We start from the raw sequence: 144,179 nt of genomic DNA on the forward strand, positions 1-144,179 counted from the left end.
GCTTGAGACTGACTGCTGCTTAGTGTGAAGGATCATGCCTCGCTCTTCACTTTATTTATGTGTGTGAGATGCTGCTGGAGTGCAACAGCTTTGAGCTCCCTGCTGCGCATTACAGCAGAAGGACTTGCAGAATCAGTGCCAAAGTGAGTAGGCTGAGTACGACTGAACTAGAGGTTTCCTGGTTGGCAGGGCCAGCCATTTTCCAAAGTGGTTCCTACAGATAAAGCATTTACCTGTTCAAATAATAGCATGTCATGGTGAAATGCTGAAATGGCTCAAAACATTGTTAATCACATAATTGACATAGTTTTATAATGTTCTGCCTTGTAACAAGGAAATAAGAGATTTCTAAGGAGACTCAATTTTACCTTTTTAGATTATTTCATGAGCACATTCTTTTTGCATATTGATACCTACTAAGAGTACTGGGGAAGGCATTTTCAAGTTAGTTATAGCACAGGCAAAAATATTTTTATTGAACAATTTTCCATTGGAAAAGGCAGCTTTGTCAAAATTGAAACATTTTGTGGAAATGTGTCAGTTTAGATGAAATTTTTGACAGTCAAAACAAATTGTTTCACTTTCCTATCTAACTTAATTGAAATAATGTTGAAACATTTCATTTTAATAATAATACTACCTATCTTTTACATAGCACTTTTCATGTTGAAATGATTCATTTCAGTAAGATAAATAGTTTTTTTTTTGACTTGATCATTTTGATTCATTTCATGTTGGCTTTAATATTAAATAATAAGCATATAATTTAATATAATATAAAAGTCAATGTGAAATGAATTGAAGCAATACATTCAAAATAAAATGTTTCCATGTGTCTGAATCAAAATTTTTTGGAATTTCAGTCCTGTAGGTATGTTACCTTTTTGTTTCAAGTCAAAACAAAACAGATTTTGAAGTGTAGGAATTTCCTGGGGAATAGAACTTCTTTTTTCTGACCAACTCTAATTGTATTAAGATAGCACCTGAATTCCCCAGTCAAAGACAGTCCCTGTCCCAAAGAGTATACAGTCTGAGACAAGTCTCAATAAGTGAGTGAAACAAACAGGGAGGTTGGGGATGGGAAGGTAAAATAATATGAATGTGATTTTACAAGACTAATAGAATTTTGCTTGAAAAATGTTTGTTATAGAAGTAGTTCATACACGTTTGTAGTGAAGATGCACCTCCAATGATTGGAAAAGTAGCCGGAATCACAGCATGATAAGAAGGGCATCTGAAATGAGATTTGGTTTATAACACACATTAAATTAAACTGTAAAGATGGTTACACTTATCATACTCAGCCCTCTCACTTAACATTTCATTCATGTCCTGCAAGAAGTAGCGGAATCTGTCTTGAGCTTAAGCAGCTTCTGCACAATGAAGTTTGATAGTTTTCACACGAAAATGTGTATGAAAACTCACTGAGCTGCACAAAGAAGTTTAGAGTTCACTTCTTGAACAATATACAACACAAATATCATCCTGACGATAAAGACAGGATGTGCAAGCTGTCATAATATGCTGACATTTCAGAAAGGTAAATGAATTAAATGTGTGTTTTCAAGGTTATTATGCTAACCTATTAACCAGAAGTGACAAAAAGTGTTGCTATTCATCAAAAAGCTTGATTTATACATTGCAAAAAATAGTGGAAGGGAACTTGGCATTTTTCCCGCTGTTGAATGACTTTCTAAAGGAAAACCAGTTTCAGTCAGAGGATAGCTGGAATGCTGGGGAATAACCTCATGGGAAGCTGCAATGAGAACTTCCATTTTACTTCCTGGAATTAAGTGTCCTAAGCACTATGTGTTAATGTACAAGAAATCTATTTTATGACAAAACCATTTTTGATGCTGAGTTTCTAGAATATTTGCAGTAAAAATTAATGGAATTCTCTTTTGGATTAATCACTATATATTTATTTCAAAGGAAGAATTGAGACAAAATTTAGAATTGGAATATAGAAGTGACCAGACTGAATCAGACCCAAGGACTAACTAGTATCATATCTTCTGTCAGACCAGATGCTTCAGAGGAAACCTGCAATAGTTAAATGTGGGATAATTTACTCCCCACATTAGGTCTTGTTCTAATCTTAAAGGGTATATCTATACTGCAAATAAACAAAAACAGCCTACAGTAGTGAGTCTCAGAGTCTGAGTCTACAGGCTGGGCTTGCCCTTTGGAACTAATAATAGCCATATAGACATACCCACGTGGACTGAAGATAGGGGTGGATTTTAGAGCATGAGCTCCAGCCCAGGCAGGAACATCTACATGGCTATTTTTAGTGCCAAAGTGTAAGTTCAGACCCAGGCTCTCAGATTTACTGTTGCGGGTATTTTTTTGAAGTGTAGACATATCCTTAGAGCGGGGGTAATCAATAAGCAGACCTCTGGCCAAATCTGGACCACCAGATGCTTTTGAACGAACCCTTAAATCTTATTTACTTATCATTATTATATTTTTTTTTAGTGATTTTCTCTGGAGTCTGGACATGGATTATACCTTGACCAAGAAATTAGGACCTTTACAAAAAATAATTGACTACCCCTACCTAGAGTTTGTCTACAGGGAGAGGGGTTTTTTTCTTATTAACCTATGGGTGCCTTTTGAATTAAAATGCCTTGTGTCCACACAAAAGTGTTCTTTTTTTTCTAAATTACCTGGCCTGAAAGTGGATTAAGTCCATTTTGTGATGAGTTATTTCAGAAAAAGGTGCCTGTGAATGCATCTGTATTTCAGAAGAACTTTTCTGCCTCTGGGCTGTCCTCCCACTGCTATCCCACCCTATACTATGTCACATCTGGATCAACCTTCCTGTTTACCTGTCCATCCTCTACTCCCCTGCTTAAATGTTGGTGCCCAACCAGGTTCACCCCATTTCCAATCACATATTCCCAGAGTTGCATACTGTTCTCAGCATCATTGATACTGTCTTGCATGACTTTCTCATAAACAAACTAGGGAAATACAACCTAGATCGGGACGGGCAAACTTTTTGGCCTAAGGGCCACATTGGGGTTGCAAAACTGTATGGAGGGCCAGGTAGGGAAGTCTGTGCCTCCCCAAACAGCCTGGCCCCTGCCCTCTATCCTACCCTTCCCACTTCCCACCCCCTGACTGCCCCCTTCAGAACCCCTCATCCCTATCCAACCCCCCTGCTCCCTGACCCCTATCCACACCCCTGCTCCCTGACAGGCCCCCTGGGACTCCTATGCCTATCCAACTGCCCCGTTCCCCATCCCCTAACTGCCCCCAGAACCTCCACCCCATCCAGCCACCCCCGGACAGGCCCCCCCGAGACTCCCATACCTATCCAACCACCCCGTCCCCTGACTGCCCCTCGGGACCCCCCAACCCCCTTACCATGCCTCTCAGAGAGGCATGTCTGGCAGCTGCATTGCCCTGCAGGAGAGTGCAGCCCCACCGCCCAGAGCACTGCCCATGCAGCGGCATGGCTGCAGGGGAGAGGGAGCAGCGGGGGAGGGACCAGGGGCTAGCCTCCCTAGCAGCGAGCTCAAGGGCCAGGCAGGACAGTCCCATGGGCCAGATGTGGCCCACGAGCTGTAGTTTGCCCACCTCTGACCTAGATGGAGCTACTATAAGGTGGGCGCATAACAGGTTGGAAAACCATTTGAAGAGAGTAGTTATCAGTGGTTATCAGTGGTATCAAGCTGGAAGGGCATAACATGTGGGATCCCACAGGAATCCGTTCTCGGTCCATTTTTGTTCAATATCTTCATCAGTGACTTAGATAATGACATAGAGAGTACACTTAAAGTTTGTGGATGAGACCAAACAGGAAGGGGTTGCAAGTGTTTTGGAGGATAGGATTAAAATTCAAAATGATCTGGACAAATTGGAGAAATGTTCTGAAGTAAATAGGATGAAATTCAATAAGGACAAATGCAAAGTATTCCATGTAGGAAGGAACAATCAATTGTACACATACAACATGGGAAATGACTGTGTAGGAAGGAGTACTGCGGAAAGGGATATGGGGATCATAGTGGATCACAAACTAAATATAAGTCAACAGTGTAACACTGTTGCAAAAAAATCAAACATCATTCTGCTGTGTATTAGCAGGAGTGTGTTAAGCCAGTGGTAATTCTTCCACTGTTCTCTGCACAGATAAGACCTCAGTTGGAATATTTTGTCCAATTCTGGGAACAACATTTCAGGAAAGATGTGGACAAATTGGAGAAAGTCCAGAGGAGAGCAACAAAATAATAAAAGGTCTAGAAAATATGACCCATGACGAAAGATTGAAAAAAATGGGTTTGTTTAGTCTGGAGAAGAAAAGACTTAAGGGGGACATAACTGTTTTCAAGTACATAAAAGGTTGTTACAAGGAGGAGGGAGAAAAATTTCTTTGCTTAACCTCTGAGGATAGGACAAGAAGCAATGGGCTTAAATTGCAGCAAGGGAGATTTAGGTTGGACATTTAAAAAAAATTTCTGTCATGGTAGTTAAACAATGGAATAAACTGCCTAGGGAGGTTGTAGAATTTTCCTCATTGGTGGTGTTTAAGAGCAGGTTAGACAAACACCTGTCAGGGATGGTCTAGGTAATATTTAATCCTGCCTTGAGTGCAAGGGACTGGATTAGAAGACCTATTGAGGTCCCTTCCAGTCCTATGATTCTATGATTATAGCAGCCATCCCTCATCCATGTGCAGAGATCATGGATTTCCTTGTGATCTGGGGAGAGGAGACTGTCCAGTCCTGCTTCAGCAGCAGCCACTGTAATGACAAAATATACGAGTGTATGTCAAAGAAAATGACAGAGTAGTGTCACTCCTGGGACAAATTCCAACACCGCAACAAATGAAGGGAACTCTGGCAGAATTGCTAAAAAAAAACAAGGACAGCAACAAGACAGGGCCCAGTACCTGCCTCTGCTATCATGAGCTTGACCAGATTTTTACCAAACCCTTGTGTTTTGTGGACAGCACCAAAGGCACCTATAAAAGTGTGGGTTCTGACCAGGATTTTGATGAGGAAATTTCACTGGAAATCCCCAGAAGGCAGGATCTCTTTGCCAAACAGGAGCCCAAGGAGACATCAAGGAAGACAGCTCTTGAAGTTCAGGCAGACACCCAGCATAACAGTACTGGGGGGTGGGGGGGCCTTCTTCCAGTTAGTACTATGTGCTATATTGTAATACAAATATATAGGATGTTTCAAACAACTTTAGTTGCAGGTGCTTGATGGATGCTGCCATTTTGGGCAGACATGAGCCTTTCTGAGCCTGCTCAGTTTTTACTGTGCTCCACAATTCCCATGCTTAAAATGGCATCCATCCTGAATAATTTAAACTCCACAAACATAAAATTTTCCCTTTCTCTCCTACTTTTCCACTCCTCCCCCTCTCCAAGCTGGTTGCGCCACAGAGGTTAAAAAACAAACTCATCGTGATGGATCTGCTAAGCAGGGAACTACAACTGATACCAGGTCCTTTCCCACTGCACTTCCCTTCCTCTTGGCCAAGTAAGGAAAGGTCCTGAACCAGGAAGTGGCCAGGCTCCTTGAGAGGCAGCAGCTGTATGGTGAGCTAGGAGCTTCAGAGAAGCTAGAGGCAGGGAGAAAACCTCAGAAACTGTAGGCTGAGTCATCTGTGGAAGAGGCTGTGACTGGTGGGTATTATATCTGGATGCAGGTCTGCATGGGCAGAGCAGCTGCAGTTGGGGAGGGAGCCAGGGCTGAGGGGCCCCAGTGAGAGACACTAGTTGAGCCTGGCCTGGAAACCTGCAAGCTCCTATTTGCTTGAATAGAGACTGTACTGAAGAGGACACCCCAAGCCCAGGGCCTAACAAGCCCTCACTGTCAATTGGACTGTCCCAGGAGCCCACACAAAAAGCACCATTGCTCACTTTGAACTGAAACCTGAAGAGGAACTGCTGTGACCAAGTAGCTTCACTTACTGGCCACACTAAGGCAGGATTCAAATGTAAGTTGAAGACAGGAATTGCCCTTGTTGATCTGTCCTCAGCATACAACACTGTCTGGAGACAGGGCCTCCTCCTCAAGGTCTCCCATATCATTCACTGCCGGTGAATGACCCGCCTCTTGGTGGCAATGACTGGGGACTGCTGCTTTAAGGTACACCTTAATGGCGAGATCAGTAGACCAAGAACTCTTAACTTGGGTATCCCTTAGGGCTCTGTCCTCGCCCCAATACTTTTCAATCTATACACCGCGAATATACCAGTGACGGAGTCAACGAAATTCATGTGTGCGGATGACATTGCCCTAGATGTTCAACATACAACTCTTCATACCATCAGCTGCACCCTAACCTGAGATCTTAGCACAATGGCTGATTATTTTCAATGCTGGAAATTTAGGTCTAACCCATGGTGACTGCTTTCCATCTGAACAATAAAATGGCTCATACCAAACTTGATGTGCAGTTCTGTGGTAAGAGTTTTAGCCACAAGGCTAATCCAAAGAATCTTGGCGTTACACTGGACCAGAGTTTGACCTTTCGACAACACATCGAGAACACCTGTGATAAGTTCAGGTCTTGTGTCGCACTTATCAGAAAATTGGCTGGAACATCATGGGGCTCCAATCCACAGACTTTACGAACCACAACAATTGCCTTATTCTGCAGCTGAATATTGTACACCAGTGTGGTCTCACAGCAGTCACACCAAAGTCCTTGACACTCAACTCAATAACGCTATGCACATAGTGTCAGGAACGCTCAAATCAACTCCTGTTGACTGGCTCCCGGTCCTATTGCACATCCAGCCTCCACGGATTAGAAGAGCTGCTCACACATCTTGCTTTCTTAACTATGTCATGCAAACATGAGGATCCCGCTGCACGATGACCTGCAGAACCTGCCAAAGGCGAGATTAAAATCCCACAACCCTTTATGGAACCACATGAAGACCCTTACACTCAATTTCAACACTGAGGCTCAATGGGGAGCTGCATGGAGCACTTCGACCACTCAAAACAAACAGCTCGTCACTGACCTTGCCGATGTACCACTGGGTTTTGATGTATGTCGGAAAGACTGGTGCAGATTGAGTCACATCAGGACATCTCATGGGAGATGTGGACAAACCCTCTTTAAATGGAAAATGAGGGAAACACCTGTATGCAACTGTGGTCACCAGGCACAAACGATGGAGCACATCATATCTGAATGTCCCCTTTGTTCTTTTGCTGGGGCCTGAAGGACATTTACCAGCTCACTGCTGCGGCAATGTGCTGGCTATCAAATTTAGATATAAATTTGTAGTCATTGCTACCTACCCAAGACATATGAAAGAAGAAGATTGGTACCCACCAAGGCTAGCTCCTCCAAAATCTAACTGCTGAATCACCTATACGGCTTGCCTCCAAGTCACAGTACATCTGGCATGCTACTGGCATCGTAGGGGTTTGGTGTATTCCAGCCATGAGCAATCTCAATAGTTACAATGTTGTAATGCAGGCACATTTATTGAAAGGGCAGATACAGGAAAAGAAAACACAATATAAAAGGACTTTTCTTCATAGTTTGAGTAATGCCTGAAATTTAGCTATAATAGCATTTTATGACGTACATTTCCCAAAGTGAGACGTTTAAAAATGCATAGAGATTAAAAGGCACTCAACAACTCAGCATTGTTAACCTCTTGGGTTCAGAATAATAACTGTAGAAGTCTGTTTATTTTGCCATGCACTTTGTGCTGATCTGCAAGTGTTATAAAAGGGATTGAACGCAAAGATAGTGCTATAGTTTGGCATGAACATTGAAAGGCAATGCAGGCTTGTTGAGGCCAGCTGTATAGTCCTGCAGCCGTAGTAGGGGGAACATAGCCAGGGCTGGATTAACTCTCCTGTGAGCCTGGGGCTATTAGATTTTGTGCAGTCTTTTCCTACAAGTCTTTTTCCTAATTTAAAACAAAATTATCACAATTAACACTATACTGCACTTGCCTTTTAATTAACATAAAGCCATTGTATTTCCATTTTAAAACACGTAGAATATAAGTTAATTCAAAATAGCCTACTTCTTACCTTAGAACAGCTGTTATATTAGTTTCTTTCTGGGAAGGAGTTTGGTTGCAGGAGGAGGCTCCAGGCTGGGGCAGAGTTTTGGGGTGCAGGAGGGTGTGCGGGGTCTGGGAGGGAGTTTGGGTGCAACATGGGGATTCAGACCTGGGGCAGGGGGTTGCAGTACAGGAGGGGGTGCAAGGTGTAGACTCCGGCTGGGAGGTGCTTACCACAGGCAGCTCCTGGCCGGTGGCGCAGCAGGGCTCAGGCAGGCTGCCTGCCTCCCTGCTATAGCCCCATGGCGCTCCCGGAAGCAGCTGGCTGCTGGCATATCTCTGTGCGCCCCTGCAGGGAGTGGGAGAGCATGTCTCCACGTGCTGCCCATGCACGCAAGCACTGCCGGCCAATGGGAGCTGCGGGGACAGTCCTGGGGGCTGGGGCAGCGTGCGGAGCTGCCTCCCTCCTCCAGGGGCTTCAGAGACATGCCAGCAGCCGGCCACTTCTGGGAGCAGTGTGGGGCCATGGCATGCAGGCAGCCTGCCTGAGCTCTGCTGCGCCACCGGCCAGGAGCCGCAGGTCCCCCTTAGCCTGAGGCCCTGGGCTGCAGCTCCTAAAGCCCCAGCGTTAAATCTTGCCCTGACCATTGCAGCATATCTTGTTGGTCTGACCATTGCCTTTTTGAAGAAGACATTTCTTTGCCATTTGGTGACATGCCTCGAGATAACATCCTCCAAAGAAAGGACAACTTCAGAGGCACATGTGCAATTACTAACCTATCCCCTGCTGCCCTCAAAGGCATCCAACCCACACCCTTCCCAGGATTGATCCCATAGAAAGTGTAAATAAGGTGGAAAACATCTTAACTTTTCTAAGCTCCCTTCCGACTGGGAAGACACTATGGGAATAATATTCCAAAACTGAGGAAAAAGCAACATTTTGTCATTGTTGATATGGAGACTGGAATTAGTACAATAACTACCAATAACTACTGTTCCTCATCCTGCCCAGCTCTTGCACCTGAGAGGGAGCCAATGCAGCCCTCACAGAGAGGAGTGTTATCAACCTCACTATGCCTGACAAACCTTTAAGTCAAAAAAAGGATGGCAAGAAATTAAATGTTTGGAGATGTTATATCTTCACTGCAGTGATAAGAATAGTGAAGGGAAGTCTCCTTGCAGAGAGAGGAGCATAGACAATTGACAACTGACAACACTGATAAAGAGAGGGACATGTAAAAGCAGCTGTTGTAGTTGGAGCAGAAGCAGATGGTCCTGCTGGACATCATTTTGGCGCAATGTTCCCATCACAACCCCAGCCCAGCTTTTCCTGCAGCCCAGGGAAAACAATGCACATTGGGAGCAGCACATCCCCATGTTCCAGTGACAGGCACTTCTGTCCCCATTCCTCACCCCAAGTAAATAAGAACAGTGAACATTGGGACCCCACCTTCATTCCTGCAACTACAAGGGAAGAAACTTTCACTTGCCGTTCTACATCCCGACACAAGGACACTAGGCAGAAATCTTGCACCTACATATTTGTGAACAGAACAGCACAAATACAGGTGCACTTAGGCATTTGTGCCACATCTGCACTGTTTTGTTCCATAACGTTTGCACTGTTTTGTATCACAGTTTATGTTTCACTGGTTTATAGTTTGCTCTATGAGGTTTTTTAATATTTCTTGAACTCTGATGTTCAGTTACTGACAAAGGTTCAGAAGAATTTTATGAAATTACACATAAGCCATAAACATCATAAAATGCCCTTCAGTAACATTGCTGCACACGTCATAAATTTCCATTTCATAACATACCTTCACAATGCATAATAAAATTTCATTTCAACATTCTAACCCTGAGCCACAAAGTATGAGTCATCTTGTGGTCCTGATGATTTGCTGTGGTCTGGCTGTTCCTAGCATTCCATAGTCTCTGCACTTCTGCCTCCTAACCATCACCAAGGCACTCTTCCTTGTTCTCATAGATATTGTGCAAAACACCATTAATTCCATAGTGCTTCTGGTATAGGGACAGGATTTTATAATTGTACTATAAGAATTGATGTAAACCTTGATTTCATTCTGCCAGCCACCCTTTTTGAATAACAGAAAGGAATGACTGTCTGAGACTGGGATCCTGTTTCCCATATGCATTACAATTAGGACCTGTTATAAAGTTTACTTAGAAAAAGACAGAATTAGATTAGATTAAAGAAATGTTGAGAGTTTAAAGCCAATATAAATCATTTTAGTTATAAGATTTAGCAAGGCTTCATTTACAATGGGGATACAATGTATTCTGCTACCTTTGAAGGTTTCTGTGAAAGACTGTGTGAATGAGGAATGCATGCATCAGGAAAAGATAAGGTGTGAAGGCCATTGTTAACCAGATGGTCAAGAAAGGAGGGGCGAAGATGCCTAAGGACACTTACCATTGCCAAAGAACCATCAATGCGCATCCATGACTGAGGAAGGGCAAATTGACGACCCTGAGGTGAAGATTAGCACCCCTAAAGACAAGTGATTAAATCAATCCAGAACAGAGTAACCCTCTTGGAGGTGTTTTAAAATGTTAACATCAGAAGACAACACCAATTAAGAAGTAACCTGTCAAAACTGACTCAGCTAAATCCATAGACATCAATAGAGAAAAGGAACTATAAGAACAGGATGCTTTGCCATGGGATTTTGGGTTCGTCTTGCCGCTACTCCAGGCGCATCGGATCGTGACCAACTGAGCCCAGCTCCCCTCTGCGACGAATCTGGCTGGCCACTAGATTGATCCAGACTCTGGACTGGTAACTATAAAACATCAACTGGCAGGACTGTGTGCACAATGTGTGTGTGTGTGTGTGTGGGTGTGTGAGACTGAAAAGCATATGCTAACTGTTGTGTTTTCAATAAATACGGCATATTTGCCTTCTCTCTTATAAAAGATCCCATGTGCTTTGTATAGGATAACACTGGGAGCAAAATCACCTTTCTCATTGAACAAAATAAGCCTGAGTTTCTGAAGATCATGGCATTGTGGGCCTTTCCAAACTGCTCCATAAATATTATTATTATTGGTGAGTCTTCCATGGTGATCAACGCACCAGGGAGAAATACCACTTTCTGCTGATAAACTCTGAGGCCTGAAGAATAGTTATGTGGGTCCCAGCAACGGCCTCAATACAATTCAGGAACCCAACTGTGTAAATCCATCAATAATCATGTCCAAGCTTTATGATTTGGGGCATCAGTGCCCTTTTGATACAGCACACCTCTCCATGACATGAATTGATCTACCAACACTGAACGGGTTAGCTGCTGACTGGTACCAATAGGGGTGGGAAGCTTCCAGATAGCGATGGCCATGAGTCTCTTAACGCTGAGGGGAACTGTAGTGTTGGTGTTCTGCTGCTGCAGTTCCCTGGTGGGGCCTGCACAGATCTCTAAGAAAGTGGACTTTATCAATTTGAAATTCTGCCACCTCTTCTGGTCCTCTAAGATCTGCATCGCAGACCTATCCCACGAGTTAGCAATAGTTTCCTGAGCTGAGAAATGGCATCCCACTGAGTGAAGCTGCTCCTGGAAAAGTTCATCCACAAGTGGCTGCTCAATTTCCTTCCTCTTCTTCTCTACCTAAGTTTGTTTGGCAAATACCATTGAAGCAGCCTCTGCACATTAACAACTGTCACAATAGTGGCATATAGCATTGTTCCTCCCATGCTGGCTGAGAGCAGTTTGAAAATGGCACTTGCTCACAAAAGACAGATGAATCATGGGATGCCAAGAGCGGCATCATGGGAATTTTCTAGTTTGACTCCAAGTCACAGAATTTCAGAGTCTTCTGGTAGGTATCGCACAGTATACCATGAGACAAATCCCCAAATGCATAGAGCCCAGCAGTGGGATAATGCGCCATGGAATCCCAGAATACTGTGCACTTTTAAAAAAAAACCTCACTGTCATGGATGCACTGATTAGAGGAAAGTTAGTTAAAGTTGGTGGTATGTAAGCAATTATTTTGAATTTGTTATTCTGCAAAATTTATACCAAAAACCAAATTCTGAATTTTTTTTCCTGTATAGACAAGCCATAATAGAGATTGTCTTAAATTGTGAATCATGAGATTTAATGTCTCTTCTGAAATTTTTGTTAGCATGAAATGTAATAACTCTAGATAGTCTGTTATCTCTGTTCTATAACTCGTGGTGTCTTGTTAGCCTCAACAACTTCCTGTGGCAATGAATTCCACAATCGAATTGTGTGTTGTGTTAAAAAGAATTGCCTTTTATCAGTTTTGAATTTGCCACCCTCCATTTTCTCTGAATGTCCCCTTGTTCTTGCTTTGAGACAGGGAGAAAAGAAATCCCTGCTCTATCTCCTCTACAGCATTCATTGTTTTATATACTTTTATCATGTCACCTTATTCACCTCGTTTTGAAGGTAAACAATCCCAATTTTTACAATCAGAATTTTCTGTGCCCATAATTATTCTTGTATTCTTTTTCTGAACGATCTCTAATTCTGCAATGTCCTTTTAGAGCAGGGGGTGGCCCTGGCCATTACTGCACACAGCATTTCAGATGAGGTTGCTGCCTTGATTTCTATAATGGCAGAATAATGTCCATATTATTCTCCATCCATCTTAGTCCTTAAGCATCTAACATCTTATTAGCTTTTTTGATGGCGGATGCACATTAAGCAGACATATTAATTGAACTGACCACACTGACACTCAAGTCCCTTCCTAAGTTGATAGAGCTAGCCTTTTATGGAATGTGAGTAGTTCAATTTTTCCCCTCCCATGTGCATTACTTGGTTTTTATCAACACTGAACTTCATTTGCCATGGTGTTTCCATGGATATTCACTTAGCTTCTTTAGGTCTCTGTGAAGGTACTCACAGTCCTCATTGGCCTTGACTAACCTAGAGAACTTTGTGTCATCTGCAGAACTTGCAACTTCACCGCTCACCCACCTTGCAGATCATTTATGAATATTTTAAACAACACTGAACCTAGTATGGAACCTCACTGAGCATCATACAGACTTAACTTTTAAATCTTCCACTCTGCAAATCTGTACTTAATGAAATCACCTGGTTTTTTTAAGCTATTTTAAAACTTTTTTTGGTGGGAATGGAGAGTGCGCGTGTTATTTGCATATTTGATAATACTGCAAATCAAATACAATACTCAGAGGTGAAGCTAAAAAATTTGTTAGGTTTATTTTAAAAAATTATCTATAGCTGTCATGCGATTGGTACAGGCTGATATAGTCTTAAAAGTTAAACTACAATCAAAGACATTGCCTGTGATATACCTAAATACTTAAACCTTGAGCAGTTCTCGGAAAAAACTTCTAAATGCCAATAAACAGTAGCTATATGACTGTTTTATTGCATGATGTGATGCTCATGGTCATCAATGATTATCTTGAACTTTAGCTCTCTTAGGTTTTAGATAAGAGTTGATGAATTCACTTTATATATATTATAGGGTCCATTGCTGTGATGTGCTCATGCAATAATTACCTTTGCACCACATCCTTGACATGAACAGTGAAAATTCACTCGGATATTAATGCCATATTCTGTTCAGAGGAAGGGAAAATAATATAATTTTTGTAAAATCATGTTTAAAAATGAGATTTATATTTTCCTATATAAACTTATTAAGTTGACTTGGCATTATGATGACTTTTTCCCTAAGTCAGTGTTAATTTTCTCCGTGCCATTTTAAAAGGCTAACATTTAGTCTTAGAGTCCTGTGGCACCTTATAGACTAACAGACGTATTGGAGCATACAATACGTCTGTTAGTCTATAAGGTGCCACAGGACTGTTTGCCGCTTTTACAGATCCAGACTAACAGACTACCTGTCTGATATTTAGTGTCTTGGCACTATATTTAGATCCATTTCCCCTCTGCCTTGTATTTGTGATCTATTTACAAATGTGCAAAGTGGGAGTAAAAAGCTACTGAATCAAAACTACTCACTTTTCATAGATATAAAAGACTATACAAGAGCTCAACATTTGTTAAGCTGAATGTTTTAGAGGCTATTGGTCTGGTGTGGTCAATAGAGCTGTGCTGATTGATAGGCTGAGGAGTTGTCCTGATTTTGTTCTTACAACAGTATAACTCTCTTTTTATGTTAGAACTTGAAATGATATTCTTTCTGGGGAAGGAACAATCAAAATAAAATTATTCTTTGCTAACATTTTTTCCTGAAAGTAGTAGATCTAGTTATTTAAACTACTGTTATTTAAATGGCCCTGCTGGCACTGTTATCACCTAGTTAGGAACTACAGACACATTTTTTGGGAATCTATGAAGGAAATAGATTTCTGGAGAAATGAGCTTAATATACTTAGTCATAAGCACACACCTTCTGTTTACACCTGGTTTGATGTTTTCAAACTTCCAGGAGTGTAAAAGAACGTATTACTGAATCCTTGCCACCACTTAATTGCAAAATCTAGAGAGAATGCAAAGTCTGCATGGGATCAGCAATGCAGGAACAGGCAACCAAACTAATTGTTATTAGGCCAAATAATGTGCTGACTTACATCGTGTGCAATCTCACTGACAGCAATGAGTTTTGCATGAGCAATATGTCAGTGCAGAATATACCCATTTGCTCTTTTAAAAGGAAGCTGTATAGATGGCCAATATATAGTGGAAAAGTTAATCTTTTCAGAGTTATGCTGATCATTGTGCAAGAGAGAATTATCCCTTAAGTGTTTTCCACCTACATTCTTTCTTTTTTTTACTTCCATCTCTTTCTTTCCTTTTAAGAACAGTAGGGTAGACCTTTATGATAGATTTATATTTTTGGGCCTAATTCTGTTTTATTAGTTATAGAAGCATTTTTATACATTTAGGGCCACACATTTTCTAAGGGTGGTATGCAAGTTGCACTGAGGACATTTACATGTGCAGCCATTTACATGCTAAATTTGAATTTACATGTATAAAAGTCTATTTGTAAGCAATCAGATATTTTGAGAGTCCCTTTGAAAAATGGCTTGTAGTATTCCTCTATCTCTGTGTGGACTTTGTATGTTCTCTGTAACAGTAGCCAAGTGGCAAATACTTCCAAAGTACTGACTGAAGCACAACAGAACTAGAGAATCATAGAAATGTAGGGCTGGAATGGGCCTTAAGAAGTCACCAAGTCCAGGCCCTTGCACGGAGGCAGGTCCAAATATATCTAGATCATCCCTGGCAGGATGATGATCGACCTGTTCTTAAAACCCTCCGGTGCTGGAGATTCCACAACCTCCCTAGGAAGCCTATTCCAGAACTTATCTACCCTTATAGTCAGAAAGTTTTCCTAAATCTAAACTAAATCTTTCTTGCTGCATTTTAAGCCCACTGCTTCTTGTCCTACCTTTAGTGGACATGGAGAACAATTGATCACTGTCTTCTTTATAACAGCCTTAACATATTTGAAGATAGTTATCAGGTCCCCCCTCAGTCTTCTTTTCTAAAGACTAAGTGTACCCATCTTTTATCATAGGTCAGTTTTTCTAAACCTTTTATCATTGTTTCCTGCTCTCCTATGGATTCTCTCCAATTTGTCCACATCTTTCCTAAAGTGTGGTGCCCAGATTTAGACACAGTACTCCAGCTAAGACCTTACCAGTGCCTGGTAGAATGAAACAATTACCTCCCATATCTTACATACAACTCCCCTGTTAATACATCCCAGTATGGTATTAGCCTTTTTCACAACTGCATCATATTTTTGATTCAGATTCAATTTGTGATCCACTGTACTACTGCTGAGCCAGTTGTTCCCCATTTTGTAGTTGTACATTTGATTTTTCCTCTCTTTGTGTATAACTTGCACTTGTCTTTATTGAATTTGTTGATTTCAGACCAATTCTCCAACTTGTCAAGGTCATTTTGAATTTTAATCCTGTCCTCAAAGTGGTTGCGACTCCTCCCAGCTTGGAGTCATCCACAGATTTTATAAGCATACTCTCCACTCTATTATCTAAGTCATTAGAGAACATAGTGACTAGTACCAGTCCCAGGACAGACCCCTGTGTGACCTCACTAGATATGTCGTCCTGACAGTGAACCATTGATAATGACTCTTTGAGTATGGTCTTTCAACCCGTTTTGCACTCACTGTACAGTAATTTCATCTAGACCACATTTCCTTATGAGAATGTCATGTAGACATGCATCAAAAGCCTTACTAAAATCAAGATATCTCATGTCTACAGCTTCTTACCATCCACTAAGCTAGTAACCCTGTGTGACAGGGCATGCTTGCCCCCCACTGGTACTGCAAGAGTTAACTCCAGTCTATGGGCCGAGGAGGCCAAATCCCCTTGGTCCTGCTGGGCATGCTCCTGCTGGAGACCAGGTATAAAAGGGAGCAGCTCAGCTCATTCAGGGTTGACTGCTGAGGAAGGAGGATGCATGCTCTGGGCTCCCACCTGGGAATTGCTGAGGCCCCACGTGGTGGAAGCTGGACATGCCAAGACCCAGGTGAATGCCCAAACTCCTGTGGATGGCCAAGGGGTGACGGAGCTGCTGAGAGCTGGACGGAGCTGCTTAGGGCTGTGGAGAGCTGGCCGAGGAGCCCAAGGACCTCGGAGATGGTAGGACCACTGCACCAGGGAAAGGGTAGGAAGTAGCTCAGGGAGTTTAGTCATTGTGCCGGTTAGCGTCGGCATGTTTTGGATGGACCCAATGGCGAGCACACTTGCCACTGCCAGGGCCCTGAGCTAGAACTTGGTGGAGCAGGTAGGGCCTGGGTCCCCCTACCTGGCCACAATCCACTCATAGGTGGCGGCCCACTCCTCTAACCAGTCACTAAGCCACAAAGCCCTGCTGAAGGAGGCAGCCCTATTGACTCTGGCCATTGGGCCACATAGCTTTGAAGGAGATATGAAGGAGAGGGCAGTCATTTGACTTTTTCCCCTAGGCCATGCTATCCTGATATAAGGTGATCATACAGATTCAGCTGTGGGGACATAATAACCCTCACCCTGCCCCAGAAAAGGATGGGGTGCACTTGCCCCACAACACCCTGTAGTGAAGGAAATTAGCTTGGTTTGGCATGATTTGTTCTTGACAAATCCACGTTGGCTATTACTTATCGCCCTATTCTGCAGGTCCTTACAAACTGATTGTTAAATAATTTGTTAAATAAAGTATCTTTCCAAGTATCAAAGTTAAGCTGACTGTTCTATAACTATGCTCAGGTTGAAAAACACTCTGTTTTTGATAGTAAAAATTGATGAGAGTGGAAATAAACCATAAACTGTGGGAAGCCATATTGCAGAATCCATTGCAAAAATCCTTCTAGACTTCAGAAAATGATCAGTTCATTAAATGTGAAATGCAGGCCAGGTGAGATACTTCTTGTAGAGAAAAAAGAAAAGGAGTACTTGTGGCACCTTAGAGACTAAAAAATTTATTAGAGCATAAGCTTTCATGAGCTACAGCTCACTTCATTGATGAAGTGAGCTGTAGCTCACGAAAGCTTATGCTCTAATAAATTTGTTAGTCTCTAAGGTGCCACAAGTACTCCTTTTCTTTTTGCAAATACAGACTAACACGGCTGCTACTATGAAACCTGTTCTTGTAGAGAAGATACTATTTCTGAAGTACCTATAAATAGTGAAAGTCAGGAGCTGCAAGAACAGAAGTTTGAAGTAAATATGACTCAAGTAATATTTATTTCTAGAAAGAAAAAAAAGAAAGATTCAAATGAGAAATACAAAATGAGCCAGTTTTCCAAAAGCTTGAAAGAATAATTCCAAATAAATGGCCAACAAAAAAAGCACAGGTACCTCCAAGCATATAAACATATTGGGGCTACCAAGATAAAATTACCAGATATTATGGGATTCTGTATAAAAGATATTAAGTTATGAAAGCACAGAGCATAAAATTAGAAATGTTAAGCATAATCCACAGTGCCCATCTGAGTATTGAAAGGTGTAAGAAGAGTCTAAGATGTTCTAGTCTGGCCAAGTATGAATACTGCCATCAAAGACAAGGTATGCAAATGTGAAATCTTTGGTAAATATATGAAATGGAATGCAGAGGAAGCAGTGGAACCACATGAGAAGTCTGATTGTTCTTGGTCCAAGATTGCAGCAGATCTCTTTGAATTATGGCTTGTCTACATGAGGGATTTAATTCATGCTGTGGTTTTGTGCTCTATGTGGTATGTATTAGATAGTCCACAATAATTGTGTACACATGGTCAACTATTTCCTGCTTCAGTATAAATCATTGTGTCTACATGGCGGGACTTTGCATATACTAAGTATATAGAATTCTGGACAGGTGTTGCATGGTTACACATGTCACACCTAACATCATGTAAGTAGTGTGAGGTAGAAATTGGCTAGTGCAAGCTAGTGCAAATGAGGAGTATAGGCACTTGTTTGCACTAACTCAATATGGAATGAACGTAGTATCTTTTCAAAGTGGATTTCATGTTAACTGGCCAGTTAGAATGCTTTAAGAATCGTGTCATTTGGAAGCAGGTCATTAATGCACACAAACTGAAGTTAGTGTGTAATAATCCCCCCTACCTAGACAAGCCCTCATTAGGAGAACACTACTCCAATTTCTTTTAAAATGAGCTGGTACACAACACATTAAGCACCAATGTAATAGTACATTGTAAATTGTAGTTTGCTATCCATTGGATTCCTGGTGAGTTAATGAATAAGGGCTCACAGTTCTCAAGTGACTCGTGGGAATTTCTTTCAAATGTATCATTTCAAGCACATTGTGTCAAGGCTATAATATGAACAGCTGAATGGGTGAGCAGAAAAGTCAGTACAAAGAGCAAGGAACTTGGTTAAAAAAGAAAAAGTTCTGGCAGTTTATTTATAAGGACCTATATTTAGCATTGTTAGAATGTCATTACACAGCTCACAATGATTCATTAGGATGACTAGCTCAGAGACTTATCAGAGAAAGAGAAAAATCTCAATGCTGATGTCTTAAAAGCTTCTTGGGCCAAAGACAATTAACCCGGAAGATGTTACAAAAGAATGATCAGGCAGGAAACTAGAACAGAATAAATACTCTGACAAGAAAACTGAATGAGGTGGGGGAGGTAATGTCTTTTATTGGGCCAACTTCTGTTGCTGAAAGAGACAAGCTTCTCAGAGCCTCTCAGAGTTCTTCTTCAGGTCTTGTCTCTCTAATATCATGGAACCAGGATGTTGGACCTCAAGTCTCTATTGCTGTATTTTATTAATTGGTGCAATGGCTGTATTAATTTCAAGCTGTTGTTTTCACTTGATATTAAGTTTAATTTGCATTTGATTTTCCAAGAATAAATAAATAAAAGGGAAGTTATAACAGTTGCTGTTGGAGCCAAAGGATAGTGATCCCTGCCACATGACAGGGGATAATGTTCTTCTAACACTGTCACATCATGGGACTGGGGCTAGGGAAAAATAAGTTAGCCTAGTTTGCTAATAGCAACCCTTATGTACGGAGTGATAGTATGTGTTGATAGGAGGAATGAGGCACAGTCTCAAATGATTTCAAGTCTACTTACAGTGAGGATTGCTAACATAACTTGGAGATGGAGCTGTAAGGACAATGTTGGCAAAGTAAAATGAGATTGTTTTGCATCTATTAATTATAGTTCTATTATTTAAGGCCTGCATTGTCAAACCTGGGGGTCTAATGTTAGGTGCCTAAATCCATATTTAAGTTTCAAAATACAAGTGGCCTGATTTTCAGAAATGTTGGATGTCTGCACCTAGACCTGCCTTCATTGCCAAGCACCTCCCTGTTCCACAGTGTGAGCTGTATGTGCTTAATGTCAATGAAAACCAGGTAATTTCTTTGGATGCTTAAATATGATTTTAGCTCCTTAACTTCAGGCATCCAAGTTTGAAAATGTTGGCTTAAATATAGCTTTATAAAGAAACAGAAGAACCTATTGCTGTGTTTCTCAGTGTTTTTGTTTTAGTTGTTGCTCAGTAAAGGAATGCCAGCTGTCTTTTAAAGGCAGATAAGGTTATGATGAGTGGCAGTCTTTGGTAAACTCTTTCTCATTCATTTTATAACATAAGTTAATGTGTCTCCAGCGATGTTAACTGCTTTACACTAAGAATAAGTACATGCTGGTATGATTTGCTTGAGCAGTTTTGTTTGATTGCTTCAGGCCAAGGATCAATTCTAGCTGAAAACTGATTGAAGGTAAATTTTGCTGTCAGTTGCACCTGTGCAACCTTATTAGGCTCAGCTAGGTTGCAGGGTTGCAACTGAGAGCAGAATATGTTCTTTTAACTGCTTTTCATGTGCTTTAAAGGGAGCATAAAACCAATAGACACTCCCCTCTTGCATGCATGATTTATGCATGCAAATTTTAATGAACCCCGAGTAATTGTGTTTATATTGGGAGGCCTTTGGTCATGAACACTTTATGCCACTTTCACAACTAATTTTCACAAGTTACACAAAAATATTGGCCATGGTTCTTCTGTGCAAATAATGAAGAACTGCTAGAATCAAGGACCTGTTTTTTTAAAGTGAGTGAAGCATTCTAAAGCTTTTGAATCACTTGAAAATGTAGGCCCGTGGGTTCTATTTCAAAGGCTTTCTACCATGCTGCCGCAGCTCCTGATGCAATAACAGCTGTAAATGGGTTTTACACAGAATGAGCATTTTCAAGGGCGAGTACAACTGCAATTTTTAATGGCTAAATGCAAGTGAGAAATTCTGGACCAGAAAATGCTCTTGTAAGCGTCTATTCTGGGTAACAAAGGCACACCAATTGCTCTGCATTGGCTTACCAGACCAATCATGTTATAGAGATTAACCAGGAATGAAAAGGTATTCATCTGGCAACAGTTTATATCAACATCTCCTACGTCAGGAACTGGCTTAACCATAGGTTCAGAGAGATCAGTGAAATAGGGGACCTCAGATCCATTAGATGGAGCAGATCAACATCACAGGAAATACAGGGCACAAGTTAGCTGCTAGATGAACAAGCCACCAATCTTGTAAAATGGAAACCATCACTGACAGAATTATGGGGTACTTATGGAATAAGAGTTGTGGGTATGAATGCTACCACCCAGAAAAAGGAGACGATTAAGAGTTTATAGTACAATCCTTGCTGATCAAAAATAATAAATAATAATGGTGCCCTTTTTCTGACACTAGTGTCTTGTTTTGATGGCAGTGTCACCATCTCCTTAGTGGTAGCCCGATGTCTGGGGCTTGCATGTCAGCTTCAATGTGGAGGAGAAATCAGTGACATGGAGTCCAAGTATATTCTAAGTGTTTCATTTGCTTGTTTTATTTAAACATATACACCAGTCCAGGATCAAAAGTGGTCATAAATAGCATGCGGGGCAATCTTTTCTATTGAGAATCTCAGCCCAGTGCCAATATATGGTTCCCAGGGGACAGCTCTGCCTCAAGAATTGACTCTACTCAGAGAGGAAAGCAGAGTGTAAACTCTCTTGCTGCTCACACAGCTTTCTAGAAGCTGTCTTTATGTTGAACTTTGCATAATCCAACACTAACTGAAGTGCAGCATGTTTCCCCAAGACTGAACATTTGCTTGCAAGCTAAGAAAAAGAACCTGAAATACTATATGTAACAGTACCACCCGGTGCGGCCTGTGGAAATAATAATAAGGAATGGGAGAAGTTCAGACTTAAACAAAATGAATACAGAATAATACATAAAGTATAATATTTGTTAGTATAGTTAAAACTAAAATCCTATGAACTGTTTAATGGCTGTTACATATGGTTTTTGTGGCAGGTTCTTTGGCATCATATTTTCTGTCCTCAGCTGTCAGACAGCTTGTTCTTTGCACTGCACCATTCTACAAGTCAGGTTTAGCAAGGGCATGGGACTTCCTACAATTATCCATGACCTGCCTCCAGTTCATATTTATGTAAAGCTTCTCTGTTGTGGGATATTTTAAGCTTCATCACCATATCCTGTACCTGGTTGTGTTTTGGGGCAAATAACTATACATGGTGCAAGACAGTGGAAGATCAGGCCTAAAATTTGTAGAAAAAGGTGTGGAAAGGTACTACTTTATTGATAAGGACATTTTTCTTTTTGAAATCAAAGTTTGCATTGATACGTAGTGGTTTCAGAATCGTTGCACTTTCTATATGAATGTTCTGAGCTCTCAATATCTCATTTAATTTTTTAGATTTTATGTATTCTTTTTTACAGCATCTACTATGGTACATGGTTTTCAAATAGCTTCAAGCATTTAATATTTAACATGCTGTCTGATGTCCTTCACCTTCTAGTAATATGAAATCCTTTTGTTTATCAGATAAGATTTTTATACCTGACAAAGAAATTGTAAAGAAGGGTACATATGTCTCTTGCTAATTGAAAAATAAGTCTATCACTGTAGTGTATAGAAGCTCTTGCATTTTACCAATTATCTATTACTATACTGTGAATGTTCAGTATAAATAATCTAGGCCAGCATGCCCTTTTCACACAAAGCGAACAGTGACTGAGGCAGTGCTTTACTGCCTCATTCACTGAACATCTGTGTAGCAACACGCGCACACACACACACACACACACACACACACACACACGAGTTCATCCTTCCCTCATTAAAGAACTTTGGCAAAGGCAGCTAAAAATTGAAATGTATAAATAACCATAGCCATTCCCCACACTCTACCCCCCCCCAAGAATGAAGTTGAAGTGTTGCATGGAAGGAATAGCTCCTGAAGGTAAATATTCTAATACCCTTTTATTTTTAACTATTCCTCAATAAAATGGCTGTGTGTCAACTGAAGGTCTTTCTGTTAAGGAATCAAATAGCATCTAGCAACCATTTATTCAGCAGAAGTCTGCAAGCACTTCCCATGAGGACCTTATCATGAGATAACTTAAGTTACAATAACTTTATTTTTAATATTTTTAGAAGGCTGAAACCATCCAGCCACATTATCTCTATGTAGGAATTTCCAGAGATGAGGGCCTTTGATTTCCTGCCATGCTCCTCTATGGAAGATATCGTTTTCCATATGTTCTTAGAGCCTGCTGGGCCATGTTTTCCCTCCCAAGCGGACAATACTTATCCACCAGTGCTATGCTTTGTATGTATAATAGCTTAGTTGTTGCAGTTTACTCGCAGGGTTATCTCTGAGTCTGAAGAGAGAGGGGTGTTATTTCTAGCACTCCTTCTAGGCCAGCATCAACACTTCTGTCACTATCACCATTACACAGAAACCCAAGTAATAGCTCAGTGCAAAAAAAGAACAAAGGGTATGCTCCCTGTTGCACATTTCCCACACCCACACAGCTGAGAACATTTAAAAACTAGGACCGCTGGATAATGTCTCGATCACCTAAGGGGCAGCAATGTAAAAATGTGGCACTCCAGAATTTTAGGCACACTCACAGCCACTGCTTTGCCCATAGTCTGATTGTAATAGACAGTAAATATCAAAAAGAAAAGGAGTACTTGTGGCACCTTAGAGACTAACAAATTTATTAGAGCATAAGCTTTCATGAGCTACAGCTCACTTCATCGGATGCATTTGGTGGAAAAAACAGAGGAGAGTAAATATCAAGTGATGATCATGTTAGGGATGGTACTCAGAGTTTGTACATGCTTTAATTACTCTCCAAGCACTCATGAGAATCATGGCTCAGAGTCAATTAAGGAGAAAAAAATCCCTCCATTTCAACACCTCATTCAAGAGATATAAACTATATGGATCTCTACATGCTACTTGATTGTCACTGTTTGACATAAAATATTTTCAGTGTTTGAATTCAATAAGTACCATGGTATTGCTTTCCATTCTCCCAATAGCATGTGCTGGAATATCTCTTTCACATTGGGAAATGATTTAGGAATGCTACAAAAAAAGTTACTTCTGAACCGCTCTTTAAGCTAAATTAGCACAATTATGCATCAGTTAAAGAAAAAAAATCTGACTAATATTATGGAAAATCCAGACTTCATCTAAGATCTGCTATACATCAATAATTATATTGTCTGCTTGTCCACTCATGATAAAAATGAAAAAAGAAAAAAAGAAAAATCCCTATATTTTTTTTAACACTATAATTCAGTATTTATTTATGTCACCCAGAGGCTCCATTCAGGTTCATGACCTTGTTGTACTAGGTATTCAAAAACACATACAAAGTTAGGGTCCCTGCCTTCCCTGAAGAGCTACCTATCTAGCTAATATTTCTATTTATCTTTAATGCAGTATGTCAGTGCAGAGAATGGCTCTAAACAAAACTTTTAGATGAGCTGGAGAAACCAAGTTTTGCACTAGCTACTCTAAGCAACCATGCTTTCTTATTACTGTGCTCCCTGGACTTCCCTCCTATTGTTTATTACACTCACTTGATCTATCCTGTCTTAAATTAGATTGTAAGCGTTTCTTGGGGCAGGGACCGTCACCTCTGTGGTTGTACAGTGTCTAGGATCCCATGGGGTGCTGACTGTGAATGGAACCCTTTCACCCTACTGAGATGATAATGTGGTAACTATCCATTGTCCTTAGCAGTCTGACCTTGCCATCACTAATACTGTACTTACTGTAGACTAATTGTTCTCAGTGGTAAAGTGCACAGATATACATTTTCATATTAATATTTAATAAACTGTAAAAATGTAATTATGTAATGAAAAATACTTGGTAAGGCTGCTTTAATGTCAGATTAACATAATTCAATATTATACAAGGTTTTCTTATTTCATGGAACATATATATTTCAAACCTACCTAATTGAAGTCAGTGTGAGTTTTGCCCTAACTTCAGGAGCAACTGGACCAGGTCTAGAATGATTGTGCTAATTCAGATACAATGCTTAGGGACTTTCAAAGGTAGGCCACTCTGTTATATATGAAATTACAGCCTGTAAACAGGAACTGAATACTATGGAACAGCATTACCATTGTGACTCAGCTTTGTGACTTTGAGATCAAGAAATGAAAAGTGCTATATAGGTGTTTGTTTGTTTTTTTTCTTATTTTCTTTTTATGGTGGCATTTCCTGGTCCTTCATTGTATTTGTGAAAGATTGATGTTTGAGTAGAGCAAATTATGTGAACTTACACTCTCACCAAACATGGTGTCAGGTAGATGCTGGTAAATGCATTGGTAAGTTGATGACTGAATAAGTTAGCCATATTCTCCTCTGTGTTTTTGGGAGAGGTGCATAATTCACTTGACCTAAATGAAAAGGCTTAAAAACTGCAAGTTGATGTTGCAAATGAGCTGTATGCATATTGTGTAGTGCTCTTCTATCCATCTCAGGTACTAATCTGGCTCCTATTATCATAATATCTGAACACCTCAGGGTCTTTAATGGATTTATCCCGCAGCACCCCGTGAAGTAGGGAAGTACTATTACCCTCATTTTACAGAAAGGGAACTGGAAAACAGAGTGGCTAAAAGACCTGTGCAAGATCACACAGGAAATCTGAGGCAGTTCAGGGAATCAAACCCAGGTTTTTAATATCCTAGGCTACCACCTTTAACCTTGGATCATCCTTCCTCTTCTATAAAGCTTCTTGCTATTACACAAACGATACATCAATGTATTTGTGCGGAATAACTGTTCTGTAGTTGTCGACACTGCTTGCATCTCCCTCGATAACACTTATGCTCACCTTAAAAAGTACATTGATATAAACTGTTGTGCATAGGGACTGAGAGCTGTATATGGCTCTACACTGGCACCTAAATAAATAACAAGTATCGGGGAAAATCTTCTAATTGGTCATCATTATGTAGTTCCACTGATAATAGGGATTATATATAAAGATATGGGGGAAGAGATAAAGCAGAATGAAAAGCAATGTAATGCATTTAACTATGTGATTTGTGCACTCACTTTCTTGTTAAGAAATGATTCGGGGGCGGGGGGGAAGGGAAGGCTACAATTATTTCATTATCCATTGTATGATAATTTAGACTGTGATAGCATCCAAAATGTAGAATCTTTCCAAAATGGAGAAGGACATAGGACAGAGAGCACATGATCCTTATCTGATTCCTGTTACTTTTCAGATTTCATGCTGTACATCAGAAAACAATCACGATACTCCTGAGAATTAACAAGTAATGGAAGAAGTGAAGCACTGACCAGGACTCATTTTGAAAACTGGAGAAAATCACTTGTATCGATGACACTTTCCAAGTATGTATATTTTAAAGAATGGGTTGGTCAGCTGTTATTGTTTAAAAGAGCAAGCAGTCACTAGCTCTTGGATTTCTAAGTTGCTTATCTTGCTGAGATGAATATCCAGGGGAGCCTGTAGCAGCTTAGTCTATCTACCCTCTGCAGTCACTTTTGAACCTTGAAATTTGTATTGGGAAGTGATGGGGAAGTGAAATGTACTTTTCTGGGCTGTCATTCAATAAAAGAATATAGTCCAATAATGGATGAAATCCATGCCAGAAATGAGATGGAGACACAGTTCTTTGTTTCCTACAGAAAATGCCCCTCTATTCAGCCCGTCAGTCTTACAATTTCTGTTTCTAGTGGTCCATTTTTCTTTTTACTTTGTCCAAATTCAAACATTTCCTTTGTTTTTAGTTTTCATTTAAAAAGAAAACTGTTTGGGGGGAAAAAGTGTATTTCTGGAATGAGACTGTATAAAAGCATTAACCTGGGCCCCTCTGAGCAAGGAAATTGGTTCAGAACTTGAGGGTAAATTATAACAGCTTTGCAGAGAAAGGGGACAATCAAAAGAGCAGAGCAAATAATTAATGTTTTTGGCTGAGTGCGTGAACTGAAAAATCTGAAAAAACAAATCAGTTAAGTTCAAACCCAAACTACATTTTTTTGGTTTTGCTTGATGAAATGAAAAAAAAAACACCCTCAAAAATTATTTTGGGTCAAACAAAATATTTTGTTCACTCCAAAATAACATTTTTCAGTTTTGCATTTTGTTTTATGTCATTTTTGGATGCGTTTCCCCCTTTTGTAAATAAAAGCTACATTTCTAAAGAAATAGTTTCAAAATGAAAAGTTGACACATTTATTTCAAAATGACAGAAATGAAACAGTTTGTATTTTTAATTTTTTTCTATTTTGGGGGGTCAAAATTATTCACTAAATTCTCCCAAATTTGTGAGTAGTTTTGGTGCCCCCAAACATGCAATTTTTTGGTGAGTTTACTATTTGATGAAATTTTTTTGCCTAACCCTAGAGACAATGAATACAGATCACTTCAGGTCAGACCATTTTCTGACTTTCACCAGAGAGAGAATAAAGCCTAGGTTATCAAAGTACAAAAGAATATAAGGACCCACTGGACACCACAACAAATGAAAGATGTTGGAATGATGGTGATGAGAATGGGCCAAAGTCTGCCCTCAGTTACAATACCACATACTTGGGTGAGTGTAATCTAGGGCTACAGCTACATGGTGTTGTAACTCATTATACATTATGGCTTTCTGTCATCCTTTAGTGGCTAGTCTGTGGGCTTTGGAATCTGCTACAACCTTTTAGCTAAGAAATATGTATTTTTAAGTCAGATAGTACAGACTTATGCTTTTAGATCCAGGTATCCTGGAATTTGATCCCAAAGACACCAACCCATCCAGGAACATCTTGTTAAAATTGAAAAAATATATTAATGAAAATCTGCACTATATCTGACTTGTGATGTGAGGTAGCCAGCTTTGTGATCCTTTTTGTTTATCTGCAAACACGGGATAAATGGTTTGTGTTTGGGCGAATGTTCCATTCAAATGTTTCTGTTTAAAGAGATATCAGCTTTTGTATAAATACCTCTATTCATACTTGACTTTGTTGTTCACTGTTTGTTATTCATCTTTTCAAAATACTTCAGCCATCCAATTGGGTAATCAACCCCATGTGACTTGGGTAATCAACCTCAAATAGATTTATATATCTCAATTCACAGGTAATCAGTAATTTGTTTGAACAAACGACTCAGTGAATAATTATAAATAATGAACAAAAAAGGAGGAAAATCATTGGTCACAAACAGAAAAAACTTCTTAAACAATAGTTGGCCCAACTCTACTGTGAGAAGAATTTGGAATTTTAAATGGACTTACTGCTTCTGGGAAGAGGGTAATCAAATGAGTAAATATGGTCCTCAAATTTATTTAATCTAAAGATCCAAAATATATATTCTGGGAGATCTTACCTTGCTAATGGATATGCACAAATCATAAAACATGGATAAAGTATGAGCACTCAGATACCTCTGCAGTGAGCACTAAAGAAAAAATAAGACTGATGCTGATAGATAATGAGAGCAACTTAGAAGTTAAGAATTAAATTTTACAGAATTGGAAATGAATGAAAGATGTTGGTGCTATGAGGGATGTTGCTAACATGGACAAGGTTGAATACATTTAATAAGATAGAGGCTGACCTTTGGGAAATACAGTATCTGACTAATTTTGGAGTTAATAAGGAATGTTTACAGTTTTATGTGTTGGAATGCAATAGACTACTGTGTTGATGAGAGCACAAGAACTGAATTACCCAGCACCCCCAAACCTCCCCCTCCATTTCTTGCAAATAGATACGTATAGAATAATAAACCATTTAGAATGGCAGAGACAATAGGTCTCCTGGACTGACCCGGAGGCTTCCAATTTTTGACCCTTTAGCCCTATGCTCCTGATTTTATCTCCTATTTTGGGGGTTAGTGGTCAGGGGAGTAGTGTGGCTGTGGTTCTCTAGGCTATACCTCTGTGGCTAGAGTCCTGGAGGCATGTTCTAGGTCCCATACAGGTTCTACCTAGAGCATAGCCCCCAACCTTCCCATAGCCATTAGAGATATAGCTAGAGTATTAAGTGGTGAAGTGAATAGAGCGGTACTGTGTAATCTGCCATTCTAGCTATATCTCTATGACCAAAGGTGTGTTGGGGACAACATATAGGTAGGGTCTCTACGGTTAGGAAGCACATTGTAGATGGATAAGGAGAAACTGGAGGGAGCCAGAGTCAGAGGGGGCAGGTACGGGAAGATACTTTCAGAGAGAAGAGGGAGTCAGCCAGAGACTGCAGAAGATCTTGAGAGAGAGAAATGGAGAGTTTATGCAAGTGAGATGGTATATGTTTATCTGATATGCAAATCAGGGCATTAAGTCATTTGCATAAAGTCTCCAAACTTCTGAACCTGCAGACTTAGCAGGCCTGGAAGTTATCAGTTTTAGAAGTCAGTTGGGACTGTGCCATTTGACATCAGGGGCAGCAGTTGGGCCACGTGACTCACAGAAAATCTCGTTGCTGGCAGCTCGCAAATGGAGCTGGCAACCAGAGACAGAGAGTGCCAACAGGGCCCATGTCAGTGAGGCCCATTGTGATTAGAATGAGGTGTGGCAGAGATGTCTCCCAGCACCCTAGTTATTACCTGGCCTGCTCTGTCTCCCCTGCCATAGGAATAGTACGGGGATTACTGCAGTTCTAGGGTAACCGCTGCAGGCTCATCATTGAGAGAATTGTCATATGTGAAGAGTTGGTGGAGGGGAGAAGTAGGGTTCTCATTGGTGCAGGCCCCCCTTTTCCCCTCCAGAGTAGCTCTGTACCACCTGCCAATGTGGTTGGTGCAGATTCCCTGTACATCCTGGTCGCAGTGGACCTGAGTCTCCCAAGGATCTAGTGGTATTATGCACAGTTAACATATACAGAGGTATTGGGAGGATATTTTGCCATTGAAAACCAGGTATCTCAGTCAGGATTTGGTCCTCAGTTTGTCTGATGTCCTTAAGAAACAGTAAAAAAGAACAATCTAAGAGACCCTAGAACCAGGTTCCTAAATTTCCCGTGCCATCTCATATATATGGATGTGTGTGTAATATATGTGCACACATATACATGAGTATGTGTTTATTATGTTCACACACATATGGCAATACAAATCAAGACTTTTTAACATGTACAAAAAAGCCAGGTTAGCATTAGTGGTAAGCCATATAAATGTGTGATATATACAACAAGAGCCAAGTTAAAAAAGAGTCAGCAATTTAAATGGCCAAGTTAAATAAAAAACAATTGGAGCTAATTTGTCCCTCTAGGCATTTATAAGACTACACTTGGGAGCTCTTGGAAGCTAACTTAATACTAATTCTGTTTTATTAAACTTGGCCATTTGAAGGGCTAGCCCTTCAGCAATTTGGCTCTTATTGCAGATATCACACCTTTATATGACTGTTCTTCCCAGCTTAATTTCGCTGTTTTAGTGGACATTGAATGGATTTTATCAGATATGATTTACATTATTCAGGCCAATTATTGTAAAAGACAAAAACAAAAGCTCCAAAGGACAAAGTGTGCTGGCATAAAGTATTATTGGACTGACTTGGACTTGTTTACATTCTTTTTGGCTTAGCTCAGCCTTCACATGTTAAATTGTAATAATCTATGTTTTCTCCTGCCAGCTTGGCTAAAGCCTCCAAAGAACTCCCCTAGAGCTAGCTTGGTGGAACCATCTTTCATCTTGCTCCAGATACATACACACTGCTAACAGGAGAGGTTTCCTTCCGGTCTGGGGAGACAGACACTTGCTCTCCTGGCTCCCCAAGGAGAAACACGAATGCTGGCTGGAACATGCTGGAGGCAGGAAGATTGCAGAAAGAAAGCAGAGTTGTTTTAAATAACCCCAAATTTCTGCTCAAATTGTTGCTACTAGGGGCTTTGGGACCAAAATTCTCCTCCCCCTCTCAACCATGCAGATTTAAATACACACACAAAGTGGGGTCCTATGACATAAGTCAACAAAATAAAGACCAATGGATTAACCAGGATTTTACTCTGTAGGCGATCACACACACTAACTAAGTGCTCAGAAGCATGGTGATGAATGTAGTATACATGCTTAGACCGATTAGATGGAAAGAACTAAAAACAACTTTCCTATGGTGCATAGTCACATGCCATCTAGTGACCTAGCAAGGAATTCCAACATATGCAATAATATCTACATTAGGGACTGAATTTGGAGGTGATATGAGTTACAAACCAGAAAGTGGGTTTCACGATTGTCTAACAGAGTTTAGAAGAATTAGGGTGGGGTAACTTACATGTGGATGAGTGGGAAAGAGGTGTGGAGCAAGAGAGGCAGCTAGGAGGTGGGTGTGAGATAATGTAAATTAAAGTAACCTCTCATGCTCATTCCTTCTTCCAGCTTCTTTCAGTAATTTAGGGATTGTTTACCTGTAATATAGATAGCTCACACAACCTTACCCAGGCCACATGAGTTTCTATTAACCTGCTGCTTAACTATTTTTGTGGAATTTCCGGTATGATTTCATTTCTCAGATCACATAATTATGCAACGAGTGTATAATAATATGGAAAATGGTGTCTGCACAAATATTGCAGTTCAATGTGCTAATTATCATTGAAGTTACCAAGTAATGTAAAGAGAAATCACAGCTTATAGTTTTATTAATTCAAATCCGCCTTTTCTTATTCTCTCTCTTTCCCCCCTCTCCTCCGAAGCAAAGTAAAATTTACTGTTTCCATAATGAGGATTTTGTGGATAACAGGCCTACTTCTTGCAAACAGGCACCCCTTCCTTTTGCTGACAGTATCAGGTGGTTGAATATAAAGGTCTGTATTTCAAAGTCTCTAAGTTCCCTGTGCCATTCTGCTAAGATGCACAAGGACATATTCATAGGCAGAAAAAATGACATAAATACCCTGTTATTACAATGTCAGCCAAATGTAATTAAAAGTAAAAGGCTATTTATATTCTTTAGGGAAATAAAGAGATGCAGGCAATTACAGATCTGTTAGTCTGACATCAGTAGTATACAAGGCTTTAGAACAAATTGTGAAGGAAAGAATAACTAAATTCATGGAGGTAAACGGGATGTAATGCAACATGGGTTTACAAAAGGTAGATCAGACTAACCTGATTTCCTTCTTTGAGATATAACTGACATTTTAGATAAGAGAAGTGCAGTAGATCTAATACATTTGGACTTCAATAAAGCATTTTATATGGTATCACATGGGAAATTATTAGCTATATTAGAGAAGATGGGAATCGGCACAAGAACTGCAAAGTGGATAAAGAACTGGCTAAAGGGGAGAAGGCAACAGGTGGTGTTGAAAGGTGAATTATAGGACTGGAAGGAAGCTACTGGTAAACTTCATCAAGGATCAGGCTTGGGACTGATCTTATTCAATATTTTTATTAATGACCTTGGCACAGAAGCAGGAATGTGCTAATGACATTTGCTGATGATACTAAGTTGGGAGGCATTGTCAATAAACAGGAGACGTGGAATACTGGAAGATGGGAGTGACAAAAATGGGATGAAATTCAATAGTACAAAGTGCAAGCTCATGCATTTAGGGTCTACTAATAAATATTTTTGCTACAAGTTGCTCATCAGTTGGAAGTCACAGAGAATAATAGAAATATTTAATGGTATGTCTTTAATCTGAAAGATATGAAGGTGTTTTTGAAAGCACTGAACTTTTTAAACATGGTCTGTACAAGATCCTCATCCCTGCGTCTATTGAAGCCCATGGAAGTGTTATCCACTGGAGTCCCCTTTGTAGATAAAATGCTAGCCCCTCCACAGATGCCAGGAACACAAAAGCTTTAAAACGCTGTGTGGGGTGGGAGGAGACTGTGTTATGGTGAAGCAAACCGACTTTTTTCCCTGTGTTTCCATAAAGCAATGCTCTGTGGCATCTCTGCCCATTGCAGCAAAGAAGGCCAAGACAAGGCCAGGTGGGCTTAGAGTGGGCTTGTCCAGTAGGTCAGTATTGAATGTATGAATCACATGCTCATTTTGGCTCTAAGACTTTCAATGAGGTGGGGTTTTATCACAATAGTAAATATAGAACTTACAGTAGAATCTTATACAGTTTGGCAAAGAGCACTAAAAGGGGTAATAGGTGCAGTTTGTATTGATGTTGTTTAAAGCTAAATATTAAACTAAGGAAGGTCTATTTTTAAACTGCACCATGGTAACATGCATCTTTCTGATACAATTTTCCTGGTCTCCAAAGAACAAACTGTACTGAGAAGCAATAACCTTCACATGTTGGGCTCTGACATGTAATGTTTCTTTTGCCCTCCTCTCAGATTGTATATGTGTTGGAGTCCAATGGGGTCCTCTGGACTTAGGAGCTGACTGTGCAAAGATCTATCCCGGATCTTAGTCGCTCTGCTCCAATGATACCTCAGTGCAAATGTTGGGGTTTTCACATTTCACTGGAAATATTTCACACAATCCTACTAATTTCAGAATCTTGGCTTGGTACACATTGTTAATTATATATATATATATATATATATATATATATATATATATATATATATATATATATATATAGGACAAACTACTATAGTTTACTATGACAGAGTAGATGCAGTATAATTGTAACTGTATTACTTAAAATACTAGACAGATCAGAGGTAATGTGTAAGGCACACATTATTAAGTGGGTTTAAATGCATAGATTCCTAAATATTCAAGGTCAGAAGGAACCATTATGATCATCTAGTCTAACGTCCTGTGTAGCTAGGGCCCTACCAAATTCACGGTCCATTCTAATCAATTTCAAGGCCAGAGGGTTTTAAAATTGGTTAATTTCACATTTTCAGATGTTTGCATCTGAAATTTCATGGTGTTGTAACCATGGGGGTCTGGACCCAAAAGGGAATCATGTGGGAAGGGTCACAAAGCTGACATGGGGGGGCGGGCCATGGGATTGCCAACCTCACGTCTGTGCTGCCTTCAGAGCTGGGCTGCATGGCCATGGAGTTTCCTGCAACCAGAAGAAGCACTTGGAGGTGGGTCTGATCTCCCCCAGAGAGTGGATGTGCAGAGGAAGAGGAAGTCCCATTTCTTCCCAGCTCAGCAGATAGCAGCTGGAGCCTGGTGAATGATAGGTGCCCCAGGCTGGGGCACCCTCCGCCCTGCCCCTTCAATAGCTAGATTTCATGTTGGAGGTCTGATTTCATGGTCCATGACAAGTTTTTCAGGGCTGTGAGTTTGGTAGGGCCCTATGCATAACACAGCCCATGGAACCTCATCCAGTAATTGTTGCACCAAGAACATAACTTCTGGTTGAGCTAGAGCATCTTTTAGAAACATAACCACTATTAATTTAAATATTTCAAGTGCTGGAGAACCCACCATGTTCCTAAGTAAGTTGTTCCAGTGGTTAATTAAAATTTATAGCTATTGACATACAGGAGTCTGGGTCTGATTGTTCTAAGAGAGTTCAATGTCTCAATTCGACAGATAAATCTAATCAGTCAGAGGCTTATTCCCCTGGGCAGTGCCCAGCAATGAACATGAACCTCCATGCAGAGGAAAGGATCCACCTGCAAAGATGCAACTGCAACATCAGGATGTAATTAAGTGAAAGGGAGTTTGATTTAGTGTAAGTAACATGCTGAGGGGGTCAGAAGAAGGTGTAAGTTACACTTGTTTAGCCTCTGTTGTGAATGTGGCCCTATAAGTGCAAGCTATATTTGCAGTGGTTATACTACACCCATGTCTGATGACACAATAAAAATAGAAAAATATATTATTAAATAATTTTGCTAAGCCCATCATTGTGGTGACTTGGAGTGTGACATAAATTCAGTTTGATAGTACATTAGAAGAAGCAATTTAAAGTAGAGAATAAAAGCCATCTCCCTCCCTGTATCATACCAATCCATCAGGGTCAGGCTAATGATAGACTGAAGACGTAGAATATCGGGGTTAGAAGGGACCTCAGGAGGTCATCTAGTCCAACTCCCTACTCAAAGCAGGAAATCCCCAATTTTTGCCCCAGATCCTTAAATGGCCCCCTCTGGGATTGAACTCACAACCTTGGGTTTAGCAGGCCAATGCTCAAACCACTGAGCTATTCCTCTACCCTAAAGGACCTGGGCCCTGGGCCCTGTGTCCTTCTCTTCAGCTCAATAAATATCAGTTTTGCTTCAAAACAGAAAACTTGACTGAAATAATTATTCAGAGAAATGAAAGTTAGAAAATCTTTCCATGTACAGCAGGGTATTGCTTAGGGGGTGGGGGGGGGGAAGAGATAAATAATTTCCTTGAGCTTCTTTACAGTTCACTAAAGGCTGACTGCCCCTTTGATCATTCGAAGTGCATATCTTTTATCTGAACTCAGTCCTCGTATCAGCATAGTTTATCTGATAAGAAAAAAACTGTTTTCAACTGTTGAGTTGTAATGATGGGGTTCTTTAATAAAATTGTATGGCACACCCTATCTGATTTCTATCTGGATTTGTTATCTTTCAGTATAGTCAGAGCAGGTAACATTAATTTTGAATAGCTGATGAGAAGCCTTGGAGTTATAGTCTCTAAGGTGCCACAAGTATTCCTTTTCTTTTTATAATCAACCTAATCAACCTCTTTTGGGCTTTACATTTCTAAGGAAAAAAGAATTGAACCTGCAAAGGAAAAGAGAGTTGAACCTGGTTTCCCAAGTTCCAGGCCAGTGTGCTAACCCCTGAACCATCTTTCCTCTTCCCTAAAATTCAGGTACCCATCTGAAGGGATTCAAAAGTGAGTTTTTTCCTGCCTGTATCTTTAAGAGTAAATATAATTGATGATGCATTTAATACAATCATAGAAATGTAAGACTGAAAGGGACCTCAATTAGACATCTAGTCCAGTCCCCTGTTCTGAGACAGGACTAAGTATTATCTAGATCATCCCTGACAGATGTTTGTCTCACTTGTTTTTAAAATCCTTCTGTGACAGAGATTCCTCAGCCTGCCTGGACAATATGAACCACCCTTACAGTTAGGAACTTTTTCCTAACGTCTAACCTAAATCTCCCTGGCTGCAATTTAAGCCAATTGCTTCTTGTCCTGTCCTCAGGGGTTGAGGAAAACCCTCCTCTTTATTACATCCTTTTACGTTCTTGAAGACAGTTATCATGTGCCCCTCAGTCTTCTCTTCTCTAGACTAAACAAACCCATTTTTTTCCAATATTTCCTTGCAGGTCATGTTTTCTAGACCTTTAATCATTTTTGCTGCTCTCCTCTGGACTCTCTCCAATTTGTACACATCTTTCCCGAAGTGTGGTGCCCAGAACTGGACACAATACTCCAGCTGAGGCCCTATCAGTGCTGACTAAAATGGAAGAATTACTTCTCGTGTCTTGCTTAGAACACTCCTGCTAATACATTCCAGCATGATGTTTGCTTTTTTTGCAATAGTAATACATTGGTGACACATATTTAGTTTGTGATTCACTATAATCCCAAGATAAGTGTTCTGCAGTACTCCTTCCTAGGCAGTTATTTCCCATTTTATATTTGTGCAATTCATTATTCCTTCTTAACTGTAGTACTTTGCATTTTGTCCTTATGAATTCCATTCTATTTACTTCAGACCATTTCTCCAGTTTGTCAAGAACATTTTAAATTCTAATTCTGTCCTCCAAAGCACTTGCCACCCCTCCTAGCTTGGTATCATCCGCAAACTTTATAAGTGTACTTTTTATGCCATTATCCAAATCATTTATGAAGATATCAAATAGAACCGTACCCAGGACAGATCCCTATGGGACCCCACTCAATATGCCCTTTTAGCTCAATTATGACTCCTTGATAACTACTCTCTGAGTACGTTTTCCAGCCAGTTGCACACGCACCTTATGATAAATTTCTCTAGGCAATATTTCTCTAGTTTGTTTATGAGAAAGTCATGTGAAACAGTATCAAAAGCCTCTCTAAAGTTGATATATAGTGCATTTACCGCTTCCCCCCCGCCCACAAGGCTTGTTACCCTGTCAAAGAAAGATATTAGGTTGGTTTGACGTGATTGGTTCTTGACAAATCCATGTTAATTGTTACTTATTACCTTATTTTCTTCTATGTGCTTACAAATCAATTCATTATTTGCTCCATTATCTTTCTGGATGCTGAAGTTAAGTTGACTGGTCTATAATTCCCTGGGTTGCCCTTATTATAGGTTGATACTGTATTTGCCCTTTCCCAGTCCTCTGGTTTCTCTCCTGTCCTCTATGAGTTCTCAAAATTAATCGCTAATGGCTCAGAGATCTCTTCAGGCGGTTCCTTAAGTATTCTAGGATATATCAGGCCCTACAGACTTAAAGACAGCTGACTTGTCTAAGTAATTGGTAATTTATTCTTTTCCTATTTTAGCCTCAGATCCTACCCCATTTATAAGCATGTTCACTATGCTAGTTGTCCAATCACTGCTAACTTTTTAGGTGAAAATGATACAAGAAAGTTATTTAACACTTCGACCATTGCTGCATTTTATGTTATTGTCTTTCCTGCCTCACTGAGTAAAAGACCTACTCTATCCTTGTTCCTCCTCTTACTTCTCATGCATTTGTAAAATACTTTCTTTTTATCCTTTACATCCCTAGCTCATTTAATCTCATTTTGTGCCTTGGCCTTTCTAATTTGGTCCCTAAATCCTTGTGGGTTTTTTTTGTGTGTGTTCATCCTTTGTAATTTGACCTAGTTTTCATTTTTATATGACTCTTTTTTTGAGTTTCAGATCATTGAAGATCTCCTGGTTAAGCCAGGGTGGCCTCTCACCATACGTCGTATCTTTCCTATGCTTTTGGGATAGTCTGTTCTTGTGCCCTTAATATGTAGCTTTAAAATACGTCCAACTCTCCTGAGCTCTTTTTTTCCCTTAGACTTGCTTCCCATGGGATCTTACGTACCAGTTCTCTGAGTTTGCTAAAGTCTGTCTTTTTGAAGTCCATTGTCTTTATTCTGCTGTTTTCCCTTCTACCATTCCTTAGAATCATGAACTCTATCATTTCATGATCACTTTCACCCAAGCTGCGTTCCATCCTCAGATTCGCTACTAGTTCCTCCCTGTTTATCAGAACCAAATCCAGAATGGCCTCACCCCTAGTCACTTTCTCCACTTCCTGTAATAAAAAGTTGTCTTGAATCATAGGCACTGACTCTATGGGTGCTTTGGGGCTGAAGAACCCATGGGGAAAAAATGGTGGGTGCTGAGCACTCACTGGCAGTCCCCCTATCAGCTCCCCCCCTCCCAGCGCTGCAGATCAGCGCTTCCCCCTCCCTCCCTGTGCATACCACCCACTGCAATCAGTTGTTTTGTGGCATTCAGGAGGCTTGGGAGGAGAGGACGGAGGTGCGAAGATGCGGTGCATTCGGGGGAGGGGGTGAGACTGGGTGGGAAGAAGCGGGGCGGGGGTGGAGCAGGGGCAGGAAGAGGTGAGACGGTGGTGGAGTCTTGGGGGAAGGGGCAGAGCTGGGGGGGTTGAACAACCCCAGCACTTTGGAAAGTCGGTGCCTGTGTCTTGAATACATTCCAAGAAAATATTGGATAATCTTTGCTATGCTGTATTATTTTCCCAATAGATGTCTGGATAGTTGAAGGCTCCCATCACCACCAAGTCCTGTGTTTTGGATTATTTTATTAGTTATTTAAAACCTCATCCACCTCTTCTTCCTGGTTAAGTGGTCTATGGTAGCCACCTACCATGATATCACCTTGCTTTTTAGCTCTTTATCCTTACCCAGAGACTTTCAAAAGGTCTGCCTCCCACTTCTGTCTCAACCTCAGTGCAAGTGTATACATCTTTGATATACAAGGCAACAACTTCTTCCTTTTTCCCTGTCTGTCCTTTCTGAACAAGCTGTGCCCTTCTAAAGCAATAGTCCAATCATGAGAATTATCCCGCCAAGTTTCTATGATAATTATGTCATAATTGTGATTATTCACTAGTATTTATAGTACTTCCTGTTTATTCCTCATAATTCTTACATTGTATGCAGATATCTAAGATATTCATTTGATTTCACTTCTGTATTCCCTCTTGTCTCTCCTTTGTCCCTGTTGTGATTTCTCATGTTCTCCCCAGATTCTGACTCTTCATCCAGGTCTCCATGTTTTGCACTTACATGTGGGTTTTTATCTCCTGCCCCTGTCAAACCTAGTTTAAAGCCTGCCTCACTAGGTTAGCCAGTCTGTATCCAAAGATACTCTTCTCTTTTCTTGACAGCTGGACCCTATCTCTGCTCAGCAGACCTGCTCTGAACAGGATACCTCAGTCGAGGATGCTGAAGCCCTACTGGTGACACCAGTCTCACAGCAATGTATTTGCATGTCTCTGCTTGGGCCCCTACCCTTGACCAGAAGGATCAATCAGTACAACACCTGCCCCCCATCTCCAACTCCTTCACCCTTACTCCCAGAGCCCTGTAGTCACTTCTGATCTGCTCAGGATCATACCTCACTGTATCATTAGTGCCCACATGGATAGTAGTCAGAGGGCCAGATGAATCTCAGCAATCCTTCTTTAATGTCTCAGACATGGACCCCTGGCAGGCAGCACACCTTCTGAGATGCCGTGTCAGGCTTGAAGATAGATGTCTCCATCTCCCTAAGAAGGGAGTCACCGACCACTACCACTTTTCATTTCATCTTGGGAGTGGTGAGGATTGCAGCCACAGCCATGGGGATACATGAGTTCTCCTCCTCCATCTTTGGGAGAGATTCCTCATCCCTCGTTACCAGGGCAGCATACCCTTTCATTCCCTGATACATTCATTAACTTGATTATCAATAAAAATCTAACAAAATCCTCTAACTAGCATATAAATGGTACTAAATTAACCCCACCCCCCAGCCTTTTAAAGTTAACAATATGTCAAAGGTACCAACACTTGGGAAGGCTAAATTTTATCCACTGAGAGAGAAAACATTTGAATTAAAGTGGAGAAGTTTCATTTATCATGGTTATGCAACTTCATTTATGATTAACAGAGTGAATCAGGGCTGTCTTAGGTCTCTGAGGCAACATTAAGGAAAAATGAAAGGGCCTGGTCTTGCATTCTTTGCCACACACTAAAGCCAGTGGGAATTTGAAATGTGTCAGGAATACAGGATTGGGCACTGTAGCAGGGTGATCCATCCCCTTTTAAAGGCAGTGAGGATTGGCACCAGCCAAACCCCATTCCAGGACTTTTGGAGCAGATGCTGGGAAAGAGGAAGTAGTTCCTGGGTAATTAGACTCTGAGGAAAATATAAGGGTCTGCAGGGAGGAGCCTTGGGGTTCCAGCCAGGACAATGTCTGGGAAAGAGGAGAGTTTAAATTAACTGCCTCTTCCTCCCTACCTTGTCAGCGTTCTTCCTCCATTAGTTGTAAAATACTGAGTTAGATGATTTTATAGTTTAAGATTCTTAAAATGCTTTTTGCATATGTATGTTGACACAACACTGTATATTATAGATGGTAAATATAAATTTATAGCATTTATTTATCTTTTTGTATAGTCATATTTGTACTGAAAAGCAAAAATACTTCAATAAAAATGTTTGATAAAGGTGATATCGATAACCCATCGTAGGGGAAGAGGAAATGATGTGTGGGAGCTCATTTTAAAAATGTATGTCAGGTTTTCTACAATTTAATGATTCAGCATATCTGATACAATTAAATTACAGCTATAAACTGTGAGATAACACTAAGCTTGTGTGGGATGGTATAAACACTAGGTATAAAATGAATTATGCTCCACATGGTCAAGTATATCGAGACATATAAATCTATATAAGATAGTGAGTCCTTGGAGAAATAAGGGAGTGTATCCATGAACTGCATGTTCTCAGAAAAAGCCTTTGGGCTCTACTTTTGCCTAGAGTTGAACCAGCATTTCTAAGAACAGGATTTGGTTCATAATGCTCAATAGCAAGATGATAATTTATACTAAAATGACTAATAAACAGAGGACACGCTACACAATCTTCCTTGAAGTAAATGGGAGTTTTCCGGTCAATGTTGTCCACTTTTATCTCAAGCCTTGCAATATTTGGTGCTTTTTCTTAAAGCCACAACTCCTGGAATCCTGTGATTATATGAGGATCTCAGATTTCTTTTTTTAAAGCAAATTTCTATTCCTCATGATTGCTGAGAAAAGTGTGAAAATATGAACCCTAAATCCTCAAAGCTCAGAAGGCAAATAAAACCCATTCTCAAATTTATTATTCACAACGTGTTATGATTTTAAAGCAATCCCATTACTTTTTTGGGGCCTGACTCATGATTTTCAAGTGCTGAGGGTTGACAATATTGTATTTTATTAATGGGTGTTGGATCAAGGCCATAGAGAGCAAAATTAGCTATGCATAGTCTCTGTGTTGTCTATCTATGTATTCATAGCCTTCAATGTCCTCAGTGAATTTTACTTATGGTCCTTCTGAAGATCCTCTGTAGATGCTTCTGTGCAAAGAGATTGGGTTGGGTAAAGCATGTTAAAGCTTGTCGCATGATTCATTTTAAAACAACATTCTAACAATATATTTACTAGACTCTGGAATATTTCAGGAATTGATTGCCCAAACTCTCATGAGATTTTGTTTAGAAGTGCCCTGTGGAAGGAAAATTCACAATCTTATGGAATTGTAATTGTTGCATGGACAGTTCTTTCTCTCCCTCTGGTCCAGCCCCTGAACGAGCAGGGAGTTAAGCTTCCAGGTGCTGGGGATCATGGGGGATCTTCAAAAAACATGTGGCATTTGTGAAGAGGACCATATGTGCACAAAACATCTGGAACCCTTCCCCCAAACCTGTTCCCATGGAGAATGTCTCTACTGGAACACACTGCCAGGGTTTCCTTAAATGGCAGCTGCTCCTGGAACAAAGGAAGAAATTCACAGCATAGAGGGGAGAATTTAAGCTGAATTAACTTTTTCTTGGATTTTCCTGAAGGCTTAAACTGGGAGATATTCATACCCCCCATTCCTATTTGTCCTGCCCTGTCCTCAGGCATGGATCCCTAACTCAGAATCCTGGGGGATCAGGGTGGTATTGTGAAGGTAGCCCCTATTTCTGAAGGGGAAGATTAGCTTGCAGAGAGAATCCTCTTTTTGTGGTTCTGGGCCAGGTGTGATCTGGCTGTATGTTATTAATGACCATTACTATGATCATGGTTATATACCAAGATAAATGAAAGATGGTGTCATTGAGTACAGTTGAAGGTATTTTACCTTATAGGAGCTCTTCTGTGAAATGTGCAGGCTCATAATAGCATACCATATAACTGAAAATAGATTCCAGTAATAAAATAGACTCAATAGATACTAAGCCAGTGGCAGTATATTTTTTTCCTTACTAAAAGATAATATTGTTCATTATAGCATCACTATTCATTATGTTACATGTCTTTCAGGGGTTATGACTTAGCCATATACATATACATTTACTCTGGTATGAAATCTGGAAACCAACCTGGCCACTAACTGTTTTTGCTTCAATGATGTTATATTTTTAAGTAAATTTAATGCTTAGCTGAAAGCTTTGGAAGTTGAAGTCCTGTGCACAGAACAAGTAAGTCTAAGAAGCAGCAGTGCTGGTTTCCAGACCTGGCCTGGCAAGCCTGCTGCTTAATGAGAAGTTAGTTTAATCTTCATTCTGATGCAGTCCTAATGTAATGTACTTGTATCTATGAGTGTTTGAGTGATGTGGCTGGTTTGCAAAGAAGATCAAGGACGATTTACCAGTAATAGAAGCCTGTGATTTTGGAGCTGCAGCTCCCCATGTGTGTGTGATTTATACAGTAATAAAGCCTGTTATCTGCAGCACATCAATTCATTACACTAGGCCTCTCTGCTGAGGCTGCCAAAAATAATATCAATTAGTATCAGTTATAGCACTGGGTTTTCTGACTTTATAACCTAATTGGACTCAAAAACTCATTTCATACAGGCCACCAGATAGGGCTTAGTTGTTAATAACATTCAGTTTTTGCTAGTGGAGGGCTACATACAACATTACCAGTACTCTGAGCCCGCCAGTCCCCTATAGTTTTAGTCATTTAAAAATAAGTTTGTTTATAAGATAAAGATGTCTGAAAAAAGATTTGTTTTGGGGTCAGTTTTGGATGTTTAAAATGTAAGACATTGTGGTTAAAGGAAATTTATCAGTGCTTAGTCCATAATTTACTTTATCCCTCTGCAATATTTTAAAAAAGAAATTAATACATAAAATGGTTTGTATACTGAGGTTTAAAATTCAGCTTCTTAATGCATGATCAATAGCTTTAAAAACGTGGATTTTTATCGTAGGACTAAATCTATGTTTGCTCCATAGATTATTTAAAGCTAGTAATGACTATCGAATAAAAATGAGTTAAAAAGATTTGTAAATATCTATACAGTGCTCACTTTATAAACCAAAATACCTCATTAAGTGCTTTTCTAGATTGCTGAGTATATGTGGTTTAAACAATAGTATTATAACATGTTGATAGTCTTAGTGATGAAATGGGAATGCATACAGTTTTTTCTCAGTCCTAATAAATAGTGCTATATTTTTAATTCTCCTCTCTCAACATACCATGTTCCCTCCGTTTAATTACTACACAGCAATTCTTAACTTGCAGTATAGCTAGATTCTGAATTTTTTTTCAGAAAAATAATTGCGTGCTGTGGTTGGAATTTTAAATGATGATCACATATATTATTAAATGAAGTACTACCTATCATCAAAGCTGGCAATACCTCTAGGAAACAAAGAAAGCAAAGCAAATCAAAGTTCACAACAGACAACATTAAGTCCCCGGTGGTAAGTAACTGTATATAATTCTGTGTCACCCACATCTTCAACTGAGCATGGGGGAGTGGTGACTTTGGATTTAAAATAAGAGATGTGTGACATAATCAGGTACAGTTGGCAGAAAAAAAATGTCCAAATTCATCCCTGGTGTTACTTTAATAAAGTTAATGGTGTAGCACCAGGATGGAAAGAATCTGGCCCAATTGTCTATGTAAAAGAATCATAGAAATGTAGGACTGGAAGGGAACTTGAGAAGCCATCAAGTCTAGCCCTCTCTGCTGTAGCAAGACCAAGTAAACCTAGAAAATCCCTGGTAGATGTTTGACTAACTTGTTCTTAAAAACCTCCAATGACAGATTCCACAACTTCCCTTGGAAGACTGTTCCAGAGCTTAAGTAGCTTTATAGTAAAAGAGTTTTTCCTACTACTTAATCTTTTAACCTCCCTTGCTGCAGATTAAGCTCATTATTACTTGTCCTATCTTCAGTGGAGATGGAGAACAATTGATCACAGTCCTCTTTAGCATATTTGAAGACTGTTTTCAATTCCCCCGAGTCTTCTTTTCTCCAGACTAACGAAGCCCAGTTTTTTAACTGGGCTTTCCTCATAGGTCACATTTTCTAAACCCTTTATCATTTTTGTTGTAGTCCTCGGGACTCTCTCCAGTTTGTCTACATCTTTCCTAAAGCGTGGGATCCAGAAATGGACACAGGACTCCAGCTGAGCCTCACCAGTGCTAAGCAGAGCATGACAATTACTTTCTGAGTCTTACAAACAAATCTCCTGTTAATTCACTCCAGAGTGATATTAGCCTTTTTCATAATTTCATCACATTGTTGACTCATATTCAATTTGTGATCCACAGTTACCCTAGATCCTTTTCCACGGTATACCACCTAGCCAGTTATTCCCCATTTTGTAGTTGTGCATTTGATTTTTCCTTCCTACGTGTAGTACTTTTCACTTGTTTTTATTGAACTTAATCTTGTTGATTTCAGACCAATTCTGCAATTTGTCAAAGTCATTTTGAATTCTAATTCTGGCATCCAAAGCCTATTAGCCCCTCCCAGCTTGGTGTCATCTACAAATTTTATAAACATACTCTCCACTCCATTATCCAAATCATTAATTAAACTATTGAATAGTACCAGACCCAGATTGATCCCTGTGTGCCCATACTAGATGTGTCCTTCCAGTTTGACAGCAAACCATTGACAACTATTCTTTAGGTATCATATTTCAACCAGTTGTACACCCACCTTATACTAATTTAATCTAGACCACATTTCCCTAGTTTGCTTATGAGAATGTGTGACTATATCAAAAGCTGTACTAAAGTCGAGATATATCACATCTACTGCTCCCTCCATCCACTAGGCCAATAACTTTGTCAAAGAAGAAAATTAGGTTGGTTTGATATGATCTGTTCTTGACAAATCCATGCTAGCTATTCCTTATTATCCTCTAGGTCTTTACAAATTGATTGTTTAATAATTTGTTGTGCTATCTTTCCAGGAAGGAAGGAATGCCTGAATGCACATGGTAAATTTAAGTATCCTATAACATGCTGTTGTCGCATCCAGTTCTTCATCTGGAATGGATATGGGATAGCTTTCTTTTGACAGTCATCTTTCCAATGCATCCTCATAGTAGCAGAGCAGTGATAGACCAGGGGACTGGAAGACACAATCACTGGGTTCTTTTCCCCCCCCCCCATACCCTTCTAATGATTTTCACCTAACTTTGGTTCTAGCTCTGTGAGATACTAATTAACTCATCAAAGCCACTAAGTGCCTTCAACTACTAGAATGTCAACAGCATGTAATTGTGAAGGCTCTTTCCTCAGTTCCTGGCATGGTCTTACTTTGAAAAACTTACCATGTGCCAGGAGCTCTGTGTGTCTATTCGAGTCCAACCACTGTTGATTCAGAGGAACTGGTTATGCTAAACTTCAAACCCTTAATCAGGGAAATATATTCAATTTTCTATAGCTTTATCTACTGTTTTGGGGTCAGATACTCAGCTGGGGGACAAATGGGGCTTTGCATCTTTGAACACTGCTCCACAGATCCTGGATAGGTGCTGATTCAACCATCAGTGTAACTTAGAGCAACCTCAGGGCTGCTCTAAATTGTGCATGGGCCCAATGCTTTCCCCCCCACAAACAGCTGTTCCACAGATGAGGACTGTCAAAAAGCAATGGTGCTCCAGCCATGCTCCCTTTCCCTGACATGACCTTTATGCTGGAGGCTGGGAGAGGGAATAGGGTAGACCAGGCTAAGCCAGTGGGAATTGTCCTTATATTAGAGGAATTGCTACATAGCTGGGGAGATTTATATACACACACAGAGAACATGTGTGTGACGAATGCATCCGACGAAGTGAGCTGTAGCTCATGAAAGCTTATGCTCAAATAAATTTGTTAGTCTCTAAGGTGCCACAAGTACTCATTTTCTTTTTGAGAATACAGACTAACAAGGCTGCTACTCTGAAACCTTCTACATAGCTGGTAACACTTACTTTCCAATTGCTTTGCTAGAGTGGAATAAGCAGTCGAAAGGTAAGTGGGGGAATGGTCCTGCTTTTGTGGGGAACTTTTGTGGCTTATACACTACCCTGGTGGAATTGGCTAGCAAAAGGATCTGAGTCCTCACTCCTACTCCCTTTACCCAGAGGCCTGCCTGATCTGGAGGAATCCCCTTCCACTCTCCTGTGTGGCAGAGTCCTTGTAACAAGGCTAGGCCCAGGATTCCTGGGGAGCTTGACCCCCAACCTTGCCATGGTCACTTAGGCAGGGGCTAGGGTGTCCCCACTACAGGGTGCGCTGTCTGCACTGGATGCTTCCCTGGCCGACTGATCATTACATATAGTTCAGCAAACAATTTAAAAAGTAAGGGAAAAAATGGGAAAGGTTAAAGGAACACATATAACCCCGCTCTGTTGCATGGGGACATCACAACCAGCATCTCTGGAATGTCAGGGCAGTTCAGTCTTTTCCTCACATGTGCCAGGCTTCCTGCGCAGCCCCTAGCTGTGCTGCAGGGATGTTGCGGGTTAGACACTTGCTTTGGTAGTGTCCTTAGGCTCTAGGTGGCAGGACCCTTCTTCCAGCATGTCCTCTGCCCTGTTGGGGTTATGATCCTCCTCCAAGTCTGGCCTGCAAGGCCTCTTGGTTGGGGGCATCTCCCTGCGCTGGATCCTCTGTCCAGGGTCCCCCCTTGCTCTCCCCAGCTGCTCGATGCACCTGGCTCCGCACTGCTCCAGCCTGAGTTCTAGCACCAGCACTGCTGCTGCTCTGCCTCCAGCACTGCTCTCCGGGCTGCTTCTCTGGCCCTGGCTACTGTGGCTCCCAGCGTAGATACTGTGGCTCTCTGGTTGGCTTCTCTGGCTCTGGCCAGCGTGACTTTGCTCAGCTCAGGCTGCTCCTCTGGCTCTGGTCTGCACAGCTCATTCCAGGTACCTTCTTTCTCCTTAACTCAGCACCACTCTGGCCCAGACAGCTCCAGCCCATGCGGAGGATAGGACCCCTTGCCTTCTGACTCCCTCATTAGCCTGCCTGCCTTGTCAATCAGGCTGATCTGTAGTGTTGGCCTCTCCCTATTGCCCGTGGGGACTGTCAGTCTCAGGATCCTGGTTTTCCCTTTCTTTTGGTACTGGGAGATGGTCACCCAACCCCTGCCCGCCCACTAAGTCCCCTTACATTAAGCAGAGGATCTGGCCCATAGAACTTAAAGTGAACTTCTGCTGTGAAAAATGATTCTGTAAAACATGACATCATAGTGTTCTATGTTCATTGTCTCCTGATTATTTTCAAATCAAACATGTTCATTTTACAAATAAGCAGAGGGTTTTTTTGTGAACTACTAGCTTTTGGGATTCAAGCTGGGTTCTTTCCATCTCAAATGACTCCAGTGACCAAAATTACAAACATTCGTTCAGTGTATTCATTTCAAACAATTTACAGGTGTTTATTTTATATAGACACATATGTGCTTGTGATGGGGCATGGTGTCCACCCCATACACAAGGCAGAGCAGGGACAACCAGGGCTTGAAAGCCTGATTGACATAGGGTCCCTGGACTGGAACCTGGAGTGGTGAGTGGGCCTGGGTTCCCCTACCAGTTGCTGGGAAAGTAGCACAGTACCTACCTGTGGACTGGAAGACTGTCAGAAGTGGATGAGGAGAGCTGATCCAGTGGGACTTTGATACCTTGGAAGGGGAGAATTACATAATGATCTGGCTGGAGGACTGAGTCACAAAGAGGAAATGTGTGAAGTCCTAGTGGGCAAGTGGGCTGTGGCGAGGGTGAGATGACGGAAGTGAGTATTTGACCTGACTGAGGCCTGGTCTACAGTACACAGTTATTTTGGAATTAGCCGAATTACCTCGAAATAAAACTGGTTCCGTCCACAAGACCAAACCAGTTTTTTTTATTTAAAGGGCTCTTTACTCCGATTTCTCTACTCCACCTCGGCAAGTGTAGTAGCGCTAAAATCAAGATCGCAGTTTCGGGTTACAGGTACTGTGGATGCAATTCGACGATATTGGCCTCCAGGAGCTATCCCAGAATGCTCCCTTGTGACCGCTCTGGACAACACTCTGAACTCCGATGCACTAGCCAGGTAGGCAGTAAAAGCCCAGGGAATTTTTGAATATCCTGTTTGGTCACCGTCAGCACAGGTGACCATCAGCACAGTCCACCATCACAGGCGACGATGCAGAGTCCACCATCTCAAGAAACCACATAGTCCCGGATTTGCAGACGAGCTCCAGCATGGTCCAGACAGGAGGTACTGGATCTCACTGCATGCTGGGGAGACGAATCTGTTATGGCAGAACTATGTTCCAAAAAAAGGAATGCAAATACGTACACTAAAGTCTCCAAGGCCATGACGGAAAAAGCCTACTCCAGGGACACAGAACAGTGTCGTACAAAAATCAAGGAGCTCAGGCAAGCGTACCAAAAAGCCAGGGAGGCAAATGGGTGCTCTGCATCACAGCCCCATTCATGCTACTTCTACCATGAACTGCATGCAATTATGGGGGGTGATGCCACCGCTACCCCACCACTGTCCGTGGACACCTGCAAGGGGGGAGTAGCACGGAGCAAGGAGGATGGGTTTTTGGAGGACGAAGAGGAGGAGGAGGAGGAGGGCTGTGCACAGGCGGCAAGTGGGGAATCTGTTTCCCCCCCAGCCAGGAACTATTCTTAACGCTGGAGCCAATAGCCTCCCCCCTACTCCAAAAGCATGCTCCTGGACTATGACCCTGGAGAAGGCACTTCTGGTGAGTGAGAGCTTGATCGGAGCCACGCAGTGGGAAGTGGGGGGAAACCCAGCCACAGTGGGCTGTTCACGTTTAGTTTAAGGGGCTCATACCTCCTCAGAGCCTCATCGGAGCCACACTGGGCTGTTCGTGTTTAGTTTAAAGGGCTCATCCCTGCTCAGAGCCTCATCAGAGCCCCACGGTGTGTGTGTGTGTGTGGGGAGGGTGTTGTGTGAAGTGATCATCCCAGAGAGCCCGCAGGCTGCCTGCAAGCTGAATTCTCTTGCCTGGCCACTGCCTGCAAGCTGAATTCTGTTGCCTGGCCGCATGTGATGGCTTACTCACACCAAAGTGGCAGGCACTTCAGTATAAGAGGCAAAATGATACCTTGTACATAAAGAACATGTGCTGTGTACTATGAATTTCCTGTTTCACTGAGAAACAGTGTCCCCTTTGTTCTCTAAAATGTATCTTTTAAAATACTACCCTCCCTTTTTCTCCTCCTGCAGCAGGTGCAAATGTTTCAATGTGGCCCCTATCTACTCTGTCCCAGAGGCTGATCCAGATTAGAAGACAGAAAAAAACGAACTCGGGACAACATGTTTGTGGATCCTCCCACACTGAGAGGGCCCAGTTGAATGCATGGAGGCAAACAATTGTGGAGTCGCGTAAATTGTTACATGAATACGAAGAGAGGAGGGATGTGCGCTTTGAGAGTAGGCAGGATTCTGTGGTCAAGCTCATGGGGGAGCAAACTGACATGCTCTGCTGTATGGTGGATCTAGTGCAGGAAAGGCAGCAAGACCACAGACTGCTGCTGCAACCCCTGAATAACCGCCCTCCCTCCTCCCCACATTCCATAGCCTCCTCACCCAGATGCTCAAGAACACGGGGGGGGAGGGGGAGGCTATGGGAACCCACACAGTCAACCCCAGAGGATTGCACAAACAGCAGAAAGCTGGCATATCATAAATTTTTATTTGGTTTCTGGATGTGTCCTTCCCTCCTTCTCCACTCCCCGAACCCAATACCTCCCCTCTCCCATCTAGCTTCATATTTCTCTCAATGTTTTATGCAACAAATAATGAAGAACAGTTTTTAAACAACTGTGACTTTATTTCCTTTCATATATATATATGGGGGAGTAACTTTAAGAGAAACAAACACAACTCTCACACCATACCCTGGCCAGTCACTGGCTTTCAAAGCTTCTCTGATGTGCAGCACGCCCTGCTGCACTCTTCTAGTCATCCTGTTGTCTGGCTGTGTGAAACTGGCCACCAGGTGAGTTGCCTCAACCTCCCACCCAGCTATAAATGTCTCCCCCTTACTCTTACAGATATTGTGGAGTGCACAGCAAGCAGCAATTACAATTGGAATATTGGTTGTGCTGAGATCTAACCAAGTCAGTAAACTGCGCCAGCGTGCTTTCAAACGTCCAAACGCACATTCTACCACTATTCTGCACTTGCACTGCACTATTCTTGCTCAGCCTATAGTTGAACTGTTCCTTACTACTGTCCAGGGTGCCTGTGTTCGGGTTCATGAGCCATGGCATTAAGGGGTAGGCTGGATCACTGAGGATAACTATAAGCATTTCAACATCCCCAATAGTAATTTTCTGGTCTGGGAAGTAAGTTCCTTCCTGCAGCTGTTCAAACAGACCAGAGTTCCTGAAGATGTGAGCATCATGCACCTTTCCCGGCCATCCTACATTGATGTAGATGAAACATCCCTTGTGATCCACCAGTGCTTGCAGCACTATGGAAAAGTTCCCTTTGCGGTTTATATACTGGTCGCCCTGGTGTTCCGGGGCCAAGATAGGAATATGCGTTCCGTCTGTTGCCCCACTGCAGTTAGGGAACCCCAGCACATTAAAGCCATCCACAATGGTCTGCACATTTCCCAGAGGCACTACCCTTGATAGCAGCTGGTCAATGATTGCGTTGGCTACTTGCAGCACAGCAGCCCCCACAGTAGATTTCCCCACTCCAAACTGATTACCGACTGACCGGTAGCTGTCGGGCATTGCAAGCTGCCACAGGGCTATGGCCACTCGCTTCTCAACTGTGAGGGCTGTTCTCATTTTGGTGTCTTTGTGCTTCAGGGTAGGGGACAGCAAGTCACAAAGTTCCATGAAAGTGGCCCTGCGCATACAAAAGTTTCGCAGCCACTGGGAATCATCCCATACCTGCAACACTATGTGGTCCCACCAGTCTGTGCTTGCTTCCCGGTCCCAGAATCGGCATTCCACAGCATAAACCTGGCCCAACAGCACCATGATCTCCCCATCGCCACATGCCGTGCTGTCCATGTCCATGTCCTCATGAGTATAGTAATCGCGCTGTCGTCGCTTCCTCGCCCGGTTTTGCAGGTATTGCACATATTGCTGGATAATGCGCGAGGTATTTACAATGGTCAAAACTGCAGCAGAGATCTGATCGGGCTCCATGGCTATGGCACCTGCACGAGTAATCCTGGAAAAAGGGTGCAAAATGTAGGAGAGCAGAGTGGCAGTGGAAGCTGTGCTGTTTGGTTCACGGTAGCCAAACAAAGGCTGAAAATGGTTGTCTTCTGTGGCTTTCATGGAGGTGGGAGCCCAGGACAGACAACATGGAGAATCTCGGAATCATAGCAATAGCGGGAGAGCAGAGTTGGTGGAGGAAGCTGTGCTGCTTGATTCATAGATTCATAGATACTAAGGTCAGAAGGGACCATTCTGATCATCTAGTCCGACCTCCTGCACAGCGCAGGCCACAGAATGTCACCCACCCACTCCTATGAAAAACCTCACCCATGTCTGAGCTATTGAAGTCCTTAAATCATGGTTCAAAACTTCAAGGAGCAGAGAAGCCTCCCTCCAATCAACCATGCCCCATGCTACAGAGGAAGGCAAAAAAACCTCCAGGGCCTCTCCAATCTGCCCTGGAGGAAAATTCCTTCCCGACCCCAAATATGGCAATCAGCTAAACCCTGAGCACATGGGCAAGATTCACCAGCCAGATACCCAGGAAAGAATTTTCTATAGTAAATCAGATCCCATCCACCTAATATCCCATCTCAGGGTATTTGGCCTATTTACCCTGAATATTTAAAGATCAATTACTTACCAAAATCCCATTATCCCATCATACCATCTCCTCCATAAACTTATCGAGTAGAATCTTAAAACCAGATAGCTCTTTTGCCCCCACTGCTTCCCTTGGAAGGTTATTCCAAAACTTCACTCCTCTGATGGTTAAAAACCTTTGTCTGATTTCAAGTCTAAACTTCCTGGTGGCCAGTTTATACCCATTTGTTCTTGTGTCCACATTGGTGCTGAGCTTAAATAATTCCTCTCCCTCTCCTATATTTATCCCTCTGATATATTTATAGAGAGCAATCATATCTCCCCTCAACCTTCTTTTAGTTAGGCTAAACAAGCCAAGCTCCTTAAGTCTCCTTTCATAAGACAAGTTTTCCATTCCTCGGATCATCCTAGTATCCCTTCTCTGTACCTGCTCCAGTTTGAATTCATCCTTTTTAAACATGGGAGACCAGAACTGCACACAGTATTCTAGGTGAGGTCTCACCAGTGCCTTGTATAATGGTACTAAAACCTCCTTATCCCTACTGGAAATGCCTCTCCAGATGCATCCCAAAACCGCATTAGCTTTTTTCACAGCCATATCACATTGGCAGCTCATAGTCATCCAATGATCAACCAATACTTCAAGGTCCTTCTCCTCTTCCGTTACTTCTAATTGATGCGTCCCCAACTTATAACTAAAATTCTTGTTATTAATCCCTAAATGCATAACCTTACACTTCTCACTATTAAATTTCATCTTATTACTATTACTCCAGTTTACAAGGTCATCCAGATCCTCCTGTATAATATCCCGATCCTTCTCCGAATTGGCAATACCTCCCAGCTTTGTATCATCTGCAAACTTTATTAGCACACTCCCACTTTTTGTGCCAAGGTCAGTAATAAAAAGATTAAATAAGATTGGTCCCAAAACCGATCCCTGAGGAACTCCACTGGTAACCTCCCTCCAACCTGACAGTTCGCCTTTCAGTAGGACCCGTTGCAGTCTCCCCTTTAACCAATTCCTTATCCACCTTTTGATGTTCATATTGATCCCCATCTTCTCCAATTTAACTAATAATTCCCCATGTGGCACGGTATCAAATGCCTTACTGAAATCTAGGTAAATTAGATCCACTGCATTTCCTTTATCTAAAAAATCTGTTACTTTTTCAAAAAAGGAGATTAGGTTGGTTTGGCACGATCTACCTTTTGTAAAACCATGTTGTATTTTGTCCCATTTACCATTGACTTCAATGTCCTTAACTAATTTCTCCTTCAAAATTTTTTCCAGGACCTTGCATACTACAGATGTCAAACTAACTGGCCTGTAGTTACCCGGATCACTTTTTTTTCCTTTCTTAAAAATCGGAACTATATTAGCAATTCTCCAATCATTCGGTACTATTCCTGAGTTTACAGATTCATTAAAAATTCTTGCTAATGGGCTTGCAATTTCAGGTGCCAATTCCTTTAATATTCTTGGATGAAGATTATCTGGGCCCCCCGATTTAGTCCCATTAAGCTGTTTCAGTTTCGCTTCTACCTCTGATATGGTAATATCTACCTCTATATCCTCCTTCCCATTTGTCATGCTACCATTATCCCCAAGATCCTCTTTAGCCTTATTAAAGACTGAGGCAAAGTATTTGTTTAGATATTGGGCCATGCCTAGATTATCTTTAACCTCCGCTCCATCCTCAGTGTTAAGCGGCCCCACTTCTTCCTTCTTAGTTTTCTTCTTATTTATATGGCTATAGAACCTTTTACTATTGGTTTTAATTCCCTTTGCAAGGTCCAACTCTACTCGACTTTTAGCCTCTCTCACTTTATCCCTACATGTTCTGACCTCAATTAGGTAGCTTTCCTTGCTGATCCTTCCCATCTTCCACTCCCTGTATGCTTTCTGCTTCTTCATAATCACCTCTCTAAGATGCTTGCTCATCCAGCTTGGTCTACAACTCCTTCCTATGAATTTTTCCCCCTTTCTTGGGATACAGGCTTCCGATAGCTTCTGCAGTTTTGATTTAAAGTAATCCCAGGCCTCCTCTACCTTTAGATCCATAAGTTCTTCAGTCCAATCCACTTCCCTAACTAATTTCCTTAATTTTTGAAAGTCAGCCCTTTTGAAATCAAAAACCCTAGTTGCAGATTTATTTTTGTTAATCCTTCCATTTAGTTTGAACTGAATTAGCTCATGATCACTTGAGCCAAGATTGTCCCCTACAACCATTTCTTCTATGAGGTCCTCACTAATTCATGATGGCTGAGCTAATTCATGATGGCTGAGCAGAGTTGAGTTGGAGAGGTGTATTCATAGTAGCAGGAGAGCAGCAGTGCACCATCTGCTGAAAGAAGTATGGTGTTTGCACGCCAAAAAGGCACAAAACGATTGTCTGCCGTAGCTTTCTGACGACACATACCCAGAAACTCCTGTGAGAATGTTTTTGTCCCATCGTGCACTTGAAGTTTAACCCAGAATTCCAGTGGGCGATGGGGACTGTGGGAACTGTGGGATATCTACCCACAGTGCACCACTCTGACATTCGATACTAGCCTTGGTACTGTGGATGCAATACGCCGAATTCATGCGCTTTAGTAGGGACACAGAAGACCCAATGTATAAAATAGCTTCCGAAAATTCGAATAGAATAATTTCTAAATAATTTTGTACTGTAGACGTGTCCTGAGCTAATTCTCAGAGCAACCAGGAGGAGGCCATCTCAGCAGTGAGTGTATCCTGTGACACATGCTTGAATATGACACAAGCAAGACAAATTATGAAACTTAATATATTTTCAAAATACATTAAAAGAATGTACAGAAAATTTTCATTTCAAAAGCTCAGAGGTGGTTCTAGCTTTAACAAATCAGAAAGGAATATTACATGAGCAAAGCTGAATTCTGCCTTGCTTCTCAGTTTAAACAGGAACAAACATGAAGACAGCTCCCTAACCCATGTGAAGTTAACAACAGAACTCCCATTGACCCAAGGGGAACAGAATCGGGTCCAAAGACATTTACCACAATACTGTTGTTGAAAATTGAAACCTGTTGGAGTTAAATGCTTATCTTTTGCTTACTGAGTTTCTTTTCACATTTATGATCTCTCCAGATTAGGCTGCTGAGCACCTGCCTGTTTAAATAAAAGTGAAGATGGTGGTACGAGCTAGCTCATGCCAAATACTGAGCACTTCCTGGAAGGTTAGGAACACTCAGCTCCCAAATCAATACAACTTCAGGCTTTCCAGCACTTTGCTATATGATGAATGATTTTATAATTTCCCCCACATCTAGTACATTAAAGTAATTCACTCTGATACTGAGCACATTTCTGAAATAGTGAAAAACTGTATGGATGGAGCTTAAATTCCTTTCCTAAATTGTGTTTTCAAATGTATATTTTGGATAGAAAAAATAGAGTGCTTTAATGTGTGTGGTAGGGAACTTACAACACTTAGAAATGTTTGCTTGAGTTAACCAATCCCTGAAAAAGAGTGATCGTTTCCATGTGTTGATATTTGGCGCATTCTTGAGGTCCTTATTCAACTAACCTTTCATTGGCTTCAATGTAAGTTTTCCTTGTATAAGGACTGCAGAATTTGGGCTATTGAATATGTTTGGGGTTTACAGAGTTACTGTGTTTGCTTGGAATTGAACTCGGATCACTCAGGCATTCGGGGCAGATTTTCAAACAGTAGCCTCCAATTTTCAGGAATAAATAGGTGCATTTTTATTCACAATTACTGTCCATAGTTTAGATAATATAAATCTTTAAATTCCTGATTTCACCAGCATATCAGGCACCTTCATATCTAATTGACCATACAGAAGACATGAAAATTTTTACTACAGTGAATATAGGCACAAATTCAGACATTTTTTACTTATTAAAATAATAGCTTTAGTATAAATTAATCCTTTCATTACCAATTTCTCTTGTAAGCAATGGCTTGAAATTGTGTGGTTTCCATTACCATCCCCACACCAAGACCATGAGAAATAAACTTACTTTAATCCCTATGTCCATGGAGGAACATTGGGTTTGAGGGTCCTAATCTGATCTGCCTATTGTGATAAACAGCAAATCCGTCAGACTAAAAACAATAAATTGCATACCTTGATAATGGCACTCAGTTATCTCAATACAATGTTTTTGGCTGCTCATGCTGACCTAAATGAAACATTGTCTAATTTTTTGCTCTTTGGATTGTTATTTCATTTTTACGTTGGCGGGGGGAAAAGATGCTTATGTCTGAAATTTTGATCAGCTTTCCTCTAGGTTTACTCTGTTCTTTTCTTGCTCAAATGGACAATTATGGAACATTAAATATTGTAGTAAATTACTGTCAAACCTAGATTTGCATCCTGGTGGTACAAGCTTCATTCAAAAATTAAAAAAGAAAACCACAAAAAAACCTTTCATCAGTCAATCATTGCGAAACTTTTTTACACAATGTCAGGAGACGATAGTGTCGTTCATGTTTCTTGTACTTTTTTCATTTGCTGTAAATCCTCCATTCATCTCGGCATATGTTTCTGGTATTGATTCAATTTCACTTGCTGGTTCTGTGAAGTCTGTCTTTGGTGAGCCACAGAATCTTTTGTGCAAGTAGTAGACTAGGAATCAATATATATATGTTACGATAAAGGCAGAAATTATAATAAACTACAGAAGCTACTGTAGTAAGATGGTGCTGTAGGGCTTTTACCTTCCTAATATTAATAACAGCTACTGTTTAATGTTTAACATAGCTTTTTAAACAGAAGTCTGTCAACAGTAACTCATCCTGGAAAAAACTTATTTGAAATAAAGATAAATATTTGCACTATATTGGGAATTTGACTGTCTTCTGATCATCCAGTGGATTATAGGCTTTAATTGTATTGTTTAATTTAGAATTTTGGCTTCTTCAAGCAATGTCCCTGGCACCAATTCTCAGTTCTGGCTGTACTTGATACAGGAGCTGAGGGAGTGGGGGAAGAACAGTTAAGTGACACATTTGTACCTCTTGGATTCCGGCGAGGGTGTGTGTGTGAGATTTTGTGTCTTTTTAGAGGTGCAAAACAGAATTTGCAGTGGATGGGGACAGTGGCTAAGGTGTTATTGTCACCTTTTTGACCTTCCAATCCTAGGGCGTTCCTAAAATTTGAAGGGGTCTGGCAGCCTAATTTATGGCAGATTCCCTAGGCTGGCTTGTAGGCTACAGCTTGGCCTGGAATCTCTGCAATGCTGCATGCTGTGCTCATGCCCCCTACACGAAAGCTTGTGAGGAGTTATTCAGGAGGCAGCCTTATGGCTGTCTTTCATAATGTCTGGGTTGGAGGTATCTTTCCCCTGGACAGAACTAGAACTTATAATAACACCACCGCCATCTGGCTAGTTTATAACATCATTAGCTCTCAAGCTGCTTTAAAAGGAGAGCAGTATAAATTATCCCCATTTTACAGATGGGGAAATCCAGGCACATAGCTGTGAATTGACTTAAAAGCAGCTGACCCCAGGCAGATTGAGGACTAGAACCCAGGGCTCCTGACTCCCCAGCTAGAGCTCTATCCATGAGGTCACACTGTCTCCCTTTCTTGGCCCCTGTTTATGCTGCTCTGGCCCATTTATGTGGTGTAAAAAGATAGGAAGAGGGATGAGGGTCTTACTTTAGCTACACTTCCAGCATATCTATGTTATCACAGTATCTGTGTACCTCACATTCATTAATGGATTTTACCTTTACAATAGCCCTGTGAAGTATTATTTCGATTTCACAGTTGGAGAACTGAGGCACAGAGTAGACTAGGTGACTTGCCTAAGGTCACACGAAGTCTGTGGCCAAGCCAGAAACTAAATGCAGGTCACTTGAGTCCAAGTTCAGTGCCCTATCCATTAAAACATCTTTCATACAGGAAGTAGAAAAGAGTAGCAGTAGGGGCAGCTATAGTTTCTGTTGTCCTGGTCCTGTATGGGCTGTTGCAACTGTTCAGAATAGTTGAAGCACACTAGGTCCAGTCACATCTGCTCTGTGCTAGTGCACCTCCTTCCTACCCTGGTCATACCCTTGGCGTGCCTTCCAGGGGATGCTCCTGAATTGGGGGCATTTTTAGATGTTTAGAGCCCGTCTATGCTGGAGTAAAGGGCCCAGCCAGAATGCAGAATTGAAGCCCATGTCTCCTATCTTTGTACAGTGCCTAGCACAATGGGGACACATTATTTGGATTATCATTTAATATTGTATTTTTGTTTCCAAATGGTCTCATTATCTCTGGGCACCCAGGAATAAATAATAATAATTAATAAAGCTATTAATATAGTAGAAGATATCTGTGGCTTACCTCCTACAAATATTAAAGCAAAGACTATCTGGAAAATACTGTAGATGAGTGGAAAAGTAAACATCAGTTCAAGCTGTTCAGGGTTGAAGGACAGCTGCACTATAGTTGTACACAGTTGAGTGTTCTGCATGCCTGTTTCCAGAGCTACTGTACGACATCTAAAAGGAATGATAAAAAGAAAAAAATAATATAGTATCCTATTGTTCTAATGTACTTTGAAAGAATACAAATGAATATAAGAGACACACAATCAGAGATATCTGGGTAGAAAAGAACCATCTAGTTTACATAATCCAGTCACAGAACTCAATCAAATGTGAGCATTGGAAAGGACCCATTTCACAAATGTACAGAGACCTCTATAGTAATGCAGGATTTTCTTCTCAACATCTTTCATGTGGTGATATATCATTGCCCAGGCTTGGAAACTTGTCTAGTGAATTTAAGGTATGATTGTATGCCCCTTGAAGTCAGTGGGAGGATTTCATGGGCTTTGGATCAAGTTGTTAGTGACCCACAGCATATGACATATCAAACTTATTTGCAAAGTTTGCAAATGACATAGCATAGATTGATAAAGTAGTGGAAGACTGTATACCATAGCCACAAGGGTGGGATGAGGGGAATTTACATATTGTCTAGTATAGGTATAATATACAAAAAGTGGAAACATGGATAAATGTCGAAGGATACATACAAAATAATAGCACAAGCATGTAGAAACAATCAGAAAAGCTAAGGCACAAAATGAGTTACACCTAGTAAGGGACATAAAAGGCAATAAGAAGAGGTTGTATAAATACATGAGGAGCAAGAGAAAGATGAAGGAAAGTGTAGATCCTCTACTTAGCAGCGAAAAAGCTAATAACTGATGATATCAAGAAGGCTGTGGTGTTTAATAACTAGTTTGCTTCAGTCTTCACTAAAAAGGTTAATTCTGTCCAGATGCTTAAAACAATTAATATTAACACCAAGGGGAAAAGAATGGAAGCTAAAATAGGGAAAGAACAGGTTAAAGAATATTTAAATAAGTTAAATGTATTCAAGTCAGCAGGGCCTGATGAAATTCATCCTAAGGTACCTAAGGATCTAGCTGAAGCCATTTCAGAACCATTAATGAGGATCTTTGGGACCTCACCTGTTTTCCATGAGTTCTCAGAGGGCTGGAGAAGGACAAACATAGCATCTTTAAAAAGGGGAACAAAGAGGATGCAGGTAATTATAGACCAGTTGGCCTAAGTTTGATACCTGAAAGATACTAAAGAAATTATTAAACAATTTCTTTGTAAGAACCTAGAGGATAACAGGGTTATAAGGAATAGCCAGCATGGATTTGTCAAGAACAAACCATGTCAAACAAACCTAATTTTCTTCTTTGACAAGATTACTGACTTAGTGGAGTGGGGGGAAGCTGTAGATGTAATATCTTGATGTTTAGTAAGGCTTTTGATGCAGTCCCACATGATTTTCTCATAAGCAATCTACGGAAATGTGTCTTGGAAGAAATTATAACAAGGTGAATGAAAAACTGGTTGGTTGACCAGATTCAAAGGATAGTTATAATTTGCTATCAAATTGAGAGAACTTATTAGTGGGATCTGATGGGGGTCAGTCCTGGGTCCAGTAGTCAATATTTTCATTAATGACTTGGATAATGCAGTGGAGAGTGTGCTTATAAAGTCTGCAGATGACACCAGGCTGGGAGAGGCTGCTAGCACTTAAGAGGACAGGATTAGAATTCAAAATTACCTGGACAAATTGCAGAAATGGTCTGACATCAACAAGAAAAAATTCAGCTAAGACAAGTACAAAGCATTACACTTAGGAAGAAAAAAAATCAGAAGCATAACTACAAAATGGGAAATAGCTGGCTAGGTGGTAGCACTGCTGAAAAGGATGTGAACCTATGTATGCATGTGCATAGTGGATGACAAATTGAGTATGGGTCAACAATGTGAAAAAGCCTAGTCATTCATGCGAGGTAATTGTCCCACTCTACTGAGCACTGATGAAGCCTCAGCTAGAGTATGGTGTCCAGTTCTGAGTTCTAGTTTAGGAAAGATGTGGACAAACTGGAAAGAGCAAGAAAAATGATAAATGGTTTAGAAAACCTGACCCATGAGAAAAGGTTTTTTAAAAAAACAACTAGATGTGTTTAGTGTTGAGAAAAGAGTTATTTTTCCCCCCACCTCAAACATGTTAAAGGCTGTTATAAAGAGGTTGGTGATCAATTGTTCTCCATGTCTAGAGGGGGTAGGACAAGAAGTAATGAACTTAATATGCAGCAAGGGAGACTTAGATTAGATATTAGGAAATTTTCTAACTGTAAGGATAATTAAGCTCTGGACTGTGGTTCCAAGGGAAGTTGTGGAATCCCTGTCATTGGAAGTTTTTAAGGCCAGGTTGGTCAAACACCCCCAAGAATGGTCTAGATATACTTAGTTCTGCCTCAGTGCAGGGGGAGAGGACTAGATGACCTTTCAAAATTCCCTCCAGCTCTATATTGCTTACTACTGGATCCTGTAACAGGGCTACGTACTGTGAACCAGGAGAGCTAATTTAGAATCTCAGGGCCATTTTATTTGCTGACAGAGGAGCTACAGTGAAGGCAGTGTGAATATGTATATGCATGTGTGTAGGGGGTTGATATGCAGTGATGGCTCCTGATTTGTCAATCTTTGGGTTGACACAACACTCTTCCAACTAAAAGTTAGTCACAGTGATAAGACACCTATTGTGAAGGAGAAGGGCAGTTGCAAATGGGTGAAGTCACCCTCCACTAAAACATCAGGTGCACAGACATCTGGGTTTCCTAGGGAACTCTACTGTATTCCCAACCACTTTGAGGAAGGCTGTGTGGAACTAGAGAATAGCCAGAAACCATAACGAAAAGTGTTCAGAACAGAAGTTTCACTTTGATGTATACACAAAGGTGTGGGCTGTGATTCCGTAACATAACTAGCTCTTAAGAGTGAGTTAGTGGTTAGTCACTAAATAAAAACATCATATGGGCCAATTTTCTTTTATGGCTGAAATAAGATTACACATGCTATATCACAGAGCAATCTCTACCTGTGCCAAGACTGACCAGCGATGCGAGCCAGAAGAAAACCTAGAGAGTAGCCAGCAGCTGGAAATATGGTTCCAATGATCCACAGTTGAGGGCTGATAGTCCAAGATCCCTTGTACAATATTCCTCCAACCACAGCTATGATCAGTATAAGAGCTAGTCCCGTAATGGAACCAGCCTGAAGGGAGAAAAAAAGGTTGTTTTTTAAAATAAACCTTGGCTAAATCAAGTAAATCAGCCCTGATTTAATCACGCACAAACATATCTTTCTTTTAATCACATTGAAGTAAGTTTTACATTGAAAAAGAAAGGGTGGTTACATTAATGGTTGACAAAAGCCACATTAGATAGGGTGAAAGCTAGCTGACAATACTCAAAAAGCCAAGCATCCATTGCCTTAGGGGCAGCCTCTCTGGAGGTCCTAGCTTTCTTCTAACTGGTCTGCCTCTATTCATTTCAAATTAGCCCAGTCCATCAACTTAACCTAAAATGAGTCAATCAGCCCCTAAGCTCTAGCGCTTGCAGTCTTCCTTTGTCTCCCTGTCAGTTTCTTACTGCTGGTCTACGCTACCACTTAAGTTGATGTAACTTACGTCTCTCAGGGGTGTGAAAAAGACACCTCCTCCCCATAAGGACGTAATTACATATACTTAGGTGCTGTTTACACTGCACTATGTTGGCGGGAGATTCTACCACTAACATCGCTTCCACCTCCTGTGGAGGTGGAGTAATTATGCCGATGGGAGAGTTCTTCTGTCTTCACCAGATGCACCACAGTGGCACAACTATGCTGATGTAGTATAGACTTGCCCTTAGAAGCATCCTGGGGTCAGGCTGTTACCCTTCTACCATACCAGGCCTTTCAGCCTCCCCCCACCCCCTGTTCTACTCCCTTTATAGCTGGGCTTGTTTTCCCAGCTGTGGGTGCATGCCCCCATGATTGGTAATTCTGGCAGCTGTGCTGCGTATGGTTAGCCTGGTTTCCTATAAGTGTGGAAGACTCTGTTCTCCTTTCTGGTTATGCTCAGTATGGGGTTTGTGAACCCCATTACAGCAAGATATGCTGAAACAAGGTATTAGGACATATAATTGTAAGATCTGCAGTTAACAATAAAAGCAATGAGGAAATCCTTTGGGTTGAAATTTTAACACCACTTTAAATTCTTACTGCAATAGTCTCCAAAGGAATGATTGTCTTTTGACAACTTGTATTTACAACATTTTTTTTCTTTACTTATTTTTTGTAGTGCTGAGCACTTAATTTAGGTCCTTGTGATGGGATGTATGGATATCCCATTCTGTGTTTGACAGAGAAAAGGCTAAATCTTTTCCTTAGGAGAAATTCTGTCCTGATGGCATATAACTGAAAGGATGACAACTATTAAGGGGAATAACTATGCACCAAAAATGATTATTTTAATAAGAAAATATGTATACTAATTAATGATGATCAGTGGGAGTTGAGGGTACTCAGCATCTCTCAGAAAGCAATGAGACCCTTTTAGGATAGGGTCCATAATCCATTTCATTTAACACCAAATCACATGGGAAATCACTGAACAATGGTGATTTATAATGGTGTATGCAACACACACACATTTTGTACAGGATGCGAGCAACACGTTGCTAGATGGGGAACTTCATTGCTATCATGAAGCTAGTTACTGATATTCTTATTTTTTGCAAGTAGAAACATATTGTTTGAGAAGTCCCATTGAAGCCATAACCTGGCCGACAATGATCAATGGTTCAAATCAGTATTTAAAAGTTTTATATCTTACCTTAAGTATAATTTTAGCTTTCTGGGGCCATTTGTGATTAACAAATATTCCAAATGAAACAGGAATTACAAGGGCTACCAGTGAAATACCTGAAAATAAAAACAAATGACATTTAACAGAAAGCAGTCATGATAAGAAAACATACACCAAACAGTGAGAATATGTTTAAATAGCAGTATTCTGTAGGTAAGTTTCTGGTTATACCCACGGACATCCACACACACAGAGTAATGTAAAGCATAAGTGTATGAATTGTACTATCTTTGGAAAACTTGTGAGGTATTTGTAGTTACATATATACTCAGTAGGGTAAAAAAGCATACAGCCATTTTAGTGTGGTTTACTATTTGTTTATGTGCATTTTGTATTAAACGTGCATTTTGCCTGAAGGTGTTTCTTCTGTGCCATAGCAGCAACCATATTAGAGCTTCTTATGTTGTGGGCATTTTTCCCAATGCTGATATTAAGAACACAAATGGTTTACATGACTCTCCTTTGGAGCTGAAATGTAAGTATGTGAGGTGACTACACTGGTGTGTAGGAAACAAATTCCGGAAGCTAAACCAGTGGGCATTAAGGGCTGAATCCTCAATACACGACTAGTATTCAGCTGTCATTCTTTTTTCTCTGGGCAGGTGAGGTTTCGTGTGTTGAATCAAATTAAGTTCCACTGCTGGTGGTGCCCACTGTCAACTGCTTCAGGTTTCAGATTTGCAACCTAACTTAAGTCTGAGCATGTGCGTAAGTGCAATGCTGGATCAGGGCCATAGCACCCAGGACCTTGCAGGCCTATGCCCTACAGGCATTACAAAAATGGCAAAGATATTTATTCAAAGGTAGGAAAAATCTCAATTTCTGTTTTTCTATATCCTTACAATATCTCCACAAAGGATATAGAGATTTGATACCCTACAGTAAATATCTATACTATTTTTATAATGACTGTAGGGCTCCATCCTGTAAGGTGCTGAATACCCTAGTCTCTGTCAGAATGGATACTGTAGGCTGCTGGTACAAAGATAGTTGCTTCCAAAAGGAGAAAGATATGAGAGAGAGAAAGAAAACGTTGATTTGACTCACCTATACTGTCATAGGGGATTACAATGGACTCGTTGTCTGTCCACATTTTGGTATAGACAAAGAGACAAAGTGGCATCATCCCCAGTGCAAACAGCGTTGAACATGTTGTCATACTGATACTGCAAGGAAATTGGCAAAAGTTATAGTTCATTTCCTGCTCTCCAACAGTCTCCCCCATTTTCTTATTACAATTTAATAGTTTATGAAAAATGGTGAAAGAAATGCTACTGGCTGAAGTCAATTTATCCTGCATATTAATTCACAAGAAAACTAAATTGAAGAAATGTTAGAGTGCCAGATTATACTGAAAAAATGTGAATTATTTCAATTTAAGATGGAATCTTCACCTTAAACTATTCTGTTGTGTCTAGGGCTATAGCTGCACTATGAGCTGGGGGTATGATTCCCAGCTTGTGTATGCACACTTGTGTTAGCTCTCATTGAGATAGTATGAGTATAAATCGTAGCGTAGCTGCAGTAGTACGGGCAGTGGTGGCATGGTTTAGCTGTGCTGAATACAAACCTGCCTGAACCCTGTGGGTATGTAGCTGGCGTGGCTACGTTTTGATGCTGCTGCAGCTACACTGTTATTTATATTTGTGCTGGCTCTGCTCAAGCGAGTGCAAGGTAGGAACTAGACCCCTATCCCTAGTGCAGATGTAGCTGAGGAGAGCTAAAGGGTATGGTTAACTGACTGGGAGATTATCTGCTGAGGAGGTGATGAGAGCAGAGAGACCCGATAAGTTTTATGTACTCCCATCTTCAGTCCAGAATCTGCCATCTTTAGTCACATAAGACTTACAAAATCAATAAGACTACTCATGGTGTAAGATACTACAGAAACTGGCTCTTAATTGCTGGAGCACTGTGCCTGAATTGGTTCTTTGTAAGCTTCTAACTGGAATAACCTTATGTCCAATTATTTTTATCTGGGGAACCTTGATTTGGCTCCTTACCTCTGCTATTGCAGCTTGTTTACCATTAGTAATAATATACAGCTGTTCAATAGTAGCTTCCAAATCTCTTTATAAAGGAGGTAACTAGTATTAGTCCAATTCTACCGAAATGGGGTGTAAGAGAAGTGAAGTGATTTTTTCCCAAGATCAAACTGCAGGCTATGGAACTGGGAATAGAACCAAGGACTCTTTGAGATCAGCATCAGTGCCTTCACCATGGAACCACACTGCCTGCCCGCCCAGGTGATGTATAGTATATCATATGCTATACTATCTAATACCATATGGTATTTCAGATCCTGTCACTTGACCCCTTCAGTATCCAGGTGCAAAGAGAGAAATTAAGGGGGAAAATGTCAGTGAGAAGGGTAGACTCAACTCTAAATAATCAGTTTTTTCTGGTTAATATTAATGTAAAGTATTGTTTTATAATTTCCTTTCTTCAAATACTAGAAATATGAAAACAACTCAGAAAGATCTCCCATAGAATCAGTGGGAGCTGAGAGATATACCTCAGCTAATAGTGGTGTACTGTCTTTAATTATTAAAATTCACACCATCTTGTTACTTGGCAGACTATCACAACACTGCTTTTGGAAAAAAGGTACTTAGACAAGTTTAAAAATATACTCTTCATGGGGTACTCATAGGAATTTCCAGAATATTATTTATTTATGTATATAGTACCTTGGGTTCTTTGCAAGATAGAAGTCAATCTAAAGTCTTTGTCCTCAAAAGTTTTTAATCTGGGGGCTTGATCTAAAGCTTCCCTTTGACTTCAGTGGACTTTGCATCAGGCCCTAAATAGCCAATGTGCAAACAAAGGCCATGTTCCTGCAACTTGATGTGTAAGTGTTGACCCCTGTGTCCTCGGGGGGACCCCATTGAAGTTATTGGGGCTCCACAGAAGTATCAGGGGTCTCTCTATGTTCACCATATTGCAGGATTGAGGCCAAAGGATGGAGGGATGGGTTCAGTGAAAAGCAGTGCAGTTGAATAGTGAAGCTTTGCATGAGACTTACTGCTTCCTTATTTGTTCATGGACCTTCCTGTTTTTAAATGTGAATGCTTTAGAAGTTGTTCTTTCTGTTTAAGACATTCATTTATTTGGTTAATCAACACTGCAATGTGGGGAGGGGTTGATAGTCACACCTCTTTGACAAAGCCTACTATTGGGGTGAAGATGCAGAGGGAAAGGTAGGTGGGTAAGAAAGAGAATCGCAGGCATATGGGCAATATAGATAAAGGCCTCACCCTAAATTCCCTCTCCTGTGGTAACCCCATGGAAGACAACTCTAGGACAGAAATCTGAATCTGTCCCTGACTGTGTCAACAGAATAGGCCATGGAACCTTTCTCCAAACCTGGGGATCCTTGAGAGGTCAGGGCCATCCATGTGGAAGCCCTATGCTTTCACATTGACTCTGGGTCACATTAACCCCTTGGCTATGGCTGCCGAGAGGCTCCAGTTGGAGGGCTCCATGTAAAAGATGGACTTGGGCCTTGGGCTTTGTTACAGGGGATGTTATGGGTTTACCTCTCCTTTGGCCAACCCACTCTTCCTCAAAGTCTGTCCCTTCTCTGCTTCCAACCCCTTGCCCTAATAGAAGAGGAGGGATGTCTGCAACAAGAGGGGATTCTCTCTATATAGATTGAGAGGGTGAGGTCACTGGCCCATCTCCTGACCTCCCACATGCCCATTCTCACCCCCTGCTTTGCCTTTCTCCCTACCCTCTCTTTTCTCTGGTTCTTTCTCCTCACAATACAAGCATGCTTTCAGCGTTCCCATCTTAAAAAACCCACCCATGCCTGTCCAACTACCATCTCATTTCACTCTTCCTCTTTAAGCTAATTGAAACTGTTTGTGATCATTGTTTGGAGTTGTTCTCCTCCACTTCCTTCTTCAACCCTCTCCAGTCCAGCTTCTGCCCCTTGCACTCAATTGAAACTATTCTCACAGAAGTCGCTAATATCCTTTTCCTAACTAAAGCTCAGAACAAGTATTCCAGCCTCATTCCTAGCTGTGTCAGTTGCTTTTGATGCAGTCAGCCTTGCTCTTTTTGAAATCTTGCCCTTCTTTGGCCTCTGTGACTGTTTTCTGGTTCTCCTCTTTCTTTAATCATTCCTTTGGCAGTCCTTCGGAGGATCCACCTCATCCTCTCTCCAGCTGTCTTTGGGGGTCCACAGGGCTCTGTCCTTGGTCGTCTTCTCTTCTCCCTCTGCACACTGGCTCTGAGTAATCTCATCAGCAAACACAAATTCACCTAAAATCTTTATGCTGACAACTCACATCTCTACCCCAGATCCGTCTTGTTCTGTCCGAACTGCTGTTGTGGCATGTCTCTTTTACGACATCTTGTGGATTTCTAGACATCATCTCAAGATAAAAATGGCTAAAACTGAGCTCTTCATCTTCCCCTTCAAATCCTCCCATCACCTCATTTCTCAATCACTGCAGAGAATGCCACTATCCTGTCTGTCACTCAGGCCTGTAATCTCTGCATCATCTTTGCACTCTCTTAAGGTTCTCCCATTCAGACTATGTCTAAATCTTGCAGATTCTTTCTTCATTGTATCTCTAAGACATGGCCTTTCTTACCCATCCAGGCTGCTAAAACTCTCATCTCGACTTTCATCATCTCATGTATCAATTCCTGCAACATCCTTCTCTCTGGTCTTGACAAATGCAATCTTGCCCTGCTCATGTCCATTTGGAATGCTGCTGCAAACATTATTTTCTTAGCCTGTAGCTTTGACCATGGTACACCTCTCTTTGCATCTATCCACATCAAACATAAGCTGCTTGTCTTCACTTTCAAGACCCTTCACAGCCTATCTCCCTTCTCCGTATCTCACATTCACTCTGGCCTCTGATCAATCCATGATGCCAGTCTCCATTGCCCATTTTAAAACGAGCACTGTCATGCCTTTTCCATCATGCTTGGGAAGTGCTCTCCGTTAACATTCACAAAGCTACCTCATTATCCCCTGTCAAAGCCCCCCTTAAAATTCTCCTTTTTCATGATGCCTAAAAAAATCATTGACAAGTCGCTGAGTGTTCAATGGTATGTTGACTACTTTCTACTGTACTGACCAACATTGTTTCATGGTTGCTTTGTACACCCTTGTCTCTCTTCATCTGTTGTCTCTTGCCTTATACTTAGATTGTTAGCTCTTTGGAGTTGGGACCATCTTTTTGTTCTGTGTTTGTACAGCACCTAGCACAGTGGGGCCCTGGTCCATGGCTGGGGCTCCTAAGCATTATGGGAATACAAATAAATAATCATACATCTATAATAAGGGTGATCTTCTGAGGAGGGTATAAACTCACTCCGAGTATGTCATGAACAGAAATTTATTTCTGTCCCCAGCTGGTGATCACCTTACACCCTGAAGTAAGACTTAACATGCAATGGCCCTTTCACACTTGGGGTGGTCTGTTGTGTAAACAAATAAAATATCATCTATTTAAAGGCCAGCCACTCGTGATATGACATGCAGGGTTTTTGCAGTGCAGTTTGGCTGCAATATTTTCCTTCATGTGGTCATTCTTCTACCAAGCATGAGGATTCTTATATTGTTCCCTACTTTACACAACACTCATCCTCAGGGCCTGAAGTAATGGTGGCTATGGGTATGTCTACACTGCAATGAAAGCTGGACTGGGTCAGTGGACTTGGGCTCATGGGGCTTGGGCTCCAGGGCTAAAAACTTGATTGTAGACTCAATGCCACAGTTGAGGGGTTCTTTCTTTCTTTCTTTCTTTCTTTCTTTCTTTCTTTCTTTCTTTCTTTCTTTATTTCTGCAGTGTAGATATACCCTAAAGGCCTGATCGAAGCCCATTGAAGTCTCAGGGTTAAAGTCTCTACCTGAAGAATACTCCCTTTGTAGGCATTTATCTTTCCCTTTGCAAGGGTCATAGAAATATCCTCTCTCAAATTAAAGGCCAAATCCTGTGCTTATTTACATTAGTGTCAATCCAGATTAATTCCTGTGACTCAATGGAGTTTTTCTGAATTTACACTGATGTCAGTGAAAGCAAGATTTGGCCCTACATACACTGTTCTACCCAGGTAAAATGGGTTGAGACCAAAACAGAATTTCAGCCTTTTTTGCTGAATTTCTTTCCCTTTGTGGTTTTGCCTGATCAGTGCTTTACTGAAATAAAGTACTTTTTATAACATTTCTATGTCTTCTCTCTAAAGCAAGAAAACTGGTGATTAGCACAGTTGATTACATACTGTATTAAAAGCCACATATTACATTAACACCTGTAAATTACAAAGAAATTCACTGTTTGCAGTGTGGTAAAATGCCTTATTAAAACCACAAATATTAAAATTCTTCATCTATGCACCTTAGCTCCCCATCTTTCTTACTTCTATTAGTTTTTCCATTGCTCGTTCAGACTGGCATGTGATGAAGTAGACACATGCTGTAATTTATGTTACTCTGTGGGAAGCAGAGAAACTTTTCTGTTTATTTTAGAACAAGGTAATCAGTTTTTTTAAAAATATTTCTCTTTTTTAGAGGCTGTTAAAGCTAAATGATGGGGAAAATAGGTGTCTTGGGATTTGCAACAAGAGCAGCGTTCACCTTGAGTACATATTTGATGTCCACAAACATGCCAGCTGCATGACACATCACAATTTCTGACTTTACAGCATCTTGAAGTTGCAGCCAAGTGACCGTGCCACTGAGATCATCACACTCACAAAGAAGCATTTTGATTGCAACCAGTAAGTAGGCTATAGCTTATATACTACAAAACACTCTTTGAAAACTTTGCATGTGTGCTAGATGCATACAGAATTGTTACAGATGAGTTTGGATCCTGGATAAAAACTTTGCAAGTCTAGCCATTGTGAAGAACACATAGGTGGATAAATATTTTTCCACTGATGATTTCTTTAACAAGACATTAGAACAACAATTGATTATAGACCTCTGTTTATAAAGTTAATTGTTATGAAATCTATATTGCAGTAGTGCCTAGAAGCCTAAACCAGGTCGGAGCCCCATTGTGCATAGAACTGAACAGATACGTAGTATAGTAAGGAATAATACTTCACTCTTATACCGCACTTTTCATCAGGAGATCTCAAAGTATTTCGCAATCGTTAAGGTATTTATCCTCACAACACCCCTGTCAGGTAGGGAAGTATTATTACCCTAGTTTTTACAGATGAGGACCTGAGATTCAGAGAGGCTAAGTGATTTGCTCAAGGTCACACAGAAAATCTGACAGAAAAGAAAACTTAACCTGGGTATCCCAAATCCTAGGCTACTGCACTAACCACTGACCCATCCTTCCTTTCTACTCCAAAGAGATTAATGGGTAATTTTTAAAAAAGAAAGTAATTCTTTTAGAGAAGTGATGTTCTTACCTTAGGTCCATGTCCCCATCTATCCAATATGCTAGAATGTTGGAAGATGTTCCACCTGGACAGCATCCCATGATCAGCACAGCAATAGCTTGAGCAGGAAGCACATTAAAGATGAGTGACAGCACAAAGCCTGTCAAAGGCATAATTCCAAACTGACAGAGGAAGCCCACACATATGCCCCATGGCCTTTTTATGTGTCCCCAAAATTTTTTTATGTTCACATTGCAGCCCATGGAGAACATCACCAATGCCAACAAGATTGTTAGGACTGTACTTAAAACTACATTCAAAATTTGGTTAAAATTGTCATCAGGTGTAACACACGAAGTGCCATTGCAAATGGTGGCATTTGCAGAACAGTACGAAATATCTGTGGTTGAGTTTGCTGTCATCATCTTGAAATCGCCAAAATTAAATTTCTCAAAGTCACTATTGCTGAGTTTTAAAATAAAGAAATTCTCAGTTCATCCAAGTCAAACTTTTAAGCCCTCTGTAAATGCTATTCTCTTGATAGCTCTTTTTAAATGACACAAGAGGCAATAAAGAGCAATAAATACTTGAACTCAGTTTCTACCAGGTTAGGGTCTAGTATTGTGCTGAGTCACAAAGGTGTGCGTAATTGGTGCTATCTTACTGAAGTGGCAAACTTTTAATTAATCATTTATTCATGCCATAATGTTTAGTTCCACACCAGAAGAGCAATCGTGTTAATATTTAAAAGCATGAGCTAGGTTTGTTAAATAGCTTTACCACAAAGTGAGATCCACAGGAGAGATCAAGTCAAGGCTCTAATCTTCCCATTCCGTGCGTGAGGTTGGACTGCTCCCCCTCCACAGGACCCCTTTGAAGTCAATGGGGTTCGGAAATGGTGAGCAATCCTCTTAAGTATGAGAAACTGCAGGTTTAAAGCCCACATATTGAACTTAGTACACAATATGTACAAAACTACATTTTGGGGGAGCTAGGGGTATTGCTTTAACAATAACAGGTACTTTTTGTGTGTATGTGTACAACTATCATCACTGGAAACTCGCATACAAAATGCCCATCATTTCAATAGGTTCTGAGGCAGATATGCAGAAAGGAACATGGGAACAAACTAAGGTTCTTATACTGCACTGAGACAGTGGTGGGCAGGGCTCTGCACCAAGTGCAAACAAAATCAGCAAGGCTGTTTTTGTGTTCAGATCTGCCTATCTGGGCAGAATTTGAGACTAAACATTTTGCTCAAATAAAAATTAGCAATGAAGGCCCTGATGGTGCAAATACTCATGTGCATGCTCATTGGTTCCTTGTACTCCCCCATCTGTCTTCATCTATAGTCTCTTGTCTTATACTTAGATTGGGGCAGCACAACCGGGGAGTTGGGAGTGGGATAGCATCTACATACCATACAGACTATGCTGACAGCTTGTGCCACACACTCTCAAAGAAACTGCGGAACCACCTGATCAACATCTTCTACAGCAAACAGGGAAAGATTAAGAATGAGCTCTCAAAACTGGATACTCTCATAAAGAACCAACCTTCCACACAAACTTCCCCGTGGCTGGACTTTACAAAAACTAGACAAGCCATTTACAAAACACACTTTGCTTCTCTACAAAAGAAAAAAAGGACACTAAGCTATCTAAACTACTATATGCCACAAGGGGCCACAACAATGGTTCCCGTAACCCACCCAGCAATATTGTTAATCTATCCAACTATACTCTTAGCCCAGCAGAAGAATCTGTCCTATCTCGGGGCCTCTCCTTTTGCCCTCCACCCCCACGAACATGATACAGTTCTGTGGTGACCTAGAATCCTATTTTCGATGTCTCAGACTCAAGGAATATTTCCAACACACCTCTGACCAACATATTAACCCACAGAGACCTTCCTGCCAACACTACAAAAAGAAGGATTCTGGGTGGACTCCTCCTGAAGGTCGAAACAGCAGCCTGGATTTCTACATAGACTGCTTCCGCCGACGTGCACGAGCTGAAATTGTGGAAAAGCAGCATCGCTTACCCCATAACCTCAGCCATGCAGAACACAGTGCCATCCACAGCCTCAGAAACAACTCTGACATCATAATCAAAAAGGCTGACAAAGGAGGTGCTGTCGTCATCATGAATAGGTCGGAGTATGGACAAGAGGCTACTAGGCAGCTCTCCAACACCACTTTCTACAAGCCATTACCCTCTGATCCCACTGAGAGTTACCAAAAGAAACTACAGCATTTGCTCAAGAAACTCCCTGAAAAAGCACAAGAACAAATCCGCACAGACACACCCCTGGAGCCCCGACCTGGGGTATTCTATCTGCTACCCAAGATCCATAAACCTGGAAATCCTGGACGCCCCATCATCTCAGGCATTGGCACCCTGACAGCAGGATTGTCTGGCTATGTAGACTCCCTTCTCAGGCCCTACGTTACCAGCACTCCCAGCTATCTTCGAGACACCACTGACTTCCTGAGTAAACTACAGTCCATTGGTGATCTTCCTAAAAACACCATCCTGGCCACTATGGATGTAGAAGCCCTCTACACCAACATTCCACACAAAGATGGACTACAAGCCATCAGGAACAGTATCCCTGATACTGTCACGGCTAACCTGGTGGCTGAACTTTGTGACTTTGTCCTCACCCATAACTATTTCACATTTGGTGACAATGTATACCTTCAAATCAGCGGCACTGCGATGGGTACTCCCATGGCCCCACAGTATGCCAACATTTTTATGGCTGACTTAGAACAACGCTTCCTCAGCTCTCGTCCCCTAATGCCCCTACTCTACTTGCGCTACATTGATGACATCTTCATCATCTGGACCCATGGAAAAGAAGCTCTTGAGGAATTCCACCATGATTTCAACAATTTCCATCCCACCATCAACCTCAGCCTGGACCAGTCCACACAAGAAATCCACTTCCTGGACACTACGGTGCTAATAAGCGATGGTCACATAAACACCACCCTATATCGGAAACCTACTGACCGCTATTCCTACCTACATGCCTCTAGCTTTCATCCGGATCATACCACTCGATCCATTGTCTACAGCCAAGCGCTACGATATAACCGCATTTGCTCCAACCCCTCAGACAGAGACAAACATCCACAAGATCTCTATCATGCATTCCTACAACTACAATACCCACCTGCTGAAGTGAAGAAACAGATTGACAGAGCCAGAAGAGTACCCAGAAGTCACCTACTACAGGACAGGCCCAACAAAGAAAACAACAGAACGCCACTAGCCATCACCTTCAGCCCCCAACTAAAACCTCTCCAACGCATCATCAAGGATCTACAACCTATCCTGAAGGACGAGCCATCGCTCTCTCAGATCTTGGGAGACAGACCAGTCCTTGCTTACAGACAGCCCCCCAATCTGAAGCAAATACTCACCAGCAACCACACACCACACAACAGAACCACTAACCCAGGAACCTATCCTTGCAACAAAGCCCGCTGCCAACTCTGTCCACATATCTATTCAGGGGATACCATCATAGGACCTAATCACATCAGTCACACAATCAGAGGCTCTACCTGCGCATCTACCAATGTGATATATGCCATCATGTGCCAGCAATGCCCCTCTGCCATGTACATTGGCCAAACTGGACAGTCTCTACGCAAAAGAATGAATGGACACAAATCAGACGTCAAGAATTATAACATTCAAAAACCAGTTGGAAAACACTTCAATCTCTCTGGTCACTCGATCACAGACCTAAGAGTGGCTATACTTCAACAAAAAAGCTTCAAAAACAGACTCCAACGAGAGACTGCTGAATTGGAATTAATTTGCAAACTGGATACAATTAACTTAGGCTTGAATAGAGACTGGGAATGGATGAGTCATTACACAAAGTAAAACTATTTCCCCATGGTATTTCTCCCTCCCACCCCACCCCCCACTGTTCCTCTGATATTCTTGTTAACTGCTGGAATTAGCCTACCTTGCTTGTCACCATGAAAGGTTTTCCTCCTTTCCCCCCCCGCTGCTGGTGATGGCTTATCTTAAGTGATCACTCTCCTTACAGTGTGTATGATAAACCCATTGTTTCATGTTCTCTGTGTGTGTGTGTATATAAATCTCTCCTCTGTTTTTTCCACCAAATGCATCCGATGAAGTGAGCTGTAGCTCACGAAAGCTTATGCTCTAATAAATTTGTTAGTCTCTAAGGTGCCACAAGTACTCCTTTTCTTTTTGCGAATACAGACTAACACGGCTGCTACTCTGAAACATCCCCACAATGGAAATATTGTGGGGGCTCTGCCTCTGTATAAGTTTGTGCCCATCTGGGTGGTCAGTATGGAAGTGAAGTGGCTGTGGGACCCAGAAAGGCTGGAGTGGTTGCCCAGGGGCCCAGGATTAAGCCCGGGAGTTGGACCTGTGAAGGCTGTAATGGGCCAGGTAGGAAACCCTGACACCTTCTTCCCAGCCTGGAGACTGCTCCTCCACACCTAGTCTCAGTATTGCCCTTTACTCCCACTCCTGTCACTTCACCTTCTCATTTGCAGGGATCTTCCTCTCCTCCCCCTCTTACTTAGATTATATGCCCTACGAATTTCCTGAGTAGTTTTGGCCAAAATAATTTTCTTGGTGGACTTAGCTGCTATCCCAAAATGGCCAGAAGAAGCAGCCTCCCTTATAATTTTTAGCCTGGTATTTAGCTGTGTTAACTAATCTGAATTGAGATGCCAGTCCAAGAGCTGATTTTTCATCTTAAAGTTTCTGTGTGAGTGTGTGTGTGTACGTACATTTACTAGAGAGGTGGTAAATTTGAAGTCTAAGGAGTGGTTGATGTTCAAAAAACGTTTTATTATTCAGTGTAGAAACACTTCATACCAGAGGAAACCACATCATAACTACTTCAAACACAATAGGCTCCCCCTCAGGAAAACCTTATTGTTCCACTCAGATCCCTGACTTTTAAGATGGTGTACCTTCATGCCTTCTAATCTTTCTATTTGATGGATTGTTTAGAACTGAGGTCCTTAGTCTGGGCCTGGCTTATGAAAAGTCTGTCCCAGTATACTCTGCTGGTAGCAGATTCTTTAAATTTGGAGCAGATGAACAATTGCAGCTCTAAAGTAGCCAGTTTGTTACTGATTATTGCAGGAAGCACAGTCCTCCCAAGAAGCTGGGAAGTATATTTGCTGCTGTTTCCCTCTACTTTTTCTTCTCTTATGCCTAATTGAGTGTATATGCTCATAATTCATAAATACATAAATATATATCAAGTACATAAAAGGTTGTTACAAGGAGGAGGGAGAAAAATTGTTGCTCTTAACCTCTGAGGATAGGACAAGAAGCAATGGACTTAAATTGCAGCAAGGGTGGTTTAGGTTGGACATTAGGAAAAACTTCCTAACTGTCAGAGTGGTTAAGCACTGGAATAAATTGCCTAGGGAGGTGGTAGAATCTCCATCATTGGGGACTTTTAAGAGCAGGTTGGACAACCACCTGTCAGGGATGGTCTAGATCAGTGGTTCCCAAACTTGTTCCACCGCTTGTGCAGGGAAAGCCCCTGGCAGGCTGGACCGGTTTGTTTACCTGCTGCGTCCACAGGTTCGGCCAATCGCGGCTCCCAGTGGCCGCGGTTCGCTGCTCCAGGCCAATGGGAGCTGCTGGAAGCAGCACGGGCTGAGGAACGTACTGGCTGCCGCTTCCAGCAGCTCCCATTGGCCTGAAACAGCGAACTGCGGCCACTGGGAGCAGCGATCGGCTGAACCTGTGGACGCAGCAGGTAAACAAACCGGCCTGGCCTGCCGGGGCTTTCCCTGCACAAGCGTCGGAACAAATTTGGGAACCATTGGTCTAGATTATACTTAGTCCTGCTACGAGTGCAGGGGACTGGACTAGATCAGTGGTTCTCAAAGCCGGTCTGCTGCTTGTTCAGGGAAAGCCCCTGGCAGGCCGGACTGGTTTGTTTGCTTGTCGTGTCCGCAGATTCGGCCAATTGCAGCTCCCACTGGCCGCGGTTCGCTGCTCCAGGCCAATGGGAGCTGCTGGAAGCAGCACGGGCTGAGGAACGTACTGGCTGCCGCTTCCAGCAGCTCCCATTGGCCTGAAACAGCGAACTGCGGCCACTGGGAGCAGCGATCGGCTGAACCTGTGGACGCAGCAGGTAAACAAACCGGCCTGGCCTGCCGGGGCTTTCCCTGCACAAGCGTCGGAACAAATTTGGGAACCATTGGTCTAGATTATACTTAGTCCTGCTACGAGTGCAGGGGACTGGACTAGATCAGTGGTTCTCAAAGCCGGTCTGCTGCTTGTTCAGGGAAAGCCCCTGGCAGGCCGGACTGGTTTGTTTGCTTGTCGTGTCCGCAGATTCGGCCAATTGCAGCTCCCACTGGCCGCGGTTCACTGCTCCAGGCCAATGGGGGCTGCGGGAAGCAGCGCGGGCCAAAGGATATGCTGGCCACCCTTCCCACAGCCCCCATTGGCCTGGAGCGGTATACTGTGGCCACTGGGAGCCGCGATCGGTTGAACCTGCGGACGCAGCAGGCAAACAAACTGGTCTTGCTCGCCAGGGGCTTTCCCTGAACAAGTGGCGGACAGGCTTTGAGAAGCACTGGACTAGATGACCTCTCAAGGTCCTATGATCCAGTCCTATGATTCTATGATATACAAGTATAAAACCGATGGAGTGCATACATAATGGTCAGGCTTTATTGGGATGAGTTTGGGATGGATATATTACTCACATAGGGTCAAGATAAGAAATCAGCTGGGTATTGTATATGATGCATAATCAAAATGAATAGGCAAAGACACCATTTGGGAATAAGTGATACTTTTTATTTGCATTTTTTTCTTCCATTTTGGAGACACTATGAACTAGACAACTTCCCTGTACTCCTGTGAGTAGAGGGGACTTTGATCTGGTAGGTCTCAATTAGGTTTCCATATAAAGCGGGTTCATCAGTTCTACAATCCCAGGCAGTAGAGACTTCTCTGTGTGGGATTAATCTCTGTGAGGTTTACAGACCAGGAGCTCCTCTCTATGCTACTCTCCCATTTCTAGGCAATGGCTATCCATGTTGTTACCTGGGCTGTGACTGAAATGGCATTATCTGGATGCCTCCTAAATGATCCTGCTGCTTTGAGAGTGACCAAAGATCTATCCTCCTCCACAGGAGTCTGGATACCCTTCCCCATGATTCCTAGGGAACTTTGTGGGTGGCAGGTTGTGCCTCTATTTCATTCGTACACCTACTGAGGCGGCAATTTGAACTACTGATTAGATCACTTACATGGCTTTTTAATGAATGTTTTTGTCAACTGGGGTGAATGAAAATAGATTTCTTTATGTCATTGTCCCATTTAGACACAATAGTTTTACTTCTGGGGATAACGAGGTAAAAGGTAAGGTTTGTTAGTATCTGTTAATAAATATTAACCCTTTTAGTTCTTTCTCTTTGTATATTTTCATTCATTTATATGTCAACTAATCCTAAGAATCTTTATCTTCATCAAAGAGTGTGTCTGAATTCTAAGGCCTGGAACACTGATCCCTGAATGATAAGTTTTGATCCCTGAATGATAATCCCTGATTCTATTCAGGAATTTTATCCATTATGCTGTACTTTAACAATCTTGGACAATTTAAACAATACTTTAACAAACAGCCTTCATGTCTGTAAAACTCCAGATATTCTTGGAAATCTGTCTGTCTCTAATGCTTACATAAGCATATATAGACTTGGGGAACTAATAAGGGACGATTGTTACAGCAGATGTTTTCTGTTGGGGAATCAGTAGGAAAGAATGATTATCGAGTAAGAAGGACCCACTGAGAGAGATTATCTTTAAGAATTGTTAGTCCTCTCAGCTGTCAATAATCATGCCTTCACACATAAATCAGGTACAGCAAGATTGTATAGAAATGACATCAGAAGATATATTTTCAGGAGAATATTCTTGGCAAAGGGGACTTCTTTGTCTAAAACCCTATATAATGATATTGGAATGGGAACTTAGCTGGGGGAAGAGAAAACTTATGCATCCCTCCAGATACCACGAAGGAGAGAGATACAGCCAACTCTTGGTCTGACAACAAAGGGTGGTAATGTATCTCTTTCTTTCTGTATTCCGTATAGTGCTATACTAATTTCTGATTCATAATCTTTGATTAAATAATTCCAGCTGAGCCTTGTTATTCGACAATCTTGAGTCATTAATTCAGACATGTAACAAATTGGTGACCCTGATGTGATTGTCAAGAATGGTATCATTAGATCCAGATTACCTAGGATAATGACCTACATTTTCTGGTAAAGGCAAGGGACAGTTTACAGGATGTCTTCTCTGCTGTTCTAAAGCTTGAGTGAATAGCTTACTCCAGTAAAAGGTATCTGGGGGGAGGGGGGAGAATAAAGGAAGATTGAGATAACAGTAAGAAAACCTTGAAATAAGTTAAATGAGAAAAATGTCAGCTGACCAGGGGAAAATCCTAGAGAATTTTACAATAAACTATGTTATTGAACAAGGAACTGCTTCATTTGCATTAAAAGCAATTGATGTAGGTGATCCCTAGAAATATGTGTGTAAGTTGTTTGAAGAAGAGACAGAGGGAAAGTGGATAGAAAAGGGAAAGAGAAACAGTTAAAAGGCATGGCTATACAAGGTCTGTATGTAATCTGCAAGGCTTTAAATAATATGGTTAGTAAAATGAAGGAGAAAAAGAGGGAATTAGAATATGATTTGAAAGGAGAAAAGGAGCAAAACAAGGAGTTAAAATAGCACCTGGAGGGTGTCAGTAGTTTAAACTCCTCCTTGTCTTGTAATCTGCAGGAGGCAAAGGATAAAACTGAGGAATTCCAGACAGGGGAGCAAAGAAAAATTGGGGTTGAAATCACAAGTAGCGGATTTGAGAAGTGCATACGAAATGATGTGGAGTGAGGTTACAGCAGCAAGACTAGGCAGTGTGAAAGACCACAGTCTGTGTAAGTTTAGAGAGACGTTTAAAGGAACAGGTCAGAGTTTTCCGGGTGCAGATAGCAGCATTAAGACCAGATCTTCTGCTGTCCACAGCACCTCAGTATCCAGACCCTGGAGATGATGGTTATTGGGATTGTTAAGAGTATGGTTATGAGTATGTGGAACTGTAGGTAGATAAGGAGAGAACATAAGAACTGCCATACTGGGTCAAACCAAAGGTCCATCTAGCCAGTATCCTGTCTTCCCACAGTGGTCAATGCCAGGTGCCCCAGAGGGGATGGACAGAACAGGTAATCATCAAGTGATCCTTCCCCTGTCACCCATTCCCTGCTTCTGGCAAACAGGCTAGGGACACCATCCCTGCCCTTCCTGGCTACTAGCCATTGATGGACCCATCCTCCATGAATGTATCTAGTTCTTTTTTGAGCCCTATTGTAGTCTTAGACTTCACAAATCCTCTGGCAAAGAGTTCCACAAGTTGACACTGGGTTGTGTGAAGAAATACTTCCTTTTGTTTGTTTTAAGACTGCTGCCTATTAACTTCCTTATTTACTTTACACTTCCTTATTTACTTTCTCCACACATGATTTTATAGACCTCAATCATATCCTCCCTCAGTCATCTCTTTTCCATGCTGAAGATTCCCAGTCTTATTAATCTTTCCTCATATGGAAGCTGTTTCATACTCTTAATAATTTTTGTTGCCCTTTCCTGTATCTTTTCCAATTCCAATATGTCTTTTTTGAAATGGGATGACCACATCTGCATGCAGTATTCAAGATGTGGGCGTACCATGGATTTATATAGAGGCAATATACTTTCTGTTTGTTTTTTTGACTGCTGCTGCACTTTTTGAAAAATGTCTAGGTATAACAAAAATGTGTTACTCTGGGGAAAATAAACAGCACAGATCCCGATAACCTATGACAAGGTCAATCTAATGATAAATAGTATTCCTGTTTTAAAGTTAGGAAACTGTTATTTTACTGTAGGTCACCTGCTGAGTCAGGGATTTCTGGGAACTGAACTGAGCTCTCCTGATTCAGTCTGCTGTCTTAGCTATTGAACTATACTGCCTCCATTTTCTTACATATCTCCCCCTCTGCACAGGTTATGGTGAAGCTAGATGCCAGTGGAGAACCCATTGGAGCATAACTCCTAAGGGCGCTTTTGTGGGATGTGTACTCCGTTATTTCTATTGCACACTGTAACCTTCTTGTGTTCAGAAAGTCATAACTGCCTTTAGCTGCTACAAATTTTGAATTTGAATTTCAATGGTGGATGATCCCTATGGCCTGATCCTGCAAACTCTTCTGCACATGAAAGCTGTTATTCAACCTCCAGAACAGCTCTAGAAAGTCCTAACTATCAATACTTCATGATATTAATGCTCATGTAAATACAGTGACCCATGAATATTTGTGACTTTGTATAATGAGTACTGCTCTGTTGAATTTTCAGGAGCAATAGGATAGATCTTCTCTAGGGTAAATTGTCGTAGTTCCACTGAAGCAAATAAATCTAGGCTGATTAACACCAGAAGGGGATTTGGCCCTATGTATTTTTAAATATATGTGCTTTGTGTTTGCTGAGTTATTTATCCAGTAATTCAAAAACACATGAACAGTAAGTGCATACTAAACCATAACCCGTTACAGTGTGTCCTCCTTCCTTGTTACAGAGTGTCTCCTTCCTTAATATTTCCAAAGTATTTTTTTAACCCTAGATATTATTGACAAGGAGGAGAATTGCTTAGTGTGGAGACAGTGGTGCTGTATAACTGAGAGTAATGGAAGGAATTAAGAAAAGGAAAATCTATGCTAATAGTAGGAACAATTTCTTGATGTTAAAATATGTTTAGCTACATAAAATTTTTCCAATGGATGTTGGAAAATCCCTGTCACCTGGGACTGCTAAAACTAGCTTGGACAAAATACAGGAAACAGGCTGTAGAGCAGGGGTAGGCAACCTATGGCATGTGTGCCAAAGGCAGCACGTGAGCTGATTTTCAGTGGCACTCACACTGCCCGGGTCCTGGCCACCACTCCGGGGAGCGCTGCATTTTAATTTAATTTTAAAGAAGCTTCTTAAAGATTTTAAAAACCTTATTTACTTTACATATAACAATAGTTTAGTTATATATTATAGACTTATAGAAAGAGACCTTCTAAAAACATTAAAATGTATTACTGGCATGTGAAACCTTAAATTAGAGTGAATAAATGAAGACTCGGCACACCACTTCTGAAAGCTTGCTGACCCCTGCTGTAGAGCACAATTTTGCATTTTCAGGGAGATGGTCTGCATGATCAAATGTCTTTTCAATCTCTAACTTCACCATTGCAGAATTAAATAACTTAGTTTATTTTTTTCAAATGTAAATCCCTGTAAAGTTTTTCAGTTTAATTTTTTAAATCAACAAGCTAACAGGCTAGTTCTCAGGTGTGTGCATGCATTCACGAAATTCTACTCTACATTCTGCCTCTCTGCTCCATGTTCCTACATGCTCTCTTGCTCAGGCAACTCTTCCTGCATATAAACATGAAGCAGACAAGCCCAGCTGGGAAAAAGCATTAGATGCTTGCATATGCTTGCATCGTGTGTAAAGTCAATATTCTTGGGCACTATCCTTGAGAAGAGATTTTTCAATCCATGGCTATGCCTGTGCAGTCAGTCAGTTTGGGGGAGTATGTTTCTGCTAAAGCATTTTTTAAATCCTGTCAACACATGAAGAAATGCAGCAATACATTTGCTTTCTGTGTTACATTTCATGCTAGCATATTGAAATCATGATAGAAAATCTAATCCAATGTATTTGTCTGTTATAGCCAAACTCCAGCATTTTGACTAGAACATAATATTGCATCTCAGAAGCATGTGATTACCTTTCTAACACAGAGCAACAGAGTGCAAATACCCTAGATTTCAAAGAGCTCTTCCCTTTTTTACTACATTTATGAGAGCGCCTGATGAGAATTGCACTTTTATACTGTGCAGTAAGGATTGCATATTATAAGACAAATACCAAAAGTTTGCCAAGAATGTAATTTTTGGTCTTTTGGTCATTGAACTGTAAGGGTGACCTAAAATGTCATTGGCTAAATAGCTGAAAGGTAAATAATTCCATATTATTGAAGTCAGGGAAATGAGTCATCCCATAACTCTACACTTTCAAATGATTTTATTGGATTGGAATCTGTTAATACAAGCGTGTATTTCATTTTCCTTAGCAAGTATCGACCTTGGACTTTGACAGACAATACATTATGCAAATTAGCCCAAAGTCTCTACTTTAGCTTTAGAAGTTATAGTTTTACTTTGTAGGAAAGATTAAGTTGGGCTTATTGGACCAAACTCTAGTGTGGTATGTGTGGTGTATTATTTTTTCCCTCTGGTTCAACAGCTTGCTGAATGTCATTACAGGGACTTTAATCTCTTTTCAAAATAAAAATTTTGTATATAATTGACTAGCCTGTAGTATCCAATTTGTCACTAGGTAAGAGAGGGTGTGATACATTATTATGCACAATTACAAGATAAGGAAACTTTTCCCCCTAAAAACACACCCAGAGCACAGTTCATGATAAAATTATGACTGCAAATCATTAGAGAACCAATGACCATGAGTAAATTTCAGTAAGCAACATAAAATCCTGCCAACAGAAAAGACTTGGATATTGGATCTGATAGAGGTTTCTTCTTGTTGGTCGTTTGTATGTGATATGCCTCTGCCTTTCGGGGAAGCTCAATGTAGCCATTGCAATTATTACAAACCCCTTTGAAAACTGAAAAAAAGTAAACCTTCCAGGCCAAATTCTGCCTTCATTTATCAATATAAAAATGAGTTGGGGCCCAACAAATGTTTAGCATAAGCAGATAAATTTGGAGGTGTGAATCCAAACACACATAGAGTAAATGAGAACCTCTTGAATTAAGAATGTAGCTGGATGTACTTATTCATAAACCCATGTAGTTTTGGACTTAAGGTACAGAGAGCTTATATTTATTTCTGTAATTTTTATTTAAACGTTACATAACCCAACAGTGAGATCCTGCTGCAGTCTGCAGTTCTTTGATCTCCCGGCAGTCCAGAACGCCACCTCCCAAAACGTAGGATGACCTTTTGCCTCTGTACACAATGGTGTATTCTCTGTCACTATCATTAACAGTTTAACAAATAGATGACAATTTACAGTATGCCACGTTATGCTGAGAAAACATTTTAATAAGGGGCAGGCTAAAAATAAAATAGTTCCAAGCTGAGAAATAAAGGGTAGAGGAAAGGTAACAAAATCATCAAGATATTGTTTGCTTTTCTGAGAAACCATATGATTCAGATGATATTCTTGTATGTGTGTCTACCCAGTTAGAAATGTCACAAGGTTACTTTTCTGATTTTTAATTCAAATGAACCTTAATCAAATCTGATGTAAAACTAATATAGATTTCAGCACCATAGAATATATTTGGAGAAACTTTCTTGTGGGATCAGGTTGTATTGGAATTATGAACCAGATGAACACTTTCCTTATTGTAATATCTAGAGCTAGCTCCCTGCTGAGATCAGTGCCCTCCTCCTTTCTGCTAGGTGCTGTAAACACATGTAATAAGCAGTGATTCATGCCTTGAAATGCTTACAATCTAAGGACTTGATTGTGGATTTACCCCAAGGGACATACTCCCTTACTCCCTTGACTAGGCACAAAGGGGACCACACAGATAGTACAGACAAGAAGTGGGAAAAAGGAAGGAACATTATCCCCATTTCACAGCTGAGGAACTAAAGTACAGAGTAAGTGACTTACCCAAGAACACATGGAAGTAATCTGTGGTGGCTCTCAGAATTAAACCCAGATCTCCTGTGTCCCTTAAACATGACCATTCTTCCTCATACCAGAAAGAGGATCACCAAGAAGCGATCACTATGAATACTGTCACCTTTGTGCTTCCTCTTCCCTTTCCCCACCTTTTCTTTTGGGTCTGTGGTTCTCACTTATTGTGTCCCTTCAAATTTGGATCGTACAATATTTGGGGAAGGATTTTGTCTTTGCTTCGTTTTGTGACGCACTTAGCATGTTTTCAAAATGCTCAAAAAACTAACAGCAACAATATAAAAACAAATACCACCCTATAGTATAAATGAATGAGGGTTATCAAAGAAGAGCCAAAAAGTAGAATTTACTCAGCAGTGTTTAAAGCTCATAAAATTCCTCCATTCAGAGTCTTCTAGAAATGGAATGCTTCCAATATCCTCCCTTCCCTACAAAGAAATGTCATCAAAATATTTTTGTAATGAGGAACTAATTTTCTTATGAATTACCAAGTGGTGGGGATTAATTAAATGATAAAAATGCTACTAATACCTATTAAACAAATTAATCAACTTTACATCCTTCAAATACATGCCAGCAATTTGTCTTATATTTTCCTGCACCTGATTTTCTAGATAGTTACATATTTGCTAGTTTAATGGATTTTGAGTAACATCTATTTACATTTTTAATACATGCAGTACTTCCTAAACCTGGTTTTACTACGCCAATTACTTTCTTTCCAAATCCTCTTTTCTTTTAATCCTAGGTTCCGTTCCATAAACTTATTTTGCACCAGTTTCCTCTTCTTGTGCCAATTTGTAGGCCCTCTTCCCCTCTAATAATCCCCATTCCAGTCCTAGAACATCTAAATCATCCAAATGTGGCATCTGGCGGAAGGAAAATATTTGGAAAAACTGTAGCCTCACATGCCATCTCATCCAAGTTAATGTTTATTTCTCCTCATAGACACGTGCAAGGTCAATAGTATCGGTACAACCTTAAATCCAGTGAATTTAGTTCATCCTTTTGTAAGGACAGAGCTTTTGCTTATGGCATATTTAATTATACTCAATGTAGTCTGTAAATTGTTTATAGTAACTCCTGCTATGTGCGCTCCAGAGTGAGAAAAAAGAGTCATTGTCCCTAGGAGCTTGCAAAGGAAGGATAGACAAGTAGACAGAGATGAGGGGGAATGGGATATAACACTTTTTTTTCCTAATTTAAATTTTTTGTCAACATGAGTCACAATTCAAGCATGGAAAAAATGGATCTTCAAGAAGGTCTGAACTGGATTTAAAGGTGAAAAAGGTGGGCAGATGATCTCAGCAAGGGTGCACCATGCATAGGTCCTGTTCTGGTTTTAAATGTCTTAAGTGGTGGGGTTGTTGTAGCCATGTCAGTCCCAGCACATTAGGGGGACAAACTGCGTGAGGTGATGTCTTTTATTGGACCAACTACTGTTGGTGAGAGAGACAAAGTTTTAAGCTTACAGAGAACTATTAAGCTTGAAACTTTGTCTTTCAAGTGGTGAGGTCGTTTCCACTTCCCTTGAAAGACTAGTCTACAGTACAGTAGAACTCACTGCTAGGATTTAGTCCCTGGGATTCAGCTTGAATTACTTCAGTGTAATTTCACTGCAATAACATAATTATACCCACAGAAAATCAATGCAATAAGCCACTGTGGTGGAAACTTTGGCAGCAAAAGGACAATATAATGCTTTGTCTGTTTTTTTTAAAACAAAAAAATTATAGGGAGTTTCTGAGAACGTTGAAAGTTTGCTTTGAGAGTTGGCCTTGAAAGCAAATGACTATTGTAATTATTTTGTTTTAAACTTTAAACAAAAATATAGGTAGCCAGATTTGAAGGTAATCTCTGAACCGGTTTCCTTTGACCTGGTATATATAACACCCCAGTCGTGTTCACTCTCACTCTTACTCTCATCTTCATTCCAATTGAGTGAACCAGCAAATAGGCAGTCCCAAATATCATTGTCAATGCCCAGTTCAGTTTACAGGAAATAAAAGCCATGTTCATTGGCAGTTCACAGAAATGAACATGCCAACAAGATCCCCATTAATCAAAGTCCATGGAAGGATTTCTGTTGTTTCTGATTCATTCAGCCATTGGCCACTCTTTCTCTTAACATTGTATCAATCAGCCAAACAGAATGGCATCAAAATCTATAAACACAGAACCCTATCTACACAATATTTTTTCTATATTTTGCAAACTACCTTTTACAACCCAGAGATACCAATGTTCTCCAGCATTCTGGGATTATCTTAAAAATAAATACAAAGTTCTCATTTTAAGGGCAAATAAAATGGGAGCTCACTGTGAACAGAATACACTGACTGCCTACAATCTAAATGCATTCTAATTTCTCTCTTCCATACCCTTTTATGGTTAAAGCACAATATTCTATCACAAGCAACAGGTGTGGCATTTCATCCTTCACAATTCCATCTAACCATGACTAACTTTTGTCTGTTGAATAATCAACCTTAAAACCCCCTTCCCTCCCTCAAAGAAAAAAAATCATGTTCTTTTCATAGTGTTTCCAAAATTTACAGTGTCACTTGTTGTTTTTATTAAAAATGCACTGATTTCTGGGAAGGGTTTCCACAAGCCAGTGGAATTTATACTTCTAAATTCCATAGGAACTTCTGAAAATCTTATCCTTTACAAGCATGTCTCTTTATAATTATTTTGGGCCCAATTCTGCTTCTTGATCTAGAATAGTCATACTGACTTCAGTGGAACTACTTTGGAAATACTACTCCACATAAATAATGGCTGCAGAAATGGGTCATACATTTGGAAGAATGTATTGTACCAAAAGCTCAATAAATAAGGTCAGAAAAACTGTTGCTATTTTACAGTTTAAAACTTGACTGCTCATAGGAATACATACATATACTTACAACTTGGTTTTGTCCAGGTGTTATATCTCTACTTATAACATGAAATGCAAAACATATGCACACGCAAAGTCACAATTGTTTAAATCTCCCTAATTAAAATCAGTCTATAGCTGCAGCTCCAAGGCACCATAACCAATTAATCTGAGTCAAAAGCACCAATTATACCTCATTGATTGGTCATAATTTACTAGATAAATTAGATCGTATAGTGGCTTTTCATGTACTCTGAACACAGTGTAATTTGTTGTTAAGACCTCAACTCTATTGCTTTGTAAGAAAGATTGAAAGCACCAGTGTGTAATCTTTCACAATTCAATTAGAGTAACCCCCCTATATTCTGATGCTTTACCACAATCACACCATTTCATTCCAGAGCAAACTCCTCCTCCTTTTCAGACACCTAGACAAACAATATAAAAGAGGAGTGGGAAAAAATGATAGAAAGAAAAAGGAAGAAAGCAAGAACAATGAGATAAAATCCATATCTGTCTGTCAGTCATCCCTGTCCCTCTGGTCCTCCTCCTTGGGCATTTATCCAGAAGTAGTTCTCACAGATGTTGACTGGATTTATTGAATCCAATTAGCTTTTCATATTCACAGATGCTCTTCTGATGCCAGGCAGTTATGGACAATTGTAAAATTTTTAGCTCCTATAAAATGTCCTGAATGTTGATTTAAGTGAATTATGTAATTCTAATATGAACACTTGGAGCCAGATGACTAGGCCAGTAGTGTGGACACAGCATGTCCCTCTTCCCACGTAGCTATCTCCTTTCCTGCATGAGGAAAGTCAGCACTAGCCTCTCTCTGCTTGAGACCTGATGAAGTTCAACTCTTGGACCTGAGATCCATGACTCCGGAGGTGAAGGCTTTAGTAAGTATTATAGCTTGGGTGCGGGGGGGGGGGTACACTTTGTTGCCTCAGGCCCTGTATGAAACCCAGCAAAGTTTTCGAAGCCTGAAGCTACTTTACATCTTCTGCAATTCTTTACAACTGTGAGCAATTATGTGTCTTTTTTTTTTTTGCTTTTTATCACAGTAGCTTTCACAAATATCCACTTTGCATGCACAACTGCAGCAATGGCATGTGCACCTTATTTTTTGGAAAATCAAGTTAAAAAATTCTTGCCTCTTGCCGTTTTGGAGAATAGGATTTTTCCCCAAACCTGTCATCCTAGTTTAACTTTAACATGACTTCTTTCATTACAAAGGGTAACTTTTGTCAGTACTGCACAACGGTATCTAGATCCCTGCCGCCTTCAGCTTACCAGGGGGTTCATTCCAGTGATGGATTGGTTGTTCAGATAATTTTATTACGTCTGAAAGACTATTGTCACGGCAGCTGTTAAGGGACAATTCTTGAAATAAAAATTTTAAAGTTGTGGATTTGTGGCCATTAAAGCCATTTTTTCAAAAGCTTAAATGTATGCAAATCCCTGTGTGGGAGCTGCTAGATTCTGATCATTTTGGAAAATTGGGCCATTTATGTAGGTGTCTAAATATGGATTTAGGAGCTTAACTTCAGTCACCTACTCCTGAAAATGTTGCCAGGCAGCTATATGGTTGTAAAAGATACAAGCAGGCAGGAGTCATGCCCTTGAAGGTAGACCAGTATTGGCCGTGATGCTACTCATTTGGTTGGGGATAGGGTTAGTAAGGAAAAATCTAAGTAAGGGTTAGTCTTTAGGGAAGGCAAAGTCTTTTTATTCTGTGTCTGCACAGCACCTGGGGTAATGGTCTCTGACCAGGGGTACTGAGTGCTATCACACTACAAAATAATAATAAAACAAATAATCGTTATGTAATTTTAATAAATTTTTGCCATGTGGCTAACATCAGTCACCTAAATCTCTATTTAGGCACATAAGTGGCCTACATTTTAGGCCACATGCAACTCTATTTAAAGCAGCTCTACTTAAAGCATGTAAGTTTGTAAGTGTAGGACTTTGTTTTTAAAGCATTTTGTTTTTAATTCTATTGGAATTAAGTTTCTTTTCAACAAGACATATGAAGTAACTTAGTACTCAGATTTGTGGCTGTATTCTGATGCAATTGAATACCTACTACTTGGAGTCACAATAAAAATGGATTCATCGTGCCCCTTGAAAAAAGAGTAAAACTGAGTTACATGAATGCTTTGCCAGCCATTCATGAGCCAACAATAGAGAGGCTCCAACCAATTCCCCCCAGCTCCCCAGCCTTGCACCCCAAAACTGCACCATCTTGCCCTGGTCAGAAGGTTGACCAGTATAAGTTCATTACCCAGTCTGCCCCTCCCTTGATGTGGGGAGAACACACACTAGCCTTTGTAACCTGAGCTGAGATTTCCCAAGCACTTCAACCAAAGCACACTGTTTCAGGTAACAGAAAGCTAGATTTTAAGTGATTGTAAGTAATATATATAAAGTATAAATATATATATATATATATATATATATATATATAAAGTATTTATCAGTATAAAAAGTTGGTTACTTAAGAAACAAAAATAATTTCGCAGTCTGAGTTCTACAAATTAAACAGGATTTGAATCAAGCGTGTCTGACAGATCGAAAAGCATGTTACAGATCCTCAGTACACAGGCTGGGACTCTTTTCCAGCCTGGGACCACTCTCCCCAGTTCAAAGTCTCTGTCCTCCATATGTTTCTTCCAAGTGTTGAGTTGAGGGGAGAGGTCAAGTGATGATGCCACTTCCCCTCTTTTACAGTTTCTTCCAGCTTGCTGGAAAGATGGATGCTTGTGATGTGAGGGTCCACCCCCGTTGGTCAAGCAGTCTTCATAGTCTATGTGCTCTCTCTGAGACATTTTCTGGTGGGAGAATGGATTTCCTTTAATGGGCATCAGCACACCTGTGCCATCAGCACTCCATTGCTGTACCTTAAAGGCTGATTGTCGGTGTTCCTAATTTCACAACTTATTTCAGTAGCTCACACATAGTAAGACTTTATAACTTCCCATACAATGATAGTACATGCAATCCAACAGGATATTACTGCTCAACAGATCAAGACTTTAAAAATGATACTTCACAAGGCATATTTTGTACAAAACATCATAATTATGATAGTGGTGAATATGGGGGTTCCAGGACGCTGCTTTGAGGTATAGAGGTAGCACTATTGCTATCCTCTGCAGTGACTCACAGTAGAGCCTCAGAATCCCGTTCTCACTTGCCATAAAGACTTCTGAGTCACTTCTCACTGCCAACTCTCACAGGAGAGAAACCAAGAACACTTAGGACTGTTAAGGAGAGTCTTGCCTGCTTGGACATAAGCTCCTTGCTCCAAAGCTCTCTGAAACTCCCAAAAATCCGGGTTTACATATAGTTATGCTGACTCCCCAAGTATCACTGAAGGAACTGTGTGTAGGTAGTCTATCCAAATGAATCGTTTTATGGCCCCAAGTACACTTTGACTGTACATGCTTATACGGGTATTTTGTGCTATAAGCCCCCTACTGTCCATAACTGAACCCACGAAGCATGTTCCTGAAGGAGAGTCAAGTGTGCAAAAGTTAGCATTCAGCATAGGCGCTGGACTAGGGGTGCCGGTGGGGGATGCTGCAGCATCCACTGGCATGAAGTGGTTTTCATTATACACAGAGTTTACAGTTTGGTTCAATGGCTCTCAACACCCTACTATACAAATTGTTCCAGCCCCCCGGCATACAGGAGAGGGGTGGATATATACATGCCAATGCTGTAGCATGGCCCCGTACCCATTCTACAGTGCAGTGTGGATGGGGGCAATGGGAAGGTCATGGATATCTATAGTCCTCCAAGGCCATTCCCATAGTGCTCCCTTTGGTGCCTGACACCAAAAAAAGATATAAAGGTTCCTGACCCACTGTTGCTGGTGGTAGTAGTGACCCGCACTGATCCCTTTTCAGTTCTCCCGTCATGAACGCTATTCATCAGCACAACCTGGAGAGTATTAACCTTAGTTCAGCTGGAGGTGAAATGCTTCTGGGCGCTGCCTACCATCCTATCTGCTGCTTCTGTCTGGGAACAAGAAGCACCTCCTCCATCTTTTCCTCCTCCTCATTCTCCTCCATCTGCCTGCCAGGCTGCTGTTGAGCCAGTGAATCTCATCCTCCATCCTGACAAGGATGAGCAAGATGGAAACCTGGCAGTGCATTCAGGGGGGCAACAATGAACCCAATCCTGACCCTGTAGCAAAGCGTGTTTGGCACCTAACCTCTATGCAGGAGATTTCCCGGGTTGTCCCCCTGCACAGTGTTCCTTTCTTGTCAAGGACAGTGGGAAGGGAAGGGCTTGTAGTTGTGCCTAAAGACAGTAATGTTTGCCTACCTTCAGGGAATTTGCCTGGGTTTTTTTTTAGGATTGGTTCCTGTAATAAAGCATTTTTGCAGTTAGTTAGATGTACGTTTGTAAAGAACAGTTTATGTTCACTTCACATGTATGTGTGTGCCCCTTGATTTCCAAAGATGACCAAAGTGATTAGTTCATAGAGGTTTGGGATGGAATAGCAGGAACCACAGGACATAACTGTGTCATCTGTATAAGTCTGGAGCCATTGAAATGCAAATAATGATATCCCTCACACTAACCCTTATCTCCCCTTGACCCCTGGATCATGGGCTTATTTGTGTTTAAAACAAACAAAATAAAAAGGGTTATTGGCAATGAAGTAAGGTGTAAAAGAACAAACAGCTCCTTGTAAAAACAGCAACATGAGCAACAGAGAAATTAAATTATCAAACTTATAAAGACTTTTCAATTAACTCACAATATAAAGAAAACAAAAGTAAAGTGATATGGAAGACAGGTCACTATGTTTGTACAACCCCTCCTCGCCCAAGCACTCATAACAAGCCACTATGGGAGTACTCATGCCATGTGAGTAATTGTGCATTGCCCCTAATAAGAACTATGAGCACAGTATCTTAAGACATTGTGAGGAAGGAATGCGTGAAGTCCCACCCAAAACAAAAACATATTTTTTTCCAATTTTTTTAACAGTGCTTAAATGATTCCCATAAACCAAATCAAACCAAAGCATTTAACATGTAACAGAAACATTGATGGATGGTGGCATTGCAATACATTAATAGTGTCCTCAGCACAAAAGCATGGCCAAAGGTGTTAACCTAGAGGGTCCTTGCCATAATTGTGTGCTTTCAGTTAGTAGTAAATGCATCCGATGAAGTGAGCTGTAACTCACAAAAGCTTATGCTCTAATAAATTTGTTAGTCTCTAAGGTGCCACAAGTACTCCTTTTCTTTTTGCGAATACAGACTAACACGGCTGCTACTCTGAAACCAGTTAGTAGTTAGTGTCATGTAAGACAAATGTGGATGTTTTATTGAGCTTTTGCTGCAATAAAATCACAAATCTACCTCAGCACAGTCCTAAATCACCTTCTGGCTCCATGGAGGAGGAGCACACAGCATCCTGAATTTCCCTGGCCTGCTGTACACCCAGGAGCAGTGTGTACATGTGTTGGGTCAGGCTGCCTGTACAGGCTTTGGAAAGCAGTTCTGTTCTGTGCCTACTCACTGTGAAAGTATTCTGCTTTGCATTCACAGACATTGAGCAAAAGCACAGCATGCTGCTATAATCCAAACTCTGTTGGCCATATTGTTGTTCAGTATTCAGCCAAGGCATTGCCAACAGGCTTTCAGACACCCCAGGTCCACATCACCACCATTCTGAAGCTATTCAATCTGTAGTTGAATTCCCTTTTCCTTGGGTCAGGGATGTTGGGGTACTGCTTTATTGGCTACAGTAGGAGTGGGTGGATGGAGCTGCCCAAAATAAATGTCAGCACAGAAATACCATACATAATGAGAATGTTCCTGGAGAATAAAATCCCTTCTTGCCATCTGCAGTACAGTCTCAACCTTTGAGCACGTTGGTGTCATGGACCTTTCCCGTGTGTCCAACACGGATATTCCTGAACTGATCCCTGTGATCCACTAAGCCTTGGAGAACCAGTTAATTGTAACATTTTTGCTTACATATTCACTGGCCCCTTTTGGTGGACAAAGGATAGGAATGTGTGGTCCACTGATGGCCCCTGCACAGTTTGGAAACCCACCCTCTGAAATTCTGCTATAATTTCACAGAAAGCAGTGAAGGAAACCAACCATTGGTAAACACAGCAGTGATAGCCTTGCACACCTATACATCCATCGCCCCGAGAGTTGACTTCCCAACCCCAAATTATTTTGCAACTGACTGGTAAATGTCTGGTGGTGCCAGTTTACAAATAACAATGGCCACCTGCTTCTCTACTGGTATGAGTTTCCAAAATTGAGTGATCTGGCACTGGGGGTAAGTGTCTGGCACTGGAAGAAGGTCTGCTCTTTTATCTTGAAGATCTGCAGCCACTGGTCATCATTCCATGTTTCCAAGATGACGTGATCCCATCACACCACACTGATTCCCCAGGACCAGAAGCAGTGGTCCAACCATGAGTGTAACATTTCCTGGCATTCAAGACACCAGTTCTGTGTGTTACCAGTGGAGTTTCATTCTGCGTCTCCCTGGTCAGCTGCCTTCAGCATCTCAAAATTCTCTGGAGCTTCCAGTGTCAGGTACTGGACCTCATGAACACTTGTCCAATTAGCAGCAGCAGGAGCAGACACAAATCCTTATGGAGGTGCTCCATGTCTCCAAAGTAGTTTGGCAGAATAGTGAGATGAGTAGGAGCTGCCATTGCCAACATGCGTGAAGGTGGTTCACAGCACCAGCAACACACAGCAAGATGGTTCCCAGAGTGACACAAAGGACTCTGGGATTTTGCCCCTGAATTCATTATACTTCTGTAGCGTGCTGTGAAGGGCCCGTATGGATGCGGGTATACATTTGTGCACATCATAAACCCATACCCAGAATGGCAAGTGTGAACCCATTGTATGGGTATGGGGTGTCCACACTAGCAATGTGCACATGTACCTGTGTCCACTCAAGTGTAGCCATACCCTATGGCAACACTTCTCCCTTTGGGTCAATAGAGCGAGTAGAGAGCTAGACCTTCTGGCCATAGGGTTTACAGGTTTATTATCAGAAACTATGAAAAGGAGGAATTTAAACCTTAAACCTTTCCCCTTTCTGATGGCTTTCTCTCACAGAAAAAAAAAACTGTTCTGTGTTTTTCTATTCTATCCTTACTGCTTAAGGCAGAAGGTGGTGGCAGCACACTAGTAACATGTTGCAGTTTTTAGTGGAAGACCTTTACACATGACGGATGCCAGATTGCTGAGTGCTGTGATTCAAAAAATACTGGAAAAATGTTTCAGGTAAGAACATTCTGGAGAGGCGAGTTTTGAAAGATTAGAAAACCTCCCCGCTGAGGTGAAAGGAATAATCCATAGAACTCTTCTTGCAAAATATATTCTGAAGCTAAAATAAGTGACAATTTCCGGGATCATCTTTTGTTGTTATTGTTGATGTAAATATAGACACAAGCATAGTGACTCAGATGTTTTTTCTGACAAACAGAAGTTACCTCAGTTATCCCAACTGCTTTGGATGCCTGCATTTACAATGTCACATTTTTGGTGCTTTTACAAGGAAAAGAAAAAGACCAATCTCAAGTTTGTAGAGTGTGTGCTGCTGCTTTAGAATTGAGTTGAATTGGGGATGTTGTATTAAATTAGATGGAATATATGGGTCCAGAAAGTCAAAGGTGTTAACGTGACCAACATTAAACAGTGTTAAAAAAAAGTCTGGAGACCTCAGCCTGCTTGGAACCCTGGCAAACGCACCATAAAAATCCTTTTAATTTCTGATTAGAGATACAGAAAAGAAAGGAGAACGGTTAAAGCATTTATATTTCAATACTTTTGAAATATAAAGTATTTAGTAAGGCTTTCATTTTAGCAACATTCCCTGTTCCCTTTCCCTCTTGCTGGAGAGAGTTTTTAAAAGGAAAATGCTTCTCTTTGACAAGTCTTGTAGATGGTAATAACTGTTTTTGGGGGGCAAAAGGAGAAGAAAGTTATTGAGATAGGCTGAAGCTGTTGCTGCTGTTAAAGTCTGATGAGCTGGCTGCCACTTCCTGCAGCTTCCATTGGCCAGGAACGGTGAACTGCGGCCGTGCAGGGAGCCATGCCTGCAGATGGTCAATGTAAAGAACAAGTCTCATGGCCCACCAGCAGATTACCTTGATGGGCCACGTGCCGAAGGTTACCGACCTCTGTCCTAGAACACAAAACAAGACAAACACACACAAGAGAAAAGAACAGCAAAGATAGAAAACGCAGCTTCTTTCTTTAGTATTGACTTTCATGTGCAATCTCACTTCTGGAAAAACACAGACACAACCCATGGTCTAATCAACAATCTTGAGACCTGGAAAACTAATATAGCATTGATCTATATAATAATATATATACATATAAGGCATTGCTTTTATTTGCCACTTTGCTCACAGACTCAAAGCAGTGTTGCAAAATGTAGTCCTGGCCAGCTAAGCCAGACTTTTATTAGTCAGAAAGCAAAAGGTGAAGGATAGGAAAGAGAAAAAATAAGACGGGGAAGAGAGAGGACACACGCTGGGGAGGGGAATGGGAAGGAAGTGACAAAGTCTCACATCCTAGGTGGTGGTCAGGATTCAGCTGGAGTCAATGGAGGTGGCAATGCCATTTGGATTCCTCTCTGCAGACTGGTCAGGACATCTCTCAAGGCCAGCACTGTCAGAGTGGATACTGGGGTCCCAGGAGGCCATGCGGGTGGCTGCCATATTGGTGAAGCTCATTCCTTCCTGTTTTCCCATCCTTCAGCTAGCTAGCATCCACATCTGTCCTCTAATTTTTATCTCCAAAGCCTTTTCTTTGAAGGACCCCAAAAGGAGGAGCGATGGGTGGAATAGCCAATCCCCTCATTATTTTGTCTAACAATTAGGCCTAATTTCTGACACATCAATTTGGCTCCATTAATTTCCAGACCACTTCTCTTGTTTACCAGGCATGATCTTAATAAAGTCCCTGAATTATATCAGTAGGTCTTCTTGTTTGTACTATTTCAGCCATTCTGTCTCCCTTTTGAACCTTTCTTCATCAACATTTGTTGTTATAGGCTATTATGACACTTTGTGTACTTTTATCAACTTTCCCCCAGTTGAGTTTACAATTAGGGTAAATTTGTAGGCACAATTATTGCAATAGGCCTCTCTCTTCATCATGTCATTATTCAGTAGGTCACCACTGGGGCTCATTTATACTTCTACTAATTCTAAAGGAATTCGATAGACTGAAAATCTGCCCATTAAACTCACATCATCCGTATCTTTTTGACATTCAATGCTCAATTGTACTCTTTGCTCAGATCTGTGAATTACAGGTGTTCATTTCTGGTGTAATCTTAGTTTTTTTTTAAGAAGTTCTAACCTGTTGTTTTTACATTATTGTATATCTGAAAAATATAATATCAGTAAGACAGTCTCAATGCCAGGACATGAATGGAGGACACAGTCAGGCATCAAGTCTAGTCCTTCAACTACATACAGTTCACTAAGCAACATTTAACATAAACCCAGCCAAACACATACAAAAGGGAAGAGAAAAAAAATAGCAAAGATCGAAAATGCAGTTTCTGTCTCGAGTGTTGACTTTCACATGCATGGGAGTGCAGGGGACTGCACAGTTGATCTGGTGCAGGGGACTGCACAGATGATCTGTTGAAGTCCCTTGCAGTCCTACAGTTCTATGATTCCATGATTTGAAATAAATGGTGACAGTGTACCGTACTGTCAAAACTAAAAGGATAATTGGTTCCTACCACTGTTTAGCTTTTGGTTTTCAAGTTGGGCTAGACTGGGAAGAAAAGGGTGGATGAAAAGCAAATTGTGATGAGCTGCTGGTGCTCAGGCATTATAATGATGAGTCCTAGAAGGGCCCAATCCAATGTCCATTGAAGTCAATGTAAAGATTCTTTGACATCAGTGGGCATTGCATCATACCCTGAATCCCTAGATAGTTATATCTCTTAAAGTGTGTATAGTAAGTTTTTTTTACTTCCAGAAGCTAGTTAGGGTAGCTTCAGTAAAAGAGTGTGAGAGTAAATCCATAGGCATAATTTACTTCACTCTTTGAAAGGGGAACCATTATGATTGACAAAATCCGAACATGCTTGTAGTAAAGTAATATTACTACTTAGCAATTTCATTCAAGGACCTCAAAGTGCTTCATATATATTGGGACTTGATTCATTTCCCACTGGTGCGCGTGGTAATAATTTGACCCTGAGGTCAGTTGTGGTCTGATTCCCTTCTGCGATTGTCTAAGGTCCTTAGAATGCAGTTGGCCTGTGCAGAAGGCTCATCTGCTAGTGAGGAGCAGAGAGGTCTTCTCTGATGGGCTTTTTGATTCAAGCAGTATCATGTAAGCTTAGTAGATACCAACAACCTCTCCCTCCCTTCCCACTCCTAAACAAAAAAATAACTCTGACCTGTTCTGAGGCTCTTATTGCATGCTGATTGGAAGGATGAACTCAAGAGGTAATAAAAGTGTGGTGGAATGAGCGTGCGTAGGAGTTATTGATTATATAACTTCTATTAGTTTGTTTGAGAAATAAGCCAAGATACAAGTAGGGCTTTTATCCCCACTGAGCCAACAGTTTACTCCACCTGTGGATCAGAGGCTGCCTGCCATCACTAATTTGGATTTAATCTAAGAATGCTTTACGTGCCAAGCTACTAAGAAACAGCAATGAGAAATGCTTGGGGAAAAAAATGACTCCAGTACTTCAAGATAATTATTTGTTGCAGAGACTGAGTTTGTATGGGTAGTAAATGAAATAAAAATTTGGGTGGACTTTTTAAATGGCTTTGTACATGCCAGGTAGAATTCAGAGATTGTGTTTCAGGTCCCTGTTAGTTATACAGATAGAGGAGGAATGGATTAAGGGGACTGTATCTCAGGAATGCTGCTACATCTCATGTTGCCTGTTGGCAGAACTGAGTTGGTAGCATTGCCTTGCTGAGATCTATACAGGCATGTTCTGTGATCATGAGGAATTTAGATTTTTTTTGCTCTTCTGTTGAAATAATATAATTATTAATATATTTTAATATATTATATTAATATTTATATATTAATATATTATAATAATAATATGATGATGATCCACGTGGGCAGACTGTTGAACCCACATGGAGCCCTACTAGATGGGGAAATTAAACACACATCAGATTTAGGTACTTTCCCATCCTGGGAGGTTCAGCAGCCTAGACACTGAGGATGTTCAGGTCTATCGTACCTAAATCTTTCCACAGGAAGTGGAATAGGAAAGTGAATGTTGATGATAACTGCAACAAAAAGACAATTTTAAAGAGTTTACTCAGGGCTGCACTGTGGCAACAGTAAAGTGGTGCTTTCCAAGGTCAGCAGGGACCTTTGGCAAACATAAATGACTTTTCTATAATGAAACTAAAGCACCTGGTCAATTGCGCACTGCAAATATCCCCTGTCTGTACAGTGCATTAAACTGTCATTGCAGTTTCTTTTGCGGGAGATGGTGCTGAATAAATTAACGCCTGCACAGTCTCCTCTGTGGCTATTTCACAGCTCATGAGAGGGGGGATGGAGGCTGTGAATCCTTTGCCAAGAGCAGTAGGATTTGTGGTGGAGCTGTGCTACCAGCTGTGAGGGCCTGCAGAACAGCCATCCATGTGACTGCCTCCAGCCAAGGCCTTGCGTGCAGAACCCTAGGATTTGAGGGAATGGGAGGCTGCAGCCCTTGCCCACTCTGTACTGGGAGAATCTCTCTTACCAGAGAGAACAATTTCCTGGAAAGTCAGTGAGGTCAATTTTTCAGAATTTCTTGCCCCTCCCCCGCAGCACTTCCTGCATATTGTAGACTTCTTAACAGGGTTTCATGGGACTACCCTGCTTCGACCTACAACTCCTCTATTCTGGTGGCAGCAGCTCCTGTCCTGTGGGGCTGGCTGGCATGGCTTCCCACTCCGGGCATTGCAACTTGGCACATGGAGTTGCAGCACTGCTTAGGTATGGGCCACTACCGTGCCCCCACCCCCCGGCCCGGAGTTAGTGTGGGGCAAGCTTGCTCTGCAACAATACCACCACTCCAGTCTTTCTACTCACCCCCACCCCTGCACCAGGGCAGCATCCAAACCTCCCTGGTCCTTCCACTCCCTGGAGGAATAAACAGATTTTCTCAAACTTGGCACATGCCATACATGCTCATGGCCTGTGCTCGTAGTTCATGTAATGTCATTTAAAATAGTAAGGAATTACAGAAAGTTACTTTCCTCTAATACTGAACAAGGAACTTTCTGTAACTACTACTGTAATCCAAGCAACTACTGTAATCCAAGCAATAAAAATATTATCCCTAAAGCTACTCTATCCCACACTCTGCTTCTCTGTACTGTGTCTACCTATTACCTCCTCCTTCTTCCTAGCTTCCTGTGATAGCTTTAGAGAAATAGTGCACATCCATTGGATATCAAGACAAAATTTTGACCCTTAAGGAATAAATGTCATGGTTTAATTTCCAGCAAAAATGCACACATGTTTTAAAGCAGAAAAAAAATAAGCGTTTTCAGTTTTGATGATGCCTGATACTTTTTTATTCCTCCTAGCTCCTGCATTAAATATCTTACTGGAAATGTATTAGTAAAACATGTCTGGGTTTGCTAACAAACGGATGGATTTTATTAATCTTGAGTTTTGAATATGCCAATTGTTTTATAATTGTAGTGAGATCTGTAAGGTAATTAGACACGTTCTCTTAATTTTTGTTACACTGTAAGTTGCACTATAGGATTCTTAGCAGTTATTTAATTTTCTATATAAATGAAACTGGATACCTGGCTCTTACAATAGAGCCCCCTGACAGTTTTGTAGGATCAGATCTTAAGATTCTGCTATAGTTACATTTTCTTCCATTGATATATTTTTTTCTATTTACTTAATTCATAGTGCAACATCCCTCATTTAATAGTCCCTTCTTATGGTAATATTTTTTTCTAATTGGAGGCTGTTATTGAAAATAGAGGAAAAGAGCAATTTGATATTATGGAACCTAAAAGGAAATACTATTTTCCCCTTCTGTTTCTATTTTTCTCTAATATGCTTACTAATCTATATAAAATGATACATTAAAAAATGAAGAATACTAAACAAATAATTTCTTATTAAATATTAGGAAGATTGCATTTGTGTATAGGTATTTATAATAGAATATATATACAATAGAGAAACAGAGTGCAATGTTTTGCAAATTAAATACAAAATAAGCTTATCTGGTTTCCAAAGTTTTCGGCACATAAGCAATTCAATAGGGGTTTCCTAAAATACCAAAAGATGATAAAAATAAAAATGAATGCTGAGTTTATGGCAAATACTCCGGGAATTGCTAAATCACCTTTTCATTCTCAATAATGTGAGTCCAAGACCTCAAATCCATATGAAATTTTGAAACAATCAATCACTATAGCAGCAACTGATTGCAGAAAACATGATTTCAAAATCAATTTGTCATGCTCCAATATGGATTTAATGGTTTATTTATTTTGATATTTCTCATTTGCTAAGTGCAGGTATGCTGCAGTAATCGCCCTATCCTGCATTTACAAACCAAGATGCTGGGAGGCAGAAATGGTTTTGAATTTGTACTGGATATGGAATTACCTGATAATGTTTTAATCTGATCAGTTTCCCAGCACCACAAAAGAAATATATACGCTATCCGATTTCTATGGCAAGACCTTTTGGATGTCCAGTTCACATCACAAGAAATCCTAGGGGATGGCTTTGACAACACAAATGCCTTATATGGTCTGCCTGCAGAAAAGAAACATGAAGATGAGCTTTAAAATGTTAAATTACATAAAGGAAAGGGTTGGATTTTGATTCAGTTTGTACAATGGGGGCACACACAGGCTGGTTCAAACACTTCCTTATTTAATGTCCTAATTTGTGGGAGAACAGGTTTTTATTTTAGTGGGAAGAATTTATTTTTACTTCTTTGATATCATGAATTGAGGAGGCGGCATCCAATTTGGTGGCAGCTATTTGGAGGGAAGTGGCCAGTGATTAGTATGAAATTGTAGAAGATTCAGGGAGTGCCGTTAGTGACCGTCCTGCTTCCAGGAAAACTCCTCTTCGAGTTACTCATCACAGAGTTAAGTTTAAGTAATCCAGGAGGAGTGATGAGAAAGTGGAGGACCTGTGTGCCTACAAGCAGCATATGGGAGTACAGCCTAATAACTTGGCTGTCTCTGATGATTTACACTGTTAAAAGCCATGCCTAAAATGTTTGAATGTGGATGCTTAGACTACTTACTTGGGTAAGTGTCCTGATTTTCAAGAGTGGTGAACATCCCAAGCCCTGTTTTAATGATAATCGAGGGTGCTCAGTGCAGTTTGTAGAGTTAGGGCCTACATCTGTTTCCAGAAGCTCCTTTATAAAAAATAAAACCTAAATTGTATTGCATTATTTAAAAACCAACATCTATCTGGCACTATTTCACATGATTTGTTCCTAGCTGTGCTGCTGGTTTCTCTTTGATGGCCCCAGGCCATTCTTGGTGAAGTGAGGGTATTTCACAGGATGTTCACTTGATGGCTATCAGACAATATCTCAGAAGAGGAGGAAAGAACAGCAGCCAAATGGTTGGTGCTGAACACAATATGCTTTTGAAATGCTCTTGAGAATTTGTCCCCAGGCATCACCTACTCCTCCCCTTTGCACAAACATGCACTGCAGATTCTCCAGAAATCATGTTGTCTATTTATTATTTAGTTCAGTTTATAAAAAACTATAATGAATAAATTCCTATCCCACACTCCAGGTGTCTTTTAGAAAATTTTACACAAAACACCATATACAGAAATTTAGTAGCATATCCGCTCCCTATATCATGACATATCCAACAACAACAAAAAATAATCTACGAATACCTTGGTCTCCCCAATCCTCAGTCGTTTCCCACTTCCTGATTCCTAAAAAAATATACAAACCTTATAGGTTGTCCTCAAAGTCAAGAAATTTCAGCTCTCTTGTATCATGGAGGGGAGTGAAATCCACAGCTGAGGGGCTCACATGAAGACCACTCTACCAGGAAGTTAAACAGGTACTGAAGAACTTAACTAAAGTATATAGGTATGGGCTTAAGAACATGCTTAACCTTTTTTCTAAATCAAGGCCTTATTACTATAAACCCTGCCTTATCTTTTCTGTGCTCAGTGACAGAGTGCCATATCCAGTTATCTTAGTAATTACTAGTCTATCTTCATGGAATGACCTTCTGCATTTTGTTTCGTTTTACCTGGATGTAGCATCCCATGTTCAAATTAATCCCTGCTATAACATGATAGAAGCCAATGAAATTACACCAGGTTTGAATATGGTCCAATTAAGGAACTGTTACAATTAAGGAACAAAACTGTCCAATTAAGCAACTGTTCCCATGGTATTAAAATACCAGTTTAAAACAGTGAGTGCTTTGCTAGGGAGCAGTCAGACCAGTTCTCCATCCTGTTCTAGGTCCCTTATTTTGAGAGTAATGTGAATTTGCTATCCTACAAAATCATGTGTTGTTACTCTGCTCACATCTAGGCTTTCTTCTGTTCTGGTTGTTTAGGAAATACTGTGATAAAGGCACTGTATGACTTGAAAATATGAAAGAAGATCTCTTCCTGATCTCTCTTGGAACTCAGATGTGCTGTTTAGAATGCTCTAGCTCAGTAATCTGATTGTGGGCTGAGAGACATTTTGCTGACGTTGACTGTCCGCACGCATGGCCTGCTGCAGCTTCCAATGGCCAGGGTTCACCATTCCCGGCCAATGGGAGCTGCAGGAAGTGGCAAGCCACAGGGACATGCAAAATGCTGAAACATTAGTATTATATTGAAGCAAACCAAAGGCCCTGCTCTATATTCCTCAGGCATCCAAGTATCCCACTGACACAATAGTGTTTTGGTTTTTGTAATTTTATTACAAAAATTATTTTTCTGACCTAAACAAATTTGCATTTTTCTATGGCTCAGTCTTCATGTGAGTACCAAAGAAATCATTCTAGTTAAATGAATTCCAACTTACTTTAATTTTCCACCTCAAATCACAATTAATCAATATTGTTCACATCCCTTTATTTCTTTGGTTATATTTTATTAAACTAAGCCTGATGTTTTGCATAGATGGGCTAAAACACTGACATAGACTAATATTGTTCATGTTTCATTCACCCTGGGCTGTGAGTAATAACTTTCCAGCAGAACAGAGTAGCAATTCATTTGATAAATAATTGAAAGCAAAATATGTTGCATTTGGGGGCATGCTTATGTGAAAAATTGAGAGGGGAAAATTGGCAAATGAATGCAGAAGTGTCAAATCAGGCTGCTGATCATGCACAGCAGCAGAAAATTATGGATTCAGATTGTAAGATTTTTGCGGCAGGGATGTCTTCTCATGTTTGTACAGTGACTTATAATAGGCCCCTGTTCTATGACTTGTATCTGGGTGTGGTATTGGCATACAAATAAGCTTTTGTATGAGAGACATATTATCTATTTATTGGGAATATTTGGGTAAAAGTCTTTGGACATAAAAGTTCTTATCTTTGAGAAGGTTCTGGAAAATTCTCATATTACCTGAACTTGGCTTATTTCTTGGAATTTAATACGTCTTTTATGATTATGTGGTAAACTTGTAAATCACTGTAGCCCATTGGCATATGCATTGTATTATTTGGAAAGAAGAATCCTCATTTTTCTCCACAAAATATACCTAATCCAAAAGGCTAATAAATACCATATTCCATATCCACAGTATGTGTTAGGGCTTCTTAAATTATGTAAAAGGACTTACATAATTTATTTGCATAACCTCTTATTACTCATGATATGGCTTGTCAAGGTTTTAGCTCCAGATTGAATTAGCACCTATAAAATGTGTAGATCTCAGTTCTTCATTCTGATTGGCTAAGGATGCCAAGAATACTGGTTCAGAATGAAGCTGAGACTTATTTAAAACAGGTTATAGTAATGATTTGTTTCATAGGTACAGTATTACACCAGTTCTGTGATAAACTATAGCTAATTATTCCTAGCAGACATATTTGTGTAATAATGCTGAAGAAAGAGGAGAAGCCAGCAACAGGAACTTATAGCAATATTGAAAATATCAAATGGAAGTAAAAAAATTGCAAAGAAATATTTTCAGTTAGGAATACTGCTTAATTGAGTCACATGAGAATAAAACACATGCAGCCTGATATTGTACGAATCCTTTGCAGTCTTACCTCAAACTTCTAGAAACATAAGCATTTCAAAAAGGAGAGAACAACACATGAAAACTACCAATTTTGCATAGTAGTGGAACCTTAAATATCGAAACTTCAATTGTCTAAAATTTCCGATTACTCAAATCAGGGTCATCTTATCAGGCAGCTCTAATTTACATGGAAAATCATTATCAGAAATCTTGGGTTTCAAAACATATTTATTGTCTATGATAATCAGATAATTAAGGTCACAAAGATTTCCAAAAAGATAATAGGCCATTTTTATCCTGTGATGTAACACAGTTGTCTGCAGTGCATGTAAATGGAGATCATAGAATCATAGACTTTAAGGTCAGAAGAGACCATTATGATCATCTAGTCTGTCCTCCTACACAACGCAGGCCAAAGAATCTCACCCACCAACTTCAGTAACAAATCTCTAACTTATGTCTGAGCTACTGAAGTCCTCAAATCGTGGTTTAAAGACTTCAAGGTGTAGAAAATCCTCCAGCAAGTGACCCATGCCCCACGTTGCAGAGAAGGCGAAAAACCCCCAGGGCCTCTGCCAATCTGCCCTGGGGGAAATTCCTTCCCGACCCCAAATTTGGTGATCAGCTAAAGCCTGAGCATGTGGGCAAGACTCACCCAGGAAAGAATTCTCTATAGTAACTCAGATCCCACTCCATCTAACATCCCATCACAGGCCATTGGGCATATCTACTGCTAGAAGTCAAAGATCAATTAATTGTCAAAATTAGGCTATCCCATCATATCATCTCCTCCATAAATTTATCAAGCTTTGTCTTGAAGCCAGATATGTCATTTGCCCCCACTACTTCCCTTGGAAGGCTGTTCCAGAATTTCACTCCTCTGATGGTTAGAAAGCTTTGTCTAATTTCAAGTCTAAACTTCCTCATGGCCAGTTTATATCCATTTGTTCTTGTGTCCACATTGGTACTGAGCTTAAATAATTCTTCTCCCTCCATGGTATTTATCCCTCTGATATATTTATAGATAGCAATCGTATGTCCTCTCAGCCTTCTTCTAGTTAGGCTAAACAAGCCAAGCTCATTGAGTCTCCTTTTATCAGACAGGTTTTCCATTCCTCGGATCATCCTAGTAGCCCTTCTCTGTATCTGTTCCAGTTTGAATTCATCCTTCTTAAACATGGGAGACCAGAACTGCACACAATATTCCAGATGAGGTCTCACCAGTGCTTTGTATAATGGTACTAACAATTCCTTATCTCTTCTGGAAATACCTTGCCTGATGCATTCCAAGACTGCATTAGCTTTTTTGATGGCCATATCACATTGGCAGTTCATAGTCATCCTGTGATCAACCAGTGTTCCGAGTTCCTTCTCCTCCTCTGTTACTTCCAAGTAATGCATTCCTAGTTTATAACAGAAATTCTTATTAATCCCTAAATGCATGACCTTGCACTTTTCACTATTAAATTTCTTCCTATTACTATTACTCCAGTTTACAAGGTCATCCAGATCTTCCTGTATGATATCCTGGTCCTTCTCTGTATTGGCAATACCTCCCAGCTTTGTGTCATCCACAAACTTTATTAGCACATTCCCGCTTTTTGTGCCAAAGCCAGTAATAAAAAGATTAAATAAGATTCGTCCCAAAACCGATCCCTGAGGAACTCCACTAGTAACCTTCTTCCAGTCTGACAGTTCACCTTTCAGTGTGACTCGCTGTAGTCTCCCCTTTAACCAGTTCCTTATCAACCTTTCAATTTTCATATTGACCTCCATCTTTTCCAATTTAGCTAATAATTCTCCATGTGGAACCATATCAAATGCCTTACTGAAATTGAGGTAAATTAGATCTACTGCATTCCCTTTGTCTAAAAAATCTGTTACCTTCTCAAAGAAGGAGATCAAGTTGGTTTGATACGATCTACCTTTTGTAAAGCCATGTTGTATTTTGTCCCAATTACCATTGACCTCAATATCCTTAACTACTTTCTCCTTCAAAATTTTTTCCAAGACCTTGCATACTACAGATGTCAAACTAACATGCCTGTAGTTACCTGGATCACTTTTTTTTACCTTTCTTAAAAATAGGAACTATGTTAGCAATTCTCCAGTCATATGGTACAACCCCTGAGTTTACAGATTCATTAAAAATTCTTGCTAATGGGCTTGCAATTCATGTGCCAGTTCCTTTAATATTCTTGGATGAAGATTATCCAGGCTCCCCGATTTAGTCCCATTAAGCTGTTTGAGTTTGGCTTCTACCTCGGATGTGGTAATATCTACCTCCATATCCTCATTTCCATTTGTCATCCTACCATTATCCCTAAACTCTTCATTAGCCTCGTTAAAGACTGAGGCAAAGTATTTGTTTAGATATTGGGTCATGCCTAGATTATCCTTAACCTCCACTCCATCCTTAGTGTTTAGCGGTCTCACTTCTTCTTTCTTTGTTTTCTTCTTATTTATATGGCTATAGAACCTTTTACTATTGGTTTTAATTCCCTTTGCAAGGTCCAACTCTACATGGCTTTTGGCCTTTCTCACTTTATCCCTACATGTTCTGACTTCAGTAAAGTACCTTTCCTTGCTAATCCCTCCCATCTTCCAATTCTTGTAGGCTTTCTGCTTTTTCTTAATCACCTCTCTAAGATGCTTGCTCATCCAGCTTGGTCTACAACTCCTGCCTGTGAATATTTTCCCTTTTCTTGGGATACAGGCTTCTGATAAAAGAAAAGGAGTACCGGTGGCACCTTAGAGACTAAGCATAAGCATCCGATGAAGTGAGCTGTAGCTCACGAAAGCTTATGCTCTAATAAATTTGTTAGTCTCTAAGGTGCCACCGGTACTCCTTTTCTTTTTGCGAATACAGACTAACACGGCTGCTACTCTGAAACCTAGGCTTCTGATAGTTTCTGCAACTTTGACTTGAAGTAATTCCAGGCCTCCTCTGCCTTTAGATCCACATGAATTATCTCAAAAGTTTTCTTGTCTAGAAAAAGCGAAATCTAGGATTTCATATACACAAATGTTCCAGTGACGGGAGGATGTGCAGCCATATGATGCTGTTCTGTGTCCCTATGTTCAAACTCTGGACTCAGTGTACTCTGAGCTTCTCCAACATACCCATCTTCTTGTTCTGTTCTAGTTTATACAGGTTCTTGTGCTCAGGGGCTGCTCTACCAATTTTGCCGCCCCAAGCAGCCGCCGCCGAATTGCCACCGCGGGACACAGACTGCCACCCTATTCTCAATGCCGCCCCAAGCACCTGGTTCAAAAGCTGGTGCCTGGAGCTTGCCCTGCTTGTGCTGCTTTTATCACTGTAGAATCTGAGTACCTTCTAGTCATCCTTTATATGATATAACTAACATCTTGTTGAGCAGAGTTAGTGAAGAAGTGCTAAAAATTTTGTTGCTAATAATTCAATGCTTTTTCCTTTTAGGAAAACATCTCTAAGAAAAAGGCAAAGAATAGCACTGTACAGGCTATCTGCATGGAAGGTAAAGACTCTAATCTCTTTCTGAATAAAGTAGGGAAACAACTTGGGTGTTCTATCTCCATGAATCAATAAAACTAACTCTAGTATCCAAAGGTGCATCTGATCTCTGGAGCTCATCAGTGTATGGTCAGAGTACACCATCCTCCCTGACTTCGCCTGTACTGGCAGGAAAATACACCTGTACCAGGAGATTTCACAGAGACTGGAGGAGGTGGGAATTCACTGGACTCTGTCCCAGTACTGGGAGTTCATGAAGCACCTCAGGCACCTGTACTGGAGTGTGAAGGACTCTTAATAGTTTCTCTGGGAGGGGACCTAGCAATTGCCCCTGCATTGATGAGCTGGACTTGGTGCTCTCGAGGCTGTGACTACTGAACCTGATTCATAACCCCCTCCTTGACCCTGCTAGCCTCAATGCACAGCAGGATCCTCATGAGGGGCAGGGCAAGGAGGCAGGAGGGTCCTGGGAGGAAGTCCTGGAGGAAGCCCCTGGGGACCTGGAAGAAGAGGAGCATGTTACTCTGCATCTCTCTCTGATGGACCTTGTTGAGGTTGCCCCCTCTGAGGAGACTGAGGAGGAGCCCTAGCTGAGGCAGGAACCAGAATCTGAGGCTGGTAAATTACAATTTATCCTGCCCCAGAAATATCCGCTGACTCTGGAATTACATGCCTAAAGCCAACCCCTTCAACACACCACCACTTCACCTTGACATGGTTCACGAGCAAGCCACGGCTGAAAATCATTGGTTGTATTGAAACCCCATGAACCACTATAAAGCATTAAGTGGAAGCTATAACAGAGTATTAACGAGCAGTCCCTGTGCCCCTGAGTCTGTTCTTTTGTCGGTCAGCACTCTGAACAGTGATCATCCCTGGGCCAGGCCAACCAGGGGGAAAGGAAGGAAAGGAGGAGGCAGGTCCTGAAAGGGCCCAGGTGGGGAAAGAACAGTTTTATGACGTATGGTTGTACAAAGACCCCAAACCACCCTCTCCCACCACTTTTCTTCCCCTTGCGAATGGGAGCTGTGTGGGAAGGGCGTAGGGATGGTTGGGGGCTTGGATGCAGGTCTGGGAAGGGAAAGGAAACATTTTGTTTGTCTGAGGAAAGTCAAGGCAGTCAGTTCTTCCTGTGACCACTGGAAATATTTATTACCATTCCCAGTCCTAGGTGAGCGACTTCTCCTCTTGCAATGGAATGCTAAACTGTATTATACTGTTCAGCCACTAGGTGATACTGTGTGTAAAATACCTTATTTAAACAAACCTCAGCCATATCTGGCAGAGCATTAAAGGAACTTATGATTAGGGCCCTACCAAATTCATGGTCCATTCTGGTCAATTTTATGGCCATAGGATTTGAAAATTAGTCAATTTCACATTTTCAGATGTTTACATCTGAAATTTCAAGGTGCTGTAACTGTGGGGATCCCAACCCAAAGAGAGGTTGGGGGTGTGTGTGTCATAAAGCAGTTGTAGGGGGCTCATGGGATTGCCACCCTAACTTCTGTGCTGCCTTCAGAGCTGGGCTCTAAAGGCAGCAGTCGCAGAGCTTCCTGCATCTGCAGGAGGTTCCTGGAGGTGGATCTGATCCCCTCCTGTGCTTCTATGAGCACCCCAGCTGGGGGCTCCAGCTGCTAGTCCCGGTTGGACAGGGGAGGAACAGGACTTGCTCTTCCCCTGGATGGCCACTCTCGGGGGGAGATCAGACCCACCTCCAAATACCTCCCCCTGCTGCAGGAAGCTCTGGAGCTGGGCAACAGCCTTGAAGCTTCCTGCAGCAGGGGGAGGTACCTGGAGGTGGATCTGATCTCCCCCCAAGACTGGCCATGTAGTGCAGGGGAAGAGCAAGTTCTGTCCCTCCCCAACCCAGGGACTAGCAGCTGGAGCCCAGGGAACATTAGGAGTTCCCGGCTGGGGCACCCCCAGCCCTGCCTCTTCCCACCCCTCCAATAGCTAGATTTCATGGGGGAGGGCTTATTTCACGGTCTGTGAAAACGTTTTTCATGGTTGTGAATTTGGTAGGGCCCAAATGAACGATGAACACATCTGGTGTATATAAATAAACTCTGTGACCCGTCCATGTCTGGTACAGGAGCATGAAATAGTGTCAGGAGTAAACTAAGAACAGAAAGAGAGGGAACAGCAACGAAGAGAGAAGGAACACAGCAACAAAAGGTTACAGAATCTTTTCAAAATGCCACTCTTCAGTGCTCCAGAGAACTTCAGCTTTTCCAAACTTTCAGAATAGACAGGCTGGAAACAATATTTTGCTTTGCTACCAAGCTGCACAAAGAAACTGGAGATATACAGGTGTCATTTTTAATTTATGCTATGGGGAAGCAAGCAGAGCATATCTTTAAATCCCTTGACTTTACTGAAGACAAAGATGACTATGAAAGTGGTCTGGCTATGTTTGATGCATACTTTATATCTCAGGGAAATGTGGTTTATGAAAGAACATATTTCCACCAGACAATTCAAAAACTAGGGGGAAAAGTTGAATGTTTTAGAGCTCTGCATATGTTGGGTGAAAACTGATTTTGACAATGCAAAATGTGAAAATATCAGACAAGCTTATTATTGTGTTAACAGATAAAAACATTTCACAGCAGCTATAACTGAGGAGAAAATTAACCCTAGCCACAGCTATACAGACAGCAAAACAGTCAAAATTAGTCAAACAACAGAACAAGAGGCAAGAGCAACTTGAAAAACCTGAAACCACCTTAGAAGCTATAAATAGACACTTGAGTGTTAAAAGTCATTATCATAAAACTCCCAGGCTAAGGAGGCACAAATTCCTTCCTACATGTACAAGATGTGGAAAGAATCATATCTCAAGAGATGATGCATGTCCAGGGTGTAATACATGCATGGAATAGATATTTTGCAGCTGTTTGCTGCACCAAAGCAGTCAGAGAATTGACTCTTATTACAATCAAGAACCATTGTTTCTGGGATTTATCACTTGTGATGATATAGAGCTTGCCTGGAATATTCATGGCAAGACTATTGACTTTAAAATTGACTCAAGAGCTGACATCACAGTCATCTAAGAATGGATTTACAATCACCTTCAACCCCTCCCAGAGCTGAGTCACTTGACACAGCTTTGACTAGCCCTGGAGGTATTCTGAATTGCAAGGGCCAATTCATCATAGAAACAACTTACCAAAACTAAAGCTATGCATTCAGAGTGCATATGATCAAAGACCAATAACCTTCTCAGTTACAGCATGGCAGCCACGATGGGCCCAGTGAGAATGGAGGAAGAACTGGATTGAGGATTTGATGACAGTGGACTTTTGAAAGGAGATCCAGTACAAATCAATTTAAGAGAATGCTGGATCATGCAGTGTGCAAGCATCCCTACCAGAGAGACCTTGGAATGGGCTAGCTGCAATTTAAGTAATTCAAAGGACATCATTACCTAGTCATTAGTGACTATTTTTCCAGGTATATAGAAATAATGTACTTGAAAGACATAACATGTTCCTGAGACCTGAGCTGAGCACTTTCAGTTCTCCCTTGAACAGTATTGATCAGCACTGAAGAAACTGAAGTGATTTTTTGCTCACTTTGGCATTCCAGAACAACTAGTGACAGACAAAGGACCAAAATTTGTTTGAAATGACTTAAATTCTGCTGCAGTGAAATATGATTTTGATCATATTACTAACAGCCCACATTACCCACAAGTGAATGGAGAGGCTGAGAGAGCTGTACAAACAGCCAAGAAAATCCTACAGCAAGAAGATCTATTCCTTGGTCTTCTGAGTTATGAACTAACGCCAATAGCAGTTACTGGATATAGTCTAACACAACTCCCAGTGGAAAGACAACTAAGAACTACTGTTCCCTGTTTGGAAAAGAATCTATCTCTAAAGTGGCCAGACATGAAGAGAGTGGCCAAATCAGATCAACAGGCAAAAAAAGCCTACAAATACTTTTGCAACAGATGTTATTCAGAGAACTGCCAGGTCTAGAACCTGGTGACTGTATTTGTGTCAAATTGGATGGAGAAAAAGGATGGACAACTCCAGCTATCATAAAGAAAAAGAATGCAGTGCCCCAATGTGACTTGGACCAAAAGGGGAGAGTTCACCAGAAACTGTCGACATCTACCGTTTGTTCCTCAGAAAGAACAATCAACAGAACAAACTCTGTTCATGGTAGATGCTGAATAAGAAGACAATGACTCAAGGATTCCAAACCGAACACAGCTGGTAGTTGCAACTAATGGATGGCCAGATGATTAAGTTGTTATGCATCTGGGTCATGTAATGAGAAAACCAGTAGTTTTCAGACACTTAACAGCCTGATACATACTGAATCTCAAAGGCAGTGTGAAGGTATAAATATTTTAAATGGCAGGAATGTACAATTTAAAGGGGGAGAGGTAATGGAATGCTAAACTGCATTGTACAATTCAGCCACTAAGTGGCACTGTGTATAATATCTTATATAAATGAATTTCCGCTATATCTGGCAGAGCATTAAAGGATTTTGTGATTAAGGATAAGATTTTGTCATGGTTATTTTTAGTAAAAGTCATGGGCAGATCATAGACAATAAACAAAAATTCAAGGGAGCCTGTGACCTGACCCTGACTTTTACTAAAAATAACTGTGATAAAATGGGGAAGGAGGGGGGTTGAGCACCCACTTCTGCTGGGGCTCTGCCCCACTCCCCCCCACTGCCCACAGTGGCTGAGAGCACTGGAGTCCCCTCCACTGCCTGCAGTGGTTCGGAGCTGCGAGGCCCATGGCTGGGAGCTCCGGGGTCTACTTGCAGTGCTCAGAACTGAGGGGGTCCCTCACAGCCCATGGCAGCTAGCAGGGTGAAGGATCCACTTTGAAAACACAGTGCTGGTCCTTTGGCAGTGTAGAGATGACTGGGTTGTGGTGTTAATCCAGAAATTCAGGGAAGAAAATACACTTGCAATGCTACTCTGTTTCCCTCACCCTTTCAATGCTGTTTGCTGGACACAGGAGCCGGACTTTCTGGCAATGCAGAGGGGGGTGGATGTTAGGAGGTGGGTGGATGTTTTCTGTGGTTCTTTGTTCCTCTTCCATGGAAATTCCATCTGCTAGTGTAGAATACAGTCAATTTCCTCTCAAATTGCCATCTAGCCCTATAAGCATAATTCAGTACATTTTTGGTGTAGCAGAAATTCAAGTTGGTTCTTCAGATTTAATGGCAGGACAAATGTGCTTGGTCCACCTTCATAGCTCACCAAATCCCTCCACTCAGCAATATGTGGAAGGGTCACCATTATCAGAAACATCTCTGTGGCATAGGTGGCCGGCTGTCCTGCAGAGTACTGGAACGTCCCTTCTTTTTTCCATTCTGGTACCTTCAAAACTGCTATGTTCTCCAAGGGATGACCAACCTTTAAAGAACAGAAAGGTGACTTGGTAACATTACCCCTGAAGGAACCGAACCCCACCCCAGCGGTCCATCCATGCACTGTAAACATTGCAATATTTTAATAAAAGTAATGCCAGTATCTTACCATTTTGAGCCTCAGCTCCTTGATCATGGGCTACAAAAATAATTTGATGGAAGGAAACTGTAACAGCTGCATTCCTAGGATTTGAAAAAGTGTCAGTATTGTGGCCTTTGCCAGCAAAATTGCATTATATGGGCGGATTTAGGTACTTTCCAAGGAAAAATGAAATATAATGCTACTCTTGTGTTTGACTTGCCAGGACATTCTGATGCCAAGAGGGAAACTTTTCCACTGGGAGGGCAGCAGCGGCACCAAAGAGATAGCAAAGGAAGACTCTGGAGGACTCTGGAGGACCTGTTTGTTGGCAGAGAGAGAAGAAGTCAGCAGCAGATGTACTTACAGCAAGGGAGGAGCAGGCTCTTAGGCAGGATAAGGAATTTCTGGAAATGGAGAGACAGCACAAGCAATGGGAGTGTGCACAGAGGGAACAGGATCATGGACTTATGCAATCCCTGGTAGAACATTTTCAGGGTCTGCCTGCTGCTGTGGCCATTGCTCCTCTATGGGAACATGCAACACTTCCTCCTTCTCCAGGGGCCTTCACAGACTGCTGCTGAAGTAGTGAATCCCACATTCCCCCTTACTAGGGAGGAGCATGCTAGGTGCCAGACACCACTTTCTCCAAAGTCCCTCTCAGGGAACCCCCAGAGCATTCAGGAGCCTGATGAGCCTGATCTAGTCCCAGTAACATGGTCTGTATTCAGCCCCTAAACACCACACAGGACAAGTTCACATTTTTTCCCTGCACACTATTCCACAGCCGTTCCCCCTCCATCAGGGTGAGAGGGAGGGGAAGGACACAGAAACTTGTCCACAGAAAGTAATGTTTGCCTACTTCGGAGAGAATTTGGCCTTTTTCTTTCTTTTTTTTTTTGGTTCATTTGTTCCTATTACAAACAAGTCTAGTTCTATATTCCATGTACGTACTATTCACTTCACTTGTGTGTGCAACTTGTTTTCCAAGTATGATCAGTATGATACTTCCCAGAAGATTGGGATGAGGTAGCAGGACTCACAGCCCATGAATGTGATTTCTTTAAAAGTCTGGTGCTGTGGAAATGTGAACAATTCCATCCACAACCCTTTCCCAAACCTCTCCCCCAGCCATGAATTTACTTATTTTTGTTTAAAAGGGTTCATCGTTCATGACAATAAAGTAAGCTGTGCACTAACTGTTGCTGTCCAAAGCACCACAATGAAAAACAGAATTTACTGAAAAGTTGTTGTCTTTGTTAGTAATTAAATGACAACACAAAGGAAACAAAACTAAACTAACAGTGAAGATACCTGCCACCGAGTGGTGCTTTAATGACTCCCGTCCCCACCAAACAGTTACCACTGGCACAACCATCATGAGAGTACTTGTGCTTTGGGAGTAACCATGCATAGCACCTGACAAGTGCGATGAGCCATGCTGTCAGAAATAAGTGTGAAGAAGACAAGTGTGAAGTCCCTTCCAAAACCATACAGAACTGTTTAATTACATTAACATTGCTTAAGTACACCCCATAAACCAAAGTGAAACAGAATAGTTAAACATGTAACAAAAACATTGGTCAATGATGGCATTAAAGTGTATGAACAGTCACCACAGCACAAAACCATGGCCCAGGTTGTTAATCTTAAGGGTCCTCCCTGCAGTTGTCGCCTTTCAGTTAGTACATTAATGTCAGCAGCAGGGGATCAAAATCCACCAAGGTATCTTGCAACAGAAGTTTATGGTAATGCTCTTTTTTTCAAGCAGCACCAGAGCATCATAATAGTGTCCCTCAGCACAGTCCTAATTCACCTTCTGGCTTCCTGTTGTTCCATGATGTATGAGAACACAACATCAAGAATTTCCCTGGTTCACTGGAAACCAGGAGCTCTGTGCACATGTGTGGGATCTGACTGTTTGTATAGGTTCTGAAAACCAGATCTGTCCTGTGCCCATTTGCTGTGGAAGTATTCCCCTTTTGCCTCCCATACCTTATGCAAAGCACAGAATGCCATGATAATCCAAATTGAGTTGGCTATATTGGCATCTGGACAGGTCCAGAGACATCACCAACGGGCTATCAGCTGCCCAAAGGTCCACTTCTCCAACAGTCTACAACTACTCAGTCTGTAGTTGATTTCCTTTTTCCCTGGGTCAGCAATGTCAGGATAAGGCTTCCTGAACCACAATAAGAGAGGGTATGTGAGGTCCTCCAGAATAAAGGTCATCACAGAAATGCTGTACATAGTCATGTCGTTTCAGGGGAATAAAGTCTCTTCTTGCCACCTGCAGTACATTCCTGATCTTCTGAGCACCCTGGCGTCATGGACTTTTCCTGTGTCCAGCTGACCCCTGTGGTCCACTAAGCCTTGCAGAACCAGTGTTGGTGCCCAGAGATTGGAGGATATTGGTCTTCCCCAGTGAGGAGCAGGTGTCAATGCCCACTTAGGTTGGGCTGGAGGTGTCAGTCTCTCCTGGCAAGGAACAGAGATTGGTGCTTGGGAGGTGTTGGTGCTGGGGGAGGTGACCGGAAGGTGGGGCATTGAAGTCACCTGGTGAAGGACAGGGGTCAGTGCCCAGGGATGTGTGTTGGTCTCTCCTGTTGGGGGAAGGGGAGGGGTTCCTCTGCAGGGCTGAGCTAGGCAGGGTCTCTTTGTGGCAGGGTGTAGAAAGATGGCACTCCCAGGATGGCATTCACTGTCCTGTCCATGCTCCTCCCCATTGGGTCCCGGTATGTTCCACTCCCGCAGCTAGGGCCCTGGCTCCCACTCCTGGGTGTGGGGAGCCTGCACAGTGCTGTGGAAAGCGTGTGGCAGTCTGCAAAGTGTGGCCAGTTTTCAGAGTAGCAGCCATGTTAGTCTTTATTCACAAAAAGAAAAGGGACTGGAGAAAGGAGTTGCCCCCGCCAGGGAGAGCACAGCAGGAGCTGAGGAAAATTCTGCCCTTGCCGGGCACTGGCTGAATCACTGAGACACTGACACACCTCTCCAGACACCCACACTCTCCCGCTGCCAGGGATTGGGCACCAACACCCTTCTTGCCACCCCTAAGGACTGGGCATACCTCTAGTTGAAATACAGAATAAAAGGCATCCTGTACTGACTTAGTATGGGACAGGCGATTTTTAACTTGAGTAAGGGGTGTCCCTTAATACAGGAATGTTGGCAACCCTACTCTTAACAATGATGCTAATTTATTACATTCACTTTAGGAAGCACAGTTTAAAACACACATGTAGATTGTATTTGTTTAACTTCATGTTTAATTTGTTAATCAGTCAACAATAGAGCTATTAGCTGGTGTTATCACATAACAACACTATTACTTAGACTGCAAGTTCTTTGGGGGCAAGGACTGTCTCTTTGTTCTGTGTTTGTACAGTGCCTAGTACAATGGGGTCCTGGTCCATGACAACTTCTCCTTGGCACTATTGTAATGCAAATAATAAGTCATAATAATAGTATAGTGACAGGTGCTTTAGCAGTGCAGATAGATATTTTTTGTACTGCATGTAAACTGACTTTGCCACTGTTTTCATCATTGATATGAACATTTTCTTGTGGTGCTTATATGGAAATCCCATTAATCTCTATCTATTTAGGTGTTTATAGGGCACTCATTGCCATGGTATCCGAGTGCTTCAATAAGAGTAGCATGCACAATGAGAGGAGAATATACTCATTAGTGTCTAATACCCCTCAAGGTTATACATAGGGTATAGAAGTTTAATGAAAACTTAATGAGACTTCTAGTACTTACTGATTAAGTGTATCTATCCTTTCGAGGATATGGATAAAACTGCTCAATGCTATTAAAGTTAGAGAAAAGTGAAGGTCCAGTATGTCATCCTCTGATGTCATTAATCATATTTATAAAGGGCATTCTGATGACAGCAACCTGATCCATAACTACTGAACTACTGGGAGCATTACTGGTAGTAATCTGCTGAATTAATAGTAATTAATCACATTAACTACCATGACTGTTTTTTATTCTCTCTGTCATATACTGTTTGTAGATTAAGCCAACTGCAACAGAATTCAGAGTATGCTACTATACTGTGTACATAGTTTTCTTAGCACTTTATAGAATTCCTACTTTCCCGCACAGGGAAAGACAGTGCCAGTCAGGCCCAAGCCAGGATAAGAGGCACTGAGTACTTGCAATGCTCCACAGGGAGAGAAGGCAAAACATATTTAGCCTAAGGGAGAACGTTTCCCTTAACTCTCCAGTGCACAGGGGTGCACATGCCAGCTGCTACCTCCCTTTTGCAATGTGCAGCCTGCTCTTTATTTGCACACAGTCCTGCTGCAATGGCTGATACAACATAGAGGTAAAGTTACAGCCTTGTCTCTTGCCTCTTTTGGCATGCCAGTTGCCCATGGTGTAAAGCCAGAGCAGTCCCTTTGCAGGACCTGCAGTTCTTCCTGGATTTTATCTGGGCCACATAGGTGTGGGAAGGATCCTTTTGCTCTCCCTCTGTGCTGTGCACATTCATAAGGGCTGAGCATAATCTTTCTCAGTGTTTTATAGACATTTTTTAACACAAAGTTTGGTTTTACAATGGGATTACTCATGAAAGTAAGGTACTACTCATTGTGAGTTGGGATGGAAGAACTTGAACCCATAATAAATTAAGTTCCAAACACTGAAATAGCTATTGCTTCTGTATTTGATAATAAAAAGAGAAATGGTTAGCATTTGCCATTGAAAGTCAGTATACACCAAAAATTTCTTTACTGTGGGCCATGAGATATGATAGTATTTCCTTATGGCTAGAATAGGAACACTGAGATAGATTATGTGCTCTGCCTCTACCAGTATGCCTATACTGCAATTAAACACCCATGGTTGGCCTGTGTCAGCTGATGCAGACTTGCAGGGTTTGGGCTATGGGGCTGCTTAAGTGTAGTGTAGACATTTGGTCTTAGGCTGGAGCCCAGGCTCTGGGACCTACCCCCCCACCCCCCACATAGGGTCTTGAGTGCCTGTGATCTTTCCACAGGAGGAACTGGGGATTTCTGCTTTGTCTCATTTACCCCATGTAAAAGGGCTGGGGTGGGGTGAAAATCTCACCATATGTGTTTGTAATTATGAGGCTGTATGATTAAAGATGCCCATTTTAATCATTAATTTTACCACTATTATACATTACCATACATCTCGTACAAAGTATTTCATGAATGGTATCAATAGAAAAGTTATGATTTGCTAAATAGGATTATACTATTTATATGCATGTATCATCTTTATGAATATATCCTATGTGCTTGTATCTTAAATCTGTATTGTATTCCTGGGCGACACCCTCCAGATAGAATTTAGATCAAGGCTAGACACTTAATTTGTAATGAAAGAGGTGCGCAGGCTCAAGAAATTAGCGGCTGGGGCTCAAGTAAATGTTTTACTTTCAAAACTGACATGGCAAGCCCAGAGGTGCCAGGGCTATGAACTGCCAAGATTAGAGGTGCTAGAGCACAGCCCTGGCAAGCCTTGGCACAAATTAAGCACTGGCTGGACAGCTATGTGTTGATGGCCCTATCCAGTCTCACAATGGGCCATAGAAAAAAGGCATCCCACCCGATAGCTCTGTCTGAGGCTGCCTCAGACAGCGAGGAGCCAATGGCCACCCCTTTGAGTTAGCAAACCATGTAAGGACATGTGATGTGCGCATGTGACCCTGGACTCCATCTTGGGCCAGTAACTTTCCACAAACAGGGGCTGTGGGCTTTGTTTGGGATAGTAAAATTCCATGCACATGGCAGAGGATACAGAAAGACACTGGAGACATCTCCATTTTGTCTTCCTTTCCTGTTTCATTTCTCTAGACTGGCTTTTTAACAAGGAAGCTCTGAAAAAGGACTGATGACCCCCAATCTGTTTGGGTGAGTTCAGAGAGACTTTTTCAAGCCAGCAGTTTATCCCATCACTGCTATAAACCTGATACAAGGACTTTGCAATCATATGTATGTAGATGATCTATTAACTATTTATAACTCTCTTCTTTATTATTATTTTATAGTATTAATGCTTGTTTTGTTGTTAAAGACTTGCTGTTTTGATTTAATTTCACTATTTGGTTTAGGCCAGAGGCAACCCTGGTATAGTAAGAGTCCTTCAAGTGATTTCTTACGGATATTTTTCCTTTTATTGCTGCAATAGCATCATGGAACAAATAGTCTTTAAGAAGCAATGTTGAAGTTGTTTGTCCTAAAAGCTGACCTTTCTTTGAAAATTTTCTAGGCTGCTAATCATCTGCCAAGCATTTAAGTGAAGTTATTATGTATGGAGTGTGCAGAGATATATACAGTTAGGGCTGCATAAGTGTTTCCATTCTAAAGAGGTTTTCTAGTTGCTAATAATCTTTTCAAACTGTAACTATTAGGACTGACATTTTCCATATTTAGTCTTGCCCAAGAGAGATTTTTTAAAGTTTTAAGCAAAACACTTCAGGCATTTTCAGGAATGAACAGAGTGAAAAAGCACTTATGTCATTTTAAGCATGTGTATATATATATGTAATATGTACTTGTAAAGACTGTCCCTGGATGATTTGCCATTTAAGGGGAAAGGGTCCTTCCCCACCTGTGACACACTTAGCTTGCCTCCCTAGGTGGAGAAAATAAGCAATGTCTGTCACATGGCTAAACTGGAGGTGGAGAGGGTGAAGCCTGTGAAGAGCCAGGAGGGACACTAAACTCCATTTAGAAAACCCTGGGAATTGCTACTTCATAGAGAGCAGGGAGGAACTCAAAGGAGTCCAGGAGGTGGCTGAGAACAGAAATCAGAACAGAAGAAGGGGCTGTGAGCAACTTGAGGTTGAGCACTGTTTTGTGCTTATTTTGGATTTCTCTTTTCTGACTTAGTCAGTGGGCCTAGTCACAGCAACAGGTTACTACAGCAACTGAACCATGCTGGAAAGTTGGGAGAGCCAGACTGAGGGAAGAGAAACTGAGGCAGTGGCTAGCCTGAAACCATATTGGAAAGGCAGTATTGCTACAGTGACTTCGTTGGGAAACATTCCAGCACCTCATAAGGAGGGAGATAGAAACTTGACATTTGGAAGGGAGAGCTTCTCAAGACTAAGAATATACCTCTTGGTGTTGGGTAAAAATCTAACTAGATTTGGCTTAGTTATAAGGTTTCAAAATATTTACTTAACTTTGTTTTTTATTTTATACATATATATATAATATATTCCTTTCTAATGATTTCCTAACATTATTAGGGCATTATTATGTGCATATGTGAAACAACTGGAACTAAGTGCAGTGATTTTGGTCACTTGGGATTCTTGATTCCTGTGGTATGGAGCAGTGACAAACATAATATAAGATTTATTTGTAGTAGGCATTTCATAGGGATGACCTGTTGATGACAGGCATATATTGGAGCTTATGAGTGCTGGACTGTAAACCATTTTGTGCACACATAATTGGATATGTGGGTGCTTCGCTCATTAGAAATGTATTTTAAAAATTTTGTCTCTAACCAGGTCTATTATGGAGAGGATCTCTGCTTATTTTATTGTATTGCTGAGGGTTTTTTTGACTGATTGGAAATGCAATTTATGGTCATAATAAAAAGTGCATCAGTGGAAGCATTATGCCGAAGTTGACAGACATACATGTATACAGAAGAATTAATTGTGCATGTGTAAGTCATGTGCCTAATAAGGAGATATCTCTTTAAGAGATCCATGGGGGGGGAGGTAGGAGTGAGTTGTGTTTGGGTCATTGTTGCTAGGCGGATCTAGCACTCCACATCCAGAAGCTTCTGGAGTTAGGGGTGGTAGTTTTGGGTATGCTCCAACAGGTGCCCTGTTGCTGGGGTCAGGGGGTCCATGAGGGCAGCTGCTTTAGTGGGGGCCATGTGTCCTCTGTGAGTTGGGAGAAGCTGAATCCAGGAGCAGGAAGGAGGCTGTTGTCCCTAACTCTGAATCATTTTGCAGCAGGGTTTCTTTAAATCTGTAGACTTGTGACTTAACTGAGTGGTTGGTTAATCAATTAGCTGACTGGCTAGCAGTGATTTTAGCAGAGGAAGAGGCTGCCTGGATTCTAAGTGAAGATTCCTACAAGCAAGTGGAGGGAAGATGTTGTTTTAGACTCAGCAGACTGTATGGATTTGGTGCTTAAAGATTCTAACTGGGACTAAACCTAAGCTTCTGGGAACTCTGTTTCTTCTCACTGTGTTTTTGTTGGGACTGGATTGTTCATATTTTGTTTTCTTTATTTATGTTTATGTATAACTGTGAAGATAATGACAGGTTTCAGAGTAGCAGCCGTGTTAGTCTGTATTTGCAAAAAGAAAAGGAGTACTTGTGGCACCTTAGAGACTAACAAATTTATTAGAGCATAAGCTTTCGTGAGCTACAGCTCACTTCATCGGATGCATCCGATGAAGTGAGCTGTAGCTCACGAAAGCTTATGCTCTAATAAATTTGTTAGTCTTTAAGGTGCCACAAGTACTCCTTTTCTTTTTGTGAAGATAATGTGTGTAGACTATACAGTAGCCATGTTATGCTGTGAAAATTAGATTGTTTCTTTATCATAAGATTTTGTAAAGTTATTTAATTAATTTCTTTAGTTCCTTTTGGGACCTGAATGTGGGGAGGTTGATCCTGTGCAATCCTTGCTGAAAATCCTTAGAGACTGAACTCTGGGTCTCCAGCTACTTTTCTATGGGAGTTGGGGTGTTTTTCGGCACTGGAGAAGGGCAATGGAGTGAATTCTCATCCACCCAAAGTTAACACATGGACAATATGCGATACGCAGTAACACTGTTTGCATGTAGTCAACAGAAAATCAAGTGACAGTTTCCCCCACTCTCGTGATTTACTGCAGTTGTTGTTATAACTGGGGATTCTGGTTTTCAGTTTTAAAGGGAAAATGCCTCCAAGTTTAATTTTGAAAGATCAGTGTTTAAAAAAAAATACTGAAAGCCCCTATAAATGACTTAAAGTGGTGTTCACACTGTTGGTTGTTAGCCATGCTTGGTGTTGCTCCTCATGGTTCATTTCTTAGTCATGCATAGCAGCTGCACTGTAACTGGATTGTGGGTTTGTTTTTTGTGCATGGCTATACACAGTAAGGGAAGAGATGTAAACAACAAATTAATCTGTTTGTTTAAAAGGCTTTTATGTTTGTTTCATTGTTAGCATAACACATTTCAACTCAAATGAACACAGCCACAAATTAAATAAACGGATAGGAATTGTGTTACAGGAAATTACCAGACTGAGAAATAGGTTTGAGTCCCAATCTGTAGATATAGAAATCTGCCCTTTATCTGCCACTGCCTCTTGTATCCTGCACTTAGGAGAAGCAACCACATAAACCCTCCTTGTCCCCACAGCAAGCGATTTTGTCACATTTCCCTGATGAATTTTGTTGAATTTTGAGTTACTTCTGGCTTTCACCAAATTCTGTGTGCGTTTCCAGTGACTTGGTTTCCTGCAAGATTTGAGAATAATGTTTGAATTAGATCTAGTATAATGAGACAAAATACAGTATGTGACTGATTTCCCTGTATTCAGCAGTGAGTAAATAATGGAAGTACACCAGGTTTATTTCATGTGGTGATTGCAGCATTCATCTTAATTTCTTTTGGGTAAAGATGACAACTCTTGTATACATTTAATTACAGGACATGAGTTACAGATGTGAAGCTTGCATCTGGGTCTTGTATTAGCAACCTATTCAGCAAATTGAGTAGTGAGGATCAGGGCCGGCTCCAGCTTTTTTGGTGCCCCAAGCAGCAAAGAAGGAAAAAAAAAAAGAAAAAAGAAAAACCCGATTGAGCTGCCACCAAAGTGCTGTTGAAGAGGAAGAGAGGGAATGAAGGACCCGCTGCCGAAGACCTGGATGTGCCGCCCCAATAATGGACGGAGTGCCACCCCTTTCTATTGGCCGCTCCAGGCACCTGCTTCCTTCGCTGGTGCCTGGAGCTGGCCCTGGTGAGGATCCAAGAGTCTCCAGATGTTACCAATGCTTGTCAGTGGTCACTGCAGCATGAAATCTCATGTAAGTTTCTGTTCTTGGAAGAACTGACTCAATTATTATTATCCAGACAGCTGTAATGAGTGAATACAAGGAAAACTCAAGAATTAATTATTTTGAAATATTATTGTAGAACAACAAGCATTCAAAGTCTGTATTGTGCAAGAGATAAGGTCTTTGATGATTGCTTGAACTTAGACCTACTTTTTGAGTGACCAACTGTGGTCCCAAGTTCATGAAAGTGGTGAAAATGATTGGTTGTAAAGGAACAATTACAATACCTTAACATTTTACATATACATTTAAACTAAAACAGTTTATTCATAGGTCTTCAGTTGTGGCTTCCATGTTCATTTCCAATAGGAGCTGTAGGAACTGATGACAAGAGTTCAAATGGATAACTAAGGTTCAGATTTATAAATACAGTGAGAATTCTGAATACACTGAGCACCAGATTGTGCAGCCCTTGCTCACAATGTTTAGCACTTGTATGAGTAGTCAGAGTTCTTGTTAAGCATTTGAATATTATGGATTTTTTTTTAAATTGGATGCACGCATTTCCTCAATTTTCATCTGGTCTGATATGATGGGTGAAAAGCAATCATTTAGAATGGGTTATCGGTGCTTAGCACAGCTGAGTACGTTATTGTTATTGTAAATAGTATCTGTGGAATCAAAAACCCAACAATAAAATGGATGAATGGAAATATAAAATACTATGACAAACCAATAAAACATAGAAATTGTGACTTAAGATTGATGCAGTATCTTTAATAATGCTCCATGGTGTTACTGTAGTCAGGTCAATAAATGCAGAATAATCTGGTAGCTGGAAGAGTCAGTAGTTATTAAATGTCATAGGCCATATATCAATGGTAAAACATCAGAATACCTTGATAGACTGCCCTTTTATACATGCAGAATACCTTGATAGACTGCCCTATTTGCACCAATGGGAGTTGGAGTACAGAATAAAGACTGTGTGTGGCTCCATGTTAGAGCAAATGCATGCTAGATATGCAAGAGTTTAGTTGTCAGACTAGGTATTACAAGGCTAAAATTGTCATGATAACTGCAGCAGGACGCTTCCTAATTTTTAACATATAGAATTTCTTATTTTCAAAATCCACTATAAATATTTAACTCTGAGAATATCCCTGTGAACTCTCAGTGCTGTTTATTTACAACAATCTCCCATTTTACAGCTGGAGAAACAGAGGTACTAAGAAGTTAATGACTTTCCTCAAGGTCACAAAATCAGTGGCAAGGCTGTGTTAGAACCAAGGAGTTCTGATTCAGTCTCATGTTTAATTCACTAGCCCATGCGGTTTACATAAATTCAAAATCTGCCCCTTGACACTTAACTTTGAAAATAATGTTGATGGTTAACAGCAAGTATTTACCTTGTGAATAGACTAAGTGCTCTTAAATGCCAATCCAGCAAAGATTTATGTACAGGCTTAACTTGATTTTGTAGGAATATGTATGTTCATGAAGCTAAGTACGTGCGTAAATCTTTGCCTGTTCAGGGCATAAGTGAGAAATACACTTGATCATCCTTTTGTAAACCTTTTTTCTAAACAGAGACCCCAAATTAAGTCTTTCTTTTAAGAGCCAGATTTTGCTACCCTTACTCCACATTGAATAGTACTTTAGTCTTTGATTGGTAACATTGAAATAAAAACAAATAGCTAAAATGAATGTTACTATTATATTTATAGGAGAAACCTCTAAAATATGTTTTCTGATAAAATTACTCAAGATTACTGAATTCAAAAAACAATAAAAGAAAACAGGTGTCTGACAACTGTTAGGAAAATGCTTTAAAGATCTGTATGTATTGGTGGCAGTAAATTAATTTTGTATTTTTACAGCCTTTTTTTTTTCTGCTACCTTTCCTCCTTTTACCTTTCCTCCTTTTATCTTTCCTCCTGAATGTAGTTAGATTTTGAAGTAATGAAAGAAGAAATTGAGCATGTTGCTTCTTAGGAATTCATTGTTACAGATAACGATAGTCCAATAAAGATATTATGTATTGTAGCTTTTACCTCTTGCTACTGATTGGTTTTGACAATGCCAGATATATGGAAAACTGCTGTATGATCAAACTTTTCTTGCATGTGAAATTTTTCAGTAAATTAGTCTGTCCATTACTTGTATATCAGCATGATCTTTGATTTGTTGCCAGCTGGAAATGTGGAAGATTAAGTGTAGCTGATGTAATCATTTTACAGGTGAGGCATCTGAGGCAACTTTTGGATAGCTTTACATTTCTGATGTGGGAAGTTTGTTGTACTACCCCAGAAATGTGATGAAAATAAATACTACATTGTAGAATTTTGACATCTTACAAGAAATCATTATAATCTGAAGTGCTTCTCTTACAACCATATTACATTGCCATCAGTTCTATGGAGATAATCTGTCTATTTTATGTTACTGTCTAGGAAGTATGCAAAGTCATACTTCCTAAATCATATAAGAATCACTAAATGCTATGCCTAAAATTGCATTTACTCCAGTCTTTGGGAAGATCTTTCCAGATCTTTAGCAATCAGATGTCTAAGCATGTTCTACACTAAATCTAGAAGTTGACATTGTAAGTGGAGTTCATCAAAAAAAAATGGAACTTATGACCTATTAAACATTCTGCTATTTTGACATATGTTTTCAGCCCAAATCAGTATGAAGATTATTGAAACTTTTCACAGAATATTCCAAAAAGTTCTGATTCTAAAATGGTGAGTCAATTTAATCTTTGCGTGTGCCATAGTGTTTCAAGGGAGTTGTAGTCTAGCTAGTGAGCTGTACCCATACAGGAGAATGGGGCATAAGCGGCCCAGAATTACAGTTCCCAGGAGGCACCATGGTGGCTCAAGGAAATGCAGAGATAATGTCTATTCAAATTGAACTGAAATGTTCTGTTTAGATTTTTTTGATGGAAAATTCCTCTGAAACTGGGCTTTTCCAGCAGGCAATTTAAATTTTGACATTACCCAGTTTTCTGATGAGAAAATATTTTCCTTCAAAATTTTTTGGCCTGTCCTACTTTTTAACCAAGTATGATGACATGAGAGCATATAATTCTGTGTGGCATTCTTTCAAAGTTAGTTATCAAAAACTGAAAGCTTGAAATTGAACAAATTAAATTAGGCAAAGCAGAATGCTGATTATGTTTGGTGACATCACTGAATAAATTGCTCTTTGTACTTTAATCTGTCAGCAAACTCCTTGTCTACCTCTTGCCATATACTGAAGATTCTTTGATTTAAGATTTTGGGAAGCTGGTAATTTGGTATTTCTCCAACCTCTGAGGACAATCACATGTAAATTATCTGTTGGTGGGTTCTGTGACTGTATGAAGAGGGCCAAGTGCATGCAGAATGCAGAAATATAGGGCCACATTCTGTCCCCATAAGTCATGCTAAAAAAAGTGCTATGTATACACAGAACAAGGTATTTTGTAAAAAGAAAAGGAGTACTTGTGGCACCTTAGAGACTAACAAATTTATTAGAGCATAAGCTTTCGTGAGCTACAGCTCACTTCATCGGATGCATGAAGTGAGCTGTAGCTCACGAAAGCTTATGCTCTAATAAATTTGTTAGTCTCTAAGGTGCCACAAGTACTCCTTTTCTTTTTGCGAATACAGACTAACACGGCTGCTACTCTGAAAGGTATTTTGTGAAAGCGTTTGGAAGAGAATAAAGCCCTGCAGACCTGACTGGATGTTTGACTTGAACAAACTGAACTGCATCACACCAACTGACTCTCTAGGGTTATGACTACCAACAAGCAGTCCCAGTATTTGCTCTTCTTACCTCAGATATTTTCAGGATCCTGAGTCTTGTTTGGAGCATCAGGGAGGTTGGATGGGTGGCTGGTCTGTTTCCCAGCTGAGTGCATTATCTTACTGCATATTTGCCAAATATTCATGAGAATGGGGTTGTGATTCTCAAAGGACTGTAGGCTCAGTTTCAATAGTTTTGTGAGTCAATGCAGATATTTTGTATGGCTCTACTGTGTATATGTATGCTTCAGTTTTCTGGCCTTATAATCATCATTGGGAATCTCTCAAAGTAGAGGATGATTGTCTTTCATGCATTGTCAATTTCAAATTATCTGTGGGTCATCTGATGGCTGATAAGGCCTATTCTGGAGCTGCAGACTCCACATTGCAGACATGTGTTTCCAAGCAGGGCAGGTGAACCTGGGATATTGGTTCAGGCCATGGTGAGCTCTTTCTGTCGCTTCTGTTTTTCTGTTACACCATGTAGTCGCATCTGATTCTTGAAGTGCTGAGTTCCCTGTCTCAAGCAGTTGCTTCATTGTGGTTGGTTCTGGGTTATACATTCCCACAAGTTGATATCAATGTTGCATTTCCTTATATTAGTCTTGAGGATGTTCCTGTAGCATTTTTTTCTGCCCTCCTCTGGCATGTTTGCCTTGGATGAGTTGAGTGTAGAATACCCTATAATGTAACATAATAGAACATACCAGAGAGCTAAGAAGAAGAAAGGAAAAAAAACTATCATCATGTACATATAATGGGGTAAATTCATCCTTGGTCTAACTCCATTACTTTCATTTTTGTTAGCCCATGCATGAATTTGGCCAATTATGTTTACATCTATATTAACCAGCTGTAATATATTCCAGACTGATGCATACATATATGAAAGTAATAGCAAGGAATTTAAAAAATGCTGTTTAAAGTGCTTTAAATGTCCTGAGTATTAATATAACAAGTCAAAATATGAATTTAATTCATATTTAATGGTAGAAATGATGGAAACTGCATCTGCATCTTCATAAGCTCGTATTCATTGCCAACGTGTTTTTAATATCTTTCTGATTAAATAAAAAAGCATTTTTATGCAATATGATACAAATGTAATAAACTAAGTTTGGCAGCTAATAATGGTCACATTTTTGCAACAAGCATAAACATAAAACAAATAGTTTAACTAGGCTTGAGGAGGGGTGAAGCAAGTGTGTTGGACAGTCGCAGTATAGCTGCACTACCTAAAAAGTTGAGGGAATGTACTGTTGCCACCATTAAAAAGTCAGAATCTATCAGTAGTTACTGCAGTATCATATCCGAGAGAGCATATTTTCTTAATGATCAGCAGTACCTCAGTTTATTGACTGTTGAACAATAAAATCTGCTTCCTGAGATCTGCTATCCCAGTATTTTACCTTGAATTTAATGGAGCCCTGGGTGCTACTGTAATACAGATAAGAAAAAAAACCCAAAGGGGAGTGTGCTGCTTAAAAATAATCTTTATTCCATATATTTCATACATTTGTCCTGTGTTTCATAATGAAATGGATCAAGGACGACTACACTCAGTAGGGGTAAGATGCTTGAAGTGGAAGCTCAGGTGATTTTCAGTGGAATACTTCGGATCCCTAGAAAAGGAGAGGAAAGACATGACAAGGTCATGAAAGTCAATAGATGGCTCAAGGATTTGTGCTATAAGGAAGAGTTTGGGACGATTGACCATTGGGAGGTATTCCCAGAAAGACTTTTCTCTTTTTATGCACTCCACTCTCTGGGATATTAACCTTTTCAGCATCAAGCCTGGCATGATTGATAAGAGCAGCTTTAAACTAGAAGATGAGGGGAGAAGTTTGGGAGAGACTCGTGAAATCTGCATACCTCGCTTCAATAAACAGGAGGGAAATCAGCTAAATGAAGAGCTAGTAAGGGATAATGGAACACCACAAACTAGAAAACTGGGTGAGGTCTGAGGGAAACTACAGTAGAATTTCAGAGTTATGGACACCTTGAGAATGGAGGTTGTTCATAATTCTGAAATGTTTGCAACTCTGAACAAGCCATTATGGGATGGCTCCTCAGGGTGGCTCACAGCACTGGAGTGGCTGCCCAGAAAGTGGTGGTGGAGCGCTGGTTCTAGTGTAATGGAGAGATTTCGGCAAACCAGTAAAGTGCCTGAAACCACTCTTGCTTATTGTTAAAAGCAGCCAAGTCAGCAGTAAATTGGCCATGCAGCAGCCTCAGCTTAAACAAGGCAAGATGGGAGGGAGTTTTGGGTGTCACAGAAAGGGCAGCTTTACCCCACATCCTTCCTGATAAGAATTGTGTTGAAGCTGCTGATACATGCATTTTAGAAGAGCAGGATGTCTGTTAGGGCCTCAAGGCTGCAAACTGGGGAAAAAACCACACCGGGTTAATCAATAATCAGAAGGAAATTTCTTGCTTGACCGTTGAAACTGCTTGTTTAACAAATTTTCTTTAAGGGACATGTCATTGTATTACTAGTGTATAAATAAGGGGGAAAAGTTTGAGGTAGTTGGACTCTTCAGGAGTGGACTCTCCTTCTGGATACATCTTGTGGTCCCCACCGGCAGACGGAAGTATGGCCAATGGAAGCCTGTCGCTGTGTCACTCGAGAGCCTCACTCAGCTTTGGTAATTATCGAGGGTTGGGGGTGTTTGTTTAAGTGCATGAGACTAAGTAAAGTTTAGTTTTAAGTGAAAGCACTCTTGTGTTGTCCTGTTTGTGGCAGCCATCTATTGGCCAGACAGCTGTGTCTCTCCTGATTAATTTTCTGACATCACCTCGCACAGAGTAAAAGTTACCAAGAGCTTTGGGTTGAAAGAACCCCGGGTAATACTAGCTCCCTGGCTGCAAGGGTGATGAGTGGGAGGCACCCTGGGACACTGCAGTGTCAGTGGGTGCCTGGTGCAGGCTGTGGCCCTTTAAAACTGAGCTGCTGCTCCCCCAGAGCCCAGCATTCAGGCAGGAGCTTGAGCTCTGTCTCCAGCAGCTTGCACTCCGGGCTAGGTTTCAGTCGCAGCTCAGGAGGTTTCTTTCCTGGGCTCTGAGCTTTCAAGCTTGTCCCCCTCCCAGCCAAGGAGAGGGAGAGCGGGAAACAGTGCTCACCACCTCCTACTGTAAGTGACAGCTCCGCGCTGTGATGAGTAGGGAGTGAAGGTGGAGACAGGCAGCCCATATGTGCCTACCTTTAAGATGCAATACAGGCACAGCACAGTATTGTATTTCCTGGGTTGTTGGGTTTTTTTTGTCTCCACTGCTGCCTTACTTCTGGTTCCCAATGGTGTCCGATTGAGTGGCCGACTTTCCCTCAGTCTGGAACTTCCACAGTAGTACAAAATACTGGCATCCTTTGTCTTCCTAGGTGAAACATCTTTGCCTATATTTAGTTACCAGAGATTGCAACCTTCCTTCGGTTGAAGGACCCATCTTTCTCGGCTTGCAAGGGCTCTGTTCCCTTATGTCTGTCCAGTGATGGATACCTAAAATGGCTCTCTGCTTCTCCTTGTACCTCCCATAGTTCCTTGCTATAAGAAGCAAAATGACCTCATGCTGTTCTTCCCCTCCTGTGGGCTTTCCATCCCCCTGCTGATTTCTGAACTAATGGGGCTTCTATTGTTTTTTGTCACACCTTTCTTAATTTGATAGGAAACAGGTAGATAGGTGTGATGTTTCCTCCTGTCTGGGTGAGAACTTTTCCTCTTTTTTTGTTCAGCCACACACTTTAGGCATAATGTCAATGAGTATCCATAATTCCTCCTGTAGTGTTAACACAGATATTTTACAATGATATTAATCACCCGTGTGTTATAAGCATTCATAAAAGGCCTTACATGATACGTTAATATACTGGTCAGTTGATTCAATTGCTTATTATTTGAGATTTAGACCTCCCTGTCTTTATAGCTCAGATCAAGTTTCTTTTCCCTGCTGGAGTGTAGTCATGCTGTTTCTTCCCCCCCAGAGGTGAAAGTAAGCTGGTGCTGGACCAGACCGGCTTCCCCAGGCTGGCGACTTAAAGGGCCCATGGCTCCCTGCAGCAGCTGGAGCCTCAGGCCCTTTAAATCGCCTCCCGAGCCCCGCTGCCGGAGCCCTGGGGTAGTGGCAGCAGGGTTTTGGCGGTGATTTAAAGGGGCTGGGGCTCCAGGGGGTGGTAGCTCTGGGGGGTGATTTAAAGGTCTTTAAACTTGATTTAAAGGTCCTACCTCTTCCGGTTGAGGCCACGCCACCGCTCAGGACTCTGGTATACTGGTAAGTCCTTTAAGTTACTTTCACCCCTCCTTCCCCCACTTGTTAGATTGGCATGTCAGGTGAGCAAAGCTATCTGTGTGCCTTCATTGTTTTTGCCTGATGACCAAGGTGATCCCCCCAACCTCCTTGTGAGCTTTGATGATTCTGGTTACTGTGCATGTAAGTTGCAATCCCATTATCTCTGGTCAACCCTGCTTCACTTGTATTCAAGATCTCGGGAGAGCTGATGACTAACTCCCCTCTCACCTGCCTGGTTTAAACACATTCCAGTCATAATTCCAGCATACATCCATAACTCTTAACAAACATTGTGTACATACATCACACAAGAATATTAATAATCAGTGATTATTGATATATCAATCTCCCCTCTGTTTTTTCCACCAAATGCATCCGATGAAGTGAGCTGTAGCTCACGAAAGCTTATGCTCTAATAAATTTGTTAGTCTTTAAGGTGCCACAAGTACTCCTTTTCTTTTTGCGAATACAGACTAACACGGCTACTACTCTGAAAATAATCAGTGAGTTATTGGTTTTCAAATGATACCCCACAAGGCATATTTTGTACAAAGATTATTATAATAGTGTGTAAGGTGTTTAGTGTCATGGTTGTAACTGTGAAACTGAGACACAAGTCCAGCTAATTTAGGTTTAATCGATTTTTGCTTTTTTTTATACAATTTTAGATAGACTTACTGTCACTTAGTGTCTGAACATATTAGTAACAGAGAAGATTTAATAGGTAAATGGACCCAAGTTACTGCATTCCAGGGCACTGGGAAGTCCTTCCACTATCCATGATGGTTGTCATCGCCTCTGATCTTCTGATCTGGTCCTTCAGTCCTGTCCTTTAGTATCTGGTCTGGTGTTTCTCCAGTTTGGGCCTTGTTCACTTAAACATTTCTAGATTACAAATTACCTAATCATTATGCAATTGGCTTTTAGCACATTGCACATTTGGGTTTTAGGTAATCTGTACATTGCTCATGGGCAAACTTCAATTTATACAATTTCTGTTGCTATTTAGACAATCTCTGTCATTTTGTTCCATGCCATCCTGCCCCTGGGTTTTCCCAGTGAAAGGCTTCTTTGTTGCAGGTCTGTGTGTTTTTACCTCAAAACTTCCAGCACAACATGTTACCTTTGCTCTGTCATCAATAACATCATTTTAAGCCAATCAGAAGTTCTATGTTAAAAAAAGGAATGGGCAAAACCACACTTATAGCAGTAAGGCCTTGTCCTAAATGTTATCTTATTTAAACTCCTTTAGTATCCATAATTCTAAATTATGAAAGTATAGGTATCAATTTTTAATCTTACCATTTAGAAAATTTTCATTTGTAATTCAGTATTATATTTAGTATGTGTATATCATCCTCCCCCTTAATTAATTTAATGGGGGGGGGCTTATGGAAAACACTATAACTGTTTTCCGTCAATGTTATCTTCTTTCAACATGTGTTTTCAAAAAGCTTTCTTTATTCCAAGTCCAGTTTTGTTTGGGAATCATTACCAAAAAAAAACAAACAAAAAAAAAAACCCTTTAAAATTTTCCTGTGTTGCATTGATTTTAGGGCTTTAATATTTAATTGCTTTTAATGATACCCTAACAAGCTGGTCATAGTAAATAACCTTAGATCAAACAATCATGTGTTAATTGAGTTTAAACTAAATGAAGGGATAATCAAAACCAGGAAATCAACTCTGTTTTTTTATTTCAAAAGGGCAGACTTTGTGAAATTAAGGGACTTGGTTAAAGAAGTCAGCTGGACTGAAGATCTCAAGGACTTAAATGTGGAGGAGGCTTGAAATTTATTCAGATCAACTATACAAAAACGGTCTAAAATTTGCATCCTAAGAAAGGTGAAGAAACTTGGTAGGGAAAATCTCCAGGTCTAGGTAGATGAATAACCACTTCAAAATGGTTATTAGGAGTAAGCTGTAAGCCAATAGGGAATGGAAAAAGGGATTGATTGGGAAAGAAAGCTATATTGTGGAGGTTAGAAAATGTAGGAATCAAGTGAGAATTGCTAAAAGTCAAGCCGAATTAGCTCTTGCCAAGGAAATTAAAATGTATAAGAGGATTTTTAGTTATATAAAAGAAGGCAGTTGTCCTACTATGCAGTATGACTAGGAAGGAGATTAAAGATAATCTAGGCATGGCCCTTACACTAAATGCATGCGTTGTCTCACTTTTCAGCATGCATGATAATATGGCACATGTGCATGAAGGCAGTATGACTGAGGAAAATGAATGTCTAGAAATGGAAATTACCACATGTGAGCAGCAAGGAAAACTTAAAAGATCTTAATATACTCACATTTGGGACACCAGATAATTTCCATCCCAGAATACTGAAAACACTATCACATGAGGTTGCTAGTACAGCAGCAAGGCTTTTTAATAAATTTAACTTTTCGGAGGTAGTACCATATGACTGGAGAATAGCTAACATCATAGCTATATTTAAGAAGGGGGGGAATGATCTGGGCAATAACAGACCTGTTAATCTTATTTCAGTAGTATGCAAGTTTTAGAGCAAATAATGAAGGAAAGAATAATGATATTCCTAGAGGTAAATAGTAAAGGAGATGTAATGCAACACGGGTTTACTAAACATAGATCATGCCCAACTAACCTGATTTCCTTCTTTGAGAAAATAACTGATTTTTTTTAGATAAGGGGAATGCAATTTGATCTAATATTCATGGGTTTGAGTAAATCATTTGACATGGAACCACATGGGAAATTATTAGTTAAATTAGAGAAGATGAGATTAGTACAACCATTGTAAGATGGATAAGGAATTGGCTAATGGGGAGAAGGCAATGGGTTGTGTTGAAAGATGAGCCATATGACTGGAGGTAGATTATTAGTGGAGTTCCTCAAGGATTGGTCTTGGGAACCATCTTATTCAATATTTTTAATGACCTTGGCACAAAAAGTTAGTTTGCTAATGAAATTTGCTGATGACAGGGAGGCATGGTCAATACAGAGGAAGATTGGAATATTATAGAGATATATCTGGATGACCTTGAAGACTGGAGTGACAGAAATGGAATGAACTGCAATAGTGCAAAGTATAAAGTGATGCATTTAGGGTAGTGATTCCCAAACATGTTCCGTCGCTTGTGCAGGGAAAGCCCCTGGTGGGCCGGGCTGGTTTGTTTACCTGCTGCGTCCGCAGGTTCAGCTGATCGCTGCTCCCAGTGGCTGCGGTTCCCCGCTCCAGGCCAATGGAAGCTGCTGGAAGCGGCGCAGGCCAAGGGATGTACTGGCTGCCGCTTCCAGCAGCTCCCATTGGCCTGGAGCAGCGAACCGCGGCCACTGGGAGCCGTGATTACCTGAACCTGCAGACGCGGCTGGTAAAAAAACTGGCCCGGCCCGCCAGGGGCTTTGTCCGCACAAGCGGCGGAACAAGTTTGGGAACCACTGACTTAGGGTTTAATAATAATAATTTCCGCTGCAAACGGGGGGCTCATCAATTGGAAATAACAGAGCAAGAGAGAGACCTGAACAGTAGGTCAATCACAGGATGACTATAAGCCACCAGTGTGATGTGGCTGTGAAAAAGGCAAATATATTCTAGAATTGCATTAGGTGAAGCATTTCTAGGAGAGATAGAGAAGTATTAATTCCTTTGTACAAGGCTTTTGTAAGACCTCATTTGGAATACCGTATTCAGTTCTGCTCACCCATGTTCGAGAAAGATTAATTTAAAGTGGAGCAGGTTCAGAGAAGATCTACTAGGATGATCAGGGAAATGGAGGTCCTATTTTATGTGAGGAGACTGGAAGAGCTTGGCAAAAAAGAAGGTTGAGAGGGGATATTATTTCTCTCCATAAATACATTAGGGGGTAAATACCAGAGAGGGCAAAGAGCTATTTAAGCCACAAAATCAAATGAATATAAACTGGCCATGAACAAATTCAGGCTGGAAATAGTTAGAAACCTTCTTCCAATCAAAGGAGTGAGATTCTGGAGCAGCCTTCCAATAGGAGTTGTGGAGGCAAACAATTTAATTTTAAAAAGAGAGCTATGCAAATTTATGACTGTAATTGTCTGAGGAGGTTGCTTATGATGAAGGGGACAGGGCTCAAAAGCTCCGGGGCTCACTTCTGGCGTATGTCTCATGTTCCTAAAAGCTCATACTTCAGGATTTCAACCAACCACTGTCAGGGGTCAGGAAAGGATTCCTCCCCTCCGCCCCCCATGTTTTCTGGGACGGTTTTAGCTCCCTCCTCTGAAGCATCAGGGATGGCCAGGGCTAGAGATCATGCTCTGAGGTGGCAGTGAGCATTCTCTCTCTCTCAGTGCATGGCTGTCTGGTTCTTGCTCACATGCCCAGGGTCTAACTGATCACCATATTCGGGGTTGGGAAGGAATTTTCCCCCAGGTCAGTTTGACAGAGACCTTGTTTTTTTTTTCTCCTTCCTCTGTGGTTTGTGGGTGCAGGACATTTGCCAGAATTATCAGGGTATATCTCATGTAATCCCTTTCCTGACATTGTGGGGGCCTCAATCATAGGTGCACCTCGTTCCCTTCTGTTTGCAGCCTGTGGCACATAATAGTCCAGTCTCCTTTGGGTTTCATTTACTTTAGTCTCATTTCCATCATTGGGTTTAGTATGCAGGTAGTGGGTGGTGGTGTTCGCCTGTATTGGCAGAAGGCCAGAGTAGATGATCTAGTGGTCCCTTTTGGCCTTATGCTCTATGAGTATGACTCATAGGGAGAAGAATTCACTCATATTAGACCAATTATCCATGATAGAATAAAACAATACCAGGTGAGTAAGCACTTTTTCTCAACATCTAGGCTAGGCACTCATAATGGGAGTAGGTCTTTCTTGATTTGGTCTCAGCAGGCGTGAAATGGTGATGCAGTGGAATCTTCATAAGCCTCACTCACCAGCTCCTAGCTTTGCTCAGGGCAGTGCGTGTATATCACAAATCTCAATTAGTGTTTATCTCTTTGTTTTAAATTGTTACTTGGTCTTAAGCATGTTTTTTCATGATCCCATTTCAGGTAGAATAACAAAGCTAAAATATTCAGTCTCTCTATGCAGGTCTGGCCACAGACTAATTACCTCCTTTTAATATATATGGTGGCCTGCAAATAGGGAATAAAACCAAACTCTGGGTATATTCCTAGGTTTTGCAAAAAAAACCTCCACAAACTTTTCTTGCTTATTCCTTATAACTACCAGCCTTGGTGCCTTTTTCCACACTGTGCTATGGGCCTTGCTGCTTATTCAGCCATGGCTCTCCATGCCTTGCTAGAATAGCTCTTTTGATAAATGGTATATAAGGAATTGTAGAAGATGGCTGGTGTAATATGTATCAAAGAGAAAAGATGGCCTTGTGGTTAAAGCACTGTACTAGGATTCTGAAGCATGCATTCAGTTCCTTGCTCTGCTACAGGTTTCCTGTGTGACTTTGGCCAAGTCACTTAATTTCTCTGTATTTCAGATTTCCATTTGTAAAAATTGGATAATAATACTTTCCTACTGTAGAGGGAAGGGAAAATAATATGTTGGAGACAAAATATTACAGTGATGGGGATCACCTAAATACCTAGACTGAAATTTTTTTTTGCAGTTTTATTATGGTATTTTAAGGAAATACTTCTCTGCTTTTATTGTTATGCTTTTTTTTTTTTAAAAAAAAAACAGAAAATAATGGTAGCAAGTAAACGTATTTGCAACTGTAGGATCTTCTTTTGGGAAGGTTTGGAAAGCAGCTTGCTATGCTCTGAACTTCTCTTTCAACTCCCCTGGTATCTCCATGTCTTCACTCTAATCCTAGCACCATCTGTTACTGCTTACATGGTTCATCACAGAACTGTAAACTGAAATCCCTCCTCATTGGCACAGAAAGAATGCACTAAAGAAACAACATCTTCTTTCCCTAGTGGTGGAGACACTTCAGTTACCAAAAAGAAAAGGAGTACTTGTGGCACCTTAGAGACTAACAAATTTATTAGAGCATAAGCTTTCGTGAGCTACAGCTCACTTCATCGGATGCATTTGGTGGAAAAAACAGAGGAGAGATTTATATACACACACACAGAGAACATGAAACAATGGGTTTATCATACACACTGTAAGGAGAGTGATCACTTAAGATAAGCCATCACCAACAGCAGGGGGGGGAAGGAGGAAAGCCTTTCATGGTGACAAGCAGGTAGGCTAATTCCAGCAGTTAACAAGAATATCAGAGGAACAGTGGGGGGTGGGGTGGGGGGGAGAAATACCATGGGGAAATAGTTTTACTTTGTGTAATGACTCATCCATTCCCAGTCTCTATTCAAGCCTAAGTTAATTGTATCCAGTTTGCAAATTAATTCCAATTCAGCAGTCTCTCGTTGGAGTCTGTTTTTGAAGCTTTTTTGTTGAAGTATAGCCACTCTTAGGTCTGTGATCGAGTGACCAGAGAGATTGAAGTGTTCTCCAACTGGTTTTTGAATGTTATAATTCTTGACGTCTGATTTGTGTCCATTCATTCTTTTACGTAGAGACTGTCCAGTTTGGCCAATGTACATGGCAGAGGGGCATTGCTGGCACATGATGGCATATATCACATTGGTAGATGCGCAGGTGAACGAGCCTCTGATAGTGTGGCTGATGTGATTAGGCCCGATGATGGTATCCCCTGAATAGATATGTGGACAGAGTTGGCAACGGGCTTTGTTGCAAGGATAGGTTCCTGGGTTAGTGGTTCTGTTGTGTGGTGTGTGGTTGCTGGTGAGTATTTGCTTCAGATTGGGGGGCTGTCTGTAAGCAAGGACTGGTCTGTCTCCCAAGATCTGAGAGAGCGATGGCTCGTCCTTCAGGATAGGTTGTAGATCCTTGATGATGCGTTTGAGAGGTTTTAGTTGGGGGCTGAAGGTGATGGCTAGTGGCGTTCTGTTGTTTTCTTTGTTGGGCCTGTCCTGTAGTAGGTGACTTCTGGGTACTCTTCTGGCTCTGTCAATCTGTTTCTTCACTTCAGCAGGTGGGTATTGTAGTTGTAGGAATGCATGATAGAGATCTTGTAGGTGTTTGTCTCTGTCTGAGGGGTTGGAGCAAATGCGGTTATATCGTAGCGCTTGGCTGTAGACAATGGATCGAGTGGTATGATCTGGATGAAAGCTAGAGGCATGTAGGTAGGAATAGCGGTCAGTAGGTTTCCGATATAGGGTGGTGTTTATGTGACCATCGCTTATTAGCACCGTAGTGTCCAGGAAGTGGATCTCTTGTGTGGACTGGTCCAGGCTGAGGTTGATGGTGGGATGGAAATTGTTGAAATCATGGTGGAATTCCTCAAGAGCTTCTTTTCCATGGGTCCAGATGATGAAGATGTCATCAATGTAGCGCAAGTAGAGTAGGGGCATTAGGGGACGAGAGCTGAGGAAGCGTTGTTCTAAGTCAGCCATAAAAATGTTGGCATACTGTGGGGCCATGCGGGTACCCATCGCAGTGCCGCTGATTTGAAGGTATACATTGTCACCAAATGTGAAATAGTTATGGGTCAGGACAAAGTCACAAAGTTCTGCCACCAGGTTAGCCGTGACAGTATCGGGGATACTGTTCCTGACGGCTTGTAGTCCATCTTTGTGTGGAATGTTGGTGTAGAGGGCTTCTACATCCATAGTGGCTAGGATGGTGTTTTTAGGAAGATCACCAATGGACTGTAGTTTCCTCAGGAAATCGGTGGTGTCTCGAAGATAGCTGGGAGTGCTGGTAACGAAGGGCCTGAGGAGGGAGTCTACATAGCCAGACAATCCTGCTGTCAGGGTGCCAATGCCTGAGATGATGGGGCGTCCAGGATTTCCAGGTTTATGGATCTTGGGTAGCAGATAGAATACCCCAGGTCGGGGCTCCAGGGGTGTGTCTGTGCGGATTTGTTCTTGTGCTTTTTCAGGGAGTTTCTTGAGCAAATGCTGTAGTTTCTTTTGGTAACTCTCAGTGGGATCAGAGGGTAATGGCTTGTAGAAAGTGGTGTTGGAGAGCTGCCTAGTAGCCTCTTGTTCATACTCCGACCTATTCATGATGACAACAGCACCTCCTTTGTCAGCCTTTTTGATTATGATGTCAGAGTTGTTTCTGAGGCTGTGGATGGCACTGTGTTCTGCACGAGCTGAAATTGTGGAAAAGCAGCATCGCTTACCCCATAGCCTCAGCCATGCAGAACACAGTGCCATCCACAGCCTCAGAAACAACTCTGACATCATAATCAAAAAGGCTGACAAAGGAGGTGCTGTTGTCATCATGAATAGGTCGGAGTATGAACAAGAGGCTACTAGGCAGCTCTCCAACACCACTTTCTACAAGCCATTACCCTCTGATCCCACTGAGAGTTACCAAAAGAAACTACAGCATTTGCTCAAGAAACTCCCTGAAAAAGCACAAGAACAAATCCGCACAGACACACCCCGGGAGCCCCGACCTGGGGTATTCTATCTGCTACCCAAGATCCATAAACCTGGAAATCCTGGACGCCCCATCATCTCAGGCATTGGCACCCTGACAGCAGGATTGTCTGGCTATGTAGACTCCCTCCTCAGGCCCTTCGTTACTAGCACTCCCAGCTATCTTCGAGACACCACCGATTTCCTGAGGAAACTACAGTCCATTGGTGATCTTCCTAAAAACACCATCCTAGCCACTATGGATGTAGAAGCCCTCTACACCAACATTCCACACAAAGATGGACTACAAGCCGTCAGGAACAGTATCCCCGATACTGTCACGGCTAACCTGGTGGCAGAACTTTGTGACTTTGTCCTGACCCATAACTATTTCACATTTGGTGACAATGTATACCTTCAAATCAGCGGCACTGCGATGGGTACCCGCATGGCCCCACAGTATGCCAACAGTTTTATGGCTGACTTAGAACAACGCTTCCTCAGCTCTCGTCCCCTAATGCCCCTACTCTACTTGCGCTACATTGATGACATCTTCATCATCTGGACCCATGGAAAAGAAGCTCTTGAGGAATTCCACCATGATTTCAACAATTTCCATCCCACCATCAACCTCAGCCTGGACCAGTCCACACAAGAGATCCACTTCCTGGACACTACGGTGCTAATAAGCGATGGTCACATAAACACCACCCTATATCGGAAACCTACTGACCGCTATTCCTACCTACATGCCTCTAGCTTTCATCCAGATCATACCACTCGATCCATTGTCTACAGCCAAGCGCTACGATATAACCGCATTTGCTCCAACCCCTCAGACAGAGACAAACACCTACAAGATCTCTATCATGCATTCCTACAACTACAATACCCACCTGCTGAAGTGAAGAAACAGATTGACAGAGCCAGAAGAGTACCCAGAAGTCACCTACTACAGGACAGGCCCAACAAAGAAAACAACAGAACGCCACTAGCCATCACCTTCAGCCCCCAACTAAAACCTCTCAAACGCATCATCAAGGATCTACAACCTATCCTGAAGGACGAGCCATCGCTCTCTCAGATCTTGGGAGACAGACCAGTCCTTGCTTACAGACAGCCCCCCAATCTGAAGCAAATACTCACCAGCAACCACACACCACACAACAGAACCACTAACCCAGGAACCTATCCTTGCAACAAAGCCCGTTGCCAACTCTGTCCACATATCTATTCAGGGGATACCATCATCGGGCCTAATCACATCAGCCACACTATCAGAGGCTCGTTCACCTGCGCATCTACCAATGTGATATATGCCATCATGTGCCAGCAATGCCCCTCTGCCATGTACATTGGCCAAACTGGACAGTCTCTACGTAAAAGAATGAATGGACACAAATCAGACGTCAAGAATTATAACATTCAAAAACCAGTTGGAGAACACTTCAATCTCTCTGGTCACTCGATCACAGACCTAAGAGTGGCTATACTTCAACAAAAAGCTTCAAAAACAGACTCCAACGAGAGACTGCTGAATTGGAATTAATTTGCAAACTGGATACAATTAACTTAGGCTTGAATAGAGACTGGGAATGGATGAGTCATTACACAAAGTAAAACTATTTCCCCATGGTATTTCTCCCCCCCACCCCACCCCCCACTGTTCCTCTGATATTCTTGTTAACTGCTGGAATTAGCCTACCTGCTTGTCACCATGAAAGGCTTTCCTCCTTCCCCCCCCTGCTGTTGGTGATGGCTTATCTTAAGTGATCACTCTCCTTACAGTGTGTATGATAAACCCATTGTTTCATGTTCTCTGTGTGTGTGTATATAAATCTCTCCTCTGTTTTTTCCACCAAATGCATCCGATGAAGTGAGCTGTAGCTCACGAAAGCTTATGCTCTAATAAATTTGTTCGTCTCTAAGGTGCCACAAGTACTCCTTTTCTTTTTGCGAATACAGACTAACACGGCTGCTACTCTGAAACCTTCAGTTACCAAGGCATCATTGAAGAATCACATTGCAAAGTGACAGCAGTGACCCAAAAAGATCTAGCACAGACTCAGTGCTTTTCTAATCTTAACTCTCGTCGTTTAGTAGTAGATATAACATTATGTTGCTTCCCTAACCCCCCCAAATCACCTCATTTCTGAAAATTGTGGAGAATACTTCTTAAAGGCTAATAACGGTGTAATGTCCACAAACACGTGTTTTGCTAAAGTTTAGGCCTAATCTGTTCTCATCATTCCAACCGAGACCCTCTGTCTTCCACCATTAGACTGGGGTTTCTCACTTTATACTGGTGAGGCTTCTGCTACTCCCACACCTTCATCTTTTAAAAAGAGTTTGAAAAAAAAATCCTATTGCTTTATTACTGCCCAAGATTCAGTAGACACCATGGGCAAGAGACTTCATATGGCTTTAAGAGAGGTTCTCACAGTATTTCTGACCCATGGAAAGATAACACAAATAGGAATATCTCTGTTATAACATCCGGTGAAGTAAGGCTGGGACAGCTATGTCATTCATCTTACAAATACATTTTTCAATTTATTAGGTGAAACTGTTGATAACTTGCCTTTATACTCCTCATGGGCCCAACTGTAGCAAGGACTAGAGAAAGATTAACATGGTATGAATGCAATGACACTGTGATTACAACCAGTTAAGCGTCCAGCTTCATAAAACTGTCCCTTTTGCATTGCACCAGGGACAGAATAATAATAATAATTAGTAATGGATGTATGTGAAGGTGGCTTGTTGGAAGGGGCAATTTAGAGAAGCCTAAGGGTTTTTTCTGCATTAATTTGGCTGGTAAAAGAGCTGGTCAGGGAGTTTCTGTTGGAATGATTTTTTCCATGTGAAAATTTTTGATTTTGCTGAAAATATTCTTTTTTTTTCCAGTGGGGAAAATTGAAATGAAATATTTCATTTTGGATTAGTTTGACCTGAATTTAATTGTTTTTAACTGATCCAGAACATTTCATTTCAAATCTAACAAAACATTAAAATGCATTTCCCCATCAGTGCATTGCCTTTTGGGAGTTGTCATTCAGGCTCCATTTTCTAATGGGAGGTGGATTCCCTTATGGACTACATCTTCCCATAATGCAATGCAGGCTTCCTTCTAACAAAGCTGTGTAGTGCATCATGGCAGTCATGTGACTGACTGCATTATGAGAGAGCTATCCTGGCTCATAGGGAAAGAATGGGGCATCAGGTTTTCAAACTACAACTCCCATGATGCAATGTACCACTACAGGAAAATACAAAACAAAGCTTTTTGGATCAGTTCAATAAACTAAACAAAAGATTTCAATTTTGATAATGTCAAATTTTGTTTTGATTAAAATGATCAAACAAAACATTTCTGAATTGAAATCTTTCAGAATTTCTATTCTACAAATAACTTCCAAATTTCAACTTTTCATTCCAATTTGGGATGAAAATGTTGACGTTTCAGGTTTTCTTGTTGGATGGAAATTCTGAATTTCACTTGGTTCTAGTTGGTAATGGACAGGGCATTTGGGGACTGGCATGTCGTCTTGTTCCAGAGCATGCCATCAAACCAGAGGATGAGGCTTAAATAGTGTTGTCAGCCGCTACATTGGCCCTGTGCCACCAGCTGTTTTGTGCAGTTGGAGTGCTACAAATGCATGGAATGATGTGCTAGGATGAGGAACAGTGATCCAGAATCTGGTTCACAGAACAACTACTGATACCTCTCTCTCTCTCTCTCAAATGTTGGACATAATGTTTTTGTAGCATATTGTATGACAAGACAGATCTTTTACAAACTGAAAGATCTGACCACTTAAATAAGATTTATATATGCTACATATTTACACAAGAATACCAGTTTTGACACCATAAGCATTCAAAAATCCTGAGTAAGCCCCCCAAAATCACAAGATTTAAACAAATGCTCAATGTTAGTTTCTGTTTGTTTTCCTTTCTTATTTTTGAGCTCTTAGGGTTTGTATTTTTCAAGCTCAATCATGAGGGCTAGATACTTACTTTTTATTTTTAAATAAAAGTTGAGATTCTCACATAAACATATGACTCCAAGAGGTGGGACTTTAAGAAAGGCACCAAATATTGAGAGTTGGTAACAGTAGAATACTTGAGTGCAGGCCAGTCTTCACTGGAATTCTCCCATTTATTGGCCTGATATCTACAGGCTACAGTTGTCTACTGCGACTACTGAAGACAGCAATCTTTTTTCAGCCTCAGGGGTGTAAGACACAAGCCTCAAGACAAATAATCTCCATTACGGAGGATTACTTAGAGGTGCCAAAAAAGCCTCCCAGTTTTTTTTCATACTCTAAAACTGTTTAGGTTTTATTTGAATGAAAGGTTTGATCCAACTGTAATTTGATCTGAACTAAAAATTGAAT

General features: G+C 41.1%; 1 protein-coding gene and 3 long non-coding RNA genes across 4 annotated transcripts; 2 read left to right on the forward strand and 2 right to left on the reverse strand.

The window, feature by feature from the left end:
• Positions 1–16,401: 16,401 nt before the first annotated feature.
• LOC119845851 lies at positions 16,402–27,780 on the forward strand. The gene is made up of 2 exons (XR_005289731.1): positions 16,402–16,610; positions 26,033–27,780. It is a non-coding gene; the product is annotated as an uncharacterized LOC119845851 (long non-coding RNA).
• A 28,325-nt stretch (positions 27,781–56,105) lies between these two features.
• SLC10A2 (solute carrier family 10 member 2) lies at positions 56,106–70,982 on the reverse strand. Its single transcript, XM_038379799.2, has 6 exons — positions 70,461–70,982; positions 64,119–64,237; positions 63,039–63,127; positions 61,260–61,435; positions 58,188–58,345; positions 56,106–56,480 (listed from the first exon to the last, which is right to left on the reverse strand). The coding sequence occupies exons 1-6, from the start codon at positions 70,853–70,855 to the stop codon at positions 56,320–56,322; spliced, it is 1,098 nt and encodes a 365-aa protein (XP_038235727.1). The 5' UTR covers positions 70,856–70,982; the 3' UTR covers positions 56,106–56,319.
• On the forward strand, positions 68,364–114,172 carry LOC122457993. Its single transcript, XR_006277806.1, has 3 exons — positions 68,364–69,812; positions 107,796–107,853; positions 113,564–114,172. It is a non-coding gene; the product is annotated as an uncharacterized LOC122457993 (long non-coding RNA).
• Positions 86,097–95,449, reverse strand: LOC122457994. The gene is made up of 3 exons (XR_006277807.1): positions 95,325–95,449; positions 88,993–88,998; positions 86,097–86,110 (listed from the first exon to the last, which is right to left on the reverse strand). It is a non-coding gene; the product is annotated as an uncharacterized LOC122457994 (long non-coding RNA).
• Positions 114,173–144,179: the final 30,007 nt, after the last annotated feature.

Source organism: Dermochelys coriacea, chromosome 1, assembly GCF_009764565.3.
Source record: "Dermochelys coriacea isolate rDerCor1 chromosome 1, rDerCor1.pri.v4, whole genome shotgun sequence".
Taxonomy (NCBI): Eukaryota; Metazoa; Chordata; order Testudines; family Dermochelyidae; genus Dermochelys; species Dermochelys coriacea.

Bases quoted from the DNA above. Each gene is read 5' to 3' on its own strand.
- SLC10A2 (XM_038379799.2), bottom strand. From the start codon at position 70,855: ATGATGACAGCAAACTCAACCACAGATATTTCGTACTGTTCTGCAAAT. The intron at 61,436-63,038 runs GTAAGATATAAA...TTCTCCCTTCAG, and splicing joins AAGCTAAAATTATACTTAAG to GCTGGTTCCATTACGGGACT. The intron at 56,481-58,187 runs GTAAGCCACAGA...ATTGATTCCTAG, and splicing joins TGCTTTAATATTTGTAGGAG to TCTACTACTTGCACAAAAGA.